Below are 144,179 nucleotides of genomic sequence, written 5' to 3'. Positions count from 1 at the left end.
ACAGAAATATTTAGGTGTTATAGATGAACTGTAAAGAACTTGTTTTGTTTTTTTTTTTGTTTTTTTAATCACATGTAGCTTCTTTTTATTTTCAGCATATATCAATGAAGGCATCGTGATATTTTGAGATATTTTATCTCTTCATAAGTTTCTGAATCATAATCTATTTCAAGCATGCTTATTTATGCAATTGTCTAACATGATGTTCAACAGGAGCTGAAGTAAAAAAATAACAATTTATCATGATTGTTAGTATGGGATTTCCTATATGATTTTTATTTTGGTAGGCGGAACAAAGTTTCAATTTAGTTAAATAGCCACACAGTTTAAGCTCTCGAGTAGTGGAGCAAACAGTTTCTTAGACTCATGCGGGAGTCGGGTCTTACACGAATGGTTGTTGTAACTCTCTAGAGTTCACAAGACTTATTGCGGCCAGGGAGTTCACAAACCGCGTTCCATCAGAGGGGCCCAATGAAGCTACCAAGGCATGAACTCGATGGGATTTACGCACAAGGTTAGCCACAGTAACTCTCTAGAGTTCACGGGGGGTACAAGTGCTACCTTTACATACCGAATCCAAGGTTGTCAGTCCATTAATGAGTAGACTAAAATTCCTTCCTCATGAGTTACTACTGGAATCAAACTGGGAATCTGGGGGATTTATGCATGGTTGGCTTAAAGCACACACTGAGGCCCGCTTTTTCTTCATCTATAAGGTCGGACCCATTCACGGGAGGGTATTTTCATCCTTCCCCGTGATCCTGTCGAAAGCTCTACAGGCGGCATTGGTCTCACGTTTGACTGGCTATTGGGGACTTTTAGCCATTGGCTCCACCGCTGCCCGCATGGGTATGCATGTGATGTGGCCTATATAGGATTTTTAGGGCCACTGGCTCCACACTGTTGCCCGAATAACATATTTATAGCACCGATGATGATAGGTCTTATGCGTAGTTGTCCCTATAGGCCTTGGCTAGGCTTCCTTAAATGATAAGCTACCATCGTTGTCATCAACTTTATAAGTGGTGGGCTATATAGTTTATTCCACTACCAAAATTGGTGAATCAATAATTGATATTTCGCCACCATTGATAATATTTTGAGAACATTCTTATCATGTTTAAAATAATATATCAACTTGACAATGATAGTAATTTCGATCAAATGAGTTTGTATGAACGATTGATGACGACAGTGATAGTTGCTAATTTTGGCGATAACCAACAATGTTTGAAGAATATCTGATGATAATTATTGACGTTTGGAGAATTTGATGACAGCAATCATCGATATTTGGAGAATTTGACGAAAATCATTGGGTGTGGCATTAAAATCATCAACTCTTGACAGCAATCATCGACACCTGATATACTTGAGAAGCTTTGAAAAGCTTTAGTTGAAAATTTGCACTTTTTATTCATTCACATACTCTGGGGATTGAGAAACACCTCTATACATTATATACCTATCTCAGTCTTTTGCTTGCTTAACTTAATTATCTCTGGAGTATGATATGTTATTTTATTATAATCCCATTCATGTTTAATACTCTAATATGGACAACATTTAAACATCATTATCTATGTTGCATAAGTGATCCGTTGGAACTTGGGAGTTGAGCTTCTGCTCGACCCACAATTTTCGGGGCCTTAGAAGATGGTATCAGAGCATGATTTGGATTAAACTGGACCTAGGTTATGGTAACACAATGCACTCTGACGCACTCTAACTTAGGAGGGAGTAATGGAATTTAGAGACTGCAATAGGATCCCAATGTTTCACTGACAGGCGAGACCGAATACTGTAATTTAGTCCACAAGATATCTTCGATCATGTGAATCGACCTAGGTCGCCTCTAGGCCGTCACTCGATGGGTTTGAGTCATTAGTTAACGAATTCCAAACCTGAAATGGGTCCAAATGGCGCGAATACAGGCGCATTGGACCTCAAAAATGGACCCTAAGGGCCTAAGGACCCAAACCAAGAAGTTCAAAGCGGAGTAATGAGATAACTAGGACCTTGGGAATGAGGATTGTATAAACCACAATGACCATCAAATGTTGGGACATTTAGAGTTTTGGGACCTAAAGTTGGTACTCTTAAATTTTAAAAAATCTAACAGTTTAGGAAATCTAATAAATTAATAACATGGACCAAAGGACCTCCTTAGCTGGTATGGTCATGTGTGAAGTGCTCGAGCGTAGTTCAATTCAAGTTCGGGCAACTCAATTCCAATCAGATAACTTTTGACCCTAAACGATAAAATAATTTCTTGTATTAGAAATAGTATGAAATCATCTAGCGTATAAGCATAGACTTTGGATTACAACTAGTGGATTGCCGCTACTCATAAGTTAAGACTAGGCTACTGGTTATACTAAGGAACGTAAAAGACTGATTATGCTAAGATAATTGAAAGATAATTGAAGGAGAGACTTAGTTAATTGGCTTGATTAGGTTAGAGGTAGACCTCATTCCTTCATTGGATCCCCTAAATACTTATAGGCATCTTTAATAACTCTTAGGAAGGTTGTTTTGATCAGAAACTATTCACGCTCAGAGAAAACCTATATATCCCTCGGATTGAACGCTAGGACAAATCAACCACCCCTTAGAATTACCTTCCCAAGGACTTATTACAATCGGGAACACGGAGTAGAGGAACTATATATAAGTGAAGTATTCACAGTTTGAATCGAATTCTCAATCCTGGTAGTTACCAATGAACTCAATGCTTTGATCAAGAAAAAGATTGGGATCAATTAGGATTAAGAGCTGATACAACAAGATTTTCTGTCCTAGCTAGGCAGAAGGTCTATGTATCCGGCTCAGACCCACTACACAACTTTCTTTCCATGTTGGCCCGACCACTTACAACCAAAAGTTTATTACTTCGCCTTTGAGAAATGTTAAGAACATATAGCCAATAGGGATATTTTTGTTTTTGGCCTAAGAAATGTCTCAAATGGGCAGCAGACAGTTACGAATTAGGTCCCGGATCACAGACCATTCTGGCATACATATTGTGCATATGAACTTAGAAAGATAGTCTGCCCGTTAACCTATTTTGTCCAAATTCCTTATGCACTAATAATGTGTAGATTATCTTACAGTATTAAACTGGACATTATTAAAGAGGGTAAGTCGGGACCATAGCAAAGGTCCTTCTTTGGTAGAATTAGGCATCTTGCCACACACTCACACCCGTCCTTGAAATCAACCACAACACCCATCATTTTATCTCCTTTCTATAACCATAGGTACCAATGCCATAGTACACATCATCGATGAAAAGAAGACCAATGTACTGAGAGATCGTTTGCCATTTCATGCCAAAGGTAGGTCCTAAATTACACCTTGTTCCGATATACAGATCAGGACATAGATTCTTGAGCTTTGAGAGTAGAAATAATTTTAAAGGGGGGTAGAACATTATGAGCCCAATCTAGTTAGGTCGGCTAATGCTTCCATTTAATTAAAGTGGTGCAGCGAAAGTGTGGTGGGCCCCATACCCCACTGGCCCAGGATCGAAGGAAATTGATCCAAGCTATACGTAAGGTTAGGTCATTAAATAGGATTTGAATCTTCCTTAGAATGTTAATAATGAAGTCATCGAAGGAAAGCAATTAGGGTTCAAGTATTAAACCAATTCATATTAAAGAATAGGCCTAACAATGGGTACGAGCTGAATTACAATAGCCAAGGTCACTGTATCCCCAAATGCGCTTGTTGAATAAGAACCCAATAGGAGCCTTAGCCAATTTCAGGGTGAAAAAGTTTTAAGGAGGGTAGACTAAAATGAGCCAGACTAGCATAGATAGTATACACCCTGCCACGCCTATAAACTTTAAATCAATAAAACTTAGGCAAATAAAATAATAAAATCTTTACTTATTACTCTTAGCTAATTTCGAATACAAATTTTTTCTTTAAGTGGGGTAGATTGTAACATCCTAGATTTTTACCAACTTGGAGTTAGACGTCCTTAGGCAATAGGTCTATCATAACACCTTATTTACTTCTCAGAACTCAATCCCAAAGTTACAAATCCCCTTCTCAACCCATTTCCTTCAAAATCTCACCTTTCACCACCTTCTTATTCTTTAAATTTTTTTAGGTCCTTTTATATTAAACATTAATCCTAAAGTATAAATGATGAAGAACAATACTTAAACTAAAATTTACTATAAATAGTAAATTTATAAATAAAATAAGTTTTTTACCATTATCCTTATGTAATCTCTTAAAATCAATAGGTTATTTGGATAGATCAGCTTCTCCTACCCCAAATTCATATATGGCACATCGCGTAACTCATTCCGGATTGGAAGATATGCCTGTTTCATGAAGGCGAGTGGCAGAACCATCACCAGGCGAGCACGAAGCCTTGCCCAGGCGGCGATGGCATCGCCCTAGGTCTAGCAGACCGCGATGGCATCATGCGACCGTGATGCCTTGCCGGTGCACCAAGTTTTGGTGGACCCTTGCTGCGAATTTCTACACTTTTTGACCGACTTCAAAAAGTCATATCTCCCTCGTTATAACTCCGATTTAAGTGATTCAAAATGTCAGATTGAAACTTGATGAGTATAGTTTCATATAAAAATAATGAAAAAATATAATAAAAATTTTAATATAGTTAAATATAGGTTGGTGTGACAACTATTCAAAAATTATTAGTCCGAACAGCTGCTACTTCTAGAATTTTTAGAATTTTTCTACAACACAAAATCTGATAAAATTTGGTAGAGCTAAAGTAGACTCGATGATAAACTACTAAAAAAATAATTAAAATAATATACTAACTAAAAGTGCCAAAAGAGGGCATAGAACTACCCTAGGATCTTATTCGATCGTAATTAGAGAGGAAATTAGTTAAGTACTAAAATGAATTAATTGGCGAATTACCTTGAACCACTTTCTATACAAACCACAAGACCCAAAACAATTAAAATCACTAACTCAATATTACTTAAAAACTTAGGAGCAATCTCAAAACCCAGTTGTTCATAAGAGCACCCTGAAACTCCATATCGGACCTGGACTGCGCGTCAAAAGTTTACTTACTGTGAAACTATAAGGTTATGACCACCTTATTAGGCTTGACAAGCATCATGGGAATCAAATATAAATAGTATTAAGAAACACACAACTTGAGCCTGAAGCGAAGTGTGTGAGAAACGCGAGTATCTTTAGAAAATGACAAACTTAAGTGAATTGGGTCGTTCACTTGCAGGCCAAATTTAAGGTTTTAGACCATCAGATTCTGACCCAACTGTACCCTTAGATCAGGAAAATTTTCCTACACATGTCAGTATACTTGTGGCCCTGATCGAGTGCCGATGACCGTTAAACTGAAACGGGTCCTCCACGGTCGATCTACTAATCCGATCAGACCAAAATTGTATCTTGGCCTAGATCCATTGTCAAGGAACTTACTCTGTGACATAGACAGATAATAGACCTCCAGATGAGCTCCGTTGGCCCGAAACAGCCGCTTTTTAGCTAGAACCTAAGTATACCATGGCCCTGGGGCCATTTGAACCAATTCTGGGCCTATATAATGCCCTTAAACCACCCTCTCTCATTCCATACGATTTTCTCAAACCCTAAGTGAGATAAGAGAGAAAAGAGTGAGGAGAAGAGAGGGAGAAAGAGAGAGAGAGAGAGAGAGAGAGAGAGAGAAGGAGTTCATTGCTGGGATTCACTCCCACGACTCCATGCGTCGAATCGCCACCCCACCATCGCTACGCCGTCGATTCCAACTTCGATTTAGGTAAGGAATCCTAACCCTAATATTGATTTAGGAATCCAAATAGAGTAATCGACGTAATAACTAACATGTTTCGTGATTTAAGTAGCCGTTGTTCTGTAGACGGAAGCGTAGGTTTCGAACCGAGTTCGAAATGAGTTGTCCGACAAAAGGTGTGGACTATAAATATTTATGTTATGGTTTTCAAGGCTTTCAATGTCAGTAATGATTTATGACTGACTTGATTGTTATCATATATGCTTAGATGTGATGTTTTCTGCATATTACATATCTATATGAACTATGTTGAAATTAATGCATTTCATGTGTTTGTTGAAATGTTTGTATGAATATGGAATTATGATTTGTGCTTGCCATGATTGTTGTTTAAGAATACATGATTGTTGTATGTGTGGTAACTCCCTTGTGAAAGGATTTGCTATAATATACGTAATAACTAATTTATTACATGTATGTTGATATGTGTAGTCTAGGTGTTTGATAAAATGCCTGAATGAGAAAAATGCTTGTTGAGTGTTGAGATAGGATTCTCAACCACCTTATCTATAACTACAGTTTCCTTCATGTAACCTATCTTACTACTATGTGCTTTATGGATGAATGTCCATGTATGATAACATGTGCACTATGTGTTTGTTAAAATGCCCAAATGAGATTTATATTTGAATTGATTGTCACATGCTATTTTGACTATCACACATGAATGCCTACTATGTTTGAATGTGATTAGGACTACTACGTAGTCCAGGCAATCGGTAATGATTCCTGAATTAGTGGCCGAGGTCATTTTGCCACATAAGACACGTTTAATGAATCCAAGTCGTATGCTATTTGTCGACAATGGTTAAGCCATGAGGAGTGCTTATGCACTCCATGTCGATTAATTCAACGTGCGCTAGTACCAGTCAAGCTTGTCTAGTAATCCAATTGGCCTAATATATGTTCAACATGTATGGACGCTACTGTTTGAATCTAAGGTACAACTTACTAGTGAAAAACCCATTTCAACCATAGTACCATGATCCGCTAAGACTCATGAGCCGAGCATGGTGGTATGGGACACCATAGTCGAGCTGTCGACCTACGCTGGGGTGACGAGCCTCCCCGTAGTGACCAGTGAGCAACCCAAACTCGTGAGCCGAATACGGTGATATGGGACACTATATTCGAGTTATCGGCATACCCCAGCGCAGCCTGGCTATGGTCCCCAGTCGGGTTGGTGACAAGCCTTCAAAAATAGATAGCCAGTTGGTAGGGCGTTGGTGGTGTGACCTCGAGTACAAAATAGGCCTACGCTGACGGTGATGAGCCTCTCATAGCGACCTAGAGTGTAAACTCTCAAACTTGCCTATCATATGTGATTAACTAGGATTGACGACCCTAGATGGATCATTGTTTGGGTAAATGATATAAAGGGAGGTACCTTAGCTTCCCAAACCTGCTATATGAATAAGTCTAATTAAGAATTTGGCTAACACGCACATGCACCGCATTGCATGTGCCTTTGGCAATGGAGTTGAGCACAGCGGGAGTGTTGCATCCGCCACCGTGAGATGATGTCATTAAGGGAGGGCGGGCGAGAGCATTCATCATTATAGCATATCAACCCTACATTAACAAGAGTACTTAGGACATGATTGTTGTAGGGCTTTATTATTACTGCTTAACTGAATTGATAACATGTTAACCTTTGCTTTATAGTTCCAATGAATTAGCTACCCATTCCCACCTGGGATAGTGTTTTAAAATACCAACCAGACTCTATTATAGATGCAGGTGGTGACGATGTCTACGCTACTGATTTGGATTTCATAAACGAGGAGGAATTCTCTTATGTTCAGCTATCAGGCGGGTTTATGTAGACCATGTACTGATCGATGGGATTACAGCGACTATAAGGATTAGTTGGACATTTACATTTTCGTATTTTGTAAATTTTGGGACAATACATGTATATATTCAGCCTAGAATCATACTCATACTCTGGGGAATGAGAAACACCTCTATATATTATATACCTATCCCAGTCTTCCGCTTGCTTAACTTAATTATCTCTGGAGTATGATATGTTATTTTAGTATAATCTCACTCATGTTTAATGCTCTAATATGGACAACATTTAAACATCATTATCTATGTTGTATAAGTGATGCGTTGGAACTCGGGAGTTGAGCTTCTGCTTGACCCCCGATTTTCAGGGCGTTACACTTCCTTTTATCTTTCCCAATTTTCAACAGATCCCCTGTAAATGTAGCATTTACAGTCACTTTCTTATTTTTCTTCTCATCCTTTTTCATTACTATTTCACCTTATTTTATCATTCTCTACAACATATCCTTTAATGTAAAATAAATTTCTGTCAGATGCCCAACATAACGATGATAACGACAATATCTCTTATCTTTAGTCATTTCAACTTCTTCTGGACATCTTGGATGAAGTAATTGAATGGTTCCAACAGCCAGTAATTGTTCCATCATTGTTATGACATCTTCTTTTTTGAAATCTTACTCCTTATGATAACCATTTGACTGAGTTCACTTATCATTTACTCGATCTTTATACCGATCTGAGTCTTCTCTCTTTCTTGTCTCTTGCTTGTTGTAGAAAGTATTTTTCCTTTTTTCTTGGGCAATAGTATTTACTAATAGTCTATTCAATCCTCTTCTATTTGCTCTGGTTTGAAATGTTGGCATCTTTCTAGCCATCATTCCAAAGCATGCGTTTTTGTCGTTAATTCTCGGAAAGTTTTCATGTTAGCACTTGTGAGTCCAAAAGCAATTCCCAGTTCCATGGAATTCATACACAAGTCTACTTGATCATTTTCCTCTGGCAACTGTCTGCATGAAGCCCCCAAATTCTTCCACCTGTCAATGAATTTCTTTACGGGTTCATTCTCTCTTTGCCTGACAGAAGCCAATTCCGCAACATTGACGTCGCATTCTAATGAAAAGAAGTTGGATATAAATGCGTCTTGCATTTGCTCCCAGGATCGCATCAATCCTGCTACTAGGCTGGAGTACCATTGGAATGCTTTACCAATTAAAGAAGAGCCGAAGAGCCGAAGGCAATATTGTGGAACCGTAGAAAAGTTCCCCATGCTTGTGATGAAGTGCATGAGATGTTCCTCCGGTGATCCATGTCCATTAAACTTTTAAAAATCAGGATGTTTAAAATTAACTGGAAAGGTAATATCCTCTACCTCTCTCGAGTATGGAGTTTGGTATCTGAATCTTCTAGCATTCTCCCATTCTTTTCCTATTCTAACAGCTTCTGCGACTACCTGTCTTATCTCTTCCTGGGTTATTACTCTTACTGCAAGAGCAGACCTAAGTGACCCTGCCCTTGGTGGCTGAGAACCTTCTATTTACTGTTCTTGTTCATTCATGGCAGCCATCACTGGAGGGGTTAGAATCCAAGCCACATTATGTGTTAAAGTGGCTAAAGCTTCTCGAAGACTTTTACATTCTTCCATGAGATTTCTTTGTGCTTCAGCCATTTCAGCAATGCGGTCTTCGGTTGTTGGCTGTGACCCTTGATCAGTTCCTACTATACATATAGTGGCTTCAACACTGTCTGAGGAGACAGTCGTAGGAGTAGAATCTCCAAACATGATTGAATTTATTTGGAGAAGGGCGTCATTCAGACTTTCTGTACTTTTGTGAAATTTGATCAACTGAGGTGTTCTTTGCTGGGGTGTATTTTAAGATGAAGCAGAAGTTGAATCATACATTGGGGATTTACCCTTTTCTTTCCTTGTCAATAAATTTTTTATGACAGGCAATGCTGAGAAGTCCTGGGCTGTTAAAGAGGGAAGAGATTTCCCTCGGTATAGAGTCGGAGGAGCAAGTTTGAGGTTGTTTCTTGCTGTATTTCGCGTTACTGGTCCCCTGGCTCTCCTTGACAATGCATTTACTCTGATGGTTGTTGTGTTCTGAGCTCTTGTTCTTCGAGACATGACAACGACCCAGACTTGATCACTTTCTAGTGATATGGGCGAGGCAGATATAACTCCGGCCATCACTGGAGATTTATCACCCTTACTTGTGGGAGATTGGACTTTGCAATCTGATGATTGGCTTGCTGCATACTCCACTACGAACCTAGTCACAGTGAAATAGAAATTCAGGTTCTTCGTTAAATTTGCCATTGATTATAAGTTGCAATTTTATCTTCTTACCTTCAGGATAAAACATAAAATTGCAATTCATATTTGAATGATAAAGTAATCTATCTGAGAGATGAAGTGGAGGATGATCCTACTGAGAGTCGCCATTTTGGAGTAAAAAAGACACCAAACTACGACAAAAGTCCTATAACCTTCTCAATGTTAACATTAAATAAGATAATTATTCCCCAGTAGAGTCGCCATTTTGTTTTGACAAGAAACAAATGCATTTGATTTGGGAAATTATCTTATTTAAATATAATAGAGAGAGTGTATGAAGAACAATCATCATTTTATTAATATTGAGTTCATTTACATCCTCGAATATTGATTCTTAGATAGATTATTTAAAATATAGAAATTGACAAAGTTTGAATGTTGAATCTGAATATCATATCCGGCAGCATTTTGAATTGTCATTTGATCATCTCTTTAAGAGGAATATTATGCGGATTCGATCGTTTGATCTTTCTTTCTGAAGCTCATATCCTTGTGCAAAAGGAGGAATGGAGATTAACAATTTTGGCAGCATATCAGCCCTTAACCCTTACTGGCTGTGCAACAGCCCTGTTGCGTGGCCTGCGCAACTGATATGGTTTGCGCAGACTGGCGCGAACCCTTGCATCCTTCTCTTCTCATACCTTCAGTCTTCTCTAGAGCTCTGATCTTCTTTCAAAACTTTCTACACACACAAATGAGAGGGGGAGTGGGGTATTTATAGACCTCCACAAGTGTGAACCCTCGATCTCTATGCCATGGGGCCCACCTTCAATTGGATCTAACCATTCATGAAAAACACCACCTGTAACCCTTTCCACGGCTCGCGTAATCAATATAGCCATTTGCGCGACCCGCGCAACCAATATGGTTTGCGCAGACCGGCACAATCCCATGAAGTCACACTCTATTTCATCTTTTCTTGCACATTTCTTCCAAATTCTGCCTTTTGATCTTTCCTCATTTTTTGATGCCTCAACACACACAAACTATGAAGACTCCAACAGCTTGCGAGCATAAATTGTGAAGACTCCAACTGCGTGTGAGCACAAACTGTGAAGACTCAAACACTTTGTGTGTACAAATTGTGAATACTCCAACAACTTGCGAGAACAAACTATGAAGACTTCATCAGCTTGTGAGCACAAACTATGTAGACTCTAACAGATTGCGACCACAAACTGTGAAGACCCCAACAACTTCCAAGCATAAACTGTGAAGAGTCCAACACTTTGCGCGCACAAACTGCGAAGACTCCAACAGCTTGCAAGCACAAACTGTGAAGACTCCAACAGCTTGGGTGCATAAACTGTGAAGACTCCGATAGCTTGCGACCAAAAACTAAAATTACTGTAAAAATTTGAGTGCACAAACTGTGAAGAATCCAACAGCTTGTGAGCATAAACTGTGAAGACTTAAACACTTTGTGCGCACAAACTATGAAGACTCCAACAGCTTGCGACCAAAAACTATGACAACTGTAAAATTTTGAGTGCACAAACTGTGAAGAATCCAACAGCTTGTGAGCACAAAATGTGAAGACTTAAACACTTTGTGTGCACAAATTGTGAAGACTCCAATAATTTGCGAGCACAAACTGTGAAGACTCAAACACTTTATGCATACAAATTGTGCATACTCCAACAACTTACGAGAACAAATTGTGAAGACTTCATCAGCTTGTGAGCACAAACTATGTAGACTCCAACATATTGCGAGCACAAACTATGAAGATTCTAATAACTTGCAAGCACAAACTGTGAAGAGTCCAACACTTTGCGCTCACAAACTGTGAAAACTCCAATAGTTTGCGACCAAAAACTGTGATGACTAACAATTTGTGTGCACAAATTGTGAAGAATCCAACAGCTTGCTAGCATAAACTATTGAGACTCAAACACTTTGTGTGAACAAACTGTAAAGACTCCAACAACTTACGAGAACAAACTGTGAAGACTTGATTAGCTTGTGAGCACAAACTATGAAGACTCCAACAACTTGCGAGCACAAACTGTAAAGACTCCAACAATTTACGTGCACAAACTGTGAAGAATCCAACAGCTTGCGAGCACAAATTGTGAAGATCAAACAATTTATGCACATAAACTATGAAGACTCCAACAACTTAAGAGAACAAACTGTGAAGACTCAAGCACTTTGTGCGCTCAAACTATGAAGACTCCAACAACTTGCAAGAACAAATTGTAATGACTGCATCAGCTTATGAGCGCAAACTATGAAGACTCCTATAAATTGCGCACACAAACTGTGAAGACTCTAACAGCTTGCGCACACAAACTGTGAAGACTCCAACAGTTTGCACAAATAAACTGTGAAGAATCCAACAGCTTGCAACAAAAAACCGTGACTACTCCAACAATTTTTGTGCACAAACTATGAAGAATCCAGCAGCTTGTGTGCACAAATTGTGAAGACTCCAATAACTTGCGAGAACAAACTGTGAAGACTCTGTCAGCTTACGAGCATAAACTGCAACTCCAATAGCTTGTGAGCATAAACTGTGAAGACTCCAATAACTTACAAGCACAAACTGTGAAGATTCCAACAATTTACGAGCACAAACTGTGAAGACTCCAATAGCTTACGAGCAAAAACTGTAAAGACTCCAAAGACTTATGAGAACAAACTGTGAAGACTCCATAAGCTTGCGAGCATAAACTACAAATACTCAAATAGCTTGCGAGCACAAACTGTGAAGACTTAAAAAATTTGTGCACATAAACTATGAAGAATCCAACAGCTTGTGAGCACAAACCGTGAAGACTCAAACACTTTGTACGCACAAACTGTGAAGACTCCAACAACTTGCGAGAATAGACTGTGAAGACTCCATCAGCTTGCGAGCACGAACTATGAAGACTACAACAGCTTGCAAGCACAAACTGTGAAGACTCTAACAATTTCCGGGCACAAACTGTGAAGACTCCAACAGGTTGCGACCAAAAACTGTGACGACTCCCTCAATTTACGCACACAAACTCTGAAGAATCCATCAGCTTGCGAGCAAAAACTGTGAAGACTCAAACACTTTATTCGCACAAACTGTGAAGACTCCAACAACTTGCGAGAACAAGCTAAGAAGACTCCATCAGCTTGTGAGCACAAACTATGAAGACTACAACAGCTTGAGAGCACAAACTGTGAAGACTCCAATTTCCCGGCACAAACTATGAACACTCCAACATCTTGCGACCAAAAACTGTGATGACTCCAATAATTTACGCACACAAACTCTGAAGAGTCCAGCAGCTTACAAGTAGAAACTATGAAGACTCAAACACTTTGCACACACAAACTGTGAGGACTCCAACAGCTTGCAACCAAAAACTAGGACTACTGCAAAAATTTGAGTGCACAAACTATGAAGACTCCAACAATTTGCGAGAACAGACTGTGAAGACTCCATCAGCTTGTGAGCACAAAGTATGAAGACTACAACAGCTTGCGAGCACAAACGTGAAGACTCCAATAATTTCTGGGCATAAACTATGAAGACTCCAACAGCTTACGAGCACAAACTGTGAAGATTCCAATAATTTATGAGCACAAACTGTGAAAACTCCAGACGCTTGCAAGAACAAACCGTGAAGACTCCATAAGCTTGCGAGCACAAACTATGAATACTCAAACAACTTACGAGCATAAACTGTGAAGACTCAAACAATTTGTGTGCACAAACTGTGAAGAATCCAACAGCTTGTGAGAACAAACTGTGAAGACTCAAACACTTTGTGTGCATAAACTATAAAGACTCCAACAACTTGCGAGAATAAATTGTGAAGACTCCATTAGCTTGTGAGCACAAACTATGAAGACTACAACAGCTTGCGAGCACAAACTGTGAAGACTCCAACAATTTTCAGGCACAAATTGTGAAGACTCTAATAGCTTGAGACCAAAAACTATGATGACTCCAACAATTTATGCGCACAAACTCTAAAGAATCCAGCAGCTTGCGAGCAAAAATTGTGAAGACTCAAACACTTTGTGCACATAAACTGTGAAGAATCTACCAGCATGTGAGCACAAACTGTGAAGACTCAAACATTTTGTGCGTACAAACTGTAAGACTCCAACAACTTGCAAGAACAGACTGTGAAGATTCCATCAGCTTGCGAGCACTATTTCGAACAAGAAACAAATGCATTCGATTCGGGAGATTATCTTATTCGAATATAACAGAAGAGTGTATGAAGAACAATCATTGTATTATTAATATTGAGTTCATTTATATCCTTGAATATCCCTTGATTCTGAGATAAATTATTTAAGATACAGAAATTGACAAAGTTTGAAGTCGAACTAAATATCAAATTCAGTAGCATTTCAACTTGTAGTTCAGTCATCTCTTTAAGAGGAACATTGTGCGGGTTTGATCATCTGATCTCCCTCTCTTGAGCTTATGTTCTTGTGTACAAGGAGAACTGGAGATGCTGAAAGCTAAGATCAACAATTTCGACAGCATAACAGCTCTAGACTTTTACTAGCTATATAACAGCTCAGTTATGCGGGCCGCGCAACCAATATGGTTTGCACAGGCCCGCGCAAACCCTTACGCCCTTCTCCTCCTACCTTTATAATCTTCTGGAGCTCTGATCTTCTTCCAAAATCTTCTAACCCCATAAATGATAGGAGAAGTGGGGTATTTATAGGCCTTCACACGTGTGAACCCTTGATCTTTATGCCATGAGGCCTACCTTGCATCAAATCTGACCATCTATTCAAAATAATGCCCTTGTTCCTTTGCGCAACTTACGCAACCAACAGAACTGTTTGCACAGCTGGCACAATCAACAAAACTCTTGGGCGACCCGTATAACTGATTTATTTGACTACATGATCCACGCAACCCATATGTCTTGCATGACTATGAAATCTTACTTGTTTTCTTCTTTTGTTTACTCCTTTCTTCTAATTTCCACCTTTCAATCTTTCTATTTTTATTTCTATACCTCAATAAATGCCCCTTTGATCCTCTCTTTGTTCTTTAGAATCAAAGAATCAGGATCAATCACAAAAAATTTAGTTTTGTAATCGTTTGAGCGACCCACGCAATGGACGCTCAAACACCGTACACAGGCCTTATTCCTTATAAATACCGGAATTTCCCTTCATTTCTCACTTTCACTCCTTTCTAGCGAAGCTCTGCTTTTTTCACTTTCTCCCACGTAACTGATTTCATCTGCGCTACCCACGCAACAGATTTTCTGTTTGCGCAAGTCCTTTAAACATTACGCTGCTCCGCGCAACAGATATCATTTGCACGACCCGCGCAAACTGTTCTTTTGGAGAACTTCCAGACTTAGCATTTTTCGAACCCTTTTATCTGAAACTTAAACTTTTTCATCATGGCCCGCACTAAAAGGGTTTTTCATCTTATCAAACCTTCAACTGCTCAACCTTCTCATCAAGAACTACCTAATCCTCCATCTTCCCAAGCTACTGAACCATCACCATCTCCTCCCCAACCATCACACAAATGTTTCAAAACCACTAGTAAGCGCCCGGCCTATATAAAGGAACTCATGCTCCCTACCTTTGATTTTGTTGATCGGATAGCCACATTGCCCTCTCTTATTCATAGGGCGATCTCTATGGGTGAGATCCAATGACCACCGAGAAATGGTCGAGATTATGACGGGGACAAGTGGCTAAAGACAACGACTCATTTGCCGACGATGAGTCAGAAGCCACCGATGAGAGAAGACACTCCCACACCATCTAGGTCGAAGAAGACCTATCGCAACAAAGCTGAAGAATTCCAGGAGAAAATCAGAGAACATAAGAAAAAGAAACTCCAGAACTACTGGGAAGGGATTAGAGTCATTAAGGGTATTATGAAATTTAATAACCCTTATAAGCAAGGCAAGGTAGTGATTCCACTGAGCCTTCACCGCCATCAGTCTATGCTCAATTGTGAACCATCAGATCAAACAGACAGGGAGAAACTAGCCTTCACAGAATCCTTGTCATCGAGGGAACCCAGAATTTTGGAAGGTATCTTGCTGCAGAAGAAGCCAAGGCAACAGATTGGAAATGTTCACCAGATGAACTTACTCATCCCTTCTCATAATCTACACAATCTATTCCCGACTCATTTTTACGAGATGCTTCAACAACGTTTCAGAGAACATCAACTGATCTGGAATCCGGAAGAATTCAGGACGAGAGGCCTCCTGACTTCTCGTGACTACTATCCTGGATGGGCAACAACGATTTTAGCCAAGCACTCAAAAATCTTGGTGAAGATTAATCTTTATAATGCGATAGAAGCTACATCGCAACATTTCTACAAGGAGCCCACTATTCTAAAAGGCTTCCTTAATTATTGGTGTCCCTCAACCAACTCCTTTCATCTTCCTGCGGGCGAGATGAGATCATGCTCTAGGATCTTCATCGAATCGTTGGTCTTCCAATAACTAAGAAATTCTACGACGAGTTTGTGCCGACCAATGAAGAACTGGCTTATATGTCCTCACCAGGCCGCGTTGTTTTTATCTCAGAAACGACCGTCGAACTTTTTAAGGAGATGTTCAAATTCCCAAACATTCACAAGATTTCCCCCTTATGATGGCTCGCGCACTTCAGCAGAGCTCTCTGGTAATTTTTCATTCTTGCGAACTATCAATTTCTTATTGTATCCAGATACATACTTCTTATTATTTGTCATTTCTCCTCTCCTCAGGTTTAATGGCAACCGATTGCAAGAATTGGAGGATCGTCATGAAATATAAAAGAACGTTCAGAGTATACTCTTTACAGGGAACTTGCGGCATTTCTTGTATATTGGCTGAGTGTAGTGGTCTTGCCCAACTCGAAGTGGGCAGATGTTATTCACCCTACGGTGCTTGTTGTTTCCCGTGCAATGGCTAAAGGGTTCAAATATTCTCTCACTCATCCAGTCCTATGCTCAATTTATAGGGCTTTTGGAGAGATTGCCTCACATGTCAAAAGTACTTCTGTCGACTCTTCTTCAACTTACACTCCATGGCATTACTTCACTAGCTAGCTCGATGTATATTTTCCATGGACTTTTGAAGTTTCTAAGAAGGCTTATATTCATCCCACCCATATTCCACTCTGGTTTTTTTAAAAGAGAGCTATGGCGAGAAGATCTTACGATTGGGTCATTGATGTAATTTCTTCCGATGATAACATCAATTACTTCCATTTTTGCCAGTATCGCTACATAGAGGATAGATAAAATAGACACTGGATCACTTTACCCTAGAGGAGAGGACATTTTATAAAAGGCCCGTGTCATAGCCCGTACCATTTCGTAGGCTTTCGCGGTCCTCCCGGTCAAATTTTAGCAACCTTTAACCTGTATCAGACGTTTGCGTGTGATCCTAAGCCGAGTCCTGTATATCAGAGTCAACTCAACTTGAGACTTGTATCCTTATGACGCACCATCGCCGCAGTTCCGATGCCGTGTCTTGCACGCTGAGGCGATACCTGAGCCAGGAGATATAGGCCCGCGTTCATTCCGAAGAAACGCCGCACGTTGCGAATTCTGAGAGAATCTCTACGACCCATCACATCAATCAAGTACACCCTCCATACCCCAATGTCACCTCAACCTATCCCATGTACATGCACCCATTCCCTCTTTTCCCCAAGTCAACACTCTTTCTCCCCTCCCATTTTACCTTTACACCAAATTCAAACCAACCCATACTTTCCATTCCTATTTCTTACAACACCCACTCCATCCATCTATCACTCCTCTCTCTCTCTCTCTCCCTCATTTCAAACTCCATCTCCCAAGGAACCAAGGGAGAGTGGACATCCATGGCTTCCAAGGAGATGAGAGCCAAATGTGGCCCACCTTCCTACCTCACATCTCCACCCTCCAAGCCTCATCTCAACCGTTGGATCTCCTTCTTTGGAGCTCTAGAATTCGTTGATGGAAGGAGAAGTCCATGATTAAAGGTGGGTGATTTTTGTGTGATTTTGATGATTAGAGGGCCCACATATGGTGGGACCCATCTTAATGTATGCATTGTTTAGAGAGGGACCCATAGTGTCGAGGTCCCTCCCCTTCACGTTCTCTCTCTCTCTCTCTCTCTCTCTCTCTCTCTCTCTCTCTCTCTCTCTCTCTCTCTCTCTCTCCCATCTTGTGGTCCACCATGATGTATGTATGTTATCTAAGTCGTCCACCAAACGGGGCCCGCACAGCTGCCATGTCCATCAGGGCCCACCTTACTGTCCGTTGAGGATGGACATGTACAAAGGGAATCATAAATATCAGCTCAATGTTCCAAGATGGTGGCCCACGCTCTCGTGGACCCACCTTGATGTAGTGTATCCATGCTGCCCATCCAGGCCTCCTAAGCCATGGGCCTAAGAACGAGGCAGATGCAAATCTCAGGTGGAGCCCACCGTGCTGTATCCAGCACCTAGGACCACCATGGTGAGTGTTTTACCCCAACTATCCATCTGTATGGACCACATTAACATATATGTGGGCTACCCACACGTGGGAAGTGGGACCCACTAACGTAAGTGTTTTATCCAGGACGTCTAGTCCCTGTACGTGGGATGTGGACCCCACAATGCTGTATGTGTATCATCCTCACCGTCCAGACCTTGGACGGTGGGATGTAGCTGATATATTGATGTCTGTAAAATCTGTGGGTCCCACATGATGTATGTATTTCATACCATGCTGTCCACTTGTATCATCTACACCGTCTAGATGACTGGACGGTGAAAATCCACCATGAAGTGTGTACACCGTCCATCTAGGGACCATAGTGATACATGTATTTATCCCACCATCCAGATGGATGGTGGGGACCATGCAGCGATGCTGCTATGTTCACGTCAAAAGCTCTAAGGCCTGGTCATGAGTTATGTGTTATATCCATCTGTTCATCTGTGTGGGGACCATACGTGTGGACCCACCTTGATGATGTATGGATCCACACCATTCGTCCATTGAGCGGGATGGCGGGTCCCAACAGCCTCAGCTGCCCATTGACGTCAGTAAATTCTGTGCCTCCATCATGAGGTTGTATTACATCAACCGTCCGTCCGCTTGAAGACATGGGCCACACCAAGATGTATGTATTTCTCCACACCGCCCATCTGTTTTAAGGGTGGAACCATCCACACGTGTGGGACCCACCTTGATTTATATTTTGTATCCACACGTCCATCTAGACGGTGCGGTATAGGGCACACCTTAATGTATATATTTTGTATCCAAGCCGTCGATTTGAATGGTGATGGATAATATTTGGACAGTGTTGATGAGCTGGATGGTGTCCAGATGGTGCTAATTTACATGGGAAATGTTTGGTTGGTGCTGATTTACATGGGAAATGTTTGGTTGGTGTTAATTTACCTAGATAATGTTTGGAAGTACTAATCATCATTAATGGGCCATGTACCCCATGGAATGATAGTGTACAATGATACACATGTTACACCTACAACTATTGAAATGATTTTTGGTGTGGTCCAAGCCCACTTAAGGCCCAACATGATGTATATTTGAGGCCTATGTGATAGGGCCCACCTACCTTGTATTTAAGGCCCATGTGATAGGGCCCACCTGTCTTGTATTTAAGGCCCATATATTGGGGCCCAGCTGCTTGTATTTGAGGCCCATGGGTGAGGCCCAATGTGATGTATTCGAGGCCCATAGGCAAGGCCTGATGTAATGTATTAATGGCCCATGTCATGGGCCTCACCCATTGTGTACTAAGGCCCATGGGCTGTGGCCCATTGTGATGTATTTTCAGCTCATATGTGCGGCCCATTGAGTTATATATGTGGCCCTGGAATGAGGCCCATGTGATGTATCTATGGCCCATGTGCAAGGCCCACTTGTTGTGTATATGAGGCCCATGAGTGAGGCCTAGTGTGATGTATGTGTGGTCCATATGTGAGGCCCATCATGACAGGTATTAGGCCTTTGAGAGAGGCCCATGAGTGAGGCCTAGCGTGATGTATGTGTGGTCCATATGTGAGGCCCATCATGACGGGTATTAGGCCTTTGAGAGAGGCCCATGAGTGAGGCCTAGTGTGATGTATGTGTGGTCCATATGTGAGGCCCATCATGACAGGTATTAGGCCTTTGAGAGAGGCCCATGGTGGTATATATTGAGCCATTATGTGAGGCCATGGGCCTACTATATGTTTGGTCCCGTGAGGGCCACTCCTTGGGAGCAATATTAGTTAAATGTCCACATTGATGGGTAATGATAGTTGGATATCCACATTGTGACCTTTCCTTAAGCCTTGTTAGGCCCATTCTCACAGATTCCGATTATCGAGGCCTATCCGATTGCCGAGGTTGATTGTCGATACCGATTCTGATTGCCGAGGCCGATTCCAATTGTCGAGGCCGATTCCGATTCTAATTGTTGAGGCCGATTCTGATTCTGATTGTCGACGCTGATTATCAAGGCCGATTCCGATTGTCGAGGTCGATTTCGATTTCGAATATCAAGGCCGATTAATGAGGCCGATTTTGATTGTCGATTCCAATTCTGATTGTCGAGGCCGATTCTGATTGTCGGGCCAATTATTGAGGCCGATTTAGATTCCGATTGTTAAGGCCGATTCCAATTATTAAGGTTGATTGTATAGGCCGATTGTCAAGGTTAATTATCGAGGCTAATTCAGATTGTCAAGGCCGATTGTCGAGGCCGGATATCGAGGCCGATTGACGAGGCCCAATATGATGTATATGTGGCCCGTATTTGAGACCTGTTGTGATATGTATTCAGCCCATGTTTAAGGCCCAATGTGATGTATATGAGGCCTACGTGATGAGGTGTAATGACCTTGGAAATTTTGTGCTTATCTTTCCTTAAGTAGTTATTTTTGGGGTAATTAGCGCTATGCTCGATTGCTTGTGAAATCTGTATCAATCACTTTAAATTCGATCTGCATGACTCTAAACTTGTAGATTAGTTAGCGCTATGTTACTCTGAAATCTGGGATCCATCGCTAAATCCAGTTGTTCTGGAGAATTTTTGAAAGTTCTGGATCGGACCTGGACCGCGCGTCGAAAGTCCGATAGCGATGATCTTAGGCTGTTGCGGTCACTATGTTGGGCTTGACCATCACCTCAAAAATCAAGTCCATGTGATGTTCTGGGTCGATTTGATTGAGTTCGGAGTGAAGAGTGTGAGAACGGTTGGATATTTATTAAGCTTTTATGAAATCTGAGTCGTGTCGCTTGCGCGATGATTTTAAGCAATCTGACCATTAGATTCTGACCCAATTTCACCCTCTGATCAGGGAAGATGGCCCAGGCATGTCCTTATGCTTGTGGACCTGATCGAGATTCTGTGACCGTTGAATTGCGTGTGGTCCGCCACGGCTGATCTGAAGAGCCGGTCGGTACGAAAACTCAGCTTGACCTAGATCCATGGTCAGTGAGCTTAAGTCCGACCTTTCGTGGTTATAGGCCCACCAGAAGTGCTTCGTTGGATCGAGAGAGGCTTACTTTGGTTATAACCTAAGTATACCTTGTCCCTGGGGTTATTTCCATCAATTTGAGGCCTATTTATAGTCCTTAAACCCTAGCTCTCTTTTCCATACGAATTTTTCTCTAACCCTAACTTGGAAAGAGAGTGGAAAAGAGAGAGAAAGTGAGAGAGAAGTTTGGTGAATCATCTTAGATTCTTTCCGATTTTTCTTCATCCTTGAACCTTCACTTTGAATCGTTATTCTGACGATTCTGAGTTCATCTTGGGGTAAGTTAACCTAACCCTAATCTGTGTTAGAGCTTAGATTAGTCTTGGTATTGTTGTATCTCATTTCTACCCTTGTTTTAGGGTATTCTATCGCCGTTGACGAAGACAACTCGTCTAAATCAGTTCGGTGTTTCTTTTCTGGCTTAAGGTGCAGACTTTAAGTGTATAGGTTATGGTTTTCAAGGCTTTCAATGCCAATTAATGACTTATTCTTGCTATGGATGAGATTTCACATGCCAAATGTTGTGTTTATGTTGCGTTCTTGATATGCATGTATTATGTTGAGATTTATGTATTCTATGTGTATGTATAAGTACCGTATACGTATAAAATATGCACTTGTGTTTGCCATGATTATTTGTCGTGTATGTATGCTAGATGTATGTGTGACAACTCCTTGGTAAAAGGAATTGTCCAAATGCTTGTATTTCATCATACGTCATGTATGTTATTTTATGTATTCTAAGTGTTTGTAGAAATGCCTGAATGATCTAAAGTGTGGTGTTTCAACCTAGTATGGGCGTTGAGAAGCGATTCTCAACTCTCCCACTAGTGTGCATGATTTCCTTCTTGCTAGTTACATTCCTTGTTATTTAATTTCAAGCATTTCTTATGCTTACATTTATGTTAAGTTGATATTCTTCAAATGCTTGAGTACCACATGATTTGAGTTGTTGCTCCATTACTGTTCTACATTTAATATGATCATCTGTTGCAGTGTACTATGTTTGGGACTATGAATAGTCCAGGAAATCGAAAATTTGCCTTAAGGTTATGGCTGAGATTGCTTTCGCCACAGCGGATGTAATTAGACGAACCTGAGTCGTATTAGAGTTGGCAGCAGTGGTTTGGCCACGCGGAGTGTTTGCGCACTCTATGTCGTTCAACCTAACGTGCGCTCGTGTTAGTCGAGTTCGTTAAGTAACCCGATTGTCCGATGTATGTTCACCATGTATGGACGCTACTGCTTGAATCTAAGGTACCGAACTTACCAGTGAAATCCTATTAACCATGGTACCTTGATCCGCTAAGACTCATGAGCTGGACATGGTGGTATGGGGCACCGTAGTTGAGCTGTCGGCCTACGCTGGGGTGACGAGCCTCCCCGTAGTGACCAGTGAGCAACTAAACTCGTGAGCCGATTATGGTGGTATGGGACACTATATTCGTGCTGTCGGCCTACATTGATTGGTGATGAGCCCTTTGTAGTGACCTCGAGCATACCTGGATACCGCAATGAGGTGACGAGCCGAACTGTGGTAATAAAGGTATGAAAGGCGTGCATTGATTGGTGACGAGCCCTTTGCTACGACCTACAACCATATGATCGTATGAGATGTCTAGGACTGACGACCCTAGAATGGATCACTGTTTGGATGGCGATATGAGGAAGGTATCTTAGCTTCCCAATCCTGCTATATGAAAAAGGACTAATAACAACTTGGTAATCATATCCATGCACCGCATTTGCATGTGCTTTGTAGATGTGGCGCACTTTGAGGTGGTGTCATGCGTAACGTAAGATGAAGACGCTGAGGGTGTACGCGTGAGGGCACGCATCATTCTGCATACATCCTTGCATTAACAAGAGTACTTAGGACTTGTTTACTTATTCTGCTTTATCATTACTGCTTGATTGAACTGATAACATGTTAACCAGTGCCTTATTGTTCCACTGAGTTGATCACTCACTCCCACGTTCTGGCGCGGTGTTAAATACCCACCAAACTCTGTCTTAGGTTCTGATGTTGCAAATGTTGATGCGACTTCTGAGGCAGAGCGGGAGATGGATGATGATGAGGCTGCTTTCTCTTATATGTAGTTTTCAGATGGGTTCTAGCGAGCTTGTTCTGATGCGCGGGACTCTGGGATTATTTTTGAGATTTAAATGATGTAATTTTGACACTTATAATTTTGATAATAACACTTTCATTACGACGTGGTTTGTATATGTACTTCAGGGATTCACACTTGTGCACATATATTTCTATAAGTCTTCCGCTTGCTTTCTTCACTTATCCCTGAATTATATCTGTGCTTTGGCTTAATCTATTCCATGTTTTATGCACTAATACAGACAACATACATCCATCATTAAATATGTTGCATAAGTGATGTTTTGGAACTCGGGAGCTGAGTTATGCTCGACCCCCGAATTTCAGGGCGTTACATGAGGCCCATTGTGATGCATTTGAGGGCCAGGCAATGGAGCCCATTGTGATGTATGTTAGGCCATATTAAGCTCTTGAGTGAGGCCCATGGTGTTGTATATTTGGCCCTTATGTGAGGTCATGGGTCCACTATATGTTAGGCTCTATGTGGGTCATTCCTTGGGGGCAATGTTGCTTAAATGTCCACATTATTGAGGTCAATTGTCGATGACAGTACTGATACTAATTATGAGTATATGACAACATAGCATCATGATACATGCCCATACGCATCATCTGCATGTTGGTTATGAGATGTGATTGACCATTACATATGTCATTGGGCAGGTAGATATGAGACTCCCTGATAGGCGGAGGTTATCTCACATGAGTGCACGGCATGCATAGTATTGATGCATGACTGGATTGTATGACTCATATATCTTGCATTGTATGTTGTGATTACTGTATGCCCTAGTGACATTAGGGCCGTAGCCTCCACAGGCATATCATGGATGGCCAGATGGGACATCAAAAATATGTTATTAGCATCGGGCTACCATAGATGGCCCTGAGTGAAAATCCCTAAACCCTCTTAGACCAGAGGACGCCCTAACGTCGAGACCAAGTGAATATATATGAGCGCATGAGGGCCGTATACCAGTAGGCCACGTCTCCTACTATGTCGTGGTCAGTTGGGAGGGGGTGTGACCTTACCTGCCTGAGTGAGGGGACAATATCTAGGTTGAGTCTGACCAGCTTGAGGAATGGGTCCGCTATCAACGAGCCGAGCCCGATATTGGCAGGTGGATAGTGAGGTCTCTTCCACTTACCCAGTCGTGCGCTCGGATAGGGGCGGCAAGCTGGCGTAGAGTGTAATAGACCCCGGTGATGATCCTAGAGATGTATAATACTGATATGTAGACTTATTGAGCAGGCTTTGCATACTCATTCATTCATTCATTCACTATCCACTCGAGCTGGTAGTGTGTAACTATTTGTTACGTGTGCCTTCGCAATGGCCAGGATTTTGATTGAGGTGCACGACTAACCGGAGATTAGGAGTTTACCGCATTGAGTTTGACTATCTAAATTTAGGTATGGGACTGGTTTGGATAGAAGTCCCTTGTGGTGGACCCCGTAGCCTGCGATAGTACGTGCTATCATCCCGACTTCACACTTCAGCTTGGTCATTTCATTCGCATCGCATATTGCATTACATTTGCAGGCATATGGCATTTTGGGTTGTTATGTTTCTACACTTATATGGCCTAGATGGACTCAGTAAGATTTACATATTGCATTGTACCATCGGCATCTGATATTTAGCTCTTTTAAAATCCCCATTTGCATAACTGATTTATATTGCGTACTCTGATATTGTATGACTCATGGACTTGTCAGTATTTCTGCTTACTCTGATATTGTATGGTTCGTGGACTTATCAGTACATCTGTAAACTCTGATATTACATTCTGAGCACGCATATACTGCTCACACACTTACACCATCCTCTAAACTTTATATAAGCTTATGCACGATAGATGCATGCAGGTGACATTATGATGCAGCCAAGCTGAGGTAGGAGCGTGCGGTTAAGCTTCTAGAGTTTCTTTGATATTTCTATATTGTATTTCCCTTTCAACATTGTACTCAAATGATTATATTAGTGGATATGTGATGATGATGTTATTCTTGTGATCTGGGTATACTTGTGGTTATGCTTCTTATGAGACAAATTCATGTTGAAAATCCTCCTTATAAGATCCCAGGATCGGGATCTAACATATGAGTGTTGGGAGCCGAGAATGGGGTACTACGGAGGCTATCGGCACCGGATTCGGCAATCGGAAATTTTGTGAACCCGGTTTCCGAGTTGGGGCGTGATAGAAGTTGGTATCAGAGCATAGCTTGGGAATACCTGAAGATAACATCACATATCTACTGATAGTTATCCTGCACCATATGATTGTTGAGAACTTAGAATGATTAGGTCCTCTAGTTCGAGTAACTTAGAGATTTCTAACATTGCTCCCTAAAGGGAAGTAGGTTATGATTGAAGAAGTAGATGCAGAAGACTCAGAGGATGCAGGTTAACCTCTTCATCTGAAGGCACCAATTCTGCTAAGTATGAAGATGTTGAAGATGATGAAAATGATGACTTTGAGGAGGGAGAGGTTGACATCGATGGCGAAGAAGATGTTGTTACAGAAGGTACCTTTATTGACGAAGAACATCTTTCGCCAACATCTAAAGCTCTTCCCGTACCAATATTCCTGTAAAGACCCCTACAATGATAGAGGAGGATGAAGATGAGCCTCTAGATTATGGAGAATATGGATATTTACCAAGTAAGGAATTTTCTTTCTTTCTTTTTTTACAATTATATATATATATATATATATATATATATATATATATCGTGCAATAGTTATCTCATTATTATGGTTATATTTTTGTTTTAAGTGCTCATATTGTCAATACTAGGACGGTTGATACTCCCCCTGTGGATCTTCCTCCAATTGCACCAATGGTTTCAACGAGGGTCCCTCTGGCTCCTTTGGTGGCACCAAAGGTGATAGCTCGTGAAATTGTTTTTTAAGTAGAGACCACTGATCTACCAACTTCGACTACTAGAGATTCAAGCACGGAGGCCAGAGTGCCTTCCATTGCTGATATGTTAGGAGTTCAGGAAATTCAACCTCCTGTTACCCATACTTCTACAGCAGGTATGTATATCATTTGCTTTATCGAAATTTTCACAGCCTCTAGCCTTGTTATCATTATCCTAATTTCTTTTCTTCTTTATATTACAGGAACTCCTCATAGCAGTGCAGTAAGCTCTGAATCCGTAGCTACTACGTCTGGTCTATTATCTTTTGAGAAGATTCCTACACATAAACTGCTTTTGATGAGGAATTCTATGTCAATGACAGTTCACATTTTTAAAGATCTCGAGTAGTGGTCAGATCTGGATATTGCTATTGAAATCCTGAAAAGCACTGCAAGGATAATAAAGTTAATATTTATGTCCTACATGATTCTCTTCTCAAATTCCGTGATTCAATAATTTCTCTAGCATCAATAGAAAATGTCACCATCGCTCCTGAGATATTGGAATATGGAAAACAACTAACTCTTTCCAAAGAGAAGGCTTCCCTCATCACTTCCACTATTTCTAAGTTCAATCAAGAGCAATCGACTCTTCAGGAATAGTTGAAGGCTTGTGCTAACAACAGGACGATTATTCAGAATCGCATAGCTCTCCTAAAGGAGGAAATTTTGCAACTGGAGTTGAAAGACTGTACGGAAGAATTGTAAGTGTTATGGTTTTATGCTCCTATGGTTGTCAAATTTTGTGGTGCCAAAACATCACTCTATGTCTTGTGTAACTCATTGGTATATATGATCAAGACATTGCATCACCTCTCTAAACACGTTGCTTCAAGTCAAGAACGAAGATTTACTTCAAACCATTTCAAGAAATGCAAGTACAAGCTACAACAAAAGAAATGATCTTGTTCAAAGACTCAAGTTCATGTACAACTCAAAATGAAGTGTAATTCAAGCTCTAGAAGATCTCAGGTTCAATGCTACATCAAGTATAGAGATCTCAAGTTTTACAATCTTCAAAGGTCAACTATCTTATGAAGATTCAATGTCCATTCTTCATATTTAAGGTATGAATGACCTTAGATTGACCTTAGGGTAGGTCATTTTATATACATAATTCAAATTGAATCTTTTTATAAGTGTTTGGACTGTTATAAGATTAGTCCTAGACCCTGTTCGACTAGTCCTAGCACTGGCTCGACCAATCCAAGAAATTTCAAGACCAGTCCTGAGTTGTTGAAATTTTTTAAAATTTTTTGGTTGAGCTACGACCAGTCCTAGAGTATTCTCGACTGGTCGTGTGAACAGTACACGACTCGTCTTACGACCAGTCCTGGTTCTACGACTCAAACTCCAACAACCATTCCTGGTTTCTCACGACCAGTCATGGGTATGTCACGACCAGTCGTGGAGGGCTCACGACTAGTCGTGGACACCTTATGACCAGTCGTGGAACGGTCTGATCTGATCGCGTTCAAATTTTTAAAAATTCGTTTCTTCTATGACCAGTCGTACTGTCCTCAGGACCAGTCGTAGACGATTTTCTGAAACTATAAATAGACGACGAATTTCAGAGTTTGATAACTGAATTCAAGTAAAATTAAGGCATCACTCTAAGATAATTTCGTGTTCATTTTAAGCTAATTTGTGTATATTTAATATTCTCTTTTGTTAGCTTTATTGATTTGATTTTGTTTCTATATTCCAATCTGAATTGAAAAGAGTAATTGTGATATTCCTTCTTCTTGGAATCAAAATCAAATATAGCTAGCTCAACTGGTTTAATTTAAAATCAATCTAGAACCTAGAACCATTTCTTAAGTGAGTATTGGACATTGAACTTCTATTCGAACTTCTACTCTGATTTGGTTCTTCCGGGCTACAACAAAAGGAGAAATCCAGGTATTTTACTTTATTGTAAATTTCATTCTTTTGGCTTTATTTGAGATTAAGCCAGAAAAATCTCAATCTGATGGTTATCTGAGGAGAGCAAGAAAACTCAGAAGTGGGGTTTTTTGAATTGTGTAAGCCCATTTGAAAGACACAATTGTGAAGGTTTTAGGTGAACCTGAGAAACCTATTTTCATAGTGAACACTGATATCCACTGAGTGAGCATATTAGGAGTGGAGTAGCAAGCTGTGTGGCTGTTGTTTAACAGTTGGTGAACACACAAGCAAACCACTATAACTCTTTGTGTTTTGTGGATGTGTGATTTATTTTCTATCTTTTATCATTCAAAGTTTGTGGGATGTACGTGTGGATGTGAATGTTGTAATATTTACATTTCAAGCATTGTGGGGAATGTTGTAATAGTTTAATATTTCTATTCCTTGCTATTTATTTATTCCTCATCAGTTTGAATTTTTGATACAAAGAACTTTTTAGAAATAAGGTTGTCTTGCTATAAACCCTTGGTTTTTATGGTGTAAGGTTGTCCTTAGAACAACATTTGTATCAATCTCTCAATACTTGATTATTGATGCTACTTTCCATTTCTACATTGTGAATTGATTTCCTTTATTTTGCTATCATATTCTTTTATTCCGCTGTTAAAGCTTAAATTTGGCATAGTCCTCCCCCCCCCCCCCCCCACTCTAGGACATATAGGTTGGCCTTTTCAAGTGGTATCAGAGCTTAATAGCTCGTTTTAATTCTTGTTATTAGGATTTATTTCCTGAGCTAATTGATCTAAGCTATTTATAAGATGTCAAATTTTGATAACCTTTCAATCACTAGGCCTCCACCTTTTGATGGCACCAATTATGCTTATTGGAAAGCCAGCATGAGGATATTCCTAAAATCCATGGATGAAAATGTGTGGGTAGCCACAATGACTGAATGGACCCCTCCTACCACTGAAGTAACTGGTATCGATGGATCAAAATCAATGAGAGTAACACCTTATTTTTCATGGATAGTGCAAATGCAAAAGCACTAAATACAATCACTTGCACACTATCACCGGATGAATTCAAAAGATTTATATCCTGTGATTCTGCAAAGCAAGCTTGGGATATATTAGAAATGACACACGAGGGAGCATCAATTGTCAAGAAATCTAAAGTCCAAATCCTCACAACTAAATTTGAGGAAATACATATGGAAGAAAATGAAACGTTTATGGACTTTTACACTAGATTAAATGACATTGTGAACTCTTTATGGGGCTTGGTCATAAAATCCGTGAAAGTAAAGTTTGTGCAAAAATACTATGCTCACTTCCTAAACGGTTCAATTCAAAGGTTACCGCGATCCAGGAACTTTGTGATACGGACAATATGAGGGTAGAAGAATTAGTTGGGTCTTTACAAACCTACGAGTTAAATTATTAAGCTCCTAAAGGTAAATCTATTGCCCTTAGTCTTTTAAGAATGTTTCACAAGAAAATTCTGATTTAGGAAATTCTGAAAACAATATGGCTCTTTTAGCAAAAAAGTTTTATAAGATTTTTAAAAGTAAAAAGAGGGTTGATTTTTAAAAATCAAATGATAAGAAGAGATCAAAATCTAAATCTAAAACTTAGAAAACTTTAAAAGATAGTCAATGTTACAACTGCCAAGAATATGGGCATTTAGCAAACAAGTGTCCTAAAAAGGACAAACCCAAAAAGAAGAGTATGTTGGCTACTGGGATGAATCTTCTGGCTCTGAAGCCTCTTTTGAATTAGAAGACTTTAAAACCGAGTCGGGCAATGAAGTTAAAGCCCTTATGACTCTAGCCAAGTTCACTTTTTCAGATCATGATGATTTAACTAGTGAAGAAAATCTGAATAGTGATCATGAAAATGAAGAAGATCTTCAAGATGCTTACAATGCCCTATACAAGGAAAGTTGTAAAATTGCCGTAAAACTAAAACTTCAAAAAGAAAAGTATTTAAAACTTAAAGAAAACGTTGATTCTCTTGTCTTAGAAAAATCCCATATTTCAGATTGTTTTGAAAAATGCAAATGCGATTTAGAATTCAAAACTTCCCAGATTGAAAATCTTAAATTTGAAAATGATAAACTTAAACTTGAAGTCTCTTCTCTTTTGAGTTTAAAGGATACATGGAGATATGCCCAAGGTGATCCAAAGTTAGAAAACCTTTTATCTGGATCAAGAAAATGTGGCAACCGATCTGGTTTGGGCTACAATAAAAGTATTCCTCCTAAACAAAAGAATACTCCTCTCAAGTTTGTGAAGGAGAGATTTCAAACTCAAAAGGAAAAAGTTCAAATCAAAAGTTTTCTAAAAATGCTAAAACATTTCAATCATTCAAACCTAAAAGTAATCATATCAACTATAAAAATTAGAATAAAAACCCTTTGGCTGAAAAAATAATTGATTTACTTAAGGAGCTCTTAAAATCTAACTCAATGGGTCACTCTTACAACAACTACAAACAAAAGAAGACCCACTATACTCCTAAACCCAAAACAATTATGAAATGGGTTCCTAAGGTTACCTACTTGGTTGCTCATACTGCTTTCAAAGCTACAAGTCATTCAAAGTGGTATCTAGACAGTGGATGCTCAAGGCATATGACTGGTGATAAAGGTCTATTCACCGATCTTAAAGACATGGCTGATGGGTCAGTCACATTCAGTGATGGCAACAATTGCAAGATTATTGGCCAAGGTATGGTTTAACTCTATAACCTCCCTTTGTTTAAAAATGTCTTATACGTTGAAGGGTTAAAACACAATCTGTTAAGCATATCTCAAATATGCAATAACAATCATATTGGAAAATTTTCTAACCAAGGTTGTGAAATTCTAAATAATAAGGGTTCGGTAATATTAACTGGTCACAGAACTTCTGAAAACTGTTATATTATTAGTGAATCCAGCTCATCTAGTCAATCGTGTTACATGGTCCATACCAATGAGACTGATTTGTGGCATAAATGTCTTGGACATGTACACTACCATAATTTGTATAGACTGAACAAAAGAGAACTAATAAGAGGTCTACCTAAATTACAAAAATTAGATAAAATATGTAGTGAATGCCAGACTAGCAAGCAATCAAGGAGCTCTCACAAGAAGGTGAACTTTAATGCCACTTCAAGACCACTCGATCTTCTCCATATGGATCTTATAGGACCTACCAGGATGGAGAGTCAAGGTGGTAAAAAATACATTTTGGTAATTGTGGATGATTTTACTAAATTCACTTAGGTAGCTTTCTTAAGGAATAAATCAGAAACCCTTGATGAAGTAAAAAGAGTTCTCAAACGGATTCAAATGGAAAAATGTTTTCAAGTTTGTAAGATTCGTAGTGATCATGGATCTAAATTTGAGAATAGCAGTTTTAAGAAATTCTGTAGCGATCAGGGAATATCACATGAATTCTCTGCACACAAAATACCACAACAAAATGGAATTGTTAAAAGGAAAAATAGAGTGCTTCAAGAAATGGCTAATGTAATGTTGAATAGTATGAAGCTCCCTAAAAATCTTTGGGCTGAAGCCTTAAATACTGCCTGCTACATAATCAACCGGGTTTATACGAGAAAATCTAATAATAAAACTGCTTATGAAGTATGGTTCGATAAAAAGCCTACTGTCAAATACTTTCGAGTTTTTGGCAGCAAGTGCTATATTTTATGTGACGGTGAAAATCTGGGTAAGTTCGACACTAAAAGTGATGAAGGTATCTTTTTAGGGTATTCTTTGAACAGTCGTGCATATCGAGTACTGAACAAGAGGACCGGTGTGATCCAAGAGTCCATTAATGTGGTCATAGACGATCACTTGAATACACCTGCCCCAAGTTCAGATAATGATGAAGTTCTTTTAATTGACAAACCAGATACTTCATCAAATCAAACTGACTCTGAACTGAGGACCATTAAAGATCATCCAACCACATAGATTCTTGGAAACCCTCTCACTGGTGTACGCACTCGTAGACAACTAGAAGATATATGTAATTACGTATGTTTTACATCTTAGATTGAACCGGCAAACGAAAAGAAGCTCTTACTGACGAAAACTGGATTGTTGCGATGCAAAAAGAGCTTAACCAATTTGTGAGAAATGATGTTTGGTATCTTGTTCCTAGACCTAAAGATAAATATAATATCGGAACAAAGTGGATTTTTAAAAATAAGTCTGATGAACTTGGTAATATAATTCACAACAAGGCTAAACTAGTTGTACAAGGGTACACTCAAATTAAGGGTATTGATTATGATAAAACCTTTGCCCTGGTAGCTCGTCTTGAGTCAATCAGACTATTTATATCCATTACTTGCTTTAAAAAATTTAAAATTTATCAAATGGATGTGAAAAGTGCCTTCTTAAATGGTGATCTGCATGAAGAAGTATATGTTGAACAACCAATGGGTTTTGAAGACCCTAAGAACACTAATTGCCTTAAAAAGGCTCTCTACAGCTTAAAATAAGCTCCCAGATCATGGTACAAGAAATTGACTAAGTTTTTACTAAGTCATGATTTTTAAATGGGAAGTGTAGATAAGACTCTCTTTGTTAAGAAACTTAATGATCACATCTTAATAGTGCGGATCTACGTTGATGATATTATTTATGGATCTACCCGTTCTAACATGATTGTTGAGTTTGCAGATTTAATGAAATCTAAGTTTAAAATGAGCATGGTTGGGGAATTGAATTATTTCCTAGGATTGCAAGTGAAACAACAATCTGATGGCATTTTTATTTCTCAAACCAAATATGCTCTGAACTTAATTAAAAAGTTTGAATTTGAGAATGGTAAGAATTTTGATACTCCTATGAGTACAACTTTAAGACTCTCAAAGGACTCTATAGGTAAAAATGTGGATCCTAAATTATATCGTAGTATAATTGGCAGTTTACTTTATTTAACTGCAAGTAGACCTAATTTTACTTTAAGTGTTGGTATTTGCGCTAGATATCAATCTGACCCTAAAGAGTCACATTTAATAGCTATTAAGAGGATTATGCGATGTGTCGCAAGTACTGCTAAATTGGATCTCTGGTATCCATATGATACTAGTGTTCAGTTAGCTGGGTACTCAGATGCTGATTGTGCTGGTAATATTGATGACAGGAAATCAACCAGTGGTGGTTGTTTCTATATTGGAAATTGTTTGGTTTCTTGGTTCAGTAAGAAGTAAAGTTCTATATCACTCTTAACTGCTAAGGCTGAATACATTACAGCAGGAAATGCATGTACTCAGCTTGTTTAGATAAAATGTATGTTAAGTGATTATGGAATTGCACAGGAATCAATGATATTATATTGTGATAATTCCAGTGCTACAAATATTTCAAAAAATCTAATCCAGTATTCACGTGCCAATCACATTGACATTAGGTATCATTACATTCGTGAATTAGTGGAAGAAAAACTGATATCTTTGGGATACATTTCTACCAAGACTCAACTTACTGACATTTTCACTAAACCGCTCGACAAAAGCAGGTTTAATAAATTAAAATTTGATCTTAGTATGTGCATTTAAAATTGATTATTCATGCATAGTTGTATCATAATGTATATGTATTTGACAAATTATTGGTTTAAATTTCAAATTTGTATGAAAAATGCATGTTTATGCTGGTACATGACCAGTCAAGGATGTGCTCAACCAGTCGTGGTACGACTGGTCAAGGACGGCCCGCTGGTCTCTTTAATTTGGGAAAAACCATCATCTTCCTCATTTCTTCTTTTCTCTCCAACAAGCCGTGGCACGACTAGTCGAACCCTACTCTTTGATTCGTCAAGGTTAGTGCATTTTATCAGTTATTATTGAAGATTCATGATATATTTTCTTCAATTTCTTCATTGAAGTGCTTGATTTCAAGCTTTGTTGAGTTATTTGGGGTTTTCTTCTCAAATTTCTATTTTTGAGAAAACCCATTTCTCATCTTTTGTAACTCCTTAGTACATTGATTTTCTTATTGCTAATGGATGCTAGAGGGAAAAAGAAAGCTTCCCATGGTCCATCTTCTTCTAGATCTACTCCAATAGCATGGCGCCACCTTCAGTCACCTGAAGATGATCCCTCATATGTGCGGGATTTGCATTTGCGCAATGTTATTATTGAGCAATCTGTCGATCTTAAACACATTGCTCCTTTTGGTATTCTCCCACTTCTTCAAGTTGTAGGATGGGCTAACATCTTACATTGGGGTGGGCCTGCATACCAGTCTATTGCTCAGTCCATGTTTGCATGTATCTCTGATTTTTCGACTGAGAATTTAACGTTTAAAATTGATGTTAGTGAAGGTCCATTTGAAATTGATCACCATCTGATTTCAGGGCTAATGGACATACCTGTTAATGAAGAAGGTATTCCTATTTATACTTTAGCTGAGAAACCCTCAGAATCAGAAAAATGCATGCTCACTAGAGATCTATGTAATATGAATGTACAATAGACTCGTAAAGGGAATGCGCTCCCCTCAAAGTACTTGTTACCCAGATACAGGGTTCTCCACAGAATCTTTATTTCAAATCTGTATCTGCGTTCTGGTAATAAAACAGAGCTTACATCCTTTATGGTTCAGGTTTTGCATTTTGTCATCTCTGGTACTAAAGTTTGTCTTCCTTCTTTGATATGTCATTCCATCATTCATTTTTGTCTCCATCTAGGTCATAGTGATATTCTGTTTGCCTATCTTATGACTATTTTAGCTACTCACATGCTAGCTGTTATGCCTGTTGGAGAGGCTCCTATCCATCATCTTATTTTTAATAATTCGAATATTAAAAAGATAAAATTGGAATTGACTCCTGGCTAAGTGGATGTGGGTGGTGGTGGAGCTGAAGCAGTGAATGAAGAAGAAGCTGGTGATCTTCTTCCTGATGATATGAATATGGATGATATTTTTGATGAAATTGATTTGATTCTGCTAATGATCCTGACTCTGAGCCATCTAATTTTGATGCTCGTATTCGTACTCTAGAGGAGAAGGTAGAGAATATGAATGTTGCTCATGATTTATGGTTTAAATATATGCGCAAGTATCTTAGGCGCTTAAATAAGGGGCTTCATCAACTTGATCCTACCATTCCTGCACCTTCTTCAGGATCTGATTAAGTGCTTTACTCTTTGGTCTGTAATAACTTTAAGTCTACTTGAGTTGGTTTGTGAACTTTATTTGGTTTACTGACTTTTTTTTAAACTAGTTAATGGTATGTGGATGTTAATTTGCTTATATCTTGTCTAGTTAATCCTTTATTACTCCTGTTTCTTATCCTTTTCCATTTTTTCTTCTTCTTCCTTTGTCATATTGTGCCAAAAAGGAAGAGAAATATTTAGATTGATTGCTTATGGCATGGATATTGTGGGTAGCATATAATTTTTTTGGATATATGTGTGTGCTACTCAGGGGGAGTATGTGAGGAGATGTTTTGCCTATGTTGTGCCTAGTTCATAATGTTATGTGCTAGTTGATGATAACTGGTGCATGATTCTTTAACCAGGTTGTAACTGGTTTTCTCTTATAACTAGTGCATACATGATTCTTTGAATGTGTATTGGTGATATTATTGTTGAGTATGTATTGTCATAAATTTGACAAAGGGGGAGATTGTAAGTGTTATGGTTTTATGCTCCTTTGGTTGTCAAATTTTGTGGCGCCAAAACATCAATCTATGTCTTGTGTAATCTATGTCTTGTGTAGCTCATTGGTATATATGATCAAGACATTGCATCACCTCTCTAAACATGTTGCTTTAAGTCAAGAATGAAGATTTATTTCAAACCATTTCAAGAAATGCAAGTACAAGCTACAACGAAAGAAGTGATCTTGTTCAAAGACTCAAGTTCGTGTACAACTCGAAATGAAGTATAATTCAAGCTCTAGAAGATCTCAAGTTCAATGTTATATCAAGTATAGAGATCCCAAGTTTTACAACCTTCAAAGGTCAACTATCTTATGAAGATTCAATGTCCATTCTTCATATTTAAGGTATGAATGACCTTAGATTGACCTTAGGGGAGGTCATTTTATATACATAATTCAAATTGAATCTTTTTATAAGTGTTTGGACTATTCTAAGACTACTCTTGGACCCTGTTCGACTAGTCCTGGACCCTGTTCGACTAGTCCTAGCACTGGCTCGATCAGTCCAAGAAATCTCAAGGCCAGTCCTGAGTTGTTGCAATTTTTTAAAATTTTTTGGTTGAGCTACAACCAGTCCTGGAGTATTCTCGACTGGTCGTGTGAATAGTACGCGACTCGTCATACGACTAGTCTTGGTTCTACGACTCAAACTCCAGCAACCATTCCTGGTTTCTCACGACCAGTTGTGGGTATGTCACGACCAGTCGTGGAGGGCTCACGACCAGTCGTGGACACCTTACGACCAGTCGTGGAATGGTCTGATCTGATCGCGCTTAAAATTTTAAAAATTTGTTTCTTCTATGACCAACGTACTGTGCTCAGGACCAGTCGTAGACGAGTTTCTGAAACTATAAATAGACGACGAATTTTAGAGTTTGATAACTGAATTCAAGTAAAATCAAGGCATCACTCTGAGATAAGTTTGTGTTCATTTTAAGCTAATTTGTGCATATTTAATATTCTCTTTTGTTAACTTTATTGATTTGATTTTGTTTCTATATTTCAATCTGAATTGAAAAGAGGAATTGTGATATTCCTTCTTCTTGGAATCAAAATCAAATATAGCTAGCCTAACTGGTTTAATTTAAAATCAATCTAGAACCTAGAACCATTTCTTAAGTGAGTATTGGACATTGAACTTTTATTTGAACTTCTACTCCGATTTGGTTCTTCCGGTCTACAACAAAAGGAGAAATCCAGGTATTTTACTTTATTGTAAATTTCATTCTTTTGGTTTTATTTGAGATTAAGCCAGAAAAATCTCAATCTGTTGGTTATTTAAGGAGAGCCAGAAAACTCAGAAGTGGGGTTTTTTGAATTGTGTAAGCCCATTTGAAAGACACAATTATGAAGGTTTTAAGTGAACCTGAGAAACCTATTTTCGTAGTGAATGCTGATATCCACTGAGTGAGGATATTAGGAGTGGAGTAGCAAGCTGTGTGGCTATTTTTTAATAGTTGGTGAACACACAGGCGAACCACTATAACTCTATGTTTTGTGGATGTGTGATTTATTTTCTATCTTTTATCATTCAAAGTTTGTGGGATGTATGTGTGGATGTGAATGTTGTAATATTTACATTTGAAGCATTGTGGAAAATGTTGTAATAGTTTAATATTTCTATTCCTTGCTATTTATTTATTCCTCTTCAGTTTGAGTTTTTGATACAAAGAACTTTCTAAAAATAATGTTGTCCTACCATAAACCCTTGGTTTTTATGGTGTAAGGTTGTCCTTAGAACAACATTTGTATCAATCTCTCAATACTTGATTATTGAGGCTGCTTTTCATTTCTATATTGTGAATTGATTTTCTTTATTTGGCTATCATATTCTTTTATTCCGCTGTTAAAGCTTAAATTTGGCATAGTCCTATTCACCCCCCCCCCCCCCCCCTCTAGGACATATAGCTTGGCCTTTTCAAGAATCAACTATGAAGGAGATCGAAGAGAAGATGCGGATCAGTATTCAATCTGCCGATACTGAGAAATCTGAATTAATCAAAAATGAAGAGATAATCGCATCCTTGGAGAGCAAGCTAGCTTGAATTCTTGATCAGGTAAAAATCATTCTCGGAGAAAAGTCAAAACATATCGTAGCTCAGATTCAATTAAAGGAAGATTTGCAGAAATATCTGAGAATATTAGGAATCACAGATGAGCTGTAAAGAATTCATTTTATTTGTTTTGTTTTGTGTATTTTTTTAGAACATGCAGCTTCTTTTAATTTTCAGCATATATTAATGAAGACATAATGATATTTTGAGATAGTTTGCCTCTTCATAAATTTCCAAATCACAATTCATTTCAAGCACGTTCATTTATGCAATCGTCTAATCATAACACTTAATGAAGTGCTGAGATAAAAATATCAATATATTATGATTATTAATATGGGATTCCCTATATGATTTTTGTTTTGGTAGGCGGCACTAGATTTCAATTTAGTTAGATGATCACACATAATTTAAGCTCTTGAATAGTGGAGCAACATAGTTTTTTAGACTCTTTAGTAATGGAGTCAAGTCTCACATGATGGTCTCTGTAACTCTTATGAGTTCGCTAGACTTTTCACAACCCGGTGAGTTCACAAACTGTGATCCATCAGAGGGGCCTAGTGAAGCTACCAGGGTCGTGAACTCGGTTGGAATTACGCACAAGGTTGGCCGCAGTAACTCTCTAGAGTTCACGGGGAGCACAAGGCGACCTTTGGGGTACCAAATCCAGGGCCATTTATCCATCGATGAGTAGGTTTAGGCCCTTCCTCATGAGTTATTACTGAAATCAAGTCAAGGATCTAGGGGGTCTTATGCATGGTTGGCCTATCTATGGACAATGGCTAAAGAGCACACACTACACTCACGTTTTCTTTGTCTGCAAGGTCGGACCCATTCACGAGAGGGCAATTTCATTTGTTCCTTATGACGTTGTTAAAAAGCTATATAGACGGCATTGGTGTTACGCGTGACTGGCCGTTGAGGACTTTTTGGCCTTTTAGGGCTTTCAGTCACTAGCTCCATCCACTGCCCGCGTGGGTATGCATATGATAGCCGTCACGGGCTTTTTAGGGCTATCGGCTTCTCACTGCTACCCGAATGGCGATAGGCGTTGTGCGTAGTTGGCTGTATAGGCTTGGCTAAGCTACCTTAAATGATAAGCTACCATTGTTGTCATGAAAATAATATATATCTTGCTTGGCACATCACCACTGTTGATAATATCTTTAACGATACATTTATAATAGTATACTGGCTTGGTGATAATACTAATTTCTGTAAGGTTCAGCGAAGCTTGTTTAGTGATGACAGCGATGATTGCTTTTCTTTATAATAATCACTGATGTGTAATCTTAATATGCTTACACATTTCTTCTTTATTCATTCATCTGAAAAAGAATACATGGCTTCACTTATACTTGCCCCCTTTTGATACAGAAGCATTATGCTGATAATCTTCTGGATCAAAATTGTGACCCTCTTTAGGGACGATACTTCTTGATGAAGCATGCATTGACCGGTATACTAATACCCTGTCCATCTTGATTCACCACTCTGTATGATCCATTAGAATATACTTCTTTTATGATGTATGGCCCATCCCATTTAGGCTCAAATTTACCCCTTGTTCTGTGGGTCACCACTATTGGTCTTTTCAACAGTAGCACCATGTCACCTTTCTTAAAAGAACGTTACTTGAGTCTTTTTTTAAAGGCGGCTGATATTCTTACCAAATACAACTGTAATTACTGCTGAGCTACCAAGCATTTTTCATCGAGCAATCCAGTTCTTCCAGTCTTATTTTTGCGTTTTCATCATCTACAATTGACTGATGCACTGCCACTCTGAGCGACGTGACTTATGTTTCAATTGGGATGACCGCCTCTATGCCGTAAACCAATGAATATGGCGTTGCTCTTGTTGTTGTCCGGTGGGTAGTCCTGTATGCCCACAACGCTTCTTGCAACTTCTCGTCCTAATCACGCTTGTTTCCTATTACTGTCTTCTTCAATATCTTGACTATCATCTTATTGAATGCCTCTGCTAACCCATTGGCCGGTGAATAATAAGGCGTTGAGAACAAGTGGTGAATACTAAACTTCTGACATAGCTTTTCCATGCCTCTATTCTTAAAAGGGGTATCATTATCAGTAACGATTTTCTTTGGGATGCCATGGCGATATATTATTGCATGTTGGATGAAATTGACCACATCTTTTTCTTTGACATTGCGCAACGTGATCGCTTCTATCCACTTGGAGAAGTAATCTATTGCTGCCAGAATATATTATTTTCCTTTGGATGAAGGCGGATTTGTGGGCCCAATAACATCGAGTCCCCAAGCGGTGAAAGGCCAAGAAGCGACCGTCTGATGGAGATCTTCAGGGGGAATATGTATGACATCTTCATAGATCTGACACTCGTGGCATCGCTTCGTGTAATCTATTGCATCTTTGAACATTGTAGACCAGTAATACCCCATTCAATGTATCTGATGAAATAAATTTTGGCCAGCTTAATGTGCCCCACACTCCCCAGAGTGAGTTTCTCGTAACATTTGACCTGCTTCTTGCTCATCAAGACAACGCAGTAGCATCCCATTGTAAGATTTTCTGTACAGCACCTCGCTACATATGATAAATCTGCTTACTCTCTGCTTGATTTGTTGTCTTTATGTTGGATCATCTGGCAAGATATCATATTTGAGATAATCTACTAAAGGCTGGTGCCAATCATTTACTGTCACTTCCAAGCATGATATGGGGAGCGCCTCGATGACTTCATCGATAACTTCTAAAGAGGGCAAGAACCTCCTTTCTTCTATAGTTACTTGAAGTGGACTTCAGTTTGGGCAGGACAGGGCTACTGCTAAACTAGCCAGAGCATCCGCCTTTACATTTTCAGACCACGGTACATGCTTGATTTTGACGTGGCAGAATTGCACCAGTAACTGTTGTGCTTTCGACAATACGGCAAGAGGCCTTGCTTTCTTATTTCAAACTTAGTCGTTAGTTGATTTATAATCAACTTGGAATCTCCGTAAATCTGCAGTGTCTTTATCTTCATTTCTTGGGCAATTTCCATTCCGATGATGAGAGCTCAATATTTAACTTCATTGTTTGTGCACACAGTACCCAATGTGAAAGAGTAGGGTAATAGATCACCCTGAGTTACTCCTGCCCCCGCTCCTGATGCTCGAGAAGCACTATCGAAATACATCTACCATGGATCTTGCGACTCCATCATCATAACCTGCTCATCGGGAAAATCATCACTGATGATCTCACTTTCCGTTATGGGATGCGCTGCCAAGAAATCCGCTACTGTTTGTCCCTTTACTGCTTTTGTCGGCTCATAAATAATCATATATTCCGAAAGCAACAACATCCATTTAGCCAATCTTCCTGATAACATCGGCCTTGTCATTAAAAACTTTATCAGATCTGCCCTTGAGATCAAAATTATATCATGAGAGAGGCAATAATGTCTTAATTTCTGCACCGCAAATATCAACGCTAGGCATTCTTTCTCAATCAGAGAATAATTGAATTCTGTGCCTATTAGAGTTCAGCTCAGATAATAAAGAGTTGTTTCTTTTCCATTTTCATTTACCTATGCTAATAAGGCTCCTAGCGAATTCTCGGATGCAGATATGTATAAGATAAGTGGCTTACCCTTTACAGGAGCTGTCAATACTGGAGGCTATCTTAACAGTTCTTTTATTGAATCGAACGCATTCTGACAAGCTTTGTCCCATGCGAACTCTGTTCCTTTCTTCATCAAATGAGAAAACAACTGACATCTCCCTGCCAGATTTGAAATAAAATGACGAATATATGCTAGTTTTTCTTGCAAGCTTTTCAATTCCTTCAATATTTTTGGAGGCGGCATATCTTGAATGGCCTTAACTTTCCCTGAATCAATCTCGATGCTCCTGTGCCTGATAACAAAACCAAGAAATTTTCCTAACAACACTCCGAAAGCACATTTAGCTAGATTCATCTTTAGTTACTTCTTTCTGAGCTAACGGAAGACTGATGCTAAATGCTCATGATGTTCCCGATGATTACCTGACCTGACCACCAGATCATCTACATAACATTCAACATGTTTGTGCATCATGTCCTGAAAAATATTTTGCATTGCCCTTTGGTACGTTGCCCCAGCATTCTTGAGACCGAATGGCATAACCTTGTAGCAGTAAATTCCTAACAAAGTTATGAACGCTGTCACTTCTTCATCTTCAGGAGCTATTCTAATTTGATTATAACCAGCAAAGTCATCCATGAAGGACATGACAACATATTGCGTCGTACTGTCAATCAGTAATTCGGTTATTGGGAGAGGAAAGTCATCTTTCGGGCAAGCCTCATTCAAATCTCTAAAATCAATGCACACCTTGATCTGCTCATTTTTCTTTTTTACTGGAACAACATTCGATATTCACTTAGGATATTTGACCTCTCTGATAAATCCGACTTTTATCAGTTTGTTCACTTCTTCTTCTATCAGAGGAACCAAGTCCAGGTGAAATCGCCTTTGTGTTTGCTTAATCGGTCTTTTGTCTTTAGAAATATTTAATTAATGCATTGCTACTGAGGGTTCTAAACCTGGGATTTCCACATATGTCCAGGTGAAGCAATCTTTATTTTCTTTCAGGAGTTGGACATATTTTTTGGCTTTTTACTCGAGAAGACTAGCGCTTATGAACGTATTTCTCGGGTCTTCTTTTGTGCCCAGATTTACTTCTCGCAAACTATCGATCGTCGACTGCCCCCCATCTTCCATCTGCTTTGGAGCTGCCTCAGGATGCTTGAATATTTTAGGTCCTGCCTCTGATAGTTGATCGACTATGACCATATTCACAGAAGATTCTGCCCCTAATCCTTGAAAATTTTCTCGTCTCTTCTAACTGACTCCGATAGGGATCTGAATTTTTTTTCCATGATTTAAACCAGTTGGATCTTCGTAATCCAAGCCATGCTTTTCATAATTTTCTTGCTTGGCGGACTGTATTTCTTAAGATCACAAGATGTCAACTTTCCGTGATATACATTATTCTCAACTCTTTCTTCTACCTTTACTTTCAAAGGGGCGTAAAATTCAATCGGCTCCAAATACTTCGCACTAGCTTTGACAAAAAACCTTTTCGGAACAGCCGAGAATGGGTTGTTTCTTTCAGCATATGGCAATGGTACTATATAACTTGACTGTAGGATTTTCAACTGTTCAGGTGATAATAGCGTTAATGGCGGCTATCCTAGATGTCTCAGATGTTTCGGCACAAAATAGAACTTCTTCTTTGCTTCTGAAGTTCCAGACGATCCTGTCCTTTCAGATTCCTCTTTCATTACTTTTGCATGAACATTTTCCAGGGCTTTGTTTTCATCACTCTTTCTCTTTTCTTCTCTGGCAAATCCACCGTAATAACTGGCATCTGCAAAGAAGTATATGGCTTCCCATCAACCATTACTTTATACTGTACTCCGTTCTTACAGTACTTAAAACATTGGTGTAGGGTAGAAGGTATAATGTTGTATTGATCTATCCATGGTCTTCCTAAGAGAAGATTGTATGTCGTGACTACATTATTTACATGGCAAACAACATCAGTAGTTAATTCTCCTATTTCCAATGTTATTGTAATTTTACCAAGCACATGCTGCCCATCTTGATTAAAGCCCTGTATCATCATTCCACTAGGGCATAGATAGAACGACGGTAGCCCAATTTATTCAACATCGTTAGTGGTAATAGATTCACCACAAACCCGTTGTTGAGCATAATCCGCTTGACTTCCCTGTCGTGGACATGACCCACTATCATTAGTGGCCTATTGTGCCCTGTATCACAAGCCTGATCATCATCAGAGAAGGAAACTACTGGCATGCAGTCCTCTCGTTCTTTGCATTCTTCATTTTCCATCTTTGGAAGCAATGTTTCTCTGACATCATGGTCAGACAACGCTTAGATTAGACTTTGCCAAAAGTCCTCTGATAGCTTTAATGCATTATAAATGCTTAACCAAGCTGGTATGCCTTTCAAGTGACTTACTACATCATAAGTCACCTTTGCTGCTTTATTCTTCTCTTTTCTTTCATCATCGTCATGCTGATTTTTGACGATCTCTTTTCTTATGACTGCGCTTTTCTACCTTGGAGGACTTACCATTCTTTTTCCTGATCGTAGTGTGATTACTGCGGCCTTTCCTATCATCTTACGATTTTCTTTCCCTATTCTTTCATGGGTACTTTCCTGAATTGTTAATACATTCACTGTCGCCTTTGTATCTCTTTCTTTTTCTTTTTCGATCACTATCTTGCCCCCGTTTATCATTCTTTGTATTATGCATTTCAACGTGTAACAATTTTCTGTCGGGTGTCCCACTAAATGATGATAGTGGCAGAAATCCCTTTCTCTTGTTCTTGCTGCATTTTCAAGACACTTGGATGTAGGTAATTCTATCGTATTGGCTTTCAACAGTTGGTTCATCATGGGAACAACATCTTCTCTGTCAAATGCGAACCCTTCATGAGAATTAAGTGATCTGGACCTTTTTCCACTAAATCTGCTTTTAAGACGGCTTGATTCTTCCTTCCGTTCTGTCCTTTTTTCTCCTAAATCTCTTATCTCCTGACCTCTTTTCTCATGATCCATAGTGTTTGCGATCAACCTATTGGGTCCTCTCCTGGCCGTTTCATAGTGAAACGCTGGCATTTTTCGGGTCATCAGCTCCAAGGCGTGGGCTTTGGTGGCCAAATCACAAAAAGTTTTGATATCAGCACTAGTAAGCCCAAATACGATTCCCGTTTCCATGGAGTTCAAGCACATCTTAACCTGCTCTTTCTCTTCTGGCAATTGTCTACAAGAGGCTCCCAATGTCTTTCATCTATCTATAAATTTCTCCACAGGTTCCCCTTCTCTCTGCTGTACAGAAGCTAACTCCGTAATGCTAACGTCGCGTTCTGATGAGAAGAAATTCGACATAAAAGCATTCTGCATTTGTTCCCAAGTGTGTATTGATCTTGGAGCCAAACTAAAATACCATCAAAATGCCTTACTTGTCAGAGAAGATCCGAACAGTCGTAAGCAATATTATGGTATCGTGGAGAAATTTCCCATGCTGGTAATGAAATGCATCAAATGTTCCTCTGGCGATCCGTCCCCATTAAACTTCTGGAAGTCTGGATGCTTGAAGTTAACTGGAAAGGGGACATCTTCTACTTCCCTCGAATATGATGTTCGATATCAGAATTGGCCGACATTCACATGTTCCCTTTCTGTTCTGACAGCTTCCTCAACAACTTGTCATACTTCCTTTTGAGTTATGGTTCTCACTGCTGGAGCAGATCCGAGTGATCCTGCCCCTAGTGGCTGAAAGCCTTCAGGTTGGTGTTCCTGTCCGATCATCGTGCCCATCATTGGAGGAGCCATCATCTGGGCCATGTTGTGCGCAAGAGTTATCAAAGCTTCCCTGAGATTTCTACACTCTTCCATCAGTGTTCTCTATGCTTGTGTCATTTCATTCATACAATCTTCTATAGTCGGCATAGTTTCTTGATTTGTTCTGGCCATGTGCACTGCGGCTTCCCCACTTCCTGACGAAGCTGTAGTCGAAGTAGTATGGGAATATATTGATGTGATGGGACTTACAAAGAGGGGAGTCTCATTCGATTTTCCTGTACTTTCGTTGTAACTAATTGATCGAGGCGATACAGAAGTAGGTGATCCTACGAGTAGTGCCTTTCCTTTTTGTTCTTTTGTCCATCGGACTCTTGGGGCAATTAGAGCTGGGAAGTCACGTGATGCTAACTGCACGGAACTGTTTGCCCAGGACATATTGCAAGAGGGGCTAATTTGAGATTCTTTTTGGCAACGTTCCGTGTTATTGGTCCCCTGATTCTTGGCGAAGGTAGACCTGTTTTGAAGCTTCTTGCATTTCGGGTTCTCGTCCTTTGAGATGTCACGACGATCCAGTCCTTATCACCTTCCAGTGCTTGAGGTGAAGCAGACACGACTCCAACCATTGTTCGGGTTAAGTCATTTTTGCTTATGGGAGACTGGGTCTCGCGCCTTAGAGACTGATCTGGTGCATATTCCACTATGAATCCAGTTGTAGTGAAACAAAAATTCACCTTTTTTATTGAGTTTGCCCTTGATCGTAGTTCGCAACTTTATCTTTTTACCTTCAATATAAAACATGAAGTTATAATTAGCATTTGGGTGATAACGTAATCTATCTGAGAGATGAAGGGGAGGATGTTCCCACTGAGAGTCACCATTTTGGCGTCGAAAAGACGCCAAACTACAACGAAAGTCTTGTTACCTTCTCAATGTTAACATTAAATAAGATAGTCCCCCAGCAAAGTCGCCATTGTGTTTCAAACAAGAAACAAATGCATTCGATTTGGGAGATTATCTTATTCGAATATAACAGAGACAGTGTATGAAAAACAATTATCGAATTATTAATATTGAGTTCATTTACATCCTTGAATATCCCTTGATTCTGAGATAAATTATTTAAGATACAGAAATTGACAAAGTTCGAATGTCGAATCTGAATACCAAATTCGGCAGCATTTCGACTTATAGTTCGGTCATCTCTTTAAGAAGAATATTTTGTGAGTTTAATCATCTAATCTCCCTCTCTTAAGCTTATGTTCTTGTGCAAAAAGAGAACTGGAGATGCTGAAAGCTAAGATCAACAATTTCGACAGCATAACAGCTCTAGACTTTTACAGGCTGTATAACAGCTCAGTTGCGCTGGCCACACAACCAATATGGTTTGCGAGGGCCCGTGCAAACCCTTGCACCCTTCTCCTCCTACCTTCAAAATCTTTTGGAGCTTTGATCTTCTTCTAAAATCTTCCAACCTCCCAAATGATAGGAGTGGGGTATTTATAGGCCTTCACACATGTGAACCCTTGATCTTTGTGCCATGGGGCCTACCTTGCATCAGATCTGACCATTGAATCAAAACAATGCCCTTGTTCCTTTGCGCAACTTGCGCAACCAACAGAACTGTCTGTGAGGCTGGCATAAACAACAAAACTCTTGCGTGACCCGCGCAACTGATTTATTTGACTGCATGATCCCGCAACCCATATGTCTTGCATGACTATGAAATCTTACTTGTTTTCTTCTTTTGTTTACTCCTTTCTTCTAATTTCCACCTTTCAATCTTTCTATTTCTTTTTCTATACCTCAAAAAGCACAAACTATGAAGACTACAGTAGCTTGCGAGCACAAACTGTGAAGACTCCAACAATTTTCGGGCACAAACTGTGAAGACTCCAACAGCTCGCGAGAACAAACTATGAAAACTCCAACAACTTACGAGAAGACAAACTGTAAAGACTCCATCAGCTTACGAGCACAAACTATGAAGACTCCAACAGCTTGTGAGCACAAAATGTGACGACTCCAACAATTTGCACGCACAAACTATGAAGAATCCAACAGCTTACGAGCACAAATTGTAAAGACTCAAACACTTTGTGTGTACAAACAATGAAGACTCCAACAACTTGCGAAAACAAACAGTGAAAACTGCATTAGCTTGGGAGCACAAACTAGTAAGACTCCAACAATTTGCGCGCAGAAACTGTGAAGACTCCAATAGTTTGCGAGCATAAATTATGAAGACTTCAATAGCTTGCGCGCACAAACTGTGAAGAATCCAACAACTTGTGACCAAAAACTGTGACTAATCCAATAGTTTGCACGCACAAACTATGAAGAATCCAACAGCTTGTGAGCACTAACTGTGAAAAGTTAAACACATTGTGTGCACAAACTGTGAAACTCCAAGAACTTGCGAGAACAAACTGTGAAGACTTCGTCAGCTTGCAAACACAAAATATGAAGAATCCAACAACTTGCAAGCACAAACTTTGAAGACTCCAACGGCTTGCAACACAAACTGTGAATATTTCAACAATTTGCATGCACGAACTGTAAAGACTTCAACAGCTTGCGAACACAAACTTTAAAGATTCCAACAATTTGCATGCACAAACTGTGAAGACTCCAACACCTTTAGAGCATAAAATGTGAAGACTCTAACAATTTGCACACACAAACAGTGAAGAATCCGACAGCTTACAACACAAACTGTGAAGACTCAAACACTTGTGCACACAAATTATGAAGACTCCAATAACTTATGAGAACAAACTGTGAAGACTCCAACTTACGAGCACAAACTATGAAGACTCCAACAGCTTGCGAGCACAAACTTTGAAAACTCCAACAGCTTGCGAGCACAAACTGTGAAGATTCCAACAATTTGTGGGCACAAACTATGAAAACTCCACTAGCTTGCGACCAAAAACAGTGACTAATCTAATAGTTTGCGCGCACAAACTATGAAGAATCCAACAACTTGCGAACATAAACTGTGAAGAGTTAAACTCATTGTGCGTACAAACTGTGAAGACTCTAAGAACTTGCGAGAACAAAACTGTGAAAACTCCGTCAGCTTGGGAGCACAAACTATGAAGAATCCAACAACTTGCAAGCACAAACTTTGAAGACTCCAACGGCTTGCAGCACAAACTGTGAATATTTCAACAATTTGCCTGCACAAACTGTGAAGACTTCAATAGCTTACGAACACAAACTTTAAAGATTCCAACAATTTGCACGCACAAACTGTGAAGACTCCAACACCTTTAGAGTACAAACTATGAAGACTCCAACAATTTGCATGCACGAACAGTGAAGAATCCGACAGCTTGCGACACTAACTGTGAAGACTCAAACACTTGTGCGCACAAACTGTAAAGACTCCAACAACTTGCCAAAACAAACTGTGAAGACTCCATCAACTTGCGAGCATAAACTATGAAGACTCCAACAGCTTGCTAGCACAAACTTTAAAAACTCCAACAGCTTGCGAGCACAAACTGTGAAGATTCCAACAATTTGCAGGCACAAACTGTGAAAACTCAAACAGCTTGCGACCAAAAACTGTGACGATTCCAAATAATTTGCATGCACAAACTGTGAAGAATCCAATAGCTTGTGAGCACAAACTGTGAAGACTCAAACACTTTGTGCACACAAATTGTGAAGACTCTAACAACTTATGAGAAAAAACAATGAAGACTCCATCAGCTTGCGAGCACAAACTATGAAGACCATAATAGCTTATAAGCACAAGCTGTGAAGACTCCAACAATTTACATAAAAACTATGAAGAATCCAACAGCTTATGAGCATAAACTATGAAGATTCCAATAATTTGCGGGCACAAACTGTGAAGACTCCAACAGCTTGGGCGCACAAATTGTGAAGACTCTAATAGCTTGTGACCAAAAACTGTGACTATTGAAAAAAATTGAGCGCACAAACTGTGAAGAATCCAACAACTTGTGAGCACAAACAGTGAAGACTCAAACACTTTATGCGCACAAACTATGAAGACTCCAACAGCTTGCGACCAAAAAGTGTGACTACTGAAAAAATTTGAGGGCACAAACTGTGAAGAATCCAATAGCTTGTGAGCACAAACTGTGAAGACTCAAACCTTTGTTCCCACAAACTGTGAAGACTCCAACAGCTTGCAAGCATAAAATGTGAAGACTCAAACACTTTGTGCACACAAACTGTGAAGACTCCAACAGCTTGCTAGCACAAACTATGAAGAGTCCAACACTTTGCACGCACAAACTATGAAGACTTAAACAGCTTGTGAGCACAAATTGTGAAGACTCCAACAGCTTGCGAGCACAAACAGTGAAGACTCCAACAGCTTGGGTGCATAAACTGTGAAAACTCCAACAGCTTGCGACAAAAAACTATGACTACTAAAAAAATTTAAGCACATAAACTGTGAAGAATCCAACAGCTTGAGAGCACAAACCGTGAAGACTCAAACACTTTGTGCACACAAACTATGAAGACTCTAACAGCTTGTGAGCACAAACTATGAAGACTCCAACAGCATGCGAGCACAAACTGTGAAGACTCCAACAGCGTGTGAGCACAAACTGTGAAGTCTCAAACACTTTGTGCGCATAAATTGTGAATACTCCAACAACTTGCGAGAATAAACTGTGAAGACTTCATCAGCTTGCGAGCACAAACTATGTAGACTCCAATAGATTGCGAGCATAAACTATGAAGACTCCAAAAATGTCAAAGCACAAACTGGGAAGAGTCCAAAAATGTCAAAGCGCAAACTGTGAAGACTCAAACCACTTGCGAGCACAAACTGTGAAGACTCCAACAGCTTGCAAGCACAAACTGTGAAGACTCCAACAACTTGCGAGAAAAAACTGTGAAGACTTAAACACTTTTTGTGCACAAACTATGAAGACTCCAACAACTTACAAGAACAAATTGTAAAGATGGCATCAGCTTACGAGCACAAACTATGAAGACTCCTACAATTTTCGGGCATAAGCTGTGAAGACTCCAACAGCTTTCGTGCACAAACTATGAAAACTCCAACAGTTTGCTAGCACAAACTGTCAAGAGTCCAACACTTTGCGTGCACAAATTGTGAAGACTCCAATAGCTTGCGAGCATAAACTGTGAAGACTTCAATAGCTTGCGAGCACAAACAGTGAAGACTCCAATAGCTTGGGCGCACAAACTGTGACGACTCCAACAGCTTGCGACCAAAAACCGTGACTACTGAAAAAATTTGATCGCACAACCTGTGAAGAATCTAATAGCTTACGAGCAAAAAATGTAAAGACTCAAACATTTTATGCGCACAAACTGTGAAGACTCCAACAGCTTGCAAGCACAAACTGTGAAGACTCCAACAGCGTGCGAGCACCAACTGTGAAGACTCAAACACTTTGTGCTCACAAATTGTGAATACTCCAACAACTTGAAGACTTCATCAGCTTGTGAGCACAAACTATGTAGACTGATTGTGAGCAAAAACTGTGAAGACTACAATAACTTCTAAGCACAAATTGTGAAGAGTCCAACACTTTGAGTGCACAAACTGTGAAGACTCCAACAGCTTGCGAGCACAAACTGTGAAGACTCCAACAGCTTGAGCGTACAAACTGTGAAGACACCAACAGCTTGCAACCAAAAACTATGACTATTGCAAAAAATTTGAGTGCACAAACTGTGAAGAATCTAACAGCTTGCGAGCACAAACTGTGAAGACTCAAACACTTTGTGCATACAAACTGTGAAGACTCCCACAGCTTGCTACCAAAAACTGTGACTATTACAAAAATTTGAGCGCATAAACTATGAAGAATCTAACAGCTTGCGAGTACAAACTATGAAGACTCAAACACTTTGTGTGCACAAACTGTGAAGACTCCAATAGCTTGCGAGCACAAACTGTGAAGACTCCAACAGCGTGCGAGCACAAACTGTGAAGACTCAAACACTTTATGCGTACAAATTGTGAATACTCTAACAACTTATGAGAAAAAACTGTGAAGACTTCATCAACTTGCGAGCACAAATTATATATGTAGACTCCAACAGATTGCGATCACGAATTGTGAAGACTCCAACAACTTGCAAGTACAAACTGTGAAGAGCCCAACACTTTGCACGCACAAACTGTGAAGACTCCAATAGCTTGCGACCAAAAATTGTGATGACTTTAACAATTTGTGCGCACAAATTGTGAAGAATTCAACAGCTTGTGAGCACAAACTATGAAGACTCAAACACTTTGTGCGAACAAACTGTGAAGACTCCAACAACTTGCGAGAACAAACTGTGAAGACTCGCTCAGCTTGCGAGCACAAACTGTGAAGATTCAATCAGCTTGTGAGCACAAACTATGAAAACTCCAACAATTTGCACACACAAACTGTTAAGAATCCAACAGCTTGCGAGCACAAATTGTGAAGACTCAAACACTTTGTACGCACAAACTATGAAGACTCCAACAACTTGTGAGAACAAACTGTAAAGACTCAAACACTTTGTGCGCATAATCTATAAAGACTCCAACAACTTACGAGAACAAAATGTAAAGACTACATCAGCTTATAAGCACAAACTATGAAGACTCCTACAATTTTTTAGCACAAACAATGAAGACCCCAACAGCTTGCACGCACAAACTATTAAGACTCTAACAACTGCACGCACAAACTATGAAGACTCCAACAGCTTGTGAACATAAACTGTAAAGACTCCAACAGCTTATGACCAAAAACTGTGACTACTCCAAAAATTTGCTTGCAGAAACTATGAAGAATCCAGCAGCTTGCGACCACAAACTATGAAGACTCAAACACTTTGTGAGCATAAACTATGAAGACTCAAACACTTTGTAAGAATAAACTGTGAAGACTCCAACAACTTGCAAGAACAAACTATGAAGACTCCGTTAGCTTGCAAGCACAAACTGTGAAGAGTCCAACAACTTGCGAGCACAAACTGTGATGGAAAGTAAGTAGAGGGAAGAAGTTACCAGAAGAGAAGAACTAAAATTGAAAATCCTACAAAATCAAAACAATCAAACTATGTTAGCAATGGTAGAAGATGAAAGAGAAAAGAAAAATAAAAAATAGATCCTAAAACTAAAATTTAAAAACTGAAGAATCCTAAAAGCCCTAGTCTTAACCTAATTCTAATACTAATTAATTTTAGAAAAGCATAGCCGAAGTCCCTAGCAACGGCGCCAAAAACTTGTTCACAACCCCAATTGTAAGGTCGCGATGTAGTAATTGTAAGGCCCGTATCCTAGTCCGTACCGTTCTGTAGACTCTCGCAATCCTCCCCGTCGAATTCCGGCAACCTGCGATCTATAGACAACATTTACACGTGACCTTAAGTCGCATCCCGTATATCTAAGTCGACTTGACCCGAGACTTATACCCTAGCGACCGCATCATCGTTGTGGTTCCAATGCCGCATCTTGCACACCGATGCGTTACCCAAGCCACGAGTTGTGGGCCCGCATTTATTTCAAGAAAAATGCCGCGCGTTACAAATTCCAAGAGAATCTCTACAACCTATCACATCAATCAATCAATCACGAGTCAAGTACACAACCCATCCCTCTCTTACACAAGTCATCCCCAAAGTCAACTCTCTCTCTCTCTCTCTCTCTCTCTCTCTCTCTCTCTCTCTCTCTCCACCCATCCCTCTCTCATCTAAAATTCAACCAAGCCCATACCCTCCATGTCATTCTTCTTACAATATCCATTCCTCACATCCCATCTCTCTTACAATACCCTCTCCTCTCTCACTCTCTCCACCATTTCCCAAGCTTCCATGAGAGAAAAGCTCTAAGAAGAGAAAAGATTAAGGCCCACTTCTTACCCTCTCATCTCACCATCCAACACTTCAAACTTCATCAACATCTATTAAAAAGAGCTTAGGAGCTTAGCATTCCAAGGAGCCAAGAAGAAGACAATCTGTGGGTATTTTGTAGGATTAAATTTCAATTTTTGTGATGGACCAAGTGGGGCCTACCAATTGATGGTATGGATCCTATTTGGGAACCATCTTGATGTATGCATGGTAATCCTAGGAGGGCTCATAGTGGCGGAGCCCTCCATCACACGATTCTCTCTCTCTCTCTCTCTCTCTCTCTCTCTCTCTTTTCTGTTACGGTCCACCTTAATGAATGGATTATATCCACACTGTCCGATCATGTGGTCCACTGGACGTGGGGCCCGCTGCGATCTATGTGGCGTCCACACTGTCCAGTAAAGATGGTGGGACCACTTGATATATGCGTTTTATGTCCACGTCGTCCATTGGATGGACTTGGGACCCATCATTATGTAAGTGTTTCATTCATGCCATCCAGTCCACGTGTGTGGACCCCACACCATGGTGGCACGCCATCCAGACCATCTGTTCGCTGTCAGTAGCAGATAACTACCGTATCTGACGTTAGCAGTTCTATGGGTCCCGCATGATGTATGTGCTTTATTCATGCCGTCCATCTATGTGGGCCACACCAGCTGAATAGCTGTTGCACTGACATTAGAAGATATGTGGGTCCTGATCATGAGGGATGTGTTATATCCCAACCGTTCATCAGGGACCCGTGCTATATATACAACAGATGTATTGACGTCAGCAAGTTCCCTGATCGTGAGGGATGTGTTATATCCTAACCATTTATCTCGGACCCACCATGATATATGTATTTTATTCTCACCGTCCATCTGGACGGTGGGGACCACCCTTCATAGCTGTTGGACTGACGTCAACAAGCCACGTGGGTCTGATCTTGAGGTATATTTTATATCCCAACCGTCCATCTGGATGGTGGGGACCCACGAGCAGTATAGCTGATGTATTACATCAGCAAGCTCTGTGGGTCTGATCTGAGGTATGTGTTAAATCCAGACCATCCATCTGGGGACCCATAAATAGCATAGCTGCTGTGTTAATGGCAGCAAGTTCTGTGGGTTTGATCAGGAGGTATGTTGATCCAAACCATCTATCAGGTGGACCACACTGCAAATAATCAGTGGAGGATTGAACGTCTACCATTGAAACCCGTTCGGGATCACAGAAGTTTTGGATCAATATGAAATTCTTTTTTCCTCTTAATTCAGGTCTTTGTGACCTTATAAACAGATTGGATGGAAAATAAACGTTATGGTGGGCCCTATGAATTGTTAACGGTGAAATCATTATCTCCACTATTATTTGTGCTATGGTCCAGATGATCTTTCAATATGATTCATTTTTTAGGTAATGCTCTATGATAATCTCTAAAAATAGATGTATGGTGTAAATATAATAAAATGAAAATATAGTGTGTGGGTCCCACCTTAATGTGATGTATATCGGGCCCGAATGAGAGGCCCATTGTCATATGTTTGAGGCCCATGGGTTGTGGCCCATTGTGATGTATTCGAGGCCCATGGGACATGGCCCATTATGATGTATTTGAGGCCCAGATATGAGGCCCATTATGATATGTTGGAGGCCCATGGGTTGTGGCCCATTGTGATATATACGAGGCCTATGAGACGTGGCCCATTATGATGTATTTGAGGCCCAGATATGAGGCTCATTATGATGTGTTGGAGGCCCATAGGTTGTGGCCCATTGTGATGTATTCAAGGCCCATGGGACATGGCCCATTAAGATGTATTTGAGGTCCATGAGTGAGGCGCAAAGTGATGTATATGAGGACCGATGTGATGTGTGATTCCACCATGATGTATATAATGATGTTTATAATGGGCCATGCCTTGGGAGCAATGATGGTTTGATGTCCACATTGTAAGAGCAATGATGGTTAAATGTCCACATTGTAACTCTCCCTAGGGCCCATTGTTAGGCCCATTCTCACCTCCCCTTAGTGGGCTAACCCAAACTGTTGAGTCCTCATGATCGTTAGGCCCATTATTGATGTGAGTAGGCCATCTAGGCCCATCCTTGATATGAGGAGAGTACATCATCATCATATAATGTGCTTAGTATAGCTTCACGATCCATGCCCATACACACCATATGTATGCTTGATATGAAGAGTGATTGATCATAGCACATGTCATTAGACAGATTATTATGGGACTCCCTGATAGGAGAAGTTGCCCACATGAGCGCGCGGTATGTGCAAGATTGTTGCATGACTGGATGGTATGATTCGTGCATCTCGCATTTATGTTATATGATTCCTATACGCCCTAGCGACATCAGGGCCATAGCCTCCACAAGCACATTGTAGATGGAAGGATTGGATACTAGAAATACTGTTACTAGCATCGAGGCGTCATAGATGTCCTTAGGTGAAAATCTCTAAACCCAATGGTACCAGATGATGACTCCAATGTCGAGACCGAGTGGATACATGAGCGCACGAGTGCCGTATACCAGTAGGCTGCATCTCTCACTGTGTCATGGTCGGTTGGAAGGGGGTGTGACCTTACCCGCCTGAGTGAGGGGGCAATATCTAGGTTAAGTTTGACCAACTTGAGGAATGATTCACTATCAATGAGCCGGGCCCGATATTGGTAGGCGGATAGTGAGGTCTCTTCCATTTACCCAGTTGTGCGCTCAGATAGGGACGACAAGCTGACGTAGAGTGTACTAGACCCCGGTAATTATCCAGAGTGAGATATGTATTGATATTTGATGCTCTAGTGATGAGTTGTATGGTTATATGGATTCAGATGAGGATTGGCTTACGTGTGCTGCATCTCGCATATGACATTCGGCTACATAGGCCTTGCATCACATGGCCTTGGTATGGCCGACATCATTCATGCCTTGCATCGTATGGCCTTGATATGGTCGATAGCATTCATGACTTGCATCGCATAGCCTTGGTATGACTGATATTATTCATGGACTTACCAGCATTTTCGCATTACTCTGATATTGCATTCTTGCATTGCTACCTTACGCACACACTTTCACCACCCTTTAAGCTTTCTATAAGCTTATGCACAACCATTGCATGCAAGTGACGCTAGGTTGTAGCTGAGTAGGAGCAGGAGCGTGCCGTAGAGCTTCTGGAGTTTTGTCATTATTATCATTGTATTTCCCTTTATGCGCATTATACTCAAGTTTTGATCATAGTGAATTTTTGTGATGGTGTTCTCGTTATTGTTTATGGGTTATGCTTATAGTTATGCTTAATGTGAATCAAATTCATATTCAAAATCCTCCTTATAGGATCCTAGGATCGAAACATAGTATATTGGTGTCGGGAGCCGAGAATGGGGTACTACGGAGGCTGTCGGCGCCAGATTCAGTGATCGGGAATTTTGTGAGCCCGGTTTCCAAGTTTGCGACGTGACAATAATAATCTCGATAAGACCGAGGTTAAATCCACAAGGATTAAATTTATACGTTTCTAAAAGTAATTAGAAATAGAATTAGAAGAAGATGTAAAACTGAATCTGAAGTATTTAAGGGAGTAATTTTAAATAATTTAATTGAAACTTATAAATTTAAACGTCGGAACTAGAGTGTCAAGGATCCACTTGTAGCTCTTGGGATGCTACCTTACTTGATTCAAGAGATCCAATTGGAATCAGAGTCATATCTTATCCAACTGGAAAGAGAGATGATCAAATCTCTAAACTTCTTATTGATCTAGCCTTAATGAAAGAGGATTGTGAAGACTTGGAAGGGATTCCGTCACTAAACCATGCCTAGGGGACTATGGCAAACAACAGGATTTACCAATCCCATAATCTTAAGTAAGAAAAGAAGATACTCAAAGCTATCGTAGATCTATTGTAATTTGAGTCACAACAAACCATTGAAAACTGAAAGTATTTCTTAAAATCAACTAGAAATCAATGAAGTTCAACATAAACATGAATCAAAATAAGATAAACATCCCAATCATGCTAGAATCTTCACCTCTTAGCCCTAGCTAAGAGGTTTCGCCAACCATAGTCATGATTGAACTAAAGTTTCTTAAGAAAAGCATAGAAACTACTAAGGAAGAAGAAGAAAGACTCTTGGAGGCAGCTCTCTACCCTTTGGCTCCACTCCTTAACCCTTGATGATGCCTAGGAACATCCTAGGGACTCCCATTTATAGTTGTGAAGCTCCACCTTACGCACCGACTTGGAATTTCTGTAATCTATTATGAAGTGGCCTCAATTTACGCAGTCCGTAGCTTTTTTGTGTTACACTTTGGTCGGACCAAAGTTGGGTCCAGTTGGACCGAATTAAGATTAAAAATTACACTTTCTCGCTTGACAATTCTATGCGATTTCGGTCGCACCGAAGTTGCCTTCGATCGTACTGAAATCGCATCTAAAGTTTATGTGCAGAGTACTTAGGTGGGACCGAACTTGGTTTAGTGGCTTAGGTGGGACCGAATTAAGCCTGAAAATCTTAATTTTTTACTGGACTATTTTGTATGATTTCGGTCGGACCAAAGTTGGCTTAGGTGGGACTGAATTGTCTAATTTTTCTTCTGTTTAACTTATACTTTTGCCAGTCTTTTCTCCATCCTTTGTACTTGGTTTCCTTGGATCTTTGGCATGTAAATTCTTCATTCTTGGTCTCCTAAGATCTATCTTTTGCCTTGGTGATTCTTGAACATTAAATCCATACTTTTAGCATTCTTTTCAATCCAAGCTCTCATATTCACCTTACAACACAAACATGTATAAAATATAACATTAAGCAGTATCATGTTCATAAAACCAAGATATAAATGGAAAAAAATATTCAATATTTGACACTCAACAAGCATTCATAGAGAGCCTTAAAGAGGTCAAGGGGATGTATCCCGATTTAGAGCTATCGACTTTTAATGATACTAGCTCTGAGTCTAAGACCTCGGCCGAGGATACACACGACAACCAGCCCCCCGAAGCTTGAGCACTAGCTCATTTGTCCCTTTTTTTTATTTTTTGTAATGTGCCCCTTGGGGCTTCATTAATAAATCAGACTTTTCTATTAGCACAATGTTTGTATGCTGAATTTTGTATAAGTAGGGAGGTGGAATTCGAAAGATCGATCGATCCGTCGAAACCTCAACCGTAAGAGTCGTTGAAGGTCCACCCCTTCTTTTAGGAGCCGACCAATCGATCAAGGTTTTCTATTCCTCATAGTGAGGAGAACCCTTAGTAGCTTTCTACTTATTAGGCATGTGAATGCTAGTAGTGTAGGACCCAACCTTTTCTTGAAAGGTCGGTGCATGAGTAGGGGATGTTCTCGCCAAACATCATGGGGATCCCTCTGTAGATTCTCAGTAGATGATCACTTGTAGCCATGGAAGTAGGAAACAAACTGCAGGATTTTGTTGCACTAACTTGAACATGACCAGTACATGGTAAACTATGCAGTTGAGATAGGTCGGTTCTTTAGGAATGATAAATCTTGAGGTGTTCAACATTCGATGGGTGAGGTAGGAACTGACCTTCGAGATCTTCATGGTGGTATCATCCAGGTCGACTTGTACTTATTACCACATAAGGTCCTTCCTAGTTAGGGCCTAAGGTTCCTGAGCCAAGTTCTTTAGTGTTTTGGAAGGTTCTTCGAAGAACTAAGTCCTAAGCTCGGAACCTCCTAACTTTTACCCTGACATTGTAAAAACAAACCAATTTACATTTGTCGGATTGCAGTCCTAATCCGAGCTTGTTCTCTTCTTTCCTCGAGAAGGTCGAGATCCAGTGCCATTAGCTTAAAATTTTGTTGTTCATCATAAGATCCGTTCCAAGCAATTGGGAGCTCAATTTCAACTGGAGTGACGACTTCAACTCCGAAGGCTAAGAAAAAAGGGGTTCCCCCAGTGGCCGTCTGGGTTGTAGTTCGGTACGCTAGGAGGACGTTGGGGAGTTCGTCTACCCATGCTCCTTTAGCTTTCTCGAGCTTGGTCCAGAGATGATGTTTGATGATCTTGTTGACCGCCTCGACCTGTCCATTAGCGTGTGGATGTTGTGGTGAGGAGTAAATATTCTGAATCCCGAGGTTTTCACACATTCCTTGGAATTGCTTGTTATCGAACTGCTTTCCATTATTAGAAACAATCATGCAAGGGATTCCAAACCTACACATGATGTTCTTCCAAACAAAATTTGTTATCTTCTACTCGGTAATCTTTGCCAAAGGCTCAGCTTCAGCCCATTTCGTAAAATAGCTGACCGCAACTATGACAAACTTGATTTGACCTTTGCCATTTGGTAGGGGACCAATGATGTTGATTCCCCATTGAGCGATCTGTCATGGCCCAACCATAGGAGATAACCTTAGGGTGGTTTTTGAGGTATGTTTGTAAATCATTAGCATTTGTCGCATTTCCAAGTAGACTGCCAAGCATCAGCCTGGATGGTCGGCCAATAATACCCCTGTAGGATGATCTTATGAGATAAGGCTTGTCCACCAGAATGGTTCCCGGAAATACCTTCATGGATTTCCCTTAGGACATACTTGACTTCATCCGGTCAGAGACATCTATGATAGGGGAGAAAGAACCTTTTTTTTTGTATAAGATGTCATTGACCATGGTGTAACGAGCTGCCCTGGTTTGTAACCCGTGCGCTTCCGAGCAATCTTCGGGTAGCTTATCTTCCTTGAGGAAATCGATAATCGGATCCATCCACGTTGACTCCGAGCTTATTGAGAGAGCCAAAGCAAGGTCGAATTCACTGATGCTCGGTTTGGTAAGGAATTTAATCAGAGTTGACCTTGGGATATCATCTTTTGTCACAATGGCCAGTTTTTCTAACATATCAGCTTTACAGTTCTCTACTCAGGGGATCAAGCCGATGCTACATTTCTGGAACCCATCCATTAGTTCTTTAGCCTTCAGTAGATACACTTTCATGTGTTCCTTCTTGGCTTGATATTCGTCGGCTATTTGATTGATTACCGATAGCTGTGAATCGCTAAAAACTTTAAGGTGTTGGGCTCCCATGGCGGCCACCAACCTAAGTCCGGCTAGCAGAGCTTCATATTCTGTTACATTGTTGGAGGCTTGGAATTCAAATCTTAAGGCATACTGAACACATACGCAATCTGGAGTCTCCATGACTATATTGGCCCCACTAGCTTTAGAATTGGATGAACCATCAACATATAACGTCCACATTGGCAGGTTGGGATCGACCTGATGATCGGGCATGGAGGTCGGTTGAGATTGATAGCCTTAATTGGATGTTAGCTCAAACGAAATGCTCGAGATCAGCTCTAACGCAGCCTGAATGTCCGGATCTAAGCTCGGATTAGACTAATGGCTCGGGTCGGCCTGAATGGTCAAATCTAAACTTGGCTCGGATTGATGGCTCGGCTCAGATCCTTATCCATGTGCTGGGGTGAGCTCTATAATAAAGTCGGTCACCGCTTGACCCTTAATTATCATTCGGGGTTAGTACTTGATGTCAAACTCACTTAGCTCGATCGCCCACTTGGTCAGCCTTCCTGAAGCTTCAGGCTTATGCAACACTTGACAGAGAGGTTGATTTTTCGGGACAATGATGGTGTGGGCTTCAAAATACGGCCGTAACCGACAAGATAAAATAACCAATGCCAATGATAGTTTTTCCAAGCATGGATACCTTATTTCGACTGAGATCAAGGCCTTGCTCACGTAGTACACTGAGAGTTGCTTCCCTCCATGTTCCCTAATCAAGGCCGAGCTGATTGCCGCATTTGAAATTGCCAAATACAACAACAACGGTTCCCCTTTATCAGGTTTGGAAAGCAATGGTGGCGACCCCAGGTACCGCTTGAGTTGTTGAAAAGCCATCTCGCATTCCTTTGTCCGGTCTACGACCTGCTTCCCTTTCAACTGTTTGAAAAAGGGGAGGCACTTGTCCGTAGCCCGAGATACAAAGCGATTAAGAGTGGTGATTTTTTTTTATAAGACTCTAGACATCTTTAGTCATTTTGGCGAATTCATGTCGAGAAGAGCTTTAATTTTTTCAGGGTTTGACTCGATTCCCCATTGGATGACCAAAAAGCTGGGGAATTTTCCCGAGCTAACCCCAAAAGCAAATTTGTTCGGGTTCAACTTCATCTGATATTCTCAAAGAATTAGGAACATTTCCCTGAGATTGGATACATGATCTGTGGCTCTAATGCTTTTGACGAGCATGTCATCCACGTAGACTTCCATTGACCATCCGATTTGGCGGGCGAACATCTTGTTGATAAGTTGCTAATAGGTAGTTCCGACATTTTTCAGTCCAAAGGGCATGACCTTATAACAGTAGAGACCCTTATCAGTAACAAAGGTCGTTTATGACTTATTGTATGGATGCATCATAATTTGGTTATAACCAGAAAGGCATCCATAAAACTCAACAGCTCTTACCTTGCTGTACTATCGATAAGCTAGTCAATTCTAAGAAGACGAAAACTATCTTTGGGATAGACTTTGTTCAGGTCAGTGTAATCAACACAAACCTGCCACTTCCCATTGGAATTTCTAACCAAGATGATGTTGGCTATCCAGTTTGGATAATAGATCTCCTCCATAAATCTAGCTTTGAGGACCTTGTCGACCTCTTCTCCGATTACCACGTATCGCTCGGGGCCGAGTGTTTTGTGCTTCTATCGAATCGGTTGGTGGTTAGGGTCGACATTTAGTCAATGGACAATGACCTTTGGGTCGATGTCAGGCATATCTTCATGGGACCATGTGAAGACGTCTGCATATTGTCGAAGGAGGTTCACAATCTCGTCCCGTAGTGGAGATGTTAGAGACAACCCAATTTGGACCATTCTAGATGGATCAAAACTGTCGAGTGAAATGGGAATGAGGTGCTCCGCAGGACAACCACTTTCTCCAATATCTTCTTGGGGGTCTAGAGGGGCGATGGTCATCGTCTGCTGTTGAGCTCTCAGCGCCATCATGTAGCACTGTCGAGCTTCATGTTGGTCTCCCCTGACCAATCCAGCACACTGCTTGGTCGAAAACTTCATCGCCAGGTGATAGGTCAAAACTTAGCTCACACGGCGTTAAGGGAGGGTCAGCCGAGGATCACATTGTAGACAGACAGGCAGTCCACCACTAAAAAGTTAATCATTGTGGTTACTTGGTTTTGTCCATCTTCGGCGGTGAGCGGAAGCTGTATCGATCCTTTGGGTATAACTTTGCCTTCTGAGAATCCGAGCAAAGGAGTCCTGACGGCTTGGAGTCCAGACTGTCCGACCCCCATTTGTCGAATGCATGCGTGAAGAGGATGTTGGCCGAGGATTTTGTATCCACAAGATTCGGAATACCTTGCGGTTGGCTATGGTCATCGTAACCACAAGCGCATCGTTGTGCGGATGATGGACTCATCGAGCATCCTCTTCGGTGAAGTCAGGCTGTAGGTTACTATGTTTTGTTCTTTTAAAGGTCTGCTGGTGGTAAGGATTTCTCGTTCGGAGTTGGAATGACTGATTCTCCTTATGTGGGCTTTTTGAGCTCGGTTCGAATCTCCTCCACCAGCGAGACCTTTAAAGATAGTGCGAATTTCCCCGGATGAGCGCTTCGATCTCCTCCTTGAGGTCGAAACAATTGCTCGTCAAATGGTCGTGATCCCAATGAAAATAGCAGTATTTATTTTTACTTCTTTTACCAGGATCGGATTTCATCTTGTTCAGTCATTTAAGGATGAGTTTGTCATGAATCTCCATCAATACTTGCTCAAGTGTCTTGTTAAGGGGAGTGTATGACTTGAACTTACTGTCAGGCCGCTTGCTGGGACATCGATTATCTCGTGATTGGTCATCCTTCTTTTTCTTGCTTCCACTGGCTAAACCGGGCTCTACCTTTGGTGGTCGTGTTCTTTGGCCACCGTTCCTTTACTTTGGACAACCTTTCGTAAGGTAGAGGCTTCCTCGGCATTGGAATACTTCTGCGACTAGTTCAGAAGGTCGACCATCATTGTCGGAGGGTTTTTGTCCAGCGAGAAGAGGAACTTGGGGTCTCTTAAGCCTCCCATTATTACAGTCAGAGCAATCTCTTCAAAATGCTTCCGTACTTGCATCGCTTCGAGTTGGAAGCACTTGATACAGTCTTTTAATAGCTGTCCTTCGTTCTGGACGATGTTGAGAAGGTGGGAGGCCAATTTGAGTCTCTCCTTTCCCCCAATGAAGTTCGTGACAAAGACCTAACCAAGCTGGGAGAAGGAGCTAATGGAGTGCGACTTCAACTGTCTGAACCATTTTCGAGTAGCTCTAGTCAGAGTCAGTGGAAATGCCTGAGATATTACTGCAGTGGACGCGTTATGGAGATCCATCTAGACCCTGAATGACTACAGATGCTCGGATGGGTCGGTAATTCCTGAGAAGGCGGTGATTTGTGGCATACGAAACCTATCTGACAATTGTGCTTGCATAATGTCGGCAGTAAACAGAGGTTCGGTTTCCTCCATCATTACCTCCATTGGGGTCGGAGCATTTGTACAGTTGGCTTGTTGTGTATCCCCGATCTGACCGCATAAGTCCTTTAATTCTGTTTCCCATGGTTTGCTGCTCTCGGCCACATCTTCGGCGGGACCTTTGTAGCGCTTCTTCTTGTCCAGCTCGTGGCGTAGATTGGAAGCAGGTAGAGCTGCGGTCCCAGAAACATGAGAAGGGGCCGGCCTTGTTTATCTGAGTTGTTGGCTTCTTTGAGAGGCGGCAGGTGTGTTGGAGGGTTGAGGAAGATCGTCTTGGACTAATTGCTCAGCTTCCTGGGCGGTCCCCTGTACTTGCTGGGGTTGTAGCTGTTCTAGTAACTGCCTCATAGAACTTATGTTATTGTTCAGTGCTTTAACTTGTTGCTCAAGGGAGTTCAACCGTCCCCCTCTATTGCGAGACCGTTGTGCTTGTCTTGTAGGATCAGAGTCAGCCTGTTGTTGGGAAGTAGAGTCCCGATGACTATCATATGCTGCTTCGATTGTGCAAGGTCAGGTGCAACAGGGGAGGCTCGAGCTTTCTTTTTCCTTCTAGCCATTGCTTAACAAAGTGGTGAGAAGGACTTCCAATGTCGCTTTCCACAAATGGCGCCAAACTATTGCTGCAGTTTTCCGGTAGACCCTTCTCTTGTCCTTGTACGCCTTCACAGAAAACAAACAAAGAAGACCCTGGCTAATGCAGGGGACCCTTCGATGCTAAAGTCTTTGTGTATCTTTCACCATTGGGGATTCTCCCTATTCATAATTGAGGGAAGATCACACCGTCGAGCGATCTTGTCTGTTTAACAGGTACACATCGTAGTTGAATTAGAGCTCCTAATGTGTCAGAGATCTTCCCGAGATCTTTGGTTCCAGAGATGCTGGAGATTCTTAACTTATCCCCCCAGGATCCTCGGAGAGAACTTCGGGTCGTTTCCTTGGATAACATTGGACGTCAGTCGGAAGCCGGTAACCTCGTCTGACTTATAGATAAGGTCGGGCGATAGAGGTAACGGTGCCTCAGAGATACGCTAGCCGAGCTATTAGAAGGTCGACGTTGTTATGATGATAAATCCGACAAAGCATGTTTGTGATGTCCCTGTGATCACTAACTTCAATAACCCTTAGCTTCTTTGCCTTCACGGGGGAAGGTTGATAGCTCTCCTAAGCTATTCCCCAGGAGAGTCCGTTGAAGGTCGTGTTGACCGAAAATGTGCCGACCTATAGTCGTCCCAACGTATGGTCGTGCCAACCTTTTGTTTTCCCGACTTTGACCTCAAGTATACGTTGAATGGTTTGGCTCTTTTCTCGCCATTGGCCCAGTGGGTCGGGCTGGTTGGTGGTCCGACCTTCTCTTATCGGTCCGCCTATTTTTTTTTTTTTCCGTAACAAGTTACATGGGCCTGTCCGGAAAAGGTTACATGAAACTCGCGTCCCCAAAATATCAGGGGAGCCACGAATGTGAATTTGGAGGTTTTTGAGACCCGTCTATTTTCCGTAAACACGACCCAAAGCTAGTTCCACGAAATTCAACAGTTGCAGACGAACCAGATTCCCGAGCCTTTTTTATATTCTGCTGGTCTCAGAGCCTTTTTTATATTCTGCTGGTCTGTCTCTTCGCTTGTTTCAACTCGACTGCAACTGAGAGAGAGAGAGAGAGAGATAGAGAGATGGAATCGAGCGGATCTCATTCGATCAAGAAGAAAATCCTGGTGACATTCGACGTCGATGGGACTTTAATCCAAAGCACGGGCCCTGCGTCAAACCGGTTGCATCGCCGTGCCTTCTCCCACGCCTTCCTAGACGTTTTCGGCATTAAAGACGCCACCATCGATGTCATCCAGGTCTCTCTCTCTCTCAGTTTCCACTCGTCTTTTCTAACTCTACCAAAAACATTCCTGTTGAGGAAAACAAAAAACATTCATCCTTCCGTTCTTGGGTTCTAAGATGACTATTTTGTGGAATGGAAATACCCATCTCAGAGAATTCACCAAAACGATTGAATAAATTGATCTTTAAACGCAAAGTTCATAATGAGACCTGATTTTTGGATGTTTGCATTGTAAATTAGTTAGCTAAGCGGCTTCTTTTCACTCCCAAACTTAAAAAAAAGAAAAAAAAAGAAGAAAAAAAAAAGGGATCGTCGTGTCCAATTTATGGTAACCTTGTCAAAAACAAGTCCAAATCAAAAGACCCATTTATTAATCTACATAAAAACAAACCACAAGACCTATTTCTGAAAAGTTGCAAAATGATGTAAAGGTTTGATCTTTTAGGGCCCGTTTGGATACCACCTGTTGATGCTGTTTCTGGCTCACCCCCCTTTACTGCTTGAATACCTGCACAGGAAGAGGACAAAGGAGACCCTGGCTAATACAAGGGACCCTCCAATGCCTAAGTCAGGCCTGGAATCTGGGTCTAAGAATGGTATTAGAGTTTTTGGGGTGAGAACATGTGTACCTTTCACCGTTGGGCGTCTCCTATTTATAGAGGAAATGTGATCCCACGGTTACGGGATCCTTCCTTGGAGGGGATTGGCTGTTATCTGTAACGATCCCGAGATCTTAGATCTTCTAGATTTTCGGGATTGGGAATCATCTTCCGAAGATCTCGGAAGGCAAATCTTTGATGCCAAGCCGAAGACTTGAGGCTCGGTCCTGGGTCTGATGTGACGCTTGGTCGTACGTAGATTGTTCTCGCAACCTCGGCTTATCCAAGTGGCTCATGCCGGTCGGTATATGCATCGACTACTTCAGGCTCGACCAATAATGGCCGAGCCTCACTTGGTTGGGTACAATTGTTCTTAAATCGACTTAGTTGCCGATCAAAGATTGTCCTGTGGCCGACCGAGACGTTCGGTCGGACTAGGGTCGAGTCATGATGTGACTAGCTCAGATTTGATCCATAGCCGACCCATGATCTGGGTCGGCATAATGCGGCCACTGTGGGGCTTTGAGTGTCCTCAGGGCTGTATCAGTCTCCTCGGAGGCCTCGCCTCTCGTCTCGCTGGACATGTGGGCCTCAGTCAGGCTCGGTGCCTTAGGGACCGGGCCATGTCGATAGAAAAGGTCCATTCCATAAGCCGACTTATTGACTTGTCATAATTTTCTCCCAACAGTGAGCCCCCCTTCTCCTTGTGCCGACCTATGAAGGCCGAGGAGGAGATCAGAATTGGGTCGAATTATATTTGGACCGAACTTATGATGGGGCATTTATTGCTAGCACAGCGGCCAGCACAAATATCGGGACATGTTACCTCGTTCTAACATGCGTCGGTTCGTTTCCCGAGGTTGCACGAGCTGTGAGGTCATCGTTTCAGTGGCAGGACGAATAGGAAGAAGACGCGTGGTAGGGAGCTCAATGGCGGATCCAAACGGCACGTGGTGTGATGCCATGTGTTGGGCTGGGGCGTCCGAGGAGGCGTCGATTTGACCTCCCAATTAACGCCGGGGCCACATGGCACGTCTATAAAAAGGGACGCCCTAGCGTCTTCCCTTTTCATTTTCGCGCCTATCTTCTCTTTTGCTTCCTCTGCTCTCCATTTTCCGTCCTCTCTGCTGGCATCTCCACAACACTTCGGTGAGCTTCTTCTCCCCTCCCCCTCCCCTTTTTTTTTTAAAATTAAAAATGTCAGGCTCTGTAAGCATTCGAGAGGGAGTTTATAGTGACAAAGGTGAAGCGAATGGCTTTTGGGCTGCCTCGAAATCTGTTTATGGCCGCGTCAGATACTGCTAAGTATATCAAAAGTGTCTCGCCTGGCTCGGGCTTGGAGAGCAAGGGCGGTGATCCTAAATATTTTTTTAGCTGCTGGAAGGCTGCTTCGCATTCTTCTGTCCAGTTTACCATCTGCCGACCTTTCAACTGCTTGAAGAAGGGGAGGCATTTATCTGTGGCTCGGGATATGAAACGGTTGAGTGCAACAACTCTTCTAGTCAGTCCGTGGATGTCTTTGATCGTCTTCGGTGAGTCCATGTCGAGCAGGGCTTGGATCTTCTCAGGATTTGCCTCGATTCCTCATTGGCTGACCAGAAAACCGAGAAACTTGCTCGAGCTTACACCGAATGCGCACTTGCTCGGGTTCAGCCTCATATGGTATTTCTGAAGGACGAGAAACATCTCCTCAAGATCGGCTATATGATCTGTCGCTTTAATGCTTTTGACGAGCATGTCGTCGATGTATACTTCTATTGTTCGCCTGATCTGGCTAGCGAACATCTTGTTGACCAACCTTTGGTAGGTTGCTCCTGCATTCTTTAACCCAAATGGCATCAATCGGTAACAATAAAGACCTTTGTCGGTAACATCACTTGGTTTTTGATTTATTAGATGGGTGCATTACAATTTGGTTATAACTTAAATAAACATCCATAAAACTAACTCGTGTCCCACAGTACTGTCGACTAACTGGTCGATCCTAGGAAGAGGGAAACTAGGAAGAGGGAAACTGTCCTTTGGGCACGCTTTATTTAGGTCGGTATAGTCTATGCAGACCCGCCACTTCTCCTTGGCCTTTTTGACTAGCACGATGTTAGCTACCCAGTCGGGGTAGTATACTTCATCGACAAACTTGGCCTTAAGGAGCTTGTTGACCTCCTCCTCGATCACTGCGTATTTCTCGGGGCCGAGGGCGCGTCGCTTTTGTTGGACCGGCTTGTCGGTTGGATTGATGTTGAGGCGATGAGTGATGACTAAAGGGTCGATCCTTGAGATGTCTTCATGAGACCATGCAAAAACGTCGGCATATCGTCGTAGCAGAGAGATCAGCTTGTCCTTCAATGGTGGTGTCAAGGACGAGCCAATTCGGACGGTTTTGGAGACGTCGGACTCGTCCAGTGGTATTTGGACAAGGTCTTCTATCGGCTGGCCTCGTTTAGGTGACTCGTTGCGGGGATCCAGGGACCCAATTCTCACTACCTCGGATGGAGCTTTTAGAGCTGTAGCGTAACATCATCGAGCGTCGTGCTAATCTCCTTTGACCACTCTGACTCCTAACTTGGTCGGGAATTTCATGGAGAGATGCTACGTTGAGACAATGGCTAGGAGAAGGCATAGTGAGGGTCGGCCGAGGATAGCGCTGTAGACAGAAGATTGGTTGATTATTAGGAAGTCGACCATAACTGTCGCTTGGCTCGGCGCATCCCCGGTAGTAAGGGAGAGTTGGATGGTTCCCTCAGGGAGGATTTGTCCACCCGAGAAACCAATCAGAGGAGTTCTCACGGGCCATAATGCGGACCGTTCGATGCTCATCTTGTCGAATGCCTGGGTGAACAACACGTCTGCGGACGACCCTATGTCGACGAGGACCCTGAAAACTTTGTGGTTCGCGATGGTGATGGTGATGACCAAGGCATCGTCATGTGGATGATAGATGCCTCAGGCGTCTTCTTCCGTGAACATTACGCCGTATTTTCCAGTTTCCTCTGCTTTGAGGGTCGAGCCAGGACTATGATCTTGGACTCAGGCCGACTAATGCTCCGTGCATGGTTTTTCTGAGCATTGTTCAAGTCGCCTCTGCCCTATGACCCTCGACGATGGTTCGGATTTCCTCTGTAGGTCAGTTATCATTCGGGCACTCTTCCGTAGTCATGGTTCTATCAGTTCCTTGGTCTACGTGCTCACCGAGGTGGCCCTCACGGATGAGCCTTTCGATTTCTTGCTTCAAGTTGTAGCAGTCACTAGTATGAAGTTGAGAGCTATTTTGTCCGAATACTTCCGAACTTGCAGGGCTTCAAGATTGAAGCGCTTAATGTAGTCCTTGAGGAGCTCTCCTTCCTTCTGGACTATGTTGTTCAGATGCACAGATGCCTTGAGCCTTTTCTTACCCCCAATAAAGTTTTTGATGAATGCCTCGCTAAGCTCAGCGAACGCGCTGATGGACCTCGACTTTAATTGTTTGAACCAAAGCCAAGCAACGTCGGGCAGGGTGAGTGAGAAGGCTCAGCACATCACGGCGTCCGAGGCGTTGTGCAATTCCATATAGGTCCGAAAAGACTATATGTTCGGTTGGGTCGACTTTGCTGGTATAAGGAACGATCTGAGGTAGGCGGAACTGGTCTGGTAGCCGAGCTTGAATTATATTGGCCACGAATGGGGATTCTGTCTCCTCTAGTCCCGATGGATTAACTAGACTGCAATCTGTTTCTGCAGATTTTGGATCTCAGTCTTCCATGGTTCTTCACTATCGGCAGTTCCTTCGGTCAGTAGTCGACTGCACCTCCTCCGATCTGTCTCATGCCATAGATCGGAAGCAGGTAGAGGGGCTGTTCCTGAGACGTGACGGAGTGGGCTCGGCCGGATCTTGATGCAAGGTCGGCTGAGGAGCGGTTCATGGGGCGGATGGCTGAGGATTGGTGAATTGTCGAACACTGCTCGACCGTTCCTCCCTCTAGTCGGGCTCCTGCATGCGCCGGGGCTGCATTTGCTCCAGCATTTCTCTCATATAATTCAGATTGGCTCTGATGTTTCCAACCTCTCTTTCCAATGTATCCCATTGCCCATTCCTTCCTCGGTTCTATTGAGCGCGCTTGGTCGAACTAGAGGTCGTCTGGGGGGCTGGTGTTCCTTAGTGGCTCCCTTGTCGCTCTGGTCGATCGGGGGCGTGCTCTGCCGCAGGCAGGGCTGTAACTGGAACCTCCTCAGGAGGGGTCTGGGCCTTCTTTTTCCCTCTAGCCATGGTAGGTGTTGCGGTGCTTCTGATAGAGCGGAAAACAACTTGTAATGTCGTTTCCCACAGACGGCGCCAAGCTGTTGATGCTGTTTCCGGCTCCCCCCCTTTACTGCTTGAATACCTGCACAGGAAGAGGACAAAGGAAACCCTGGCTAATACAAGGGATCTTTCGATGCCTAAGTCAGGCCTGGAATCTGGGTCTAAGAATGGTATTAGAGTTTTCGGGGTGAGAACGTGTGTACCTTTCATCGTTGGGCGTCTCCTATTTATAGAGGAGATGTGATCCCGCGGTTACGGGATCCTTCCTTGGAGGGGATTGATCATCATCCGGAAAGATTCCGAGATCTTCGATCTCCTGGATTTTCGGGATTGGAGGTTATATTCCGAGGATCTCGGAAGGTGGATCTTCAATATCGAGCTAAGTTTCTAGCTCGGTTCTGGCTTGGCTTTGACGGCGAATATCCAACGGAGCTTGGCTTGGAAGGGTCGAAATTCACATCCCGATTGTCAACCGACTATGTAGTGTTGGTATATCCGTATGGTTCATGTTGGCCGATGCATGCGCTGGCCATGTTGTGGCCGACTGAGAATGGCCGGCCCTTAACCAACTATTTAAGTAGGACATGGTTGATCTGTAATCAACTTATTGCTGACCGATTGCTAGCCGATGGCCGACCGAGAGGGTAGGTTGGCTTTGGGTTGTATTAAGGTCTAGTCGGCCCATACGTGATCTACAACCGACCTAGGGATTGGGTCGGCATTAAATGACCCCTGATGGGCTCTTTGAGTGTCCTTGAAGGTGCATCAACCTCCTTGGAGGTCTCGCCTTTTGGCTCGGGACATGTGGGCTTCGGTCAGGCTTGACGCCTAGTGAGTCCGGGCCATGTTAGTAGAATTGGTCCATTCCATAAGCCGACTTATCGACTTAGATTTTCTCCCCAATAAATGCTTCATCATAAGCTCGGTCCAGACGCAATCCGACTAAACTCCGATCTACTCCTCGGCCTTCTTGAGTTGGCACATGGAGTCGGGGGCTCACTGTTGGGGAGAAAATCTAAGTGTCGGCTTATGGAATAGACCAATTCTACTGACATGGCCTGGACTCACTAGGCACCGAGCCTGACCGAGGCCCACATGTCCCGAGCCAAAAGGAGAGACCTCCAAGGAGGTCGATGCACCTTCAAGGACACTCAAAGAGCCCATCGGGATCATTTAATATACTTTTGATGCTATTTCAAATCCATGATTTGTGATGGAGATTTGCTAGCAAGGTTCATCCCTGGAGGCTTCCCCATTTTGCTTGCTCCTTATGCCTTTCCATGTGATAATCCGGACAATTCATCTACAAGTTCCCACTGTAGATGGTCTGCATGGAAAATTTTTAACTGATTTTAGATTCTAGTCCAATGCAATCTGAATCACTATAATAGATGCATTTACTGGAATGGAAATCACAAAACCATTTACAATGTCTCAAAGAAGAATATCAAAGAAGTAAAAAAAGAAACCTCTACCTCTTACAAAAACCTTTTATAGAGCCTAAAAGCACATCTGAGAATCCTATTAAATCTTTAACTTAGATTTTCCAACTCTAAGATTGGTTCAAAATCAATCTACCCTATCCAAGATAGGATGTTAAGCAGCAAAAGTTAGATTTTCTTGAGGGGAGTTTGGTAATGTTCCCACCAAAGAATTCAGCCCTAGAAATCAGCAGCAAGCACTCCACAAATTCAACACATGTTAGGCCCATTGGTGGGTCTTGGGTTACAGCATTCCCCTCAGGCTGGAAAGAACCTGATTTTTGATGAGTTTGATACTTCAAAGAAGTAATAGAGGTTCTAATGCTATCTTTTCAATCTATTGCTTGTGATCCACGTTCATTTAGAATGGGGCTCCTTTTTTTTTTTCCCCCTTCATTTTGCCTTGTACAACTCATGTAACTCCACTTTATGCATTAGATAACTCATCGTAGTACTTGAACAAATCAACCATGTCGAACATTAGCAAGTTATCTAAGTTGTCTAGCAAGTTGATCTGATAGGCGTTGTTAGTTGTTCATTTCAAATTGCAGCTTAATCAACACTCCACAATTTGTGAACATGTATATTTTTCTTTTAGATGCTAAAAGAGTAGGTCTGCATAAAACACGCACAAAAATGCAATTGCTTTACTTACGGTTAAGAACTGATATTTTAACTTATTTTGTTGTGTTGATTATGATTGGAGATGATTTTTAAATATGCTAATTCAAACCAAAGTCATGTTTCTTACTTGGGCTGTGGATAGTACTTCACTATCCGTTCAATGAGGAAAATACACCATTCACTTTTGCACAGATTGCATGTCTATTGCTTGATCTGCTGCTACCTGGTGGAGTTACATATATCAAAATGTCTACCCATGAGTGTGAACCACCTTGAACCTAAGCAAATTGCTCATGTTGTGGTTTTAGTGTGTTTGTTTCCATAAGTGGAAGCAGTATTGATTATAATCGCGGTCTCACTGACACATCGTTAATTTGATTTTGCAGCATCATGGGCAAACGGATCCAGGAGTAATTGTGAATACACTTGTGCACTACGGCATACCTTCTGAAGTTGGTAGCTTCAAAACTTGGGAAATTTTGCATCCACTGGCCATTTTGAATTCTGTTATTTAAAATGTTTTCAGGCTCCTCCCTGTGGACTCTGCAATAGCCATTTCTTTCATTGTCAGAAACTAATGCTTTAATGTTTCAGTAATTTCAAGGTGTGATCATGGGATTTAGGTTGCTTGCATCCATATGAATAGTGTTTCAATCCCACTGAAATATCAATAAATTGCTCAATATTCATGTGCACTGAATTTTATTTGACACTCAATTCTTTATAAAACACAACTTCCACCTCTGAAGTGCTAATTTGCTTTTTTGGCAATATTATTATTAGTATTATTATTATTATTATTTTTTGAACATTGCAAAACATTTAATTAGAAAAAAAGGCAGCAACTGGAATATACAACAGAGCATTATACAAAACCAAAATATAATCAATTATAACTCAGCCCAACAATCTGGGAAATAGTCTATAGCCTTTGATGCCTTTGCCGACTCGATCCCATGCAATTTAGTCCTTTCAAGTCCTCCTTCGCTTGCCCCTCCCAATTCCTAAAGCACTGATTATTTCTTTCTAGTCACAAGAACCAAATCCCTGCAAGAACACTTAGCTGCCAGACTTTTAACCCTGCTCTACTTGAGACACCAACATGCCACATCAAATATAATTGCCCAATAGATTTTGGCCACACCCACGCTATTCCAAAGGGCTTTAGAAAGTTTTCCCACATTTGCCGCGTAGAGACGCAATGAATAAATAAGTGATCCACCGAATCCTCATCATGAAGGCATATAAGGCATAGATTGGGTAGAATCAACTTTCCTTTGCATAGATTGTCAACCGTGAGCACCTTATTACAACCCACCTGCCATGCCAAAGTGGCCACCTTTGGGGGCGCCTTGTAACGCAGAACAAAAGCAAATGGACTAACCCCATCATTGGAGGCCTCTCCAATAAGCATCTTGAAAAAAGATTTTACATAAAATTTTCCCGACTTGTCATTTAACCCTACCCCATCTTGTTCAGTTCTGATTGCACCGACCTCACCTTAGAGAGAAGCTTTATCAAATTAACCAACTCAAACTCTGCATCATCTAGATTTCTTTAACACGGCAGAGCTCATATCACTTCCTCACCTTGAAAAGAAAAACAACTTGCAAGCACTAAACCCTTCCACCTTGATAACCTTGCCAGCCTAGGAAACACATCATCCAATTTCTGTTCCCCCATCGATACATCATCACAAAACCTAAACTTCAACCCATTGCCTAAGGAGAACTCTACCCCTTCCAAAACCGTACTCTTGATCAAATTAACCACTTTCTATTGGCAAGAAGACCTATCATCCAATTTCTGCTCCCCCACTGATGCATCATCACAAAACCTTAACTTCAAACCATTGACTAAGGAGAACTCTACCCCTTCCAAAACCTTACTCCTGATCAAATTAACCACTTTCCATTGGCAAGAAGACCTATATATTGACGAGGCAACCCCCCCCCCCTCACGCATTGAACTCATACTTCTTAGTCAACACCTCCCTCCATAAACTCCCCTCCTCTAGTTCAAACCAACACGCCCATTTACCTACCAAGGTTACATTTACTACCTCCAAACTTCTTAACTCGACACCTCCTTGATCCCATGGCATGCATACTTCCTCCCACCTCATAAGATGAAACTTCTTTTCTTCTACTCCCTTCCAAAAGAAATCCCGTTTGATTCTTTCCAACTTAGTCAACACCGATTTAGGGCATTTAAAGAGTGATATGAAGTAGATCGGAAGATTCAACATTGCCGCCTTGATTAGGGTTGTCCTCCCCCATAAAGATAAGTATCTTCCTCTCCAATGAGATAACTTCTTTTTGAATCTTTCTACAACTTTATCCTAAAGATGTTTGGGTGGCTTACCTATACATAAAGGGAGCCCCAGGTAAGAAGATGGAAAGGAACCTTCCCTACACCCAAATAGACTCACAAAAAAAGTCAATTCTTCCTTTGAAATGCCTACCCCCAATATCTCCCTTTTATCGATATTAATCTTTTGGCTAGATACCACTTCAAAACAAATCACAATCATGTGAAGATTTTCTACTAGCTCCTCATCGGCTTCGCAAAGCAACAACGTATCATCTGCATACCGTAAATGAGTCATTTGAAAATCCAAATTATCTATTCTGAATCCCCTCACTAAATTCTCCTCTGCTTGCTTATCAATTATCGTACTAAAGGCTTCCATCACTATCACAAACAAGTACGGAGATAAGGGATCCCCTTATCACAAACCTCTTGGCTATGAGAAGAAGCCATTCGATGACCCATTAACCAGAATCAAGAACTTCGCTGATGCCACATGTCCGGATCCACGCCCGCTATCTACCGCCACACCTCATTCGGCCTAACATATATTCCAAGAAGCTCCAATCAATGTGATCTTATGCTATCTCAACATCCAATTTACCTACCACTCATTTCGTACCACTTCTATTACATGCATCGATAAATTCATGTGCCACCAAAGCACCATCTACAATTTGTCTTCCTGCCACAAGGGCCCCTAGAGACTTTGAGATGACACCACCAAGTTCCGCTTTAAATCTTGATGCCAGAAGCTTGGTCAAAATTTTATATGGGCCTCTTAAAAGGCTAATCGGCCTATAATTTTTTAAGCTTTCCAACACCTTACTTTTTTGGGATCAGTGCAATAAATGTTGCATCTAACTCCGGTGGCAAAGAACTTGTTACATAAAAATTGTTAATAAAACTCATTACCTCGTGTTTAACCAGCTTCTAAAATTTCTGATAGAATAAAATCAAAAGGCCATCTGACCCGCGAGCTTTATCACCCCCCAACTCTACAATAGCATTTCTAATTTCTTCTTCGGCAAATTCTCTCTTAAGAGATTCTACCACCTCTGATAAGATCAAATCAAAATGCAAATTATCAATCTTCGGCCGAACCCATTCTTCCCTTGTGAGGAGCTTCTTAGAAAAGTTAACGATTGTGGCACATCCTTTAGTCTTTCCTTCGAATCTCTCGTCCTCCACTATGATCGATTTGATCTTATTTACTCTCGCTCTTGCACTAGCCATAACATGGAAAGATTTTGTGTTTCTGTCACCCTCTTTTAGCTATAGGTCCCTTGACTGTTGTCTCCATTTTATTTCTTCCTCATTCTTGCATTGTACGTAGCAGAATGAATTTCCCTTCAAGCCTTTTCCTTTTCCGACAACTCACCCCTTTCTTCCTTAATGTCCAATTCTTGAATCTCGTTTAAAATATTCAATGTTTCCTCTTCATGGCTGCTAAGTACTTTTTTCCACCCATTTATCTTATTCTTTAGAAGCTTCAGTTTCTGACAGGGATTATAGCCTGTTCCCCCTTGGTCCGGAAATAACAACCACCATTCCTTTACCATTTTGAGAATCCCTCCACCTCTAACCATGAAAGCTCAAATCTAAACGGCCTTGGGCCCCAATCCTTCTTGTTCAACTTTAGTAATATCGGGCAGTGATCAGATATAGGCCTTGTAGTGTTTGTAATACCGATACTATTGGCTGGTATTGTCACAACCCTAAATCTAGTGTTGGTAATCCATGATTACTATACACCAAATTTTGGTTGACAGTCTCTGTAGAACTCCGATTTTGGGACTTCCAACTACAAAAAAATATATACACTGATATCTACAAAACAAAAAGGACAACTGGAGTCTGTAGCCTCTATTCCTGCAGCTCCCTACTCTCGCCTGTAAAAAAAAATAGAAAGAAAAGCTTGAGCTACTAAGCCCAGTGAGTGCGTGTGTGCAGTGAAAATGCATGTTTCATGTCATGCTCATATAATGCACAGGCTTTCTGCATCGATAACAATAAAATAAAGATACAATGCATTATGCCACTTTTTATGTTCCAAATCATTTTTATATACAGAGGTGGGACTTCTACCTGCTTGTAACATACATACTTTTTCAACGTTTTCACAACTTTCCACATTTCCCAATTGGATCACCAAGGTCTGAAACAGAGGTGGGACTCGCATATGATTGCTACCCACTTGTATAGACTTTTCCACCGTGGTCAACTACAGAGGTGGGACTACATAGTTCACGAGCCGAACTAGTCTAACCCACTTGTGTTGAACCTCACTATCTGCGTAACAGCGAGAAGTCATAAGTCGCCTGACAAAATGATAGCAGACAATTTACGAGCTCATCATAGACAACCTATCTTTGCTTGCCCATAAGCAGGTCAGGTCAAACCTCTTAACCAATCGACACGGGTCGGTGGGAGTCGCTACTTCCTTTGGTATTTCGGCATTCCAGTGCTCTGTTCTTCCACCCGGTCTAGGCATTAGTTGCTCCAAATGGTACTAATCGGGGTTTAGGGACTTTCACCCACGGACCTTCTAATCATGTCCTCTTGAATTACACATTTTTGGTGTGGTGTCCAACTCAAGTCATAACAAAGTATGTTTCATCGTATTTACAATCACCGTATGCATGAGTCCACACACAAGCACAACATATCACGTTTTTCAAGACAAGCAAAGGATGACCTTCCTCATGTGGTCTCCTCATGAATTTTAAGTTTCTCACAGGGGTCTTATGTAATGCATCTTGTATCTAGACGGTTCACATACTAATCATAAACACATCGTCTGTCGCAACACAACCCACTATGATTACCATACCATGATATGAAGCATTCACTTTCAATCATACAATGATACAACAACTATGAACCATGCATATGATATGCACATGACTTGGCCAATCTAAATCCAATCCGGAATTCATTCTGCTATAAGACTTCATGCCACAAGCATGCTTTTTCTCAAGAATTAACTACATCAAAAGGAGGAAGTATAATTCTTTTAAACGTTTTGTTAAACAGGTAGTGGGAGGACTTTGTAAGGGACAACGAGAAATCGATGGCAATACGTATGAATTTAAACAAAACTAACTCATCTCTATCAAACCTTCAGAAAATCCAGCAATAACCTAACCCTAAATGAAAATTCAGCAATCACCTAACCCTAAATCAGAAAATCCAGCAATAACCTAACCCTGAAGCAGAAAATTCAACAATCACCTAACCCTAAATGAAAATCCAGCAATCACTTTACCCTAAATCAGAAAATCCAGCAATAACCTAACTCTAAAGCAGAAAATTCAGCAATAGGGTTTTCAAGGAAGCCCCAACGCAAATATATGCGTGCTCCTAATCGATGCACTCACCTGTAACTAGCAGAGGATTGGCTCTCAATCTCAGCTTCTATTTCCTCTTATTCTTCTTCTTCAGCTCAACTTCACACTCAACAAGAAAGAGAGTGCTGGAAATGAGATTGTGAACGAGGTTTGTTTATGTTTATGGACTAAAAACTTGTTTTAAAATTAGTTTTTTGTCTAAAAAGAAGGTTTGGGAGCTGTTTTGTGATGTTTTTAAGAAATGTAAGCTTATGGTAACCATATAACAATGTTATTTAAGTAATTTGATCTAATGTATTCCAAGGATTTTAAAAACATCGAGGTCATTTGAGTTATTTTTATCAAAATATACATGTGCATATCTATTCATAACTTACAATCCGGGTGTCCTATTGATGCCGTTTTCGCCATTAACTCCGTAACTCGATTACGGTCACAACGGTTAGGCTCTCGGACCTAACGGATTTTGAAAACTTGATGGTGGGGCTCCGCCAGATAAAATAAGGACATAAGTGTCATTTCTCAGATTGTTTAATTTTAGGTCCATATCTTAAACTTCGGACATCGGGTTGAAATACAGCTTGCAGCTTGATAATAGAACAACATTATGATCAAGTCAAAACATTTTTGGGGCCAATGGACCTACAACCAACGGCTATCCAGTGTACAAACCAGATTTCGGGGCCTCGGGTCTTACAACTCTCCCCTTCTAAAAAAATTTCGTCCTCGAAATTTCAAAACATATCCATAACAGTACAATACAACAATAGCGATATCATACTTATACGTACCTAGGAATCAAATAGATGAGGGTAACGATTGCGTATCTCTGCTTCCCGTTCCCAGGTTGCTTCTTCTACAGAATGATAACCCCATTGGACTTAACTAAGGGAATGACTTTAGTACGAAGAACTTGTTCTTTTCTATCCACGATACAAATTGGCTGCTCGATATAGGATGCATCTTTCCGAACTGCAAAGGATTGCTAGTCAATAACAGGTGCTATTATCTTCGGATCACATTTACGGAGCATCGAGACATGAAAAACATTATGAACTCCAGATAATTGGGGTGGCAAAGGGAGACGATAAGCTACGGTGCGAACTCGTTCAATAATATCAAAGGGCCCTATAAACCTCGGGGCTAACTTTCCCTTAACACCAAATCGTACTACACCTTTCATTGGTGAAACTCGGAGATATACACGGTCTCCCTCAACAAACTCTAAGGGTCTATGCTGGCGATCTGCAAAACTCTTCTACTGACTTTGAGTTGTAAGCATACGTTGTCGAATAAGATCAATCTTTTCAGACGTTTTCCGGACAACATCAGGACCTAAAAGACATCGCTCACCAATCTCAGTCCAACAACTTGGGGACCTACAAGGTCTACCATATAACGCCTCATAGGGTGCCATGTAAATAGTAGCCTGAAAACTATATTATACGCAAATTCTGCTAATGGCAAGTGGTCGTCCCAACTACCAGAGAAATCTAATGCACATGATCTGAGCATGTCCTCGAGAATCTGGTTAACTCCTTCGGACTGCCCATCTGTTTGTGGATGATATGCTGTGCTAAATCTTAAAGTCGTCCCCATTCCTTTTGGAAAACTCTTCCAAAACTTTGATGTAAACTTCGGATCTCGGTCAGATACAATCGAAACAGGTACACCATGTAATCTAACAATTTCTTTTATAAACAAAGTTGCGAGCCGTTCTTTAGACCAAGAAATACAAATAGGAAGAAAGTGGGCTGTCTTTGTCAAACGGTCTACAATAACCCATATAGCATCATGTCGACGTAAGGTTTTTGGTAAACCCACAATGAAATCCATAGTTACATGTTCCCACTTCCATACTGGTATCTCCAAAGGTTGCAATTCCCCTGTAGGCTTTTGGTGCTCTACCTTTACTCGTTTGCAAACGTCACACTCTGACACATGCCTAGCAACTTCACGTTTCATTCCAGTCCACCAAAATTGCATTTTCATGTCCTTATACATCTTCGTAGATCCTGGGTGGATAGTAAACTGAATGCAATGTGCCTAATCCATAAGGGCCTTCTTCAATTCTAAGATATCTGGAACATATAATCTGCCTTGAAACTGAAGTCCACCATCCAAACCTATCTGCCACTCCGGTTGACTTTTCCTTATTATCACATCCTTACAAAACAACGCCCATTAATCAAACTGTTGGGCTTCTATTACTTGGGATGTCAAAGAGGACTGAATCGTCAAGTTTGCTAATTGTACAACTGAGGACTATAGAGTCATCTCAAAATCAAATTCAACTATATCTTTTACCATTTTTCACTCTCGCATCATCAATTGTGCCACTTGGGCCTGTGGCTGACGACTTAAAGCATCCGCCACACATTAGCTTTTCCTGGGTGGTACTAAAGATCAAAATCATAGTCTTTCATCAATTCCATCCAACGTCTCTGCCTCATATTCAACTCGGCTTGGGAAAAGAGGTATTTCAGGCTCTTATGATCCGAAAAGAGTTCGAATCTAACCCCATATAAGTAATGCCTCCATACTTTGAGGGTAAAAACTACCGCTGCTAACTCTAGGTCGTGTGCGGGATAATTCTACTCATGAGGCCTAAGTTGGCGATATGCATATGCCCTGTTGCATTAGGACACACCCCAAACCTATAAGCGAGGCATCTATATAAACAATGAATCCCTCACTCCCAGATGGAAGAGTGAGAATCGGTGTCGTCGTAAGACGAGTTTTTAGTTCTGCGAATGCCCGCTCACAGGCTCCACTCCAAACAAACATTGCATCCTTTCGAGTCAATCGAGTCAGTGGGGTAGCTATACGAGAAAATCCTTTAACAAAACGTCTGTAATACCCTGCTAGACCTAAGAAACTCCGAATCTCAGTTGCATTCTTCGGCTGTTTCCATTGCAAAACTGCTTCAACCTTAGCTGGATCAACTGAAACTCCGTTCTTCGAAACTGTGTGCCCCAATAATTTTATTTCTTCCCGCCAAAACTCACATTTTTCCAGTTTAGCATATAGATAGTGGGCACGAAGGGTTTGCAATGTCATCTCTAAGTGACACTCATGATCTTCCCTTGTCTTTGAATATATTAAAATATCATCAATAAAAACAATAATAAACTGGTCCAAATAAGGACGAAATACCTCATTCATCAACTGCATAAATACTGCAGGTGCATTAGTCAGACCAAATGACATGACTTTGAATTCAAATTGTCTATAACGAGTCACAAAAGCTGTCTTCGGGATATCCTCCTCCCGAACCCGAATCTGATGATACCCAGACCGTAAATCTATCTTCGAGAAATACTACGCACCGCTCAACTGATTGAATAAATCATCTATTCTTGGGAGCGGATACTTGTTTCTAATCATAACCTTATTAAGTCTTCAATAATCGACACACAACCGTAAAGAACCATCATTCTTCTTTATATAAAGCACAGGCGCTCCCCAAGGTGAAGTACTCAGGGCGAATAAACTCCAAATGACGTAATTCATTTATCTGTCTTTGCAACTCATGCAACTCTAACGGTGCCACATGATAAGGGGCTTTGGATATAGGGGTAGTGCTAAGGATAAGATCTATTCGAAATTCTGTACGTCTAACGGGTGGCAAACCTGGAATTTCCTGAAAAAATCTGGAAAATCACGTACTACCAGCAACTGTTCAATACATACCTCTTTGGACTCTTTATGAATACAAGACATCAAAGTCTCTATAAACTTATCTTTAGAATCAGCCACAAACTAAAATTGATGCTGGTCAGGTATAGAAAAGGTGATTGTCTTAGCTATACAGTCCAACACTGCATGGTACTTGGATAACCAGTCCATTCCCAAAATCACATCATACTCTAACAACACCAAAAAATAACAATTGATTGGAAGGGCATACTCTTCTATGTAAACAAGACAGTCCTGACATATAGAACTCAACGCCATTCTTTTCCCTGAAGGAGTAAAGAGCTCTAATCCCTTGGTCATCAATGTTCTCGGCAATTCCAACGACTGACAAAAACTATCTGTTATAAATGAATGTGATGCGCCAGAATAAAAAAGGACACTTGCAAAAAGGGATGATACTACAAGTATACCTTCCATGACTCCTCCCTTAGTCTGAGAATCTCTCTTCTGGATTGCATAAACACGAGGTTGCGTCTGAAGGGGTAAGGGTTGTCTACTTTGCTGTCACTATGACTGCTGTTGAGACTATTGTTGTTGGGGCCTATACTGTGTCCTATATGGTGGCCTTTGCTGCTGGGGCTGTTGATGTCTAGGTGGTTGATATGGCTGTTGTTTCTGCGGATTGGGACAATCCTTTTTACGGTGCCCTACACCACCACAATTATAACAGGCTCCGAAAAACTGTCGCTGAGGAACAGACGGTGATACTGGGGGTCTGACATCAGGTCTGGCTAAAAACTGTTGTTGAGGAACAGACGGTGATACTGGGGGTCTTACATCAGATCTGGTTGCATTATCATATCTAACTGTAGGCCTCTTTGGGGATGAAAAGGGCTGAAAACTAATCATTCTCTGAAATAAATCTCCTCTTCCTTTGCTAATTAGAAGTAGATAGATGCGTACTTTGTTGTTGGTTCCAATCAGACTCAAAAATCTGTGCCTTCGCTACTACTCCCTCAAGAGTTGACAACTTAAACCCTCTAACTAGAGATCGCAAACTAGGATGCAAACCATCTTCAAATTTCCTCGCCTTCAAATCACCATTGGCTACTAAATGTGGAGCAAAACGAGATAATTCTATAAAACGAGCCTCATAGTCAGCAACAGACATCTCACCCTGAACCAAAGAATCAAATTCATGTGCTTTCTGATGACGAACAGCTATGGGGAAAAACTTACGATCGAACTGGTCTTCAAATGCTTCCCATGTCCACACAAATTTTGGATCTATTGAACGAATAACTGACTTCCACCATTGTTCTACCTCTCCTTGCAATTGATAAGTCGCTAAGGTAACACATTGCTTGGAAGTACAACCCATAACTTGAAAAAGTTTCTCTATTTTTGACTTCCATAACTCGGCTGCCATAGGATCTGGATTGCCAGAAAAACAAGGTGGATCTAGACGTATAAAATCCATAAAAAGAGCACTGGCCCGCTCCTGCGTTGATGTCTCAGGAGTATAACTAGATCGCTGCTTTTGATTAGCCGTTATAGTTGACATAGTCTGCAACAGTTGTTGAAGTTGTGTTGCAGGAACAGGTATAATTAGATCTGGAACAGATTTCGACGTAGATTTTGACTTAGACTTGAGTTGCACTAGAGGAGTCTGAACAGATTTTGACGTAGATTTTGACTTAGACTTGGGTTGCACTGGGGGAGTCTGAACAGGATTCTTTCTAGGCGGCATCCTATAGATAAAACACCGAATTAGCTTAAAAAGAACAAGTAAACCTATACAATATACACATTAGTAAATAACCATACAACTCCTTTACTTCGCAAAACATGAACCTAACAACTCTAACGCAACAACATATAGTAAATACATTATATGATTTATGCTGATATTTTCCAGATCATGCTCTGATACCATTTTCTGTCACGACCCTAAATCTAGTGTTGGTAATCCATGATTACTATACACCAAATTTTGGTTGACAGCCTCCGTAGAATTCCGATTTTGGGACTTCCAACTATCACATCCTAAGTCCCATAAGCGGGGCTCTACAAGGAGGATTTCTGAAAGTAAAGACGACAAACACATATCATTTCTCAAAATTTCATCATATTCAACATATATTACTGTGTACAATTGAGCACATCAAGGCAAAACTAAAGCATAAAACATGTCATGTTTACTATACTTGATGTACATATTCAGGGTATTACAAAAAAATATATACACTGATATGTACAAAACAAAAAAGACAACTGGAGTCTGTAGCCTCTACTCTTGCAGCTCCCAACTCTTGCCTGTAAAAAAAAATAAAGAAAAGAAAGCTTGAGCTACTAAGCCCAGTGAGTGCGTGTGTGCAGTGAAAATGCATGTTTCATGTCATGCTCATATAATGCACAGGAATGCACAGGCTTTCTGGATCGATAACAATAAAATAAAGATATAATGCATTATACCACTTTTTTATGTTCCAAATCATTTTCATATACAGAGGTGAGACTTCTACCCACTTGTAACATACATACTCTTTCAATGTTTCCACAACTTTCCACATTTCCCAATTGGATCACCAAGGTCTGAAACAGAGGTGGGACTCGCATATGATTGCTACCCACTTGTATAGACTTTTCCACCGTGGTGAACTACAGAGGTGGGACTACCAAGTTTCTCACAGGGGTCTCATGTAATGCATCCTGTATCTAGACGGTTCACATACTAATCAGAGACACATCGTCTGTCGCAACACAACCCACTATGATCACCATACCATGATATGAAGCATTAACTCTCAATCATACAATGATACAACAACTATGAACCATGCATATGATATGTACATGACTTAGCCAATCTAAATCCAATCCGGAATTCATTCCGCTATAAGACTTCATGCCACAAGCGTGCTTTTTCTCAAGAATTAACTACATCAAAAGGAGGAAGGATAATTCTTTTAAACGTTTTGTCAAACAGGTAGTGGGCAGACTTTGTAAGGGACAACGAGAAATCGATGGCAATACGTATGAATTTAAACAAAACTAACTCATCTCTATCCAACCTTCAGAAAATCCAGCAATAACCTAATCCTAAATGAAAATTCAGCAATTACCTAACCCTAAATCAGAAAATCCAGCAATAACCTAACCCTAAAGCAGAAAATTCAGCAATCACCTAACCCTAAATGAAAATCCAGCAATCAATTAACCCTAAATCAGAAAATTCAGCAATAACCTAACCCTAAAGCAGAAAATTCAGCAATAGGGTTTTCAAGGAAGCCCCAACGCACATATATGCGTGCTCCTAATCGATGCACTCACCTGTAACTAGCAGAGGATTGACTCTCAACCTTAGCTTCTATTTCCTCTAATTCTTCTTCTTCTGCTCAACTTCACACTCAACAAGAAAGAGAGTGCTGGAAATGAGATTGTGAAAGAGGTTTGACTTGAAACTTGTTTTAAACTTAGTTTTTTGTCTAAAAAGAAGGTTTGGGAGGTGTTTTGTGATGTTTTTAAGAAGTGTAAGCTTATGGTAACCATATAACAATGTTATTTAAGTAATTTGAACTAACGTATTCCAAGAATTTTAAAAACATTGAGGTCATTTGAGTTATTTTTATCAAAATATACATGTGCATATCTATTCATAACTTACAATCCGGGTGTCCTATTGACATGCCGTTTTCGCCAGTAATTCCGGAACTTGACTACGGTCACAACGGTTAGGCTCTCGGACCTAACGGATTTTGAAAACTCGATAGTGGGGCTCCGCCAGATAAAATAAGGACATAAGTGTCATTTCTCAGATTGTTTAATTTTAAGTCTGTATCTTAAAATTCGGACATCGGGTTGAAATACAGCTTGCGGCTCGATAATAGAACAACATTATGATCAAGTCAAAACATTCTCGAGGCCAATGGACCTACAGCCAACAGCTATCCAGTGTACAAACCAGATTTCGGGGCCTTGGGTCTTACAAGTATTATCTTTATCACTAGCCAACGACATGAAACCCGTTGGAAATCCCTCAGAAAAAAAAATCAGATTTCTATGTATCGTGCGATATATTGCACAATATTGCATGCTTTTTTTTTTTTTTTTTTGCAATCTCACAAATATTATTAGTACTATCTTGTTTTATCTACGAATTTATCCTAGACTCACAGATCTACTATAGATTTTGTCACAGACTCATGAGTCTATTGTAGCCAACAACCATTCAATGATAAAAGGGCAGACGATGTTGGACTTGCATAATTACTAAAAAAAAGAAAAGAAGAAAAAATAGGAAAAAGCTTTCAATCAAGAGGATTTGGATACCTATAGAAGAAGATTGCGTGATCAAAAGTAGAATTTGGTGGGCCACTCGATCGATCCACAACGGTGTGCCATAAGTTCCACAAAATCTCTCATTCCCTTTTTTTTTTTTTTTTTCTTTGAATAGAACTCAGATTCAAATTCCAAAGGAGATTTCGACAAGGAATCTACAAAAACCCTTGAAGATTTGAGTTTGATTGAGGGATTTTAGGGATTCGTCGAGAGATTTTAGGTTTCTGGTCCTCCTGAAACCCTTTTCTGTTTTGAAAATGGCTTTGAAAGCCTTTTACGGACGTGGGTTGCATCGCGTTAGCTCGAGACGGACGGTCTTGTCACGGGCTTTGTGGGGTCCACCTTGATGTATATATTTTATACAATCCGTCCATTCATTTTGTAAGATCATTTTAGGGCATGAGTCCAAAAACGAGACATTTTAAGGCTAAAGTGGACCGCACCACAGGAAGTAGTGGAAATTGTACGCTTACCATTGATAACTTTTCGGTAGGGACATAAGTTTTGGATCAAGCTGATATTTATTTTTTTCCTTCATTCAGGTCTATGTGACCTTATGAACATGTTGGATGGCCAAATAAACGTCACAATGGGCCCTATGAGGTTTTGAACAGATTGGATGGCAAATAACTCAATCGCCACTGTTTAATGTGGTGTCATCGACTTGAGCCTTCAATCTGCCTCTTTTTTTTGGATCATGCCCTAAAATGACCTGTCAAAATGGGACGGTGTGGATAAAACATATATAATATGGTGGGCCTTATTCAACCCCTGATAGGTTCGTCCATCTCTTGCTAGGTACGGGTGGAGCCCAACTTGGGTGAGACCCCGGAACTAGCGATGTGGGTGGGACCCTTGACCATATGGCCCATCTCGATGTATGAATTGTATATCCACTCCATTCATATGTTTTTTCAGCTTATTTTAGGCCATGGTTCCATAAACAATGGTTAATGACCACTGAAAACCTTTTGTGGGCCATACAAGTTTTTCATCAAGGTGATATTTGTTTTTGTCTTTCATCCAGATTTGTATGACCTTATCAATAGGTTGGATGGTCAATAAACATTAAGGTGGATGCCAAGAAGCTTTTAATGGTGGAAGTTCAATGACCACCGTGTTTTGTGGTGTGGTCCGCTTGAAACATTTGTTGGCTTCATTTTTGGGACAATGTCTTAAAATAATATGGAAAAACAGATGGACGATGTGGATATACAATGCATACATCGATGTGGGCCCTACTGTAAGGGTCCCACCCACATCGCTGGTTCTAGGTCTCACCCAAGTTGCGTTCGGGGTATTACCCAATCAACGTCCCTTTTTTAAGGGGGTAGATTAGGTGTGTTACGTTAGGGTAATTACCCTTACTATGGGCCCACCTTGATGATTTGGTTACATCCACCTTGTCCATCTGTTTTTCCAGCCCATTTTAGGATGGGGTCCTAAAAATTATGCAGATCCAAATCTCAGGTGGACCCAAGATATTCAAAATTGGTTACGTATCGGCCGTAACGGTAACGGTCGACACCGTTATGCGATACAAGGTCGAAATGGTGACCCCTAATTTTTGGACTCGAAACGGTTGTTACAGCCCATAATGGCCGTTACCCCCCATAACGGTCAGACAATAACAATAAAAAAATGATTATTTTGTCTTTAAAGTTGCAATTTTTCTTAATTTTTGGCACTTTTTTCTTCTAAATTTTTTCCTAAACTATTTTAATACAAATTCCGACCATTCTTAGCTTGAATTTGAGGATCAAAACAAGTTATTTTAAGGATTTTGTTGAATTGAAGCTTCGTGGGCTATTTTCCGATTTTTTTTTTTCAAAAATAGGTATTTATACATTTAAATTTTTTTTTTTTTTTTTTTAATGTCTGTTGTTATGGTTGAATATGATGCTTGTTATGGTTGAATATGATCCGTTATTCAAATTAGAACACACGAATGTGCATTTTACAGATTGCACAATTGAATTTTTTTTTTTTTTTTTAAATTATAAAATTTTCGAACTATTTTAGGCTGATTTTTAAAAATTAAGAAAAATATATATATTTTTTCAATCATTTTCTATTTTAATGGTTGAATATGATGTGTTAATCATAGTAGAACATATCAACATGCATTTAACAGATTATGCAGCTGATTATCTCTCTCTCTCTCTCTCTCTCTCTCTCTCTCTCTCTATATATATATATATATATATATATATAAACTATTTTCGGCCGATTACTTTTTCTATTTTAGTGGTTGAATATGATGTGTTAATTATAGTAGAACATATCAATGTGCATTTAACATATTATGCAATTGATTTTTTTTATTTATTTATTTTTAAAATTTTCGAACTATTTTCATCCGATTTTTAAAAATTAGGAAAAACAATTTTTTCAATCTTTTTCTGTTTTAATGGTTAAATATGATGTGTTAATCATAGTAGAACATATCAATGTGCATTTAATATATTATGCAACCGATTTTCTATTTTTTTATTTTTTATTTTATTTTTAGAATATTTTCGACTTATTTTAAAAAATTAAGAAAAATCATTTTTTCTTCAATCCTTTTCTGTTTTAATGGTTGAATATGATGTGTTAATCATAATAGAACACATAAATATGCATTCAACAGATTATGCAACTGATTTTATATATATATTTTTTATTTTCTTTTATTTTCAAACTATGTTTGGTGATTTTTAAAAATTAGAAAAAATCATTTTTTTTTTCAATCTTTTTCTGTTTTAATGGTTGAATATGCTGTGTTAATCATGGTAGAACATATCAATGTGCATTTAACATATTATGCAATTGATTATTTTTTTATTTTTTAATTCTTGGACTATTTTTGGTCGATTTTTTAAAATTAAGAAAAATCATTTTTTTTTCAATATTTTTTTGTTTAATGGTTGAATATGATGTGTTAATCATAGTAGAACATATCAACGTGCATTTAACATATTATTCAACTGTTTTTCTTTTTTCTTTTTTAAATATTAAATTATTTTAGCCAATTTTTAAAAATTAGGAAAAATAAAAAAAAAATTCTATCTTTTTCATTTTTAATGGTTGAATATGATGTGTTAATAATAGTAGAACATATCAATGTATATTTAACATATGCAACTGATTTTCTATTTAATATATATTTAAAATTTTTTTGGATTAATGACTTTATGTTTATATTTTCTTATTTTGGACAAGTTTTGGAGCTTTGTAGGGTTTATAACTCAATTTCTTCTTTATTGATTAGATTCAGAAGTTCAAACTTTATTTCATTTATCTATTTACATTAAGTTTCGAAATTTAATTAATTCATTCTCCTATAAAAACTATATTTAAACTTAGAGATCAAGTTGACTCTCACATAAGCCATATCTACCTAAGAAAATGTCCGATTCTGGTCAATAAAGAAGTGAAGATATTGGATGGTAACATTGTTAGAGGGTAGGTGGTAGTAGGCACTAAATGAAGTGGAACTATTGTAATAGACTAATAATTGGTGGAATTACATGACTCAAACAACATTTGACACATCGAAAGGGTCAAGTTGCCGGATGTACCAGAGTACTAAAAGAGATAAAAACCTTGATGCAAGCCAGTTTGGATGAATCGAAGGGGAATGTGTTGTTGTGCAGAAGAAAGATAATATTTTGGAGGTGGCACAACATGAGATGTTTAGTCCTGAATATATGTGCGTTCGTGATGAAGATATTATTGATTCTGATGAAGATTCAGATTGGGAAGTAACTATCGTTAGGAGAGAGAGAGCTTGCGCTTTGCTCGTGAAGAGGAAGAACGTCGGTTCCTGTTTGGTGCGGGGGGCAGTGGGAGTGGGAGTACGACTGGGTAGGTTCGATGGATTATGACGTATGTTTAGTAGCCGACGAGAGACGTCTTCATGTGATGCCCCTGTACATGTGGAAGAAGAAGTAAATGATCCCAAGAGACCCTATGTTGATCGAATCCTGTTTAGGAAAGAACCAACTAAACAATAGAAGATAAAACAAATGTAGAGTAAAACTTTCATTGAGAAACTAGGTAGGGCAGCAACAAAGTTATTTATCCATGCCAACATACCTCCTAACGTGGCCAATTCTTTGTATTGGCAGGTGGTAATTGATGCAACAATAGAAGCAGGTGAAGGAATTAAAGTTCCTATGGTTAGGGAGATTAGGGGGAAATGAAAAGATGCAGAGTATGCGGATGTGAAAGCATACATGGTTACTTTTAAACCCATATGGCAGGTTAGAGGATGCACAGTCATGTGTGATGGTTGAGTTGGCTCAACCAAATGCAACATAATCAACTTCATGGTGTACTGCCACTTGGAAATAGTGTTCCATAAGTCAATTGATGCATTAGAAGAAACAAAAAATGCTACTTATATATATTTTTCCTAATGGATAAAGTGGTGGATGAGATTGGAGAGGAGAATGTGGTGTAGATTGTGTCAGATAATGAAGCAACATCTAAGGCTACAAGACAAAAGTTGATGATAAAGAGACCACATATATTTTGGTCGCCATGTGCTGCCCATTGTATTGATCTTATATTGGAAGATACCGAGAAGAAGAAGAGTGTTAAGGAAATAATCGAAAGGGCAAGACAAGTGACAACATTTATTTACAACCATAAATAGGTAGTCGCAATAATGTGGAAGTTCGTGAAGGGATGAGAGTTGCTTAGGCCTGCGGCGACTAGATTTGCAACAAACTTTATAGCCTTGGAGAGTTTATACCAGCATAGGGGAGATTTGAGTGAGATGTTCGCTTACCGAGATTGGCTCAACACAAAACATGGGAAAAAGACATCAAGGACACCGGTTGATGTTGTGAACACTATAAGAGATAACAAATATTGGAAGGTCTAGAGGATCCTAAAGGTGATAGAGCTACTAATGAGGGTACTCTGTCTTGTTAAAACCGACGAATGACCTACCGTGGGCTTCCTATACGATACCATGGATATGGCAAAGTTAGCAATTCAACGTGATTGTACAAGCTGAAAGTCTTATTGGAAGATGATTGACAAGAGATGGACAACACAACTCCATCATGATCTTCATGCAGCAGGTTGCTACCTAAATCTTAGGTACAAATATGCCTAATCATTTGTTGTGGATAATGAAGTTCGTGTTGGGTTAAAGAATGTGATAAAGATATTAGAGCCTAACTTGAATATACAAATAAAGGCGTTGAAAGAATTAGATACATTTGGAAATTGCCGGGGTAGCTTTGAAGATGCTCTTGCACAACGTGTAGTATCTAGGTTGCAATCAGCCAAATGGTGGATGAATTTCGGAGAGAGTACGAAGGCTCTCCAAAAAATTGTAGTAAAAGTTTTGAGCTAGACAACATCTTCTAGCTGCGAAAGGAACTAGAGTTGTTTTGTACTTATTCATTCAAAGAATATGAATAGATTATAGACTAGGACGTTGGATAGAATTGTCTTCATGCATTACAACATTAAGCTAAGAATGAGGTGATATCATAGGAGCATTACAGGTGCCGGTGACACGGACTACTGTCTAATAAACTTGGATAATATTTATGATGAGGACGACCCGCTTCTACCTTGGTTGGAAGCAAGGGAGAAACAGATTGAAGAGGATAGTGAAGAATTGGAAGTTAATGACCCAATAATACGCATGACATAGCAAGAGAGTTGTGCAGCTATGTTGGACCCAGAAAGAGGGGTCATGCAAAGTCTGGCTCAATGGAAGAGCACAAGCAGTAGTAGCAGCGAGACCAAGCCGGATGATCATGATGGTGGTGGTGATGATGCATCTGATGCTGGTCCCACTTCTGATGTTGCTCAGCACACCATACATCCATCTACAGATTGCGAGGCTGATGAACATCGACAGGGTACACGAGGTCCACTTATGAGTGTATTGAGTCACGATATAGCCAACAAGAGGAGGCTCGGTCTATTGGTGCACCGAGAGGTCCAAAACATTAGCAGGCCCATGATCATGAGCATTATGGATATTCTTATGGCCAATGAGATTATAGTTACATGGAGCCCGTTCCGTCACATTCATGTTGGAGTAGTCCTCCTTATCCATGTTCATATTATTATAGATATCCGAATCCAAATCCAAGTAACTCATCATAAACACATTCTCAATCTCAACAGCCCGAGTACGAGCACCAGTACGATTATTGGACGGGTATTGATGGATATCCTTACTTGGGGTGAGAGTCGTTTCCTAGTTAGGATCAGTCATCCTCTAGCTTCGTTGACTTGGTCTTTTCCTCTGGCACTAGATATTATGGATATGCAACACCTATTCCACAACTGTACGATGATGATGATGATGACATAGAGGTCGAGCAACCACAACAAAGCAGATTTTCATTTTGGTGGTGACTCAGGAATTTTATTAAGGCAAGTATATATTTTTATAAACATTACTTACATTTAAGATAAGTATTGCTATACCCATTACCCACACATTCACCAAGCAAGCACACACTTGACATTGCCGAACTTGTACTTAAAATGATCCCCCTAACAGCGAATCAAGTTGTAGGGGAGTATATCAGACACTACTATTATTATTATTATTATTATTTTTTTTTTTAATGTCTTGACTTGAGGATGACAGGATAGGAATCACTGGATAGGAGAAGTCTCTAGCATGTTGAAGACTTTAAATAGAATGAACATTGTAATTAATGCACGTCCAAAGGTATGTAATATAGAATAAATTATGAAAACTAATAACAAATACCCACACATGTGAGATATATCAAAGATATTTTGATACTACATTCTAATATATTTATCATTGATATTAGATAGTTAAAAAATTAAATCGATGAGTTTTGTAATCAATTCTAGGTTGTCAGGTTCATAAATTCATCGAACAACCCGATACAAAATTTTCATCAAAGAGTGGACCGTTATACCACCATAAACATGTTCAAAATTATAAATGACTGCATATTTAGAATATTTAGAATTTTTCGGATTTAATGGATATTTTTTTAGATTTTGACTTTTTTTTAAAAAAAAAAAAAAAAAAAAACCCATATCGGCCGATACGGCCCGTAACCGTATCGGTAATGGTGGGGACCGTTACGCCCACCGTTACTGCAACAGTACACCTTAGGTGGACCACACCACATGAAAGAGTGGTGATTGAGTGTCTCACCATTAAAACTTCCAAAGGGCCCATCGTAAGGTTTTCATATTGTTTATTTGCAATCGAACCTGTTGATAATGTCAACAAGATCTGGATTGAGGGAAAATACAAAGATTATCTTGATCCAAAACTTTTGTGGCCCATAAAAAGTTTTTAATGGTCATTCATCGCTGTTTCTAGTGGGTATGGTCCACCTGAGATTTGGATATTCTTAAGGTTTAGGATCCCGCCCTAAAATGAGATGGGAAAACAGATAAATGGCTTGGATATACAAAAATTACATCAAGGTGGACCCCACATGGTTAGAGTAACACTCGTTAAGGTGTTATTTGTGTGGACCACAGATGAGTGATTAGTTCAGTTCGGAGAGGATGAGTACCAACGTTATGTCAGGGAGTATTTTAATTGCTACCATTCTACTATGACTTGGGCACAGTACTGTCGATTTGTAGATGAGCAATATTCTTCCTAGCTTCATCGAGATGGAGACGATGATTACGAGCCACCCATTCCCTCTATGTTGGTCTAGGCCATAGCCAGTCACATCATTGATAGGTATGTTTTTTAATTTTTACTATATCTTTTTCTTTTGAATGCATTGGTTGTCTTCATACATGTATTGATACATTTATAAATGTTATGCATCATATTTGAATATAGTTGCCTTAGTTCAATCAAATAACGCATAGCGTATGACCTTATGCAAAGGAAGCCTATTATGTGCACTTCTTTTTTGAGATTTTATGATTTAAAAATGTGTACTAAGGTCTTTTTAAATAATCCATGAAGTTTCATTGAAAATTTCAACCAATTTCCCAATGTTTCCCCATGTTTCCCAAAAAGTGCGATAAATTACGTGATACAAATGATATAATCTTGTGCGATAACCGATAAGTATTTGTATCCCAAGGTTGCGATACATTGCGCGATACCGATATTTCGAATATCGGGCCTTGGTAAACCGTATTGATGCACTAATGGAAAAGTTTCCAACCAATCTGACGAAAGAAGGAAATGATCCAACTTCGACTTGGATGCTCTTGCTTTGTAGCTATAAATATTAGATACCATTACAAAAACCACCCTTCTATGCCAAAAGGGTGGATTGATAACTTAAATAATATAAGCTGCTCTTTTATGCCAAAAGGGTGATGTATTTTTCTGGTTAGAATCTAAATGGGATTCTTTGCTCTCTAAATATTGAAAAAAAGTGATAAAGATGCTCCTGACTATGTATACAATATCTAATGATATGGAGAGACATTAATCAACATTGTCCCTTCTTCTCTATCTGGGGGAATTTTTTTTTTTTTACCATGGGATCATTGTAGAACCTCAGGTGTAGCTTGTCGAAAAAAAGATGAGCATGAGGGAATTTCAATCTTTCCTGGTTTAGCCTAGTTAGAACTGCAGGGGTACAATTTACTTGATTTTTCCTTTGACTGTGTACTTTTCTTGTGAGAGTCGTCATCATCAACATGTTATGACAAAGCAAAAGATGATAGGAGCTTCCTCCCTAACCCAACCAAACCAAACCCCCCCCCCCCCCCTCTCTCTCTCTCTCTGTGCACGGGCATGTGTCCTGTTGATGTGAATCTGCTATGTTTATTCCTAAGGGTGATTTAACTAGCTGAAAATCAAGGTTCATTGTTAAAAATCCTTGAAATAATCACATTTTGGTGGTGGAAAAATAATTGTGGACCTATGCTAGAGAATTCGATCTAATTTTCAGTTGTCTGGACCACCTTAACCCTAGATCAACTGCTTAAACACCTCAGAGCCTAGGAGGGTACTTAGACCCTTGTGAGGTGAGGATTTGAGGATTAATATAAACGACATATAGCACAGAAACAATAGTGTTTTAGACCACACATTTCGTACATTGCACACTCGGTCTTAGATTCCATACCATTTTGCAGTAATTTCATTGGTAGATACAGGAAGGAGGGCAGTTTCAGCTCCTAAAGCTTTAATTGGAGAGTTCATGAGCATCCCTTATGTCAACAGTTATCTATTCACAATTTCGCCTCTCTGGCTACATCACACATACACTAATGTCTAGTCAGATATGCTTCGGCTTTGTGTGGAACCACGATTTTTGGCGAACTTAATTGTTACCTATATCAAAATTGCATGCTTGGTTTGTTATCAATATCGATAAACCGGAGCTCTCATCAATTTTTGTGTATGCTGCTTTCCTTATGACCTCAAATGCAGTAATCTGTTCATCATCTATTTGATGAAATTTGTACAGAAACTGCTCCCTGTGCACCCAAATCCCACTCTTGCTTGCTGGATTAGATGTTCATAGTTCAAAAACCAGGACAAGGACCGCCCTGGACTATGTAGTTTGTCCTGGTGGGTGAAGAAACTGCTTGCTATTAATGGAAAATATAATAATTATTTAGTTGCATTGCATCTTGCTCTCTTCACGATTTCCACTTGGTAGCCATGTGCCAGCTGGTCCCAAGCCCGGTAATGGAGGAGGTTGATGTTAGATAGGTAGCCAGTCATTGAACTTTTGCCACGGAATCATGAGAAGCACGCCAACCCCAAATATTTTGGAGAAGACCCACCTGCTCATTTGCCAATCTAATGATAGTCAAATGGCGATCCAAAACTGCTGGAGAAGGCTAAGATGATGATGGTGATGGGGCCCTGCCCCTTGTAGCCTTATACCTTCAAATGTAGCCAACATGCATACGATCTTTTGTGCCCATGAGATAATGAAAGCAGGCTTGACTATTTGCCAATGACATATACTATTATCTCTTTTCTTAGCAAAGTTTACCATGCTAATCGAATAAATTACATAGTTTGGTACAAAACATGCATAAGACTCAGTTGCAAAAGTATGGAGAACTTATGCCGTCTAAGCTGTGACATGAAAATGATATGCGAAACATCATTTGTACATTTTAGCCAGCTGCAATATGTAAATGATATGTTAGCACTTAGCAGGTTGGTTTTTGTACTCCAGATTTTTATCTCGGAGTCTCTGACAAAGATAATTGAGAATGATTCATTCCAGATTCAGATTTGATTGGCTTTGAAATGAATGGGGGCATTAATTTACTGGACATATTGGATATCGCTTGTAACCATTGAGGAAGGACATCGTCTTTTATTCTTTTTTCTTTTTTTTTTTTGCTGATCTCAAAAATATATTTCTCTAATAATCCCCTTGTTTTTTTTCTTCTTCTTTTCTTCCTTTTTCTTTTACCTTTTGATTCATGTGGACAATCTTCTTTTGTGATTTTCATGGTGGTTGTAACTTATAAATCAGAAAGACTGATTTTTGCATATTCAGTATTCCAAATTCAAGTGGTTCTTTTTGAAATTTCTTAATTGCTTTACCCTTTTTCTTCATTTTTAGGTGGCTACTGAAAAATTACCAGATTTGAAGGCAAGGATGGTTGAGTATGCTAAGGAGCATGCCCAAGATATTGGGGAGGGCCTGCAGGTGCTCCTTGGAGTTGCTTCTCTCCTGCATGTATTGTCTTCAAAGGAAGATGTAGCCATTGGTTTGGTATGCGTACAAGTCCTTCCCATTTTAATTGAAAGATTTGATTATTTAAGCCCTTTCGCTATGCATAGTTGCTTTGTTTTCCACACTTAAAACACTTTGGATGTCTTATGCTGCAGATGGTCTTCATGATTTCCTATCTATTTGTGAACAAAGATTTCCTATTGATTTACAAACTGGCAGCTTTGATTGTCTTGCAGAATGGATAATTCTTATGAATTTTCCTGTTCAAGTAAGCATTCAACTGATTTAGTATGCAAAACAGACATGAAAATTAATATAGTTTCAACTTTCAACTCACAATTTATTTTCTTGAGAGGAACCTAGTTAATCGACATTGGGCAGTTGACATATTAGAAAATCATGTAAGATGCCTAAAACTAGTTTGGCTTATAAATAAAGGATGAAAAGTGCTAAGCGGATTTGCACAAAGGTGGATTAAAGAAACTCATGGTAGATGTCCACTCCCAATGCGGAACCATGCATGTTCATTAGGTGGGGCCCATTAGCATGTAAGTCCACAAATATAACTTAATAATAATAATAATAATAATATTTTTTTTTTTTCTGAGATGTCGATTGAATCTGTCAAAACCTTGGATATTGATCTTTGTTGCACGATCCTCTAACAGGGTGTGGCTTCTGCTTTGGACTCCTGTTCCCACTTCCCAGCAATTTATACTCACGAACATTTTGAAACAGATACTTCCTAGCTCCTGCTAAGGTATTCAATAACAGTAATGGGGCCATTATGGCCTCCGTAACAGCCATTACTACTCCATGATGGTTAGATTTTTTTATTTTTATTTTTATTTTTATTTTTATTTTTTTAAGTAAAAAACTATGAAAAAAAGATGGGCGAATTGAGAGGATTCCAAATATGTATTCTTTTATGGTTTCGAACATGTTTATGATGGTGTGCCAGACTCATTCTTTGGTAAGAATGCTATCTCGGCTTGCCTGAGAGGCTTAGACTTCAAAATTCCTATATTTAATTTTCTAAATATCTAATATCACTAATTCAATATAAATAAGATTATATGAGCATTAATCTTATGATGAGACAATTATGTATTTATATTTATATGACCATGTTACTACAAAAAACCATTGTATAGCTGTATAGGTCCATAAGATGTCAATACATGAAGTATAAAGTGATGCATAAGGACAAAAATAAATGCAAAAACATTACTCACCAATCATGTCATCACCACAAAAAACCATGCTGCCTGTGGTTACTAAACCTCCATGTCGTCATCGTTTGGCTGCTATTGTGGAATGGGTGTTACATATCCATAATAACCAAAGGTAAAGACTGTCAAATGTCAATGAAACCCCGATGATGATTGATCATGATCATCACTGCCATTGGACATCTGTTGTGTCGAATCCAAATAAGAATCGTCGCTGGTGCCAGACATAGACCCATAGTCATAGCCATAGCTATAACATACTGGTACTGCTCATACTGCTGAGTCTGCAATGATGAACGGCTCAGATATGGATCTGGATATCTATATCCCCCATATTGTGGATCATATCTAGGACTAGTCCAGTAAGAAAGTGCCTTAGGAGCCTCCATATACTGTTTGTGGTCATATCCATATCCATAAGTTGTCTAGTGTACTATTGGTGCCCAATCTCCTCTAGTGTCACTAATGCCGTCCTCCCTATGATGCTTCTCCCTTGGTTGGTCATATCGTGAATCGATACTTGTAAGTCTGGTCTCCGTTAATTGTCGATCTTCATCGGCCTTGAACTGTGTAGAAGGCTATATCCTCTGAGCAATATCATTAGCAAGACCAGGTGCATCACCATTATCCATCAGTCTTGGTTTCAATGTTAGTATTTTCTTGGGTCAAATCTTTTGTAAGCCTCTTCAAAACAGCAACATGACTCTCTTGCTAGCTTGTGCATAATGTTGGGTTGTGCACCTTGATTTCTTCATTGTCCTCTTCTACCTGTTTCTCCATTTGTTCCAACAAGTTCAAGGTATGCCTACGTAATGGCTGTATTGGCCGTTACATAATGGTATCAGTGTTAGCCCTATGCAATATGGGGTCATAACGGCCACCAAAAAAAAAAAAAGAGGCATGTAATAGCCGTTACATGTGTAACGGTCACCTCCCCTTGCTCTCCCCCATTCCCGGTGCAATGATCGAAAAAGGTTACTTTTTATAAAATCAGGTTCAATGCCCTTTTTTAAAATACTTATTCTTCTAGTTCTTTTCATTTCTCCTCTATAGAGTGATCTTAAGGAAATTTCGACCTATCTTGTGCATAAAAGAATGATTGGGATATCAGTCGCAAAAAATGGTTACTACCATGGGTAGTGAGTGGTGACTTCAACGTCGTTCGATTCTCTTTTGAAAAGTATAGTGGAAAACAAACTACAAAGAGCATGAAGTCCTCTGAATGGATAGTTAAAAATGAAATGATGGACTTACTAATCGGCGAAGTGAAATTTACAAGGTCAAAGAGCCAAGCTAGAGTGTCTAAATCGAAATTAGACTGCTTTCTCCTTTTTGCGGAGTTTGTCGACAAATTTCCTCTAATTTTCCAAAGGGGTTTGCCAAAACCCATATCGGACCACTGCCCAATTATCTTAGAAATGGAAGAGGAAAAATGGAGCTTTAGGCCGTTCAAATTTGAGCTTTCATGGTTAGAAGTCGAGGGCTTTTCCGAGTTAGTGAAAGAATGGTGGTCTTCATTCTCAATAATTGGTGGGCCTAGTTTCGTTCTCTTTCAAAAATTGAGAATGCTAAAAATGAAAGTTCAATGTATAGGCACTTTCAAATCATAACATCACAAACAAAGAAGTGCATATAATAGGTTATAGGGTCTTAACTATGCGTCGTCTCACTAAACTGATGCAATTATATTCAAAGTGAATTCATAACAATCAATGTTGTCAAATCGCATATGCAATTGTGTGTGATTGCATATGCCTGTGTGCATATGCGGTTGCATATATATATATATATATATATATATATATATATATGAGGCATGCTCACCTACGCACGTGCGCACCTTTGCACACGTGTCAAGTGTGTCAAATCCGAACGGTCCATAAGATGCGGAATCCCATAAAACCTCAGGAGGTGAATTTTCACCCTGATCTAAGATTCCGGTGGACCATAGCAAAGAGAAATTCTAATCAAGGGAAGAAACTGTTTTCATTTTTCATGGCCCACCGAAGTTTTGGTTCAAAGTAAAAATTGGAACCAAGGAGTTTCAAGAGGTTCTGCTTCATGTGGACCGTTTAGATTTTCGAGACTCATCATATATGATGAGTTCTTAAAAAAGTTCGTATGTAGTCCGTGCGAACTAGTTCGCAGGTGAGCGTTCCACTATATATATATATATGTGTGTGTGTGTGTGTGTGTGTATACACGGAAACGCTCACCTGCGAACCAGTTCGTACGTAGTACATACGAACTTTTTTGAGAACTCATCATATCTGATGAATCTCGCAAATCTGAACAGTCCACATGAAGCAGAACCTCATGAAACCTCCTAGTATGAATTTTTACTTTGATCCGAAACTTTGGTGGGCCATGAAAAATGCAAACAGTTTCTTCCCTTGATTTGAATTTCTCTTTGCTATGGCCCACCAGAATCTTAGATCAGGGTGAAAATTCATCCACTAAGGTTTCATGGGATTCCGCATCTTATGGACCGTTCGGATTCGACACCCATGACACGTGTGCAAAAGTGCGCACATGCGTAGGTGAGCATGCCTCATATATATATATATATATATATATATATATATATTAGAATAATAGGGAGAAATTAAGAAAAAAATGAATAAAATATAAAAAAGTAGGGGGAACTTTCCTAAGTTAATAGATAAATAATTTTATATGCCCTTGGCCCTTGCAATACATTTAATTTAAGTAAAATAAAACCAATTACATAATGAATTAAATATTAAGTCATCATTCATCAACAATTCAACATTCTACAATGTAGTTAACAAATATCAACATTTAACATTCAACAGTACAGTCAACAATCAACATCTACACACTTCGTAAACAAAATGAAGAAGTTATTTATTTATTATTCATCTAATCATATACTATATACATTCAGCTATTTGCCATTGTGGCATTTGATCACTACCACTGTCATCATCACCATCATCATCCGAGTTATCTCCTTCTTCCACATACACTTCTTCTTCTTCCGTTTCTTCATCATCTGATGGGGACATTATGCGCATGCGCACGCCCCCACCCTACACACGTACTCAAGGAGGAGAGCCCCACATTGATCTGGATCGACGACGACATCTATGGAGGACCTCTTAGTTAGGGGGCCGTGCAATGGAGCATTGGAGTGGACCCGATCATCATAGGGATTCCACCATTGGATCTCATGATCGTGGCCCACTACTCTAGATGATCTAGGATTTTGAGTTTTGGTTATTATCATTATTAGAAACATCATGAACAGTTTTGATTGCGTTGATTAGTTCTTATTTTTGTTACTTCGTCTCTAAGTAATAGTGTGTGCACATGACGTGGCTTTTGGAGTTTGGGGTTTTCTTCTAAATAGGTAACCCCATATAGGTTTTTTTCCATTGAAGTTTATGAATAAAATTCTGCGTTTTTTCTTTTCTATTCCTTAGAGTTGAAGAGGCTAATTGGGTGCGAAATCCTCCCTTCCTCGAAGGGCTAACTACCGTGGTGCGAAGCCACCACCATCCCAAATCGTCCCCACCTCCTACACCCCACATCCATCATCTCCCACAGCCTTCCCATCTTCAGATTTATCTTTCCTTTGCACCCAAATTCTCCTTTACAACAGATTTTTAGATTCTGGCCCACTAGGGGGCCGATACTTCGGCAGAGCACCACGTACACACCGGACCGCGGATCGACGTAAAACTTGACATGAGGGTGGACCTTCCTTGGCCAACCAACCCCTAGCTGGTTGTTTCCAGTTTCGTGAGCCCCACACACGTGCGGACAGGAACCCACACACGTGCGTCTGGGCTGGGCTGTTGTCCACACGTGTGGACTGTCTCAGGTTATTCTCTCCCCTATTTCACTCCCCTCTCGCCTTAAATCCCTAACCCTAACCCTACATAATCCCAAATTCCAAGTCTTCCCAACTTTTGCAAACCCTAGACTTTCCCGAAATGAAACATGGTGAATCTCTTGAATTGGAGAACAATCCTTTGTAAGAGTGGGTGAATCTTATACTGCTCTGGGCATTGTTTGGTTTATAATTTTATTTGATTCAGCCCTAAACGTGTGTAGGCTTGGACCCCCGTAGATTCCCCTTGTTGAATGTTTGATCATATGTGGGACGCGGAATTTTGTGATTGTTTAAAATTGGTATGATCAAAAGCTTGAAATCATGCATGTCATATTTAATTTCATGTCATGTATCATCATCTGTATGTACTAATACTTCATCAACATCCAATGGTGGATCTTTAGCTTGATCATTATCATCATCTCCTTCTTTCATCTCCTCAATCTCTTCAACGGGTTGACGGCTACTACTCGTCCCCCGGCTCACCCCCATCCTTCGCTTTCAAATGGTACCTTCTCCAGGTATCGATCCGTATACGGCATTTTCAACTTGCGCCCATTTCAGGTCCTCTCTAGCAAATATCGGGTCCTCCGTCTCTACAAGTCACTCGTTATCTGCATGCAACTCATCTAAGCAGATAGGGTCAAAGAAACCAGACTTTTCTTTCCTAGCTTGGAATTGTTCTCGCAATTTTTTATTGTATTGAACGAAAACCAAGTCGTTGAGCTTTTTTTGCTCAAGGCGATTCCTTTTCTTGGTATGAATCTGTATGAAAGAAATTTCATTTGGCATTAGCTATTTAGGTAATTAATTTAACTTACGCCTTAGTCCTTGCACTAAAAAATGAAGTTTACAATTACTAAACCTACCGCCTCGAACATGCTCCAATTGCGCTCGCAGGCACTGGTAGAACACGTGAGTCCAAAAATCCTCATAGCCAGCTTCTTTAGAGTTGGATCCTTCCTGTCCGGGTCCACTCCATATGCAGCCCACCAGTCAGCTGAGAAAAACAGTTTAGGTAGGTCAGAGTCACTTTGTAGATTACATTGTAATTTGTATATATATAAAAAAAAAAAAAAAACTATTTGTAAGACACTAAGACTGACATTCATAGTACTTGGTAATTTTATTTTCCGATGCCTGATGACGATATCCCTTGAGAATATCTCCTTACTCTTTGTATAGAAGTCCAGTAAAGTTGAGATCTTGTCCTATTCTTCTCTATCTAGAATCATTCTTTCCAACACATCAATAAATCCAACCATATGCATAGTAAATACTTCTGTTAGATCAACAGAAGCGAATAAACAGGTTGGGTTAAGGATGTAAGCAGTCGAATACAATGGAGATGACATTTGGTTGCCCCATCTTTTATCTATAATATCTATAATTGGCTTGTAATCATGGTTTCTATAGTTAAAATGGTCCATGATCTTATTTTTTACTCTCTCAATTGCATCATATATGTAACTCTTTGCAGGCTTCTCATCCCTATCCACCAATCGCAACATAGTGACTAAGGGCTCGGATGTTTTTAGCGCCTTTACCACTTGTGTCCAAAATCTTTGCCAAAGGATTGTTTGTTGAACCTGTTTCCCTTCAGCCTTCTTTGACCAAGGCCCACTTGTTAAATCGGCCGACACTACAAAGCTTCTATGTTCTGATTTTTTATGCATATAATCTTTGTAGTGTTAAAAAGGCTGTAGCGAAACGGGTGACTACTAGACGTAGCAAGTTACCCTCAATGTATTTTCTCATTCGACTGAGAAGAAGGGTGTGTTTATACATAAAGACCATGATTCTTCTAGCCATTGCAATCACATTTATAAATAACCTACCTATATCTTCTAACATAAGATCAACACAATGGGCCGCACAGGGGGTCCAACATAAACGACACTTCTTCTCCATAAGAAGACGACCAACCATTACATACGAGGTTGTGTTGTGTGTAATTACTTGTATAACGTATTCCTCACCTATTTCCTCAACTACATTATCCAGTAAACTAAACAAGTGTTCTCCTATGAGTGAATGGCCTGATGCATCCACGGACTTGAAGAACATTGTCCTAGCTAGACAATTTACCAAAAAGTTAATGAGAGACCGACCAGATCTATCAGCCCATCCATCGACCATTATTGAAGACCCATATGTTTTCCACAATTTCTTATATTCAGTTATAAATGATCGTGTATATTCAACTTCGGTTTTCAAGCATGTCTCCCTCATTTCATAATATGAAGGAGGTTTAAGCCCAGGTCCAAATTGACTTATAGCCTCAACCATTACTTTGAAGCTTCTTGATTTAACGGCGTTGAAAGCAATGCTGGTTTGGTAAAACCACTCAGCAATATATTGAATAATGGTTTTTACTATCTTTTTGTTTATACCGGTTCTTTAAAGTTGTTTGAGCCGACCCTTTGCCTCGACCCCTTTGGTCAATCACATCCTCGGGGTGTGGTCTACAACATCTATCCATGGGCCCATGCCCTTTGGCTCTTTTCGAGACCATTGGTTGTACTTGTGGTTTAGACCGGCCTGTCGAAGTAGGGGGAGTGGGACTAGCTTTATCTACATTAACTACGTTTATATCTTCATATGCGTCTTGTTCCAAATATTCCTCTTAACGTAGGGCACTATCGCATTTCTTTCTTGACTGTTTTTCCATATATTCCATGATCTCCCTTCGGATTTCTAGAGTAATTTTGTCGCATGCTTTTGCATTTGACCCCGGTAAATGTGTAAGGTGTTGCTTGTGCCTTGCAATGCCACCGGAACCCACATACCTATATAACTCACATACTATGTGAGTCTTATCCAAAACACTATGATGGTGCCCATACTTCTAACCTGGGTCATTTGACTAAGGTTTCAAAGAGGAAGATTGGGAAGAAGACATTATGTTGGTGGTGTGTGTATTGATTGCTAGTACTAAAAAGTAAACTAAAAAACTAAAGTAAGAGACTAAAGAGTAAAGAGACTAAAGAGATGGGAGAGAGAGAGAGAGAGAGAGAGAGAGAGAGAGAGAGAGAGAGAGTTACACTTACACTAGTAGTAGAAAGGGAGAAGGGGGAAAAGAAAAGGAGAAAGAGAGAGTTACACTTACACTTGTAGTAAAAGAGAGGGGAGAGAGAGATTTACACACAAACACAATTACAATTACAATTTATAAAAACACAAATTCTTCACTTTTTGTCTTCACTTTTGCCTTGACCCTTGAGTCTTGAGTCTTGATTCTAGAATATTGTAGACTTGTAAGTTATGTTGTAACTTGTAACTTGTAAGCAACAAAGTAACAACTAACAATAACAAACTAAAAAGAAATGTTAGAACTTAGAAATTGGATATGAATATGATTATGAAACTTTAAGAAGGAATGAGATAGAAAGAGAGAGTGGTGGGTGTGTTGTGTGAGTATGATTATGACTTTATGATCTTTAGAACTTGGAAAAATTAGAAAGAGAGTTCAATGGATGGAGCTTGGTTGTCTTGTCTCTTGAATCTTGATTCTTGAATCTTTGTAGTTGTAGTTGTCCCTTGATTGAAACTTCAAACTTGAAAGAAATATGGATGGAGTGGAGCTTGGGGCTTGGAATTATGTAAGAGAGAGTGTAAGAGAGTAGAAAATAGAGATAGAGAGAAAAAGTTTGAACTTTGAGTGCATGTAGGAGTGTTTAGAATCCCATTTTACAGACAAAAAATCAAGATTTCTTTTTAAAAATTCCCAACAGTCAGAAAACGGTCAGATTTCTGACAGTTGTCGAATATGTGATCGCATATTGTCGCACATGTGGCATATGCGATCGCATATGTGTAGAAATCGCATATGCCACTCTCGCTTATGCGATTTCTGCACATTTGTGGGCATATGCACATTTGCATATGCGATCGCACATGACAACACTAATAACAATTATAAATGTAAGAAAACATTTATGGAAACACAACCAATATATTAAAAACTAAAAGAAGTAGAAATTTATAAATATACCTGTGAATGATGTCTGGTTGTGGCTCAGACCCACGTAGAGCTGCACGTGGCTCATAATCATCATATCAATCTTGACGGGGCTGGGAATAGTACTGCTGCTCTACAAATGACAATATTGTGCCCATGACATTGTGGAATGGTACTAGTTAAGATACTCTCTGACATTGGTACTCATCCTCTCCAAACCAAATTAGTACGCCCATCCATGGATGCTGCGTAATTGTCAGTTGTGGTTGGTATGGATCTGGGGTGGGCATAGATGTAGTTACTGCATTTCCATATTGCTGCTCGTATCCCTGCCTGCCTGCAGAGGTAAACTCTTGATCGTAGTAAAAACCAATGTGTAGTAACTGCTGGAGTCGCTCGCCGCATATCCACCAGGTCTGTATCCATATCCATACTGTGGCATAGAACTTGAGCTACTCTCCATTGTCTATGATCCATATCCATATTGTGGCATGGAACTCAACTTCCCCTCCCTCGTTTGTGATCCAGATTTAGAGCCACCCTACCTCTCACGAACGTGCTTGTTCCTCATGGATATTGCCAATAACTGCCGCTCTAATTCTATTAGCTTCTTACGCATGTATGCTTTATTAATGAAATTCGGGGCCATGGGTTCATCTGGACGAGAACTGTGGTCAGTGTCCTTGGTGGCATGATCAAAATCCCTCTCCCCAATGAATGGTCTAAGATGCCTTTGAGACTTACTCCTAGGATGAGACTCGCTATTGCTGCCACCATCCCCGTCACCACCATCACTATCATCGCTATTGTAACTAGAGTTACCCTCACCTTCACCATCATTGCCGTCATCATCATCACCAGACCCACCACCCGCATCACTCTATCTCGGTCTTAGTGTTGGATAATGTCTCATTGCCACATGTCCCGTGTGATAGTGACTACTACAGGCTATCCTCTGGACTCCTCGTCAATGGGTTGAAAGTTTCATTAGGAGATCTCTATTGCTCCACATGAGCGTCAACATCAATCCCTTGTGATGTTGCCTCTGCCGCCACATGCAACTCTGGTCACCCATCAGAAGTATCTAAATCATTTGACTTAACTCACTGGTAAAGTGGGTCGTCCTCATCCTCTTCAGCATATGCATGTTATCCGATCATCATCGGGTCCAATGGGTCCTGCACTTTTCTTCTTCCTTTCGAGCGAAGTAACCTCTCTTGTAGCTTCATGTTGTAGTGGCAATATACTAGCTTCTGAAGCCTCTTGTACCGCAATCTGTTGCGCTTAATTGTGTGAATGAGGGAGAATGCGCTCCAATTCCTTTCATAGGGTGAGGAGGACGTCATTTGTGTTAGCACACGAACAGTCAGCCACTGCAAAACCTCAGAATCACTCCCGTACATGGCCTATCATTCGCTTGCTAAATAGATTTTTTTTTTTTTCTTCATTGGTTTCACATTTACTAAAATAATATGAAAACTATAAGTTTTAAGAGGTGACTAATGTAGCAACTCACATGCCATCATATGATTCATCGACCTCACCATGGCCTTACACTCGAACATTCCAACAACGTCGTGGAATCTAACAATTTGTTGATGGCATATAACAATAAGGGTAAGTATGGACTAGTTAAGATGAAGATAGGATGAAGGTAAGTGCGGGACATATTTACCTCATTACTAAATGTGCCTTTCACCGAACAGTGGGAAAATAACTTATCATACACCTCATATATAACCCTCTTCAATGAATTGTCTTTGTAGAGTCTACGGTTGTAGTGGTACTTGGGATTTAGGAAGTACGCTGAAACCCAACATGATGCAAATATTTACACATCGGTATGATAACATAGCCATACATGCTATGCGAAGAACTAGCAAAATACTGAAGCATATAGACGAAAAAATAAATCATGTTACAACTTACTAGCCTGATGACGTAGGTGAGAAAGTGTCATTTCCCAACGGTCGTAGATTATTGTATGCTCCCACTTATATGCCTCGTGACTTTAGCCTGATTGACGTCATTCATCAACTATATGGATGCCTACAACGATCCCATCAACGAGTACGTCTTGTTATCGGCCATCCTTAACACAACATAAATGGGCTCTAGAATAGCCACCACCAGTGTTTTAAATAGTGTGTAGCGTATAGCATGGTGTTTGGCCCTCTATAGTGTGTAGCTTAAGCTACACAATCCTTAATATTTTTAATTAAAATAATAGAAAATATGATAAAGTTTACAAAATGTGTAATTTCTATGAGTTCTTGACTACAACTCTAGATCATTAACCACTTCTTTCCATGCAAAATCTCTCTCTCTCTCCCTGCCTTTAGACATCTGTAAGTGTGACTTTTTAATTTTTAATTTTTTAATTGAAACACCACAAATTCATGATATAGACCACAATTTGGATGGTCCAGATTGATCTAAATGCCTCTATTTACGATATGGATCACAATTTCGATGGTATGGATTAGTTTAATGTAGTGCCATGTGTCAATTGTCATAGGTATAATTCATCACCATTTTAAAATAGGTGTTAAACTAAAATAGAAAAAAACACTTTAAAAAAATGAGATCTCAGGTAGCTTATGCTATCCAGGCTACATGTAGCGTACGCGACTTACCCTGTAGCTTACGCTACTAGGGAATTACGCTACTCGCATATGCTACGTAGCATTTTTGCTACGCTACGCTACAATGCTATTGAAAACACTGGCCACCACATTGTGCACACGCTCTCAAAATGCGCTGCTTAACACAAATTCCTCAATCCTCCAGGCTACTCTTTTTCCACTCTGATTCTAATATGCATATTCTGGAGAGCTGAAAAGCTCTCGTAGCCCCTGCTTGTGTTTGATGAGGCTATTTAAGGCAATATAATTTGTGGCAAACTGCGTCGCCTTGGGGTGCACCATATCCGCACCACACCTCTCGCACAACTTGGATAACAACCATATGTGGTTGTATATAAAGGTCGTGATGAGCCGTGCGTCAATAACAATGACCTTCACTAACGGCCTATCTCCGATCACCTCCAGCATGAGATCGATGCAATGGGCTGCACATGGGGTCCAAAACATATGATGCTTGTTCATAATATTCTTCTCCGTTGTCATAAATGCACTTTCATTTTCTATAAAAAAAAAACTACATAACGTTCTTCCTCCCAACATCTTGCATGACATTGTGCATTAGTTTGTAAATGTAATCCGCATTTTTAATCTTATTACCGGCATCTATGGACTTTAGGAACATTGCCCGTCCCCTGCAATAGACCATAAAATTTATGACCGATGTCCTTGTCAGTTTGGTCTAATCGTCACACATGACAGTGTAGTCGTACATCTCCCATGACTGCCTATATCCCCCAACATAACTCTTCATCTCTGTGTACTCATCATCTAAAATACTTCCCCATGATCTCCCGGAGCATGGGTGGCACCACACTTATCCCCCACGTTGCACTTCACTTATCATATTCTTGAAGTGTGAGCTCGCTGCAACATTCGCAAGGATTTGGTCATAGTTAAAAAAAAAAAAAACTTAGCTCTAAACTTCTCAAATTTCTTCCTCACATGCACTCTACTAAACATTTCCTTTAGTTTCTTTTATGTCTCACCTACCTCTTTGTATATCCTCGGATCAGAAGGTAGATTCGACACCCGCATGTTACTACCATGACCCATCCCCCCATAATCTTCCCTTATTACGACCATTTCCTCCACCACCCTTAGAACTCCCGCTAGTCATCTACCCCCCGCCCCACTCTCATCTTCTCCACTCCACCCGCCATGCTCATGGGTAGACCCTTCAAATCTAGGCCTACTTGCTTCCCACTGCCTCTCCTGATCCCTTTCCCACTGATCTCGTATGTACTCCTATACTCCATGACTGTATGCATGATCATCCTTGTCATCGAGATCCACTACATCCTTACATGCATATGGTGGCTGCCCAATGCCTCCCTAATCTCCCTTTCCTGCATGGCTCAGTAATCTCCATCTTCACATTTTTTAAAATAAAGCCCTCTTTTCTGCTCTCACATCCTGTGGGCACTTGGGGGTAATATACAACTTTGCGATACCCTTCCAGTAAATGCTCCTTCAAGTAGGTTACCCTCTTCACTCTTTGATACGTGGCCACATAAATTACAGATGACTCCCGAATCGAGTATTGGGAATAGTCGGCCGTATCTCCATCCAATATCAGGCTCTCCCTCTTACTCCTAGTATGTTTTACCTGCAAAAGAACATGATGTTAGCAAAATCAAGGTACTACATGATTTTTTTTTTTTTCACATTTATTAATTATTTATTAAATAATTAATAAGCCCTTAAAAAATTTATTAAATAAATTTATAATTATATATTTATAAATTTATAATCATCAAACACCTTTTAATCTAAAACAATGCAGCAAATTTACCACTGGTAGAATTTATTTATTTTTTAAATAATAACTTTATTTCTTATTTTTTAAAAAAATTTAATTTTAATTAAAAATATTATTTAATTCTGAAAATATAAAAAAAATAAAAAATACATGACCTGGGAGATCATGCCTCCTACATGTTTGATTTCATGTTTGAAGTGTAAGATTGCAACGACTTTGTGAAAATTTGAATTATCCCCAATTTTCTCCAAATCGGACCTACCTTCAAATCTTGAAATTAGAGTGTATGTGATGATCATTTCATCAAACACTCCTCATACTATGAAATTGTACTCAATTGACCACTGCTAGGAGTGAAATTTCGAATATATATATATATATATATATATATATATATATATATATATATATATATATATATATAAAATTAATTTTGTTTTTTCGAAATTTCACAGAAACTTCATAAATCAGTAGATTAAGCCTCATATATGTTTGATTCCGTGTTTGGAGTGTAAGATTGCAAGCAATTTGGGAGATATTGGGGAAAATTCTACTTTTCCCCAAATCAGATAACTTACCCTCAAATCTCGAATCGAAGGTTGAAATCCTTCATTCTCAATCAACGATTTTTATCATTTTCTCTCTGTTTTTATATGATTTAAACAATGAGAAATGGATCGAAATGAAAAAAAACCTCACTGATTGAGAAAAGTTCCCAAATTCGAGAAAATGTTGAATCCGATTTGAAATGTTGGTTTTTCTCCCAAATCCTTGCAAAGGATGGACCGAAATCCACCCACAAGCTGCTTAGAAGAGAGAAATGTGATGGAAAAAAGCGAAAAAATGGGTTTTGGGGGTTTTTTTTAGAGGAGAGCATTGTCGGTTCTTGCGTGGTATTGATGATATCTTTCAATATCGACAAGTATCACTGACACTAAGTAAATTTTCAAAGAGAATATGTGCGATAAGTCATGATTTGGAAAATATCGTTGATACATTGCAATATATCGCGCGATACTCAAGATTTTTTGGGCTCCAGCGATACTCCAAGGATGTTTTGTATCCCTGGAGTACGATATCAATAATATCGGCTGATGATATCGATACTACAAACATTGCTTTTGCCCATGCTTTGCGTTAAGCTACTCTTGAAAAGCAAACACCTTGCCCAACTCTCCCCTATGCTCTTATAAGCTCGCAGGCATTGTTTGGAGTATCCCTGATATTATTGATAATATGCTTGATATTTATCCATATCTCCAGCTCGACGACACCGATAACACAGGTAGTATAAAAAATTGCTGGTATCGGTGATATATCGCTAAGTATCTTCGATGTATCAATATCACCAATGTATCACTAATATTTTTTACTTTGTAAATTCTGGGTATCTTGTATCATTAATATTTTTTATTGTGTAAATTCCAAGTGTCGCTAATGTATTGGTGATATTTCAATAACATCACCAATGTATCGATATCGCCAAAAATCTGGTTATTAAAAAAATATCCATTTCAAATTTTTTTTTATGGGTGCATGCATGGTTGTATGATGAAATGCATTGTATATGCATGGATGGATGGTTGGATGGATGTGTGTGTGCACGCATGCGTAGATGGATGGATCACGCATGTGTGTTTGTATGTATGTATACGCATGCATGGATGGATGGATCCACCATTTTCCCATGTTTCCCTAATGTTTCCCTTAGTCAACGATACATGCTTTGCTTTTAGGCCTTTAAAGGGAAGCTTATTATTTGATTCCTAAATATGCAAATATGCATCTTTTTTGCTATTATTTGATTCTTAAATATGCTAATATGTGTATTTTAGCATCTCCTAAAGTACCATTGAAAATTTTCACCATTTTAACCATGTTTCTCTAATGTTTACTTGAGCCAACATTACATGCTTTTAGACATTCCATTAAAGAGAAACTTATTATGTATGCATCTTTTTGCAATTATTTGAGTCCAAATACACAAATGTGTATTTTAGCATCTCCTGAAGTTTTGTTTTGAAATTCCACCATTTCCTCGTGTTTCCCCAATGTTTTTGTCAGTCAATGATACATTTTTGGGTATCAGCGATAATATTAGTGATATCAATACATGTTTCTGTATCCCCAGCCAGCGATACATGTGACGATACTGATACTATGAACACTGTTCTCAGGGTAATAAAATTTGTAGCAAATTGAGTTGCTGCAGGCCGAAGTAACTTTCCCTTTTTGTGAACTTCCTCATTATAGCGATTACTTGGTTACGATTGTAGATGAAGGTTGGACTGGCCTAGCCTTTTCAACCAATTGTGCGGCATTCTTCTTTGCAATATATTCTTGAATAAGGTTGATACAGTGTGCAACACGGTGACCAGAATAAATGTTTCCGCTTCTCCCATCAACATTTTTCCAGCTAATTTGTATGATGCCTCATTGTTGGTAACAATTTGCACAACATTTTACTCAATTTCATACACCATTTTATTCATAAAATCAAAAATATGTTGTGCATCTTTTGTTACCTCAGATGTATCGATGACCTTTTAAAACATTGTTCCCAAGTGGCAATAGACCATATAGTTTTATCATGCTCTGTCTCGTTCGGCTAGTCCAACCATTGCGCATGATGAGGCATCTTTACTCTTCTATATAGGTCCAAACATGACCACAAACACCCTCACATCTCTGTACTTTGCATCAGTTATCTTTGCTAAGAAAGGTATCTCAGCTACATCGAGATTTGCTCCCATTAGAAGCAGAGTCATCTCGTATGTATAGGAGTATTCTTTGAAGTGAGCTGAAGGTATTGAGAGGGTTGTTAAAAGAAAGGAAAAGGCTTTCACTGTATCGCTTAAGTTACAGGGAGATTCCTAAACCCAAGAATTAGTAATGGCAAGTTATTCATTAACAAGAATATAATAACCACTTAAAATAGCGAAACATATTATATTTGTTGAGAAATGCTTGGCATGCGGTGATCACACAACATGCTAGAGGCACATCTTCACTTCATCCCCTACTTCCTCCCAGATCTCCGCTCCGACGATCTTTCATGAAACAGGTAAAATTATTTAACATTAAAAAAATGAAAGACCCATATAAGATTCAATAGACCCAATACCAACTCTTAGATGCATTCATAACCACTCACCATGGTATATCACCCATTGAAGTTCACAAGAAATCCTTAAGACATCGCTCAACAACTACGAGGATCATGATTTTGTCATACCCACTCACCATGACATCTTACTTGTTGAAGCTTCAGAGAAAACATGTTATTTGGTTGGCACACTTTTAATTTAACTCCAAAATGTGTGACAATATAAAATATTTTCACAATGAATGAAACTTCACTCCGAACTTCATCAATTATATCTAAGTAAATATGTAGTGATTGATAAATGAAATAAAGTATTTATAACCAAAAGCATAAATAAAGAGAGCTGGAACCCATATATTAGGGTGAATTAAGTGTTTCTATAATGTTTGGATGACTGGCATACATCACATTGAAAATTAACATCATTTAAAAATTTATATGGAAATAACAATCTAAGCGACTTGACTGACACGACCCAAGTAGTATATGTGATGAGGACAGCATTTCACGTACACCTTTGTATATGTATCAGAGGAGGAGGCGTGCCACACCGATTTTCCCGTGGCTAGGAGAGTACCTGTGATCGTGTTAAAGACCCCATGTGTATGTGCGGGCATCTAGAAGACTCTACACCGGGAAAAATGCACATGGGCTGCTTTATGGAGTGATCCAGACCGTTTGATTGGAGGGATGTGACGATCGGGCCATTGGATTGCATGTATCACATTATCAGGCCATTGATCATGGATCATCCACATCATTTTTGTTAGACTTCATCATCTTTTAGGATTTAGTTTTGATTATTTTATGTTTAGACACCTTTATGAGTGATTTTAGTAGATTCTCTTCTAGATTATGGCTATTTTTATTAAAATTCATAAGACGGTATTATTTGTAATTTTGAAACTTCTTGGAGCAATAAAAGAGGGGGGGGGGGGGGGGGGGGGCAAGCGACCTCTTCCCATTGGGTTTTGTGAAAAAAAATTAAAGAAGCTTTGCTCCTATTCTTCTTCTTCTTCTTCCATCTTCATGAGATTTGAAGATACTTCCATATGATTTGGAAGGGAAATTGGTGTGAGGCTAATCTTCATCAATGGAGGTGCGAGGTCTCCATCTATCCCCACATCAGCATCCCTTCATTCTCCATCAAGGTATTTTCTTCAAGGTTCTTCGATTCTCTCATCCTGAATCTCCATCTTGTTCTAAACCTAACTTTTCCATACCTATCAACCATCCAAACCCTAAAGGACCTAAACCTCCAACCTAGCCACATGTGCAACCGTACGGCCACACGTGTAAATCCCTCGGGTTGGCCGTACGGCCACACATGTAAATCCCCCAGGTGGGCTGTAAGGCCACATGTGTGAATCCCTCGGGTTGGCCGTACGGCCACATCTTGTCCTTTTTGGTTTCCCATCACCCTTGAAGCAAAACCTTCTTCTTCCTTTCCCTGAACTCTAACCTAAACTTCAAAATCCCCAACTTTCCTATTTTTCCAAACTACCAAACCCTAACTTCTCCCATTCCTCAATTCACCTAAAATCCTTTCACCCCTTCTACCCAAAACCCTAATTCCCATATGTTAACATCTAAACCCTTTAACCCCTTCATCCAATTTGACCCCATAAACCCTAAATCCTAGATTTCCCCAATTTCCCTAACCCTAATTATACCCTAGGTAGTATTAGGTCTTTTACTTTGAAATAGGCTTTACCCTATGCTAGTTGGATGTCCCTACATCCATTAGATCTTAGTTTTCTTTATTTAATGATCTTTTACGACGATGTTTGGTAACCTAGGCTAGGATTATGCATGATATTCTTATGGTTTTCTTAGTATCAGTGATGATAATGGCAAGTTTTATGGGTTTTTTTTTTTTGTTAATTACCTTAATTTTGCTACTTGATCTCACATAATATTTGGTTCATAATTTGGTCCTACATCAAATTGGTATCAAAGTCCATACGTTTAGCATAGGATTTTTGTGTTGCATCTAGGTTAGAGTTACATCTAGGGTTTCCTTTTAGAGTTTCCTTGTGTATTCCCACCAAGGTATCCCGTATCGGTATCGGTTGCGTAATAGTGCCCACTGATACCGATACGGATACGGGGGTGAATCAATGATACGGGGGAGTAACGACCCGTAACGGTGCATTTTATTTTTTATTTTTTGCTAAAAAAATATGAAAAAATATGGATTAAATCCGGAATATTCTAAGCATTCCAAATATGCATTCATTTATAAATTGGAACATGTTTATGGTGGTGTAACGGTCCACTCTTTGGTGAGAAGCTGTATCGGACTGTCTGATGAATTTATGAACCGGACAACCTGGTATTGGTTGTAGATATTTTATATTTAATTATCTAACTATATAATATCAATATGAATTAATTAGAATGAATCTAATACTAAAATATCTAATATTTGTAGGTATTGGTATATTACATACTTTGTGACTTGTGTACATTTTATTTCAACATACAATCTAGGGACTTTTATGTCCAATTATATAATTCATATATCTAACAAATTAATACAATTTTTCCCAATAAATCTTAAGAAAAAATTTGAAATTATATTCAAGTAAATAGTGTTATCGATTTAGAGCTGATTTGGTGGACCATTTGATGCCCCAAATCAACGTTAAATTCATGAAATCTATTGGCACTTATCTCACTAATGAATTGGTGGATATTTATTAAACAATGATGAATGAAAAATATCAAATGATCCTATTTCAGAAAAACAAGTGTTTGCAAATTAACGGTGAAAATCATTTAAATAATTTAATTTTGGAATTGTGACATGGCAACAATAGTGCCATAATTTAATTTATTAATTTCGAGTTAATGTATGCCTCATGGACAATTTTTACGGCCATGTACATAGGGCCCACCATGATGTATGTATTGTATATCAATGACATCCATCCGTTTTATCAAATCATTTAGGCATGGTCCAAAAATGAGGTAGATCCATATCTAAGGTGGACCACTAGTGGCGAGGCCTTGAAATTGGGGTCCACCTTAATGTACTTGTATATCCGTGTCATGAATCTATTTTTCCAGCTCACTGTAAAGCATGATCCAAAAAAACAGGCAGATTTAATCCTTAGGCTGACCGTTAGTGAATGACGCCCTGAACATAGGGCGCACCTTGAATTCTTGATGCATTTGTTGTATATCCATGCTGTCCATCCTTTTTGCCAACTCATTTTAGGGCATGGTCCAAAAAATGAGGCAAATCCAAATCTTTGGTGGACCACACAGTAGGGATTGAATTCCCACAATTAAAACTTTATTATTATTATTATTATTATTTTATTTTATTTTTAAGCTGCGACTTTGTTTTCCTTGATCCAAGTCCATGCAACCTTATCAGTAGTTTTGATGGTAAATAAACATTACAGTGGGCCATAATAAGTTTTTAACAGTGGGCATTCAATCCTACTGTGCGGTCCACTTGAGATCTGGATCTGCATCATTTTAGGGACCATGCCTTGAAATGATTAGGAAAAACTGATGGGTAGCATGGATACATAGTACAACACAAATCAAGGTGGGCTGCATGCACTAAAACAATGTAAGTGCACAGTGGGCATTCAATCCTATTGTGCGGTCCACTTGAGATCTGGATCTACTTCATTTTAGGGACCATGCCTTGAAATGATCAGGAAAAACTAATGGGTGGCATGGATATATAATACAACACATAAATCAAGGTGGGCCACATGCACTAAAACAATGTAAGTGCATATTGGGCATTCAATCCTACTATGCGGTCCACTTGAGATATGGATTTGCTTCATTTTAGGGACCATACCTTGAAATGATCAAGAAAAACTGATGAGTGGCATGGATATATAATACAATACATAAATCAAGGTGAGCCGCATGCACTAAAACAATGCAAGTGCACTACGCGGTGTGCGCCGCAGACCACTTAAACAAATAAGGTGACAGCCACTCACCCATTCATTTTTTTCCAGAGAGAGAGAGAGAGAGAGAGAGAGAGAGGGAAAGAAAGGGAAAATGAGAGGGAAAGCCGCAGCCCGAGAAGAAGAAGAAGGAGAAAACGAGGGGGGCAGCCAGAAGCCTGAGAAGAAGAAGAAGGAAAGAAAGGAAAAAAAGAAAAAGGTATGGTTTAGGGTTTCGTGATTTTGAAAAGGGCGTTACGAGGTTGTAACGGCCGCTATGGTCACAGAATCGAGGGGGTGCCCGTTTCGTCCCTGTATCGTGTAACGGCCTGGGCCGTTACCGTTATGTATGGGCCAATACAGCCGTATCGTAACGGATACGGAACACCCTGATTCCCACTTGTTCGAGATGTAGTTTTGGTCTTCATCACATAACGAATCTAGAGTAGATTGCTGAGGCCCTTAATGCTATCAGTAACCGTCTGACGACCATTTTAGCACATAATAGAACCACTGCCACTCAATTAACCACGACCAATGCGCGTGTTAATCAACTTGAGGCCTCTTTACAGGCAAACCCTGACATTGGGGAAGACGTTCAATCTCAGGCTAGAGATCAAGTTGATAGCCAAGAGCGTGGTCCTGGCCAAGGCGTTGGCCATGGTCAAGCACAAGTGCCACTTAATAGAACCATTGCCACTCAATTAACCACGACCAATGCGCGTGTTAATCAACTTGAAGCCTCTTTACAGGCAAACCCCGACACTGAGGAAGACGTTCAATCTCGGGCTGGAGATCAAGTTGATAGCCGAGAGCGTGGTCATGGCCAAGGCATTGGCCACGGTCAAGCACAAGTGCCACTTGCCATGTGAGGAACGTTATGACTGTCATGATCTAAAAGCATAAGTCATGAAATGTGTGAAAGATAAGGCCCACAGTTTTGATGGTCGCTTGGACCCCAAAGCATTCCTTGATTGGTCGGTAGACATGGACTACTATTTTGAGTGGTATTATATGTTTGATGCCTGTCAAGTGAGATTTGCCAAGATGAAGTTGCTGGGCTAGGCCAAACTTTTTTGGACCAACATGGAGCGTAAAATTGAAAGGAGAGGAGAACCCCCAGTTGTGCACTAGGCTAAGATGAAAGAGGTCCTTAAAGAAAAATATCTCTCTTTCTTATTGCCAAAGGCTCCTATACTAGTGGCAGGCTTTGCATCAGAGATCCATGACTGTGCTAGATTACATCGCTAGGTTCAAAGAGTACATGATGCGATGTGACATTGAGGACCCGATGGTTACATTGTCCAAATTCAAGATGGGTCTCTAATTCGGGATCCAACGAGAACTTTAATCTTGTGACATTAGCACATTGGAGCACATTTATCAAGTGGTGTAAGACATTGAACACTACCTCAAGGCACCAGTTGGTAAGCGTTATGACTCTTAGGATCTAAATGTTAAGACTTAATCTTAAGGGGTTAAGCCTAACATGGGGAGTCGGCCCAAACCCCAAATTGGTTCCCAATCCATCTCTAGAGATATCAAAGGAAAAATGGCTAACAAGTGATAACTCTAGGGGAGGGGAGCAAATGCGATGCTTCAATTGCCATGGAGTTGGCCACTTTACGCATCAATATCCTTCGATAGAAAGGAACAAGGCCCTGGTGATTAACGATGGTGAGGAAGGAGATGACCAGGCGATTTTGAAGAAGTATATCAACCCGATATTAATGGTGCTAGTGATGAAGTAGAAGAAGAAGAGACCACACCACTTGCAGTCGTTAGGTGCGCCTTGACCAACGCTAAGGAGAATGATGACTAGTTTTGAACTACTATATTTTACACCTATGCAAAATGTGGAGAGAAGAATTGCAAGGTGATCGTCGATAGTGGTAGCTATACCAATGTGGTCTCCACTGGCACTATCCCGTTTGGGTTTGAAACCTGAACCGCACCCTTAGCCCTATAGAGTCTCATGGGTGGATGCATCTTCCACTCCTGTTACCCAACAATGTCTCATGCCCGTTACTTTTGGATCCTATTCAGATTCACTGTAGTGCGATGTTTTACCTATAGATGTTGGACACATCATTTTGCGACGACCTTGGTTATTTGACCACGATGTGACGATATACGGGCTGCTCAAATGTGTGTTCATTCATAGATATAATCACTTTAGTTCCTCTCCCACCAAAAAAGTAATGTGGAGAAAGCTTAGGGGAAGTTGAGTAACCTAAGGGATACGAAGAAATCCCAACCTAAGTCTCTCCATGTTATCAATGCCAAGGAGTTTGAGAGAGAGACTATGGTGGATTTGATGGTGTACGCCTTGGTGGTGAGAGAAGTCACACCTGAGGTTAGTGTAGAGGGACCCCCTGAGGTGAAGCCGATTATGGATGAGTTTCATGATGTATTTCCAGAGGACTTACCAGATGAGCTTTCACCCATGAGGGACATCTAGCATGCCATTGATCTTGTCCCCGGGTCGACTCTACCAAACTTTCCTCATTATCGAATGAACCCCACGGAGCATGCAGAGTTGAAGAGGCAAGTAGATGAGCTTCTCAGAAAGGATTTAATTCAGGAGAGACGAGTGGAAGATAGCCTTCAAGATGAAGGATGGGCTTATATGAGTGGCTAGTCATGCCCTTTGGCTTGACTAATGCCCCGGGTACATTTATGAGAGTGATGACCTAGGTGTTGAGACTCTTTATAGGTAAGCTCCTTGTGATGTATTTTGATGACATTCTTATTTATAGCACATCAAAGGAACAACACCTCTACCATCTGAGACAAGTTTGCAAGGTCCTTAGAACTGAAAAGTTGTACGCCAACCTTAAGAAATGCACATTTATGTCAAAAAGCATTATCTTCTTAGGGTTCATCATATCATCTGAGGCCATGAGAGCGGATGCCAAGAAAGTCCGGGCCATAGTTGAATGGCTTGAACCGCGCAATATTTACGAGGTGCAAAGCTTTTATGGCTTAGCAACTTTTTATAAGCGGTTCATTAGAGGATTTAGCTCTATCATGGCTCCCATCATGGATTGCATTAAGAAAGGGGAGTTTGTTTAGACTAAAGCTACTTCCAAAGCATTTAAGGAGATTAAGGACAAGATGAGCGAAGCCCCCGTCATGCACCTTTCAGACTGTATTTGTGGTTGTGGACCATTTTTCCAAAATGGCCCATTTCATTCTGTGCTAAAAAATGTCAGATGCCTACAATGTGGCAAACTTTTCTTTGAAGAGGTAGTGCGTTTACATGGTCTACCTAAGACCATAGTGTCTGATCGTGATGTATGCTTTATGACCTATTTTTGGAAGACAATATGGCACATGATGGGAACAAGGCTTCAATTTTCATATGCCTATCACCCTCAAATAGACAGTCAGACTGAGGTTGTCAATAGGAGTCTTGGAAATCTGCTTAGATGCCTTGTGGGTGATCACGTCCGAACTTTGGATATCGTTTTGCCTATATTTGAGTTAGCATATAACAGTTTCATTAATAAGTCCATAGGCATGAGTCCATTTGAGGTTGTGCATGGCTACAAACCTAGGAAATTTGTAGATCTCATACCTATGTCTGTGTCCCATAGGCCATTTGAGTCAGCACATGAGTTTGCGCGTCACATACATGAGTTGCATAGTGAGATCAAGAAGCGTAATAACGTAAGTAATGAAAAATATAAAGTGTTTGCTCACTCTCATTGCGGGTTTCATGAATTCCAAGTAAGAGATTATGTCATGGTTCGTATAAGGCCTGAATGGTTCCCACATGGGGCCGTTAAAAAGTTACAAATGCGTAGCGCCAGACTATACAAAATACTGCAAAAATTGGGTCCTAATGCGTATATAGTAGACCTTCCACCTATAATGGAATTAACTTTACTTTTAATGTGGAAGATCTAATATACTACAAGGGTCTTGCTACTCCGCCTTTTGATCCATCCACAGACCATCCCACAGACCATGACCTAGTCCCAAACCCATGGCCCCTACTTGACCAATTACCCAAGCCTTTACCACCTTTACCCTCATTGCCTGCTCGAAGTGAACAAATTGAAGACATACTGGATGCACAAGCAGTTTCCAAACGCCATGGGGGATTTCAGAAATTCCTTGTCAAGTGGAAGCATAGGCTGATTTCAGACAATACTTGGATTATAGAGGACGAGCTACAACATTTGAATCCAGACATTTTGAAGCGTTGCAGGAGTTTTAGTCTGCCAGAGGCAAACTCTTCTTAGCCGAGGAGAGTTGATGAGGACATCACTTCACGTACACCTTTGTGTACGTATTAGAGGAGGCGAGACACACCAATTTCCCTATGACTAGGCGAGTACTCGTGATCGTGTTGAAGACCCCATGTGCATATGTGCGCATCTGGAAGACCCCACATTGGGAAGATGCACATGGGCTGCTTTATGGAGTGATCCAGACCGTTGGATTGGAGGGACGTAACGGTCGGGCCGTTGGATTGCATGAATCACATGATTAGGTCATTGTTCGTGGATTGTCCACATCAGTTTTTTAGACCTTATCATCTTTTAGGATTTAGTTTTGATTATTTTATGTTTGGACACCTTTATGAGTGATCTTAGTAAATTCTCTTTAGACTAGGGCCATTTTTATTAAAATTCATAAGACGGTGTTATTTGTGATTTTGAAACTTCTTGAACGGGGGGGGGGGGAAGAAGCTTTGCTCCTTTTCTTATTCATCTTCCATCTTCATAAGATTTGAAGATACTTCCATGTGATTTGGAAGGGAGATTGGTGTGAGACTAATCTTCATCAACGGATGTGTGAGGTCTCCATCTATCCCCACATCAGCATCCTTTCATTATCCATCAAGGTATTTTCTTCAAAGTTCTTCGATTCTCCCATCCCAAATCTTCATATTCTTTTAAACCTAACTTTTCCATACCTATCAACCATCCAAACCCTAAAGGACCTAAACCCATCCAACCTAGCCACACCTGTGACCGTACAATCACACGTGTGAATCCCTCAGGTTGGCTATACGGCCATATCTCGTACTTTTTGATTTCCCATCACCTTTTAAGCAAAACCTTCTCATTTCCATAAACCCTAACCTAAACCTAGAAATCCCCAACTTTTCTATTTTCCCAAACTACCAAACCCTAACTTCTCCCATTCCTCAATTTGCCCAAAATCCTTACACCCCTTCTACCTAAAATCCTAATTCCCATATCCTAACATCTAAACCCTTTAACCCTTTCATCCAATTTGATCCCATAAACCCTAAATCCTAGATTTCCCCAAATTTCCTAACCCTAATTTTATCCCAGGTAGTACTAATTCTTTTACTTTGAAATAGGCTTTACCATATGTTAATTGGATGTCCCTACATCCATTAGATCCTACTAATGATCTTGTACGACAATGTTTGGTAACCTAGGCTAGGATTGTGCATGATATTCTTATGGTTTTCTTGGTATCAATGATGATAATGGCAAGTTTTATGTTTTTTTGTTAATTACCTTAATTTTGCTATTTTGTCTCACATAATATTTGGTTCATGCATTAGTCCTACATCAATATGTTATAACTGGCACACTATTACTAAGACGAGACTCAAAAATAAATGCAGTAGAGATGTCATTGGAGTCAGATAGGTACATGAGTTTCACATCCACCATCAATCATCTTCTTGGTTTTTGGATCCTATATAACACTGTGAGAAGGAAAGAAGGTTACAAATAATTTAGTTGATTAGCAAGAGCACATAGAGAAAATAGGTTAAATAGAAAGAAGGAACATGAATAACCTAAGGTAATGCTAAAGATGAGGTAAGCTGATAGAATCCTTTCCCATAAACTTTGGAAAATGATCCCTTTATAAGTTTTGTTTAACTCAAGGAAGAAGAATGTGAAAGGAAGTTACCTTCCTTAATGGTCATATGATCAATGGCACTGGAGTTAGTAATCCAAGATGCAGGAGGATTGGAGTGAGACTGGAAGGCTTGATTACCAGAAAAACCTAATTTGCTTACTCAATGTACTATATGACAAAGATTGGCCAGCCCTCGATGAAGGTCAATGATAGCTGATTCCTGGGGCTGATAAATTTAGAGCTGGCTCCCTCAATCTCAACACTGCTAGTAGCACTTTTTGGCTTGGGACGGAGATGAGGATGAAGAATCTAGGAATGCTCCAAATCATGTCAACGATGGCCATGATGTTTGCAAAGGAGTTCATCCATATCACTATTTTTGGGAAAAAGAGTGAGACTCTCCTAGGGTTCCTCCTTGAGTTGGTTTGGACTAGTGTTCGAGTTGTCGAAATGCATGAAAAAAGGAGGAAACATGGAGAAAATGGTGGAATTTTTCAGTGAAACTTCAGGACATGCATAAATACACATATTTACATATTCAGGAATGAAAAAATTACAAAAAGAATGCATTACATAATAAGTTTTCATTTAATGGGACCCAAAAAGCATGCGATGCAATAAAAAATCACTTTAATAACAACCAAAATGAGTTTATATATTACAAATGCAGCTGGCATACTGTAATTAAGACATGTAAAAGTGAATAAACTCAAAGATGCCAAATCAAGGATGGACTGGATTATCCAATCAGTGTGGTTTTTGCATGATAGAGATGTACGTCACAAATCCACTCCTACCATCTGTTTTGAGAGGCCATAATAGGACAATATTCTAAAAGTTAGGCAGATCCAAAAATCTAGTGGTGGGCCATACCACTGTTTTTAATGGTGGGCATTTAATCACCACTGTTTCCCTTAGTGTGGTCCACCTGAGATGCAGATCTGTCTCATTTTGTCCTCATGCCTTAAAATTATCTATCAAAATAAATGGACGACATTGATAAAATATTTATCATTATGATGGCCCCACAGAACATCGACCCATCAATCCATGGATACAAACAAGTGGAACACACAATGGGAAACAGTGTGAATGGAACATCTACCGTTGAAAATTTCTTGGGGGCCACAAAAGTTTTGGATCAAGCATGTATTTGTGTTTTTCCCTTCATCCATGTCTGTGTGATCCTATGAACAGGTTGGATGAGAAATAAACATCACTGTGGGCCTAAGAAATGTTTCAACGGTGGAAGTTATTATTCCAACTGTTTCCAATGGTATGATCCACTTGATCTTTGGGTATGCTTAAATTTTGGTCTCAACCCCTAAAATAAAATGGAAAAATGGATGGACGGCATGGATAGACCAGATACATTCACGTTGGGCCTAACAGAGTTTACTCAGTACGCAATCTAATTTCCCCGTAAAAACCAGACGTGGGTTTCCTGCGAAACCCTTCCGCAGGAAGTTCCTGCGCAAGGATTCTGGGTGGGGCCCACTGAGATGTTTGTTAGAAATCAAACCCGTCCATCCGTTTTTCGACCCCATTTTAACACATGCTACCAAAAATTAGGAGGATCCAAAACTCAAGTGGGCCATAGGAGATGAAACAGTGGGGAAAGGAATGTCTACCGTTGAAACCTTCCTAGGCTCCACCTTGCTCTAAACCGTTTATAAGATCATTTTCACTCAGATAAAGTGAAAACACTAAAAAAATTAGACCGTTACAAAACTTTTATAGCATATAAATGTTTCAACAGTGGTCACTAAATATCCATTGTGTCCTCTCGTGTGTCCCACTTGAGTTTTGGATCCTCCTCATTTTTAGTCTCACGTCATAAAATGATCTTCAAAAATGGATAGAGGGGTTGGATTTCTCATAAACATCTAAGTGGCCCTCACACATAATCCTTGTGCAGGAACTTCCTGCGAAAGGGGGAAGCGGATTGCGTACTGAGTAACTCAGTACGTTAAGCGTACTGAGTAAACTTTGTGGGTCCACCGTGATTTGCATATTTTATCTACTCTGTCCATCCATTTTAATAGATAATATGATGGCTGGATCCCAAAAATGAAATATACCCAAATCTCAGGTGGACCTCACCACGGGAAACAGTGTGAATTGAAATTCTACCATTGAAAATTTCTTGGGGCCCACAAAAGTTTTGGATCAAGCTGATATTTGTGTTTTCCCTTTATCCATATCTTTGTGATCTTATGAACAGGTTGGATGACAAATAAACATCACTTTCGGCCCTAGCAAGGTTTCAATGGTGGAAGTCATTATTTCCACTGTTTCTTTTGGTGTGGTCCACTTGAGCTCTGGGTGTACTTATATTTTGGACTCGACCACTAAAATGATCTTTAATAACGGATGGATGGCGTGGATAACCCACATATATTTATAGTAAGCCCAACTGAGTTTACTCAGTACGCAATCCCATTTCGCGAAAAGGTTTCGTAGGAAATCCGCGTCCGTAAAAACCCACCCATTGTGAGGTCGTTTTCAAAATGGAAGAGGGTTTCAGAAGGGAACCCTCAAAACCCTAAATTTCCGAAACAAAATCTCTCCAAATCCCTAATCTTCAGCAGATTCTTTGCCGAAATCATCTCTAGGTTTGAAATTTTTGACGTATTCGAAGAAAAAAAGTGGAAAGTAGAGATTAGATGGCACCTACGGCACACCGATCAATCAATTGGCCCACTGCAATTTTCGTTCACCGATCCTCTTCTACGATTGGCCCTCCTCTTCTACAGGTACAGAAATCCGCAAGTTTCCCCATTTTTCTCCTTTTTTTTTGGGGGATATTTTGCGTATTTACGCAACGCTCCGATGTTATCGGTCCTTTTATCATTGAAAATGGGTTGTTTGTCACCGATTTCTCGCTGACAACTCGACTTTTCGCAAAAATTAATAAAATCACCGAAAAATTGGCGTTATTAGGAAGAGAAACGAAAAAAAGGGAGTTTTGGTGTCACAACTCCAGCGATACCGAAATTATCGGCGATAAGTCGATAATATCGCCGATAATTTAAACACTGGTTTGGACCCAACAATAAGAATAGGAAAAGAAAAGAGAGAGAGAGAGAGAGAGAGAGAGAGAGAGAGAGAGGAGGGAAAAATGGGGGAGGAGAGGGTCGAGATTTCCTGCACTAATGCCATGTAGATTTTCATAGGAAGAAAAGATGAAAAGAGGAGAGTTTTGGAGAGGAAAATATGTGGAGAGAGATGGTTTTCTCTCACATCTCATAATCACTTTATTATGAAATCTTAAACATAAAAAGGTATGGTGTCCTGAAGGACTACCAAAAGGAAATACCCACGTGTATAATACTCGTACGCAAGCACACACGTGCACAATCTCCTACAATATGCTTTAGTTCCAAACTTCCAATAGCTTTTGTGGCTTCTCAATCTCCTCCCTATCAGATAATTCTGTTTTTCTCATCAATTTATGCTGACTGACCATTGTATTTTCTCCCTAGTTCAGGCACTTGCGTATTTTGGTCGCAAATATCACTCACATCTCATCACCGCATCTTTCATCATCATCATTATAGCCTTGTCCCAAATGTTTGGTTGGCTTTCTCATTTCACCTATCCTTTCTATCTATAGCCCTATCCTTAGTAAGTAAGATCTCTTCTTACCACCTTGATCTGAGTCCTTTTAGGTCATTTTCTCATCCACTTTTTAGGCCTTTCAATGATCTTCTCCTCACTGGAGTCATCTCATGTCTTACTTGCACATGATTGAACCATCTCAATCTGCTCTCCATCATTTAAAATATTGTTAGTATTACACCTAGGCTGTTACAGATGACTTCATTCTTTATCGTATTTTCTGGTCTTCCCAACACTTCCATTTCAGCATCCTCTCTCTGCAACACAATCTCTGCTCATGATGCCTTTTAACAGCTTAAAACTCGCTCCATATAGCACATCTAGTCCACTATATGTCTTATAAAAAACTTAAAGTTTCATTGGCATCAACAATCACACAACTTGGAAGGCACATCTCCATTTCACCTACCAAGCTCCAATTCTGTTGAACATGTTACCATCTTGTCTTTATTACCTTAAATACCACAATCTCCTATTTCAACTATAAGCCATATAACTTTTTTTTTTTTCTTTTCTTTTTTCTTATTCATATTTCTAGGTTACAGGTAATTTAGAAGAGATTGCATGGTTGAAGATGGAGGGCCTCTGTATCAGGAAATATTTCACAGTTCCAAATTTTGGAGGGTGAGTTGCAAACACGATGGTTCAAGACTCATCTTTTCTTGTTTTGGAAATTCTTACATATGACATGTCCACACCAGATTCGGAAGTGATCACATTGATCGAGGTCATCTTGTGATGATTGCGGCAGATAGAGCTGAGAAGCTGTTTCCTGGAGGATTCAATCTGCGAGTACATGTTGGGGATACGGTATGATAAGTTTCCTTGTTCTGTTCTTGTAACAAGAACAGTTTATGCCTTGAAACAATCATTGGGCCAGAATGTTACGTTTGTGGGTCAGGTCGGTACATCCAGTTGGGAAATTTTCTGTATTTTAAATTTTCGGCCAGGTGTTGTTATTGAAGTAGTTAAGTGAAATATATTGCCATACAGCTATATACATTATATGAAGCAATGATCCGGTACGGATTTGTCTTATATCTTATTTTGTTTCCAATACTCTGTGGCCTCAAACAAACCTATCTAAATCATTGATCACTAGTAACCATTTAACAGTAGGGGTCCAATATGGATTACACATGCCACAAAATCACCATTATCAGACGATCAAATCCATCAGATCAAGGCAATGAAAAATGGACGGTAAGAATAAAATGGTCCTGCCATCCATTTTGCAAATACTTAATCAGATGCCATTGGTCGTTAGATTGCAGCAATTTTAGAGTCATGTGCAATCCACAGTGAGCCCCTTCTATCCATTGGTCCACCATGATCATAAGTGGGTCATTGGGTCCGATAGAGGAACATGAATTTTTACTGGATCATGGCCTTCATATTATGTACTGTCAGAAAAAATCTGGTGCTAAACATTAGTGTCTAAGTAATTGGACATTTTTGCCTCTCTACATATGGCGCATCTACAAGATACAAATTATTCATTAGTAGGAACAGTAACCCATAAATGACAATGGTTCTAGTCACCAATTTGAGAACTTTTGCTTATCATCTTCCATTGGTTGGACTTAGGGCAGTCAGTGGGTTGATTTCAGGTCAAATATTGGTGTACTCAGTGATTTAAATATTCGAAAGATACCATCGGTGTCGCACAATGTTGATACGAAACTGAGCTGGAGTGGAAAACCTCCCTATTATCAGTCAATATCTCACGATATATCGCAATGTGTTGATGGCATTATCATAAATATTGCAGTTATATATTCCACGATGTCATTAATATGTTCAATACTTATCAACGATATTGCAGTCGTGTCACCTGACTCACCTCCCTTGCAAATTCAAAAAAAAAAAAAAAATTAAAAAAGAAAAAAGAAAAAGAAAAAAGAATAGAAAACTCAAGCTAAAGCAAAAAGATCCACCAAAAAACCTATTTTCTCTGAATTTTTTTTTCTATGATTATGTTATTATGGAGATTTTGACCAATCATTTTCATTCGTTTGGAGAGAATGGGATTTGGCTCAAGCTAAAGCAAAAAGATCCACCAAAAAACCTATTTTCTCTGATTATGTTATTATGGAGATTTTGACCAATCATTTTCATTTGTTTGGAGAGAAAATGGGATTTGGCTCAAGCTAAAGCAAAAAGATCCACCAAAAAACCTATTTTCTCTGATTTTTTTTTTTTTCTTTCTATGATTATGTTATTATGGAGATTTTGACCAATCATTTTCATTTGTTTGGAGAGAAAATGGGATTTGGGTGTAAAAATCAAGATCGAAGTGTGATACCAAACACCCAATTGGCGAGTTTTTGCTAATTTAAATTGTTTTCTTGTATTTAAATTGCTTGGAATCTGTAGAAGGAAGTTAATAATCCATGATTTTGCATGTTTTGCATGCCCAATCATGGATTTTGACCTCCAATTTTTGAATGTTGAGAAAATGAGGGAATTTAGGGAAAATCCAAAATTTCCCCAATTCACCAAATTAACTTGCAATTAGAGTGTGGAAAAATAATGTGAGAGTACTTGGAGGCTAATTTATAGATTGGCAGAACCTTTTGAAAATTTTGAAAACAAATATTTTTAATTAAAAAACATCGAAAAATAAATAGAAAGTGATTTTTATTTAAAAAAGTTACATTCGACCAAATGTTATTTGTGGCTAATATTATGTATTTATGAGTATATGCTGATCTTAACATCAGCCACACATTAACTTATTTTTTTTTAAAAAAATAATTTAAAATATATTTTTACAGCGGCACGCCTGCATTGAGGGCACAATTATATGTTTACTTTCTTTTTCGCTTTTGAATGTATTGGTTATGTTTTTTCATGTCTTCTATGATTTGTAAATCATGTGAATTGATTTGAATATAATTGCATCACTTTATCAAACAACACAGTTTAGGAATCTATACAAAAGGAAACTTATTATGTGTACTTGTTTTTCGTGATTTTTTGAGTACTAGGTGTGTAATTTTTTTTATTTTTTGTGTAACAAACCTTGAAGTTTCATTGAAAAATTCGACCAATTTCACAATGTTTCCCAAAATGGTGGTACATTTTGCAATACATGCAATGTTTCCCATGCTATACCGATACATTTCTTAATCCCAATGGTGCGATACGTGCGTTGATACTGATACTTATATCACTGGGTGTATCCATATCTGGACCCAACTAAAGGAATCTGATTTGGGCCCTAACCAGGTTGTATAGGAATACTATTGTACCAAATCTGGTTACTATGGTGCGGGTACTATGGGACCAGATATATGAGGTACTGGCTCTGAACCCAATTGGATTTGGGAACCCCGCTCGGTACTGTCATGTCTAATTTCGAGCATGAGCCATGACGGGGAATGGGGTTTGAATCCAAAACTGGGTCTAGAACTGGTCTGGATTTGGGTTTGGATCTAGATTCAGATTCCAGTTCATAGTAGAAATCCCCCTTCTTAGAAGTCTTTAAAAAAGGATCATATAACTAAAGAGAGGTTAACACTGAAAATAATCACATATTAGAATCCCCTTTAGTACTGGAATTGGTAACACAACCTGACCTGATTTCTTATCCAATCTGAGTCGGAACCAATTAGTTAAAGGCCTGAAATCTGGATTCAGATTCGATTAAATATTTAATTCAGATTCCAGACAGCCCTAGTTTGATAATGTGTTTGTTGTTCAGTTCTAAATTTCTAATCGTCGGAAGTTCAAACTATAGTTGGGATCATTCAACTGGTTGATGTCTGGAAACAGCCTATCTATTTAAGGGCCTAGCTGAAGAATGGTTTTAATCATGTATATGTGTGACACGTGCAGATGCATTGTGATAACTAACTTGGGTCATGTACTGTGTGCTGCATGCACAGATGTCACCTTGTAAGTTTTTTATTTTGAACTATGACTCTATTTTAAAAAAAAGAATTATCCAGTACAACCATTTACTCTTGAGTTCTCCATGTAGGTGATTATTTCCAATATATTTATCTTGATCAGACGGTTGTTATGTGTGGGCCCACAAATGTAGCAGCTGGCAGTTGTAGCATATGACAACCGTCTAATAATCCTGCACGATGAACATTTGGGAGGAAGTGATTCCATCAGATCATCCCATTTGACGTTTCATTTTATGTCAAACCTGTTCAGTTGTTGTGTTATGAGGGTTTCCACTGTTGATGCGTCCAAATCACATAGATTCTGTTTTATAATTCGACAAAATTTCAAATCCTTTCCTTCTTTTGGGTGTTGTTGATTTGCTCGTCTTGCAGCCGAACGATATCCGAGCTGCTGAGTTTGGAGGAGCTTTAGCAGTTGGAGTATGCACTGGTATCTTTAATAAAGAGGAGCTGGAACAGGCAAGCAATGGAAATGCAGTTATCCTTGAAGATCTTGTAGATACTAATGCCTTCATGAACTTGTTGGGCATCTGAAGCTGAAATCAGGAGAGCCCATATTCAGATGTCAGATTTTATGATATTCAAAAGCGGCTGCTGCATGCAAGGTAGCACATAATTGCATAATTTTAACTTGAAAGGATTGTGTTTCAACACCATGAAAATACCTGACAGTTCTGTTGGAAAGTTTATTTTAAGTCATTAGAGAGAATTACTCAATTTCTATATTTTCATTTTTGAAAGGTGTCTCTGTTTGTCATCATCATCACCATCATTTTCCTCTGTTTGAGCCACAGCCTGGAACCAACAAGTATCTTGGTCGTGAGTGTTGGAAACATGCAACTAGTTGATTGTAATCAACCTATGTAATGTACTATTAAATAGCTCTTGGTTGAGTAGGTCTCACTGTGGGTCCTATGCCTAGATAGAGGGCTGCATCAGGTTGGCAGCCATCATCAAACTTTTGCCATAGTTTTCATCATGAATTCAGACCCCCCCACAAAAAAAAATAATAATAAAAAAAAAAAAAATTAAATTAAAAATTAAAAATTTAAAAAATTTAAAAAAATTGATGGAAAAGGATTCATGTAGCCAATCCCAATTAGTTGGTAAGGCTTAGATGATAATGATGATAATGATGACTATGGCAATGATGGTGATTTGTTAGGTACATGCAAGTTGCTGACAGGGGGGATTCCATGCATGACAGGCCCAAGTTTGCCATAACGATTTCAGTTCCTCCAAAATTGTGCAAATGTAGAGAGCCCAACGCCTTTGATTTTTGGTCAGTTTCGATGTCACTCTAGTACCTATATCGCATTTTCACTGTAGTCTAATGGGTGAAGGGTCAAAGATCTTCCAATATGGAAGAATTTTAGGGCATCTCCCACAGATGCCCTAAAATTATGGATCAACAAACAGTGGTACCGGTCCAAAAGTTTCACTATAAACTTAAATGTTTTCAGAGGATTGCTAGCCCTTCACCCACACACACACACACACACACACACACACTGCTTTATTATATGTAGCCATCTGAGCAGCGAATAACCATAAAAATGACTGTACAAAAACATCAGGCTGCTGGTCGTAGAATGTGTATGATCCATTATTTAGTTTTTAACTATCCACTCTTTACTCTTTACTTAAATAAAGGGGTGTCCCACCTGACGAATGGTCACATGTTGGACCAACCCACTTTCACATGTTCTCCACACCTTACGAATGGACCAGCCTACCTTCATATGTTCTCCACACTTGCCATGTTGGCACCTGTGTGGGCAAATCTATTGTCTTCAAGTGGAAGTACATTATGACCTGATAATGAAAGTGAGAGAATGGGGTTACCAGATTGAGCACCCCTTGGCAAGGCTCCCCACGCCCTCACTCGCCATGAAACTCTTATTGAAGGCATCTTATCTCATTCCAAGTTTCTAACCGGCCATTTATTGGTTGGCTTATGCATAAACCATTCCTAATGTTGCTATTTGGACATCTCAAGTGGGGACACACATGTAAGATTTGGTGGGCTCATGCGTGAGTGAGATATTTGAATGGACATTGGTTGAGAGAAAGCAAGGTCAAAACAATCCATACTTAGGAAGTTTACCATATATAATATCTAATTTTCTAAGCATTAATGAGAAGTGGTTTATGGAAAAAAAAAAAAGGATAGAAGCTTCGGAAATTTCATGGAGAAATGGTGTTTTCATAAGAACTTTACTAGTCTTTTGAAATTAGTTTTTAATTTTTAATTTTTTTTAAAAGTATCTAGAGGTTTTTATTCTTTAATCATGTGGTTAATGTAATCTCATGTGGTCTCAAGATAGTTATTGAATTGAATGGGCATGCATTCTTTGTGACTAGTGTGATGTAAATGATTCTTTATGAGTTTTCTTTATATGGGAGAAGGAGAAAACGTATTTGATAATCTATTCCTAATTTGCTTCCTTATAATGACCCTTGAAGGTTTCTTCGATGAAGGGTGTTATAAGATTCAATAAGGGGAAGTTAGCTCCGAAATATATAGGTTTGTTTGATATCTTGGAGAGAGTCAGCGTTGTAGCTTACAGGCTTGCCTTACCACCTTACTTGACTAGTATTCACGATATTTTCCTACATGTCAATATTAAGGAAGTACAAGTGAAATGTTTCCTACATTATCAAATGGCAACTCTTAGAGATTAGGGAAGATTCTTCGTATGCCGAGTAGCTCGTTTGTCTTCTCGATAGGAAGGAACAAATGTTTTGGATGAAGCTTCTTAGAGTGAGAGGCATCATGATGTGGAGGAAGCCTCCTGAGAGCATGTCATGCCCCAAACTCGGAAAACGGGCTCTCAAAATTTTCGATCGCCGAATCTAGTGCCGACAGCCTCTGTAGTATCCCATTCTCGGATCCCGGCACTCACGTACTCGATTTCGATCTTGGGATCTTACAAGGAGAATTTTTAGTATGATTTTTTTTTTTTTTTTTTTTTTTTTTTTTTTTTTTTGTAATGGAGCATAACCACAAGTATAACCAAGTCATAAAGGCAACATCATCATCACATATCCACTAATATAATCATTCAAGTACAATGCTGAAAAAAAAAATACATGTCACAATCAAAGCTCCAGAAGTCAGCTACAAGCTCCAAGCTCCACGCTGCTGCAACCTAACATCACCTGCATGCAACTATTGTGCATAAGCTTATAGAAAGCTTAAAGGGTGGTGTAAGTGTGTGCAGAAGGTAAGTACCAAGTAAGCAATATCAGAGTAATCAGAGTAAGTGGAAGTACTGACAAATCCATGAGTATCATCAGCCATACCAAGGCTATGCGATGCAAGGCGTGAGTACTAACGGTCAAATCAATTTAGAAACATGGCAACCCAAAATGCTAAGTACTGCGGATGCAATGTGATATACGGTGCGAATGAAATGACCAAGCTGGAGTGAAGTCGGAATGATAGTATGTAGTATCGCAGGCTATGTGGTCCATCATAAGGGACTTCTATCCAAACTAGTCTCATACCTAAATTTGGATAGTCAGACTCAATGTAGTAGACTCCTGATCTCAGGTTAGTCGCGCACCCAACCGAAATCCTGACCATGCGAAGGTACACAACAGTTAGTTGCGCACCACCACCCCGAGTGGATAGTGAATGAATGAATATGCAATTCCTGCCCAATAAGTCTACATATCAGTATGGTTCCTCTCTGAAAAATCACCGGGGTCTATTACACTCCAAACCAGATTGCTGCCTCATCGCGCACAACAAGGTGAGTGAAAGAGACCTCACTATCCGCTTGCCAATATCGGGCCCGGCTCGTCGATAGCGGACTCATTCCTCGAGCTGGTCAGACTCAGCCTAGCATTGCCCCCTCCTCTCGTGCAGGTAAGGCCGTACCCCCTTCCAACTGACCACGACACAGTGGGAGACGCGGCCTAACGGTATACAGCCCTCATGCGCTTATGCATCCACTCGGTCTAGACGTTGGAGCAACTTCTGGAACCAAGAGGGTTTAGGGACTTTCACTCAGGGATATCTATAGCACCCCATGTAAAACAGATTTTCAATGTCTCATCTAGCCATCCACGAAATACCTATGGAGGCTACGGCCCTGATGTCGCTAGGGTGTATGGTGGTCATGTCACACAAATGCGAGATGTATGAGTCACACAGTCCAATCATGCATCAATCCTGTGCATGCCATGCTCTCATGTGGGACAACTCTGCCTATCAGGGAGCCCTATGAACAACTTGCCCTATGGCATATGCAATGGTCAATCACATCTCATAACAAACATGCAGATGATGCGTATGGGCATGTATTATGATGCTATGCTATCACATACTCATAATCGGTATCAAAAATCGAAATCGGTAATCGGATTCGATAATCGGAATCGAGAACCGGAATCGATCCATCACATACGGCGGATGGGGCCCACTTATTTGGGTTAACCTACGAAGAGAATGACCTAACAAGGCCTAAGGGAAGGTCACAATGAGGACATCTAACTATCATTGCCCATCAATGTGGACATCAAACCAACATTACTCCTAAGGAGTGGCCTACATAAGAAATTCAAACACAATGTAACGGCCACATTGGGCCTCGCTCATGAGCCTCACATACATCGCACTGGGCCGTTTGAATGGGCCGACCAAGTGTATATCAAATTGGGCCTGCCCTTAGGTATTCTGAGATCCGACTTGTTCATAAGTTATCATAGAGATAGATGAAATGAAAACAATATTAACTTAATTGGAAATTTTCATGGCCCTTAGAAGTTGAACGGTGGATGTCACGGTTCACTATTAAATGGTGGGATCCACTTGAACTTTGGATCTGACTCACTCATTTTCTCATGCCATAAGATGATCTCACAAGTGGTTGGATGGTATGGATACGACACATACGTCATGGTGGGCCCCACCACCCAAACAGTGGGCCGTGAAGATAAAACACATACACCCTGGTGGGGCCTACACGTCGAATAGTAGAGGGTCCCACAGAACTGGACGGTGTGGATTGTATCCACATGTACAACGGGTCCCACGGACCTAGTTAATGCTAAGGGTGCAAGAGCAGCTACACAGCTGCTGGACGTGCAGCCTCAGCTGCTCTAAAAAGGAGCAGAGGTGGGTCCCATGTAGGGCCCACCCTTATGTACGTATGAGGTATGTAAGATAATATATATTTAATATATATCCATGGTTGTTGCCAATGCAGCTTTATGCATTTAAAAAGGCATGTATATATATAATATATAATACCTTATATAGGTATAGCTGCTGCTGCTTTGCAGTTATGCTCATAAAAGTAGAGGTGGGTTCCACATAGGGCCCACCACCTTTTATATATATATATATATATATATATATATATATATATAATATAAAACATATAATATATATGTAACAAATAAAATATATAATATTTGAATATGTGCTGACGTCCAGGCCCTTGGATGGCTTGGACAGTCTCATGCATCAAGGAGGGCCCCACACATGGGGTGGGTCCCACCGTCCAAAGACGGTGGATGGCTAGGATACAACACATACACCATGGTGTAGCCCAACGGAGTGGATGGACGGTGTGGGTGGGTCCCATGGACCCCACCGTCCGTTCACACCACTAACAGTACACTGATGACGTCAGTGTTGAAACATGGTATCTTTCACTCAGTCTACCACAAGAGCTATGGACCTGGGCGTGCACACGCACCGAGGAGGGCCACACAGACGTGGCCCCACCATCCAAGGGTGGTGGACGGTTCGGATAAAACACATACGGTACGGTGTGGCCCACCAAAATGGATGGATGACATGGGTGGGTCCCATGGACCCCACCGTCAGTCCACTCCCATGCCAGTACACACTCCATGTCAGCACACACTCCATGTTAGCCACCTCCACAGGGATCAATACCAAGACCCCCTGTGTTGAAACGAGGCATCTTTCACTCGGCTTGCCACCTGAGCTATGGAGCTGGGTGGGCCACGTCAGATCACACTTCACTGACAACCACACCCCACTCTAGCTGCATCAAGGTGGGCCCCCTATGGACGGTTGGGATGACATAAAAAATATCATGGTGTGTCCCACATAGATGGGGTCCACCGGTAGATGGCATGGATGATAAACATATATTAGGTGGGCCATAATCATAGAGAGAGAGAGAGAGAGAGAGAGAGAGAGAGATCGACAATATCGAAGGGGCCCCGCCACTATGGGCCCCTCTTGAATATAAGCATGCATCAAGGTGGGTCTCACATCTGTGGACCATTAAATCACAAAAAAGATCAAAGACAAACATCCACGATCACCCACCGTCTTCTTCTTGCACCCTAGGCTTCCTTAGCTCCTTAGCTTTGATTCCAACGGAGGAGATGATGTTTGGATGGTTGAGATAGGAGATGAAAGGGTAGGAAAGGTGGGCCACACTTGTAGCTTGGAAGAGATGTGAAGAGGCTTGGACGTGTGGTGGTTTTTGGGTTTGCTTGGAATGAGATTTTGAAAATGAAAGAGAGAGAGGGTTGTAAAGAGAGGGATGGGTGATGGATGTGGTGAGTGATGGGTGCGTAAGAACTTTTTGACTTTAGGGGTAAATGTTGTAAGAAAAGTATGTGCTTGTAAGAAACTTTTTGACTTTGGGGATTGCTTGGGGATGGATAAGAGGTGATGTGTACTTGACATGTACTTGACATGATGGGATTGATTGATTGATGGATTGATGTGATAAGTCATAGAGATTCTCTCAGAATTTGCACGCGCAACGTTTTCCTCGCACCGAACGCTGGCCCACATCTCCTAACCAGAGTATCGGATCGGCGCGTGAGTCGCGGCATCTGAACCGCGGCGACGGCGCGGTCGCTAGGGTACAAGTCTTGAGTTGAGCTGACTCTGGAATACGGGACACGACTCAAGGTTGCGCGCAACTGCCGATAATAGATCGCGGGTCGCCGGAATTCGACTGGGAGGACTGCGGAAGCCTACGGAACAGTACGGGATAGGATACGGCCCTCATAGAGCAAGTAGTGAAAATAAGAGAAAAGTATTCCCATTTGTTCGCAAAATAGATACATTCAAATTCATGGACGGAATTCTTTTTAAAGAAGGTAGAATGTAGCAACCTAAATTTTATTTTTATAAAATATATAAATAATTAATACACATGCACTCACACACATATGCACACATGCACACACACATACATATGTACTTGTACACATACCAACGCACACCACATTACACAGATACAAACACACACCACATTGCGCGCGCACATGCACACTACAGATGCACAACACACAAACATGCACGCACGTGCTTCTCTCTCTCTCTCTCTCTCTCTCTCTCACACACACACACACACACACACACACACACTCACATATATAAAGGGGGCATCTCTAGGGTTTCAAAACCCTTTGGTTAAAAATAAAAGAAAAGAAAGGTAGAGGAAAGAAAAAATAAATGTAGTGAGTGCATCTCACACATTTTTCATTCTTTTCTTTATTTGTTTTTTTTATGTTATTTTATTTTTATTTCTCGTACTTGAACAAATTCCTAGATATGGTGCATCTTATTCCTTCTTCTGTTTTTTTTTTTTTTTTTTTTTTTTTTTGTGTAATTTCAGATTTATTTCAGAAATTCCAAATTTATTATACAAAATTTCAGAAATTTCATATTTTTTATACGATTTTAGAATTTCTAAATTTATTAAAATTTTTCTGAAATTTCAGATTATTCATATAATTTTTAGAAATTCCATATTACTTGTACAATTTTCTGAAATTCTAGATTTATGGAATATATTTCAGAACTTCCAAATTTATTAAATATATTCCTTGAAATCCCAGATTATTTTGTATAATTTTCAGAAATTTCAGATTATTTGTATAATATCTAGAAATTATAGCATTCAAAGTATAATTCAATTTCATGAAATTCCTAGATTTTGATATACCCCATCATTTGCATGTTTTTCAGATTTATATAAAAATGCTTGTGATATTTAGATAAAATTATAAATCATGGTTGGATAAATTTTTGTAAACTACATGTATTATGGTTTTTAATTGTTTCGATCAGGGTAGAAATGGCTGTGTGACATTTATTTGAAATAGTGATTTTAGAAAATCATGTATTATTGATTTATAGAAATATGAGTCATTATTATAGCGTTAGGAAATCGGTAGGGCGACTGAGTGACTTGAGTTGAAAATTCCTAAAAATGTAAATAAGTGATCAAGACCCTTATGCAAGCTAAGTGGAGTAGTAGTTTAATCAGCTGATGTACGAATGGGTCATCTGTTAATCAAGGCTGCGTGGGTGCAACAAACCACTTATGCATGCTCGGTGAGTTGTGAGTATATTGGCTAATCGGTGTAAAATGACCCTAGTGTTCAAAAAGTTTAATAGTATTGGTTATTGTGGCCCTTCTATATAAATTGCATCAATTATTTGTGATTTCTTCTATATAAAAATGCATTAAATGTAATGATTGTTAAATTTTTTATGTCATGCATGTGGCTTTTCAGTGAATTTTGTTAAATAATAATTACTCGAAATGAGTGTATTTTTATTTCTGAACTTGTATTGAGTGTACTCGATGAGCTTTCGAGCTCACCTTTATTTTTCATGTTGCCTTTGGAGAATAAAATCATATTAGAGATTGATGATTGGGCTGCATGCTGATGATATTTTACATATTTAGTTTATTAAAATTGTGGTTATTTGTACAAGACTTGGGATAAAATGTTTCTACACAAATTTGGAAAGTGATACTTTTATATTAAATGATGTGGATGTTTATTTATTTATTATGGATGGATACTAAGTAATAGGTGATTGAATAATGAGTTATGAATATATAAAAATTTGAGTGGCGCACATGGGTGCGGGATCATGGTGAGCGAATCCAGGTGTCGTGCTCAAGGCGTGACATCATAAGTTACTTTACATAAGCAAGCCACTTATACCTTAAGTAGAATGTTTGGTTTCTGACATCATATAAATGCTTATCCCTTAAGTTTGTTTGGTCTACCCTTAATATCCATCGTACATCATGTGTGGCCAACCTTTGGTGTAGAATGTTTATTATGTTGGGCCACCTTGGACATGTATTCAATGTGAACTGTATATCATGTGGGGTCTACCTTCAATGTGGACCATCTGCCTTGTGAGACCCACCTTCGATTCAGGCTATCCAGCATGCGGACCAACCCTTAGATTTGGGTGCGGAGCCCACCTTTAATGTGAACTGTCCATAATGCAGGGCCCAACCTTAAAGTGGGCTGTGCATTATGCTTGGCCCACCTTGGATGTTGGTAATTCATAATAAGAAGCCAACCTTTGATGTGAACTATCCTCATGTGGTGTCCACTATGATATGGGTCATTTATCATGTGTTGCTCAATCAATATTATTGTCCATCATATGGGGCTCACTACAGTATCAACTAGTCATCACGTGGAGCCCACCTTTGATGTGGAGCATCCATCCTGTGGGCCCCACCTTCAATGTGGGTCGTCCATTATGCGGGGTCTAGCTTGAATGTGGGCCACTCATCATTAAGGGCTGACCTTTGATATGGACTGTCCATTATGTAGGGCCCACTATCAATGTCTACAATCGATGTTGTGAGGCCCACCTTTGATGTGGATTTTCCATTGCGTGGGCTGCACCTTCAATGTGGGTCATCCATCATATGGGGCTCACCTAGGATGTGGGTCATTCATCATTAGGGGCCAACTTTTGATGTGGACCGCCAATTATGTGGGGCCTACATTGATGTGGGTCATCTATCATCTGAGCTCACCATCAATGTTAATTGTCCATCATGTGGGGCCCACCTCAATGTCCACTGCCCATCATGTGAAGCCCACTTTTGATGTGGACCGTCCATTTTGTGAGCCCCACCATTGATGTGAGCCGACCATCATGCCGAGCTACCTTCGATGGGAACTGTCCATAATGTGAAGAGAGAGAGAGTAAAATGTCAAAAAGGTTACGGGCAGCTTCAAGGTGTTAAGTTATAGAAAGATGTTTACCATGCTGAAAACCAAAAAAAAAAAAAAAAAAAAAAAAAAAAACTCTTTTTTTTTGCCACTCGAGAGAGAAATAAAAAAGGAGCCATTCTTGGGAGTGTTGCCAAACAGGCCCTTTGAGTCTCTGCTAGGATGGTTTGTTTACCACATAATATGTCACTGAAATCTTAAAAACAAATTTTGGTCATTAGGTGTTTGTTTAACACACTTAAAAATAATTTTTAATTAAAATTAATCATAACATTAATTTATAGCTGGTATGTGCGGAGAAAGCCTTGAGTGACACACCCAGAGTGTGATAAGTAGCAACTTTGCCTATTCCATACATGATCTGATTGGGGGGACAGGGGGGCCGACTCCATTTTGACATGGCAAAATCCTGTGGGCCCTACTATGATGTATTTGTTATATCCACACTGTCCATCCAAATTTTCAGATCATCGTTGGGCATAAACCAAAAAATGAGGCAGATTCAAAACTCAAGTGGACCACACCACAAGAAAGTTGTGGGGTAGTGACACCCACCGTTGAAACCTTCCTAGGTGTAATTATAATGTTTATTTGCCATCCAATCTGTTCATAAGGTCACAAAGACCCGGATGAAGTTGGAAAAATAAAATAAAATGTATCAACTTATCCAAAACTTCTGTCACCCCAAGAAAATTTTAATTATAGACATTCAATTCTCACTGGTTTTTTTTGTGGTGTGGTTCACTTGAACTTTTCATCTGTCTCATTTTTTGGACCATGAACTAAAATAATCTGAAAAAAAATGGATGAAGAGCGTGGACCTGACACATACGTCATAGTGAAGCGTGTAGAACTTTGCCACTTAACAGGGTGGCGGCATCTGGGGCGTATTCTTTGCCAGGCAAACCATGGTGTTGACGTCACCAAGTTCTGTGGGCCCTACATAATTATATGTCATGTCTACACCGTCAATCCATTCTAGGAGACTATTTTATTACATGGGCCCAAAATGACGTGGATTTAAAGTTCAAGTGAACCACAACACATAAAGCAGTGGTGATTGAGCTGTCTACCATTAATGACTTCTTGGGGTCCAAGAAGTTTTAGATAAATATGATACTTGTTTTTTTTGTTTTTTTTTTTTTTTTTCCATCATTCAGGTCTGTGTAAATTCCTTAACAGGTTGGATAACAAATAAATATCACGGTGGACTTGGGAAGGTTTCAACTGTAGGGATCATGGTTCCCGCTTCTTTCTGCACTGTGTTTCACTTGAGCTTTAGATCTACCTCATATGGGCTTACGACCTAAAAGATCTTTCCAAATGGCTAAATAGTAAGGATATATTACATACATCATGATGGGACTCACAGAACTTGGTAACGTCAACAGCTTCTATCCATTACGAGCACTAACACGTTAGTGGGTGCTACCCTAACAGTAGGGCTCACCTTCATGTATATTATGTATATCCAAGCCGTTCATCAGTTTCTATGGATATTTAACATCCAAACCTGTTGATAAGGTAGCAGAGACCAGGACAAGGGACAATGGACCAAAAAAAAAAAACAAACGAATATCAGTTTGATCTAAAACTTTTGTGGCCCACAAAGAGTTTTTATTTTTTGGTAGGCATTCAATTCTTGTTGTTTGGTCCACTTGAGATTTGGAACTACTTCATTTTCGAAATCATAACATAAAATGAGCAGTAAAATTTGATGAAGGGTATGGATGTACAACACATACATTAAGGTAGGCCATACAGTCAGGGCAACATCCACTAATGTGTTACCAGTAACTTCAAAGCAGATTCCCATACGGCAGGAAGTTAGGTGGGCCCACTCTGATGTTTGTGAGAAAATCACCTAGTCCATGTGTGTGTGTTTTTTTTTTTTCTCGATCATGTCAAGACAAAGGCAATTTAATAAAATTATCAAATTTGAGATATTTTAACAAAATATAAAATTGTGGATTCAGTATTAAATTTCAGTGTTTAGGAGCAATTTACCAAATAGGCATTCCCAAACTTATCAATATTTAAAATTTAATACACGATAAATCCAGTACTTAAATTAATTTTGAACTTATTAATATTAAATTTCACCTTGTGTTGTCACAAATCACGGTATTGACGTGCCTTCACTTGACACCACTCCCTTCACCAGCCAATGATTCTAACCCGTCAATGCATGCCTCTTCTCTCATGCTTTATTTAGAGGAATCAGCTGCAAAACCTTTTATATATATATAAAATGTGCCTTTTCCTGCCTATGATCTCTCTCACCCGCAGGTACGTGTTATCTAAAAGCAGAGGAGATATCTGCAGTAATCTTAATATCAAGGAAAAGCATATATAATTGCCATAATAGAAGCAAGTTAGGTACAACTGTTTGACTCTTTTATGCCGTGTGGGCCACCCACCTTCGAATGACTTCGAAATGGATTTGCTTCTTATCTATGTGCACATCTGAGCATAGTATAATTTAGAAAGTTTACGGCTTCATATCTTGCCACATTTCAATTGGGTAATAAAAGAGATTGGTAGAACAGTTGTACGAATCTTAATGTGTGGCTACAATAGCTCCCGAGTTGTAATCCTCCCATCTGACCCACGTTAATCCTCACTTCAATGCCAGTCATCAATGTGATTACAACGTAACTGGTGACTTGTTCCAACTCATCTTTAGTTGTGGACTTGTTTAAAAACGACAAAAATAATAATAAATTCCACAATCAAATCTCTTTCCGCCTTTGTCTCCAAAATAATTCACACTGCCTTTTTTTTTTTTTTTTTTTTTTTTTGACACTTTCTTCCTATGTGTAGACTTTGGGATTTTGATCAATACAACCTATATTACACAAATATTATAATTTTGCATTGAATAATGAGCACTTTTTTTCTTTAATGAAATTAAATAGATGTTTAATTGGCTTTCCATGCCGCACAAACTAACAATCCCTCCTCATTAGAACCACTGCCTAAATAATTCTTGTTTACACGGGATATGACATTATCCTATTGTAGTTCCCAAAATGTCACCACAATAATATTTCAATCAAGACAAATATCAAAATCTTGATAGCTGTTAAAATGATGAAATCAAACACCAAAACAATGAAACTGGGCATTAAAATGATGAAATCGGCCATTAAAACATTAAAACGTCATAAATAGCGACAACCAACACAATTAGATACAAGAGTAGTAAGAAGCTAGACTGGTTGTTGTCATAAGACACATATTGCATGACCAAATAAATAAGGATAAGTAACCATCACATATAGGTGACAAAATTCAAAATGTTGTAATGGTATAATCATATAAGGATGTGCTTGTAATGAGCAAAAATTGTAAAGATAAGGATGTGCTCATGATGAATGGAAATTATGGAGAAACAGTTATAAAAATAACTCTCCAGCCATCACAATTGCCTATAAATAAAGCTTATAATGAGGA

At 39.9% G+C, this 144,179-nt stretch overlaps 2 protein-coding genes across 2 annotated transcripts; one reads left to right on the top strand and one right to left on the bottom strand.

Annotated features, from left to right (window-relative positions):
- Nucleotides 1–58,982: 58,982 nt before the first annotated feature.
- Nucleotides 58,983–62,231, bottom strand: LOC131238879 (uncharacterized). Its single transcript, XM_058236468.1, has 3 exons — nt 61,983–62,231; nt 60,935–61,167; nt 58,983–59,427 (listed from the first exon to the last, which is right to left on the bottom strand). Exons 1-3 carry the CDS (start codon nt 62,229–62,231, stop codon nt 58,983–58,985), a joined length of 927 nt encoding a protein of 308 aa, XP_058092451.1.
- A 3,110-nt stretch (nt 62,232–65,341) lies between these two features.
- LOC131239904 (uncharacterized) lies at nt 65,342–131,446 on the top strand. The gene is made up of 6 exons (XM_058237823.1): nt 65,342–65,589; nt 72,943–73,008; nt 96,726–96,878; nt 127,337–127,422; nt 127,500–127,608; nt 131,088–131,446. The coding sequence occupies exons 1-6, from the start codon at nt 65,416–65,418 to the stop codon at nt 131,247–131,249; spliced, it is 750 nt and encodes a 249-aa protein (XP_058093806.1). The 5' UTR covers nt 65,342–65,415; the 3' UTR covers nt 131,250–131,446.
- The last annotated feature ends 12,733 nt before the right edge of the window (nt 131,447–144,179 follow it).

This window comes from Magnolia sinica, chromosome 3, assembly GCF_029962835.1.
Source record: "Magnolia sinica isolate HGM2019 chromosome 3, MsV1, whole genome shotgun sequence".
NCBI lineage: Eukaryota > Viridiplantae > Streptophyta > Magnoliopsida > Magnoliales > Magnoliaceae > Magnolia > Magnolia sinica.
The sequence above is the reverse complement of the archived record's forward strand: the minus strand, read 5'-3'. Positions and strand labels throughout refer to the sequence as shown.

Coding starts and splice junctions, on each gene's coding strand:
- LOC131239904 (XM_058237823.1), top strand. CDS start 65,416: ATGGAATCGAGCGGATCTCATTCGATCAAGAAGAAAATCCTGGTGACA. Junction 96,879..127,336: donor AAGATGTAGCCATTGGTTTG/GTATGCGTACAA, acceptor TCATATTTCTAG/GTTACAGGTAATTTAGAAGA. Junction 127,423..127,499: donor ACAGTTCCAAATTTTGGAGG/GTGAGTTGCAAA, acceptor TGTCCACACCAG/ATTCGGAAGTGATCACATTG.
- LOC131238879 (XM_058236468.1), bottom strand. CDS start 62,231: ATGGCGCTGAGAGCTCAACAGCAGACGATGACCATCGCCCCTCTAGAC. Junction 61,168..61,982: donor TGCCTGACATCGACCCAAAG/GTCATTGTCCAT, acceptor TTTTTCAAACAG/TTGAAAGGGAAGCAGGTCGT. Junction 59,428..60,934: donor TTGATCTCAGTCGAAATAAG/GTATCCATGCTT, acceptor CATCATGTGTAG/GTTTGGAATCCCTTGCATGA.